Source organism: Biomphalaria glabrata, chromosome 17, assembly GCF_947242115.1.
Source record: "Biomphalaria glabrata chromosome 17, xgBioGlab47.1, whole genome shotgun sequence".
NCBI classification, from domain to species: domain Eukaryota; kingdom Metazoa; phylum Mollusca; class Gastropoda; family Planorbidae; genus Biomphalaria; species Biomphalaria glabrata.
In genome coordinates, this window is record NC_074727.1 from 22,680,200 (window position 1) to 22,824,378 (window position 144,179).

At 35.5% G+C, this 144,179-nt stretch overlaps 9 protein-coding genes across 22 annotated transcripts; 3 read left to right on the forward strand and 6 right to left on the reverse strand.

Moving 5' to 3' along the window:
- The first annotated feature begins 10,139 nt into the window (after positions 1 to 10,139).
- LOC106056301 (uncharacterized) lies at positions 10,140 to 16,580 on the forward strand. Of its 5 annotated transcripts, none has more exons than XM_056015715.1 (5): positions 10,140 to 10,476; positions 10,918 to 11,217; positions 12,060 to 12,805; positions 13,423 to 13,581; positions 14,894 to 16,580. In XM_056015715.1, exons 2-5 carry the CDS (start codon positions 11,064 to 11,066, stop codon positions 15,155 to 15,157), a joined length of 1,323 nt encoding a protein of 440 aa, XP_055871690.1. In that variant the 5' UTR covers positions 10,140 to 10,476; positions 10,918 to 11,063; the 3' UTR covers positions 15,158 to 16,580. The 5 variants fall into 5 exon arrangements, with proteins under 5 accessions (XP_055871690.1, XP_055871689.1, XP_055871692.1 ...); XM_056015714.1 differs by having other exon boundaries at positions 10,989 to 11,217; XM_056015717.1 differs by having other exon boundaries at positions 11,109 to 11,217.
- A 3,817-nt stretch (positions 16,581 to 20,397) lies between these two features.
- Positions 20,398 to 25,429, reverse strand: LOC106056302 (uncharacterized). The gene is made up of 3 exons (XM_013212981.2): positions 25,241 to 25,429; positions 22,102 to 22,260; positions 20,398 to 21,318 (listed from the first exon to the last, which is right to left on the reverse strand). Exons 1-3 carry the CDS (start codon positions 25,254 to 25,256, stop codon positions 20,537 to 20,539), a joined length of 957 nt encoding a protein of 318 aa, XP_013068435.1. The 5' UTR covers positions 25,257 to 25,429; the 3' UTR covers positions 20,398 to 20,536.
- Positions 25,430 to 25,611: 182 nt separating this feature from the next.
- Positions 25,612 to 43,966, reverse strand: LOC106056295 (carbohydrate sulfotransferase 10-like). Its single transcript, XM_056015718.1, has 4 exons — positions 43,245 to 43,966; positions 42,895 to 43,076; positions 37,246 to 37,797; positions 25,612 to 29,178 (listed from the first exon to the last, which is right to left on the reverse strand). The coding sequence occupies exons 1-4, from the start codon at positions 43,372 to 43,374 to the stop codon at positions 28,738 to 28,740; spliced, it is 1,305 nt and encodes a 434-aa protein (XP_055871693.1). The 5' UTR covers positions 43,375 to 43,966; the 3' UTR covers positions 25,612 to 28,737.
- LOC106056303 (uncharacterized) lies at positions 43,732 to 58,690 on the forward strand. 2 transcript variants are annotated; one of them, XM_013212982.2, is made up of 3 exons: positions 43,732 to 43,832; positions 51,290 to 54,170; positions 58,368 to 58,690. In XM_013212982.2, the coding sequence occupies exons 2-3, from the start codon at positions 52,104 to 52,106 to the stop codon at positions 58,533 to 58,535; spliced, it is 2,235 nt and encodes a 744-aa protein (XP_013068436.2). In that variant the 5' UTR covers positions 43,732 to 43,832; positions 51,290 to 52,103; the 3' UTR covers positions 58,536 to 58,690. The 2 variants fall into 2 exon arrangements, with proteins under 2 accessions (XP_013068436.2, XP_013068437.2); XM_013212983.2 differs by lacking the exon at positions 43,732 to 43,832 and adding an exon at positions 46,696 to 46,849.
- A 2,046-nt stretch (positions 58,691 to 60,736) lies between these two features.
- On the reverse strand, positions 60,737 to 86,607 carry LOC106056304 (unhealthy ribosome biogenesis protein 2 homolog). Of its 4 annotated transcripts, none has more exons than XM_056015704.1 (31): positions 85,958 to 86,606; positions 84,541 to 84,691; positions 83,215 to 83,317; positions 82,388 to 82,516; positions 82,103 to 82,240; positions 81,828 to 81,934; positions 81,143 to 81,266; positions 80,774 to 80,838; positions 78,743 to 78,958; positions 78,036 to 78,138; positions 77,094 to 77,260; positions 76,794 to 76,894; positions 76,433 to 76,593; positions 75,907 to 76,050; positions 75,073 to 75,246; positions 74,798 to 74,955; positions 73,998 to 74,150; positions 72,779 to 72,859; positions 72,049 to 72,112; positions 70,246 to 70,354; positions 69,097 to 69,221; positions 68,004 to 68,105; positions 66,626 to 66,706; positions 65,635 to 65,985; positions 64,539 to 64,955; positions 63,843 to 63,965; positions 63,551 to 63,664; positions 62,493 to 62,662; positions 62,135 to 62,230; positions 61,643 to 61,760; positions 60,737 to 61,122 (listed from the first exon to the last, which is right to left on the reverse strand). In XM_056015704.1, exons 2-31 carry the CDS (start codon positions 84,678 to 84,680, stop codon positions 60,967 to 60,969), a joined length of 4,290 nt encoding a protein of 1,429 aa, XP_055871679.1. In that variant the 5' UTR covers positions 84,681 to 84,691; positions 85,958 to 86,606; the 3' UTR covers positions 60,737 to 60,966. The 4 variants fall into 4 exon arrangements, 3 of the variants coding, with proteins under 3 accessions (XP_055871679.1, XP_055871680.1, XP_055871681.1); XM_056015705.1 differs by lacking the exon at positions 85,958 to 86,606 and adding an exon at positions 85,812 to 85,939; XM_056015706.1 differs by lacking the exon at positions 85,958 to 86,606 and adding an exon at positions 85,827 to 85,927.
- Positions 86,608 to 92,541: 5,934 nt separating this feature from the next.
- On the forward strand, positions 92,542 to 106,278 carry LOC106056306 (kelch-like protein 18). Of its 3 annotated transcripts, none has more exons than XM_056015709.1 (10): positions 92,542 to 92,642; positions 93,634 to 93,801; positions 95,230 to 95,368; positions 96,128 to 96,392; positions 97,095 to 97,252; positions 97,913 to 98,263; positions 99,075 to 99,303; positions 99,784 to 99,924; positions 101,339 to 101,531; positions 101,891 to 106,278. In XM_056015709.1, the coding sequence occupies exons 2-10, from the start codon at positions 93,785 to 93,787 to the stop codon at positions 102,111 to 102,113; spliced, it is 1,716 nt and encodes a 571-aa protein (XP_055871684.1). In that variant the 5' UTR covers positions 92,542 to 92,642; positions 93,634 to 93,784; the 3' UTR covers positions 102,114 to 106,278. The 3 variants fall into 3 exon arrangements, with proteins under 3 accessions (XP_055871684.1, XP_055871682.1, XP_055871683.1); XM_056015707.1 differs by having other exon boundaries at positions 92,557 to 92,642; positions 93,599 to 93,801; XM_056015708.1 differs by having other exon boundaries at positions 92,563 to 92,642; positions 93,604 to 93,801.
- A 1,414-nt stretch (positions 106,279 to 107,692) lies between these two features.
- Positions 107,693 to 122,822, reverse strand: LOC106056305 (cytosolic Fe-S cluster assembly factor nubp1-like). 4 transcript variants are annotated; one of them, XM_013212988.2, is made up of 5 exons: positions 122,705 to 122,822; positions 112,284 to 112,483; positions 111,711 to 111,800; positions 111,069 to 111,216; positions 107,693 to 109,736 (listed from the first exon to the last, which is right to left on the reverse strand). In XM_013212988.2, exons 2-5 carry the CDS (start codon positions 112,461 to 112,463, stop codon positions 109,165 to 109,167), a joined length of 990 nt encoding a protein of 329 aa, XP_013068442.2. In that variant the 5' UTR covers positions 112,464 to 112,483; positions 122,705 to 122,822; the 3' UTR covers positions 107,693 to 109,164. The 4 variants fall into 4 exon arrangements, with proteins under 4 accessions (XP_013068442.2, XP_013068444.2, XP_013068441.2 ...); XM_013212990.2 differs by having other exon boundaries at positions 122,568 to 122,811; XM_013212987.2 differs by having other exon boundaries at positions 122,517 to 122,810.
- On the reverse strand, positions 117,886 to 119,790 carry LOC129923665 (uncharacterized). The gene is made up of 4 exons (XM_056015721.1): positions 118,620 to 119,790; positions 118,437 to 118,501; positions 118,209 to 118,290; positions 117,886 to 118,103 (listed from the first exon to the last, which is right to left on the reverse strand). The coding sequence occupies exons 1-4, from the start codon at positions 118,861 to 118,863 to the stop codon at positions 117,940 to 117,942; spliced, it is 555 nt and encodes a 184-aa protein (XP_055871696.1). The 5' UTR covers positions 118,864 to 119,790; the 3' UTR covers positions 117,886 to 117,939.
- Positions 122,823 to 126,036: 3,214 nt separating the features above from the next.
- On the reverse strand, positions 126,037 to 136,203 carry LOC129923664 (alpha-2 adrenergic receptor-like). The gene is made up of 3 exons (XM_056015719.1): positions 135,693 to 136,203; positions 135,399 to 135,525; positions 126,037 to 128,167 (listed from the first exon to the last, which is right to left on the reverse strand). Exons 1-3 carry the CDS (start codon positions 135,955 to 135,957, stop codon positions 127,306 to 127,308), a joined length of 1,254 nt encoding a protein of 417 aa, XP_055871694.1. The 5' UTR covers positions 135,958 to 136,203; the 3' UTR covers positions 126,037 to 127,305.
- Positions 136,204 to 144,179: the final 7,976 nt, after the last annotated feature.

Below are 144,179 nucleotides of genomic sequence, written 5' to 3' on the forward strand. Positions count from 1 at the left end.
AGACTCTTGTGTGGCATGACTTCCACCTGGAGATCACAGAGTCTTCTGCATCTTAAAAGCCCATCAGAGTGTGTCTTGCCATCTACTTCTACAAGAAGTTCCATTGATTTGTGTAGCTTAGATACACTCTTGGGCTTTCCCACTACTGACTTGAGTCCCTTATAGATAAGGAAAGGGCTCAGCTTTGTCAGGCTTTTCCCCTCCTCTGTGCACCTGACCACCAAAAATGATGGCCAAGTAGTACAGCTTTTTGTGGCCTCCTCCTTTTTAGCCTCAATACGGCGTCTCTTGCCCAGACTTAAATCTGGGGCAAGTAGTTTATTGGTTTTTTTTTATCCATATATATTTTCTTGTTAGTTCGGCACCTGTGCTCCCCACCCGCCATCGAGTCCAACAAGGGGACGGGCCATTCGGATGTCCAGAATGAGCCCGCCAGGGCTACACAGGTGCTATACTCAGTCAGCTGCTGCATCGGACATGTGTCCGATGTGTGGTAGTTGTAGTTCTCTTTATAAGTTAGAATGTTGTTTTGATCAGTTTGTGTTAGATAGTTGGTTTGGTTAGTTTGTTGGTGTTTGTAGTGGCGTAGATTTAGAGGGTTTTATTTAGTATTAGTTGTTTTCATTGTAGTGTATATATTATATTTTTTATTATTGATTTATTTTTGTATATGTAAATAAAGTTTCATTTTATTTATTTATACTAAAGTTTGTTATCTTGTTTTCATTTAGTTTAGTTTAGTATGTCTGGTTACTTAGGTGGCTCTAGCCCCTCGGTTGTAGACTGAGGTGTCACAGATGAGCCCACCCAGTAGCGCTAACATCTGCCTACTGTTAGGTAAATTTTAATGTTGAGCAGTAAGAATAGGTATCTCCCACTCGCGCCTGCCTGACCTGCTCACACAATGATGACAGCAAAGGTCCATAAAATGATGACAGCAAAGGTTCATAAAATGATGACAGCAACGGTCCATAGAATGATGACAGCAAAGGTCCGTAAAATGATGACAGCAAAGGTCTATAAAATGATGACTGCAAAGGTCTATAAAATGATGACAGCAAATGTCTATAAAATGATGACGCAAAGGTCTATAAAATGATGACAGCAAAGGTCCAGAAAGTGATGACAAAAAAGATCCAGAAAAGAATGGCAAAATCCATTCACAAATTTAAAGAAAATTTTCCTAAAAATAAATATTCTCTTCAATTATTATTATTATTTTTTTAAAGACTTATGAGTTATTTAAATTCATTTTTTTTTTGCAACAATTTTCCCCTTAATTAGAACCTAAGACAAAAGACCTCCATCCTATATCACTGTAAATTCTCTGGGGTCTGCTAGAGTTACAAATATGTACAAATTAAGTATGTGCTTGAAGAGCTTAAAAATTATTACAATTCTGAATATAACTCATTTTCAGAATAAATTTATTAGTTAGAAAATATTTTATAAATCAATCTTGTCCATATTGAGATAGTGTTTTTTTTTTTGTTGTTGTTTGTTTTTGTTTTATTTTTTTAACAATTTCGTAGTCCATTTGGTCCATTATCAAGGATACGCGCTCTTGGCAAGATGGCTGCTCCCTGTACTGTTTACTGTTATCAGAGATGAGTTAAATTTTTCGTTTTGTTGTATTAAAATCAAACCAAATTCATTAAAAAAGCTATTGAACTAATGACAAAAACTAAGAGATTGGTTGACAATTAACTGACTTGTGGCATCCGTGTAGACCAATTTTATGTATTTGGTTAGGGACTTGTCTATGTTTGTCTTGTCTAGTATCCTAAAGAGGTAGTCATGGTCCACTCTGTCAAAGGCTTTTTCCTGGTCTATGGTCATGAGGGCTGCCTTCAAATCTTTGTCTTTGAGTAGTAAATTACGTCTCGTATAAAGTGGTTAAGTTCGTCAATATTTCTGTCGGGGTTGCTGTAGTGTTGGTCATGTCCTATCAAAAGGAGGATTAGGGGTTTTAATCATTTTGGTCAGCAGCTTGTAGTCTGTGGGAGATCGGTCTGAAGTCACTGGGTGTGGTGTTGTCTTCGTTTTTTTTTTGTAGTAAAATTATGTATGCGAGATTAAAATCTGTGGGCGTCTGTCCTGTTTCAAGCATTGCTTTATAAAGTGTTAACAGTAGGGGCCCTATATATGGGAAAAAAGTTTTGTAGAATTCGTACGTCAAACCGTCCGGACTTGGGGCTTTATCGTTTTGTGTAGTGTCTAGGGCGGCCCTCAATTCCTCTAAGGTAAAAGGGGTGTCTGTAATTAATTTTTCTGTCGTCGTTATTGTCTTACAGTTTTCTATGAATTTTTTCTGTATGTCTATGTCTGTCAGTTCTTTGTTATACAATTTTTTAAAATGTTCCGTCATTATTTCCAAGATTTTAGAACCATTTTGCGTTTCCGTTCCGTCTTTTTCTTTTATGGTTTTTATTGTCTTGTCCTTTTGTATGTTCTGTTCTATCGCTAAGAACACTTTACTAGGCTCTTCCGCCATTCTAGGCTTCTTACATCGTATCTCGGCCCCTTTATACTTGTAGGCCTACATATTTATTGATTCCAATTGTTCCTTTATTTGAGCCTTGTCTATTTCATCTTGTGAAACTTGTAGTAAAACTTTTAGTCTTTCCTCTTCTTTGCGTCTTTTTTCACTTTTAGTTGCAGCCAGGATTTTAATTTGCTGCTTTAGTGACTTTTTCATTATAGGCCAGATTGGGATCAAGTTACACTCTTCTTGGTTAATTCCTCCTACAGACTCGAGCATTCTTTTAATTGATTCCATTATCAATGGATCCTGAAGAAGGCTATTATTAAACTTCCAATGTGTGTCCGTTTGTTTTTTGCCGCCTTTATTTCCTCCTAGCCTTAATAGCACTCCTCTGTGATCCGTGTAATCTAACGTCTCGTGGATGTGTGTAACTCCAAATAATTTGCAAGTTATTGGTGTGTAGAATCTGTCTATTCTTGTCTCCACCGGGTGTGAGCTATGTTTCAGAGTAGTTTCCCTTCCCTCTGGCCGTACCGCTCTATATCGTGACCTCCGTGTCTATGTCGAAGGCGCCGTCTATATACCTCCACCAAGCGGAAGGTTCCTTTGATTTCTCTTAAGAAATCATTTTTTCCCCTGCTGACCGAGGGAGTGGACCCTGTGTGTTTGTGTATTGCTTGTCTAAATTTGTTTCTATGTAGTTAAAATATCCCCCCAATATTATTTTTTCCCCTATGTATCTGCTATGTACTGAAGTTTCGAAAAAGTGTGGTCTCTCTCTACTCTGAGCCGGAGCGTATATATTAATAAGTGTGTATGCTTGTTTGTGTGCTACTACCTTGACTATGACCACCCTCCCACTATTATCGCTATGTGTATATGTTACTTTAAATCTATCAGATGTCTGTAGAATAGCTACTCCCTTTCCTTTCCCCCCTAAACTGAAATAACCTCTCCTGAACTCCATGTCTGATATACATTGAGTAGATTTATATTTTGATTGGATATTGGTCTCTTGTAAAAATATGAAATCTGGTTTGTGTGTGTTGGCTAGATGGACTATATATTTGTGTTTGTTGTTTAAGCTACGAATGTTTAATGAAAGAACTGTAATGTCTGCCATGCTTGTGTGTTGATGACTTAGTTTTGTGTATGTATTTTTGTGATTCTATTTTGATTATAACCACCTTCCCTGTATTGCCACTACTTGAGTATATAATTATAATGTCTGCCATGATTGTGTGTATGTGGGTTTTTGCGTTTGTGTGTGTGTGTGTGCCTACTATTTAAAATTGTTCATGTGTTTGGCGGTGTGTTAGGGTCCTCCCCCTCGTCAATTACTAGAGGAGCAGGAGAGTTGGGGACATCCTCCAAATCCTCCATTCCCTCTCCCATTCTCCCCCTTTCCCTTCTCATCCCAGAGCCTTCCCCCTGGTCATCAGAGGTAGAGGACAGAGAAAGAGTTCTTTTCCGGTTTGCCTTGTTTGGAGAGCTAGGCTCCGATCTAGCGTGTTCGGTGGTTTTCATTTTTTTGTGTATTAGACCCTGTGCTACTTTCGCCTTTTTTGGGGGGAGAAAGGGTACCCCTCCCACTGTCTATACGTTTTTCATGTGTTGTACCTTTTTTTTTTTACTTTTTACTGGTTCGAACCCATCTTCGTCTACCTCAGGGGGTATAGCCTTGGTCTGCCCCTTTTCACTATCTTTTTTTAAGACCGACGCATACGTGTTTTTTCTAACTTCCAAGGACCTCTCAACGTCCTTTTTGGGACCCTTAGGGGCAACCCTGTTGGGGCATTGGTTTGACCAATGATCTTCCTTCTGACAGAACCAACATTGCTGCCTTCTCCCCGGTGTAGTAATTAAGACCTTGTAGGTCCTGGGGTCTTCCTCATACTTCAACTGTATGTAGTGGGGTAGCTCGGTACCCTTGCGGGGTTTAATCCAAGCCACCCACTTGTCAATAACCCCTAGCCTAAAAGCTTCTATTTTGGAGCCTTCTGCAGCGAGGGTACTGAAACTCTCCTCAATTTTTTTCTTTGAAATGGTGGGTGACACCCAGTGAAGCGTTACTTTTATTTTTTTTCCTCCTCCAGGGTGGTAACTTCCACCCTGAAAGTGTCTTCGCTACCAAAGACCTTTCCTATGATCCTGTTCCTCACCACCGGTGAGGAAACACCCAGGAACCATAGGAAAGGGTTCTCAAACCGGTACAGGGAACCCACCTCCTCCGGCCCGAGCCTTAAGGCGGCGATGATGGACGCCATCGAAGCTCGAACTGCTCCCTGTCCGGACAGTTTTATTAGTAGAGTACCTGGTTGGTGGACCAAACCACCCTCCAGATCCTTTCTTTCTATAAGGAATGTCTTTATAGACATAGTAGAAAGAAAGTAGAAAGAAAAAAAAACTAAACAAAAAAAAAAAGAAAAAAAAAAACACTCCTTAAGAAGTAAATTGGAGACACAACACTCCTAACGAAAACACAAGAAAGTAAATCCAAATGAAATGAAACTCCATAAGAAAACACAAGTAAATAAATACTTCCCATAGATTTTAGATTAATCGGTGGAAACAGAGACTAAATTGAGCCCCGACCTGGGAGAACGGCCGCAGTGATCACCGTTTGTCCTATGCCAGGTCTTTGATTTTTTTTTCTCTTTTTTTTTGCCAGGTCTTTGATATTGCTTACATATCGTTTGTATGTGCGGATATCGAAATTTGTGTATCCAGTTGTATTAATAATAAAGATATTAGAATTAAAACTGGTTTTAAATAGAAATGTACAAGTTTCAAAAATGTTAAATTTCATTGAAATAAATATATTTTAAATTCATTTTTGAAATATAGAAACTTAAAATAGTATTAATAATTTTACACCGATTAGACTATTTATTTTTGAACAATAAACATGAATAAATATTGTGACTAAAATCTGCATAAGTTTGTTATTAAAACATCCATAGAGTTCTCTATGTTGTTGTACTACGAAATACAAAACGGAAATGTCATTTAATCAAAGGAAGATAACTGTTGAAAAAGAGCTCATCTATCTTTTAATTTTTATAAATGTTACTAGCATAGACATAAATAAAGTTATTTATGTCTATGGTTACTAGTTTTAGTATTGTTAAGGGCAACTCTATTTTCCAGCATTAAATATTAATTTTTCTTTAACTAATAATGCTTTAAACAATATATAAAATGTTTTGATTTAGATTAAGTCTATTATTTTTAAGCGGTATTTGTAAAATAGCCGATTTATCTTTCCAAAGTAACTTTTTAGTTTATAATATAAATAAGTAACCACTACATCCATGAAGCAATATATGCCGTGTGGCGATTTCGCCTATAGAGCCAAAGGTACGGAGTTACGAGAGTCTGCGAAAGGTTGTTTTTTTATTGTTATAACTATGAAAAACTTAAAATTAAGATTACCTAAAAATTGACAATATTAATAAAATATATATTTGTATGTATAAAGTTATCTCTACATATGCACCACTGGTAGACATCACAACGGCCGGATTTTCGAAATGATGCATTGTGCCATAAATACATAAGGACACAACCATTTCCAGACAGATTAAGAAAGACTGAAAGCCCCAAGGTAGGATACAAATGTTATTAAAATGTGGACATATATTTGATTTCTTTCTGTTCGTGCTGACTTTTTGGCAGGCTGGATAACACCTTATGTAATTTGTATACCTGGGTCAAACTAATTGTCTAATAATAATAAAAGGGCAATTGTACTCGTTCTATAGTCTCTGGTCTCTTTATTTTTTATTTAAAAAAAAAAAGACACAAAAAAGCACGTATTTTAGAAGAGCACTTGTTTCAAAAGAGAAGAACACGTGTTTCAAAATACAAGACCACGTGTTTCAGAAAAGCAACAAAGTTTGCGGCTGTGCTGGTTGAAAGCTCTGGAACCAATATTCACTAGACATCTATATATTTCTATGCAGCTATATATCACCGTCACGTGACCGCAGAATACAAAAAGAAAGAAATGATTTACATAGCTCAATTAAGCATAGTTAATGCTTTAATCGAAAGGAAATATTTATGCGAAATTAGTTTGTTGGTATATAAAAAGTATAGATCCAGGGCTCAGTCTGTGACTGACTGTTCAGTGTTTAGTCTGTTACTATGTATTCATTTTTTAAGCAAAATAGTGCAAAATGATTTATTAACTTTTAAATTTATCCCTTGGCAGACTAGCCTTGGTGACACTTCGTCTATTGGACTACGAACTTAAGAGCACCCTCTGCTCATTTTCTTTGATTTTTTTTTATTATTATTTTGTTTTTACTAAAAAACTAATTCTAACAATTTGAATCGACAAGACGAGCGCCAACAAATATATATCCACACCACAAACCTATATATATATATATTAGCCTATTATTATAGTTCCATTGTATGTCTATGATTTATGATACAGAAACAAAATATTTGGAATATGATAATTTTGTACTTTTCAAAACTGAAGATCATAGTTATATATGCTGAAATGATCGTCCTATAAGCTATAGATATAATTTAATATAATATATAGCTATAATTTATAGTGTTTTTAATTTTTTGTAAAACAGAAAGAGTACATGAAAATGTTTCTCTCCCCCCAAAAAAATACACGTTCCCTCTTCCAGTCTATATTAGTATATTTATATATGTCTATCATAGACGTAGGCCTATATATACTATATATATATATATATATATATATATATATATATATATAAGTCTGTGAGGAATGCAGTATTTCCCGTGGCTGCGCAGCCCCAGCTGAGACTTCGGACTCGCAGACTAGCCTTATTATTATTATATAGCTCTGGAGGATTCGCGCAACACGTCGACCTCACTCTCTCGCCCTAAAACCCTCACTTTAATCCAAATTCCAGCTCAGGTCACTTGTCATCCCCCCCCCCAAACACAACCAAACCAAAGTCCTGTGGCGACAGGCAAGCAGTGAAGCGGTAGGTGTGGGCACACTGGAAGCCGTAGCTGCAACCCTGCACACAGGCGGCTCAGGCCATATGGTCGTTCACCACTGACACAGAGCAGCAGTGGAGTCCGGCAGCCCCCTGAGTGGCTGAGCAGCCCTATTTAGGAGTGCACTGCTCACCTCCATAGCATGAGGACTGCCCCAAAATTGCCTGCTCAAAACTACCCTAGCCAGCCTACCGCAGTTGGCGGGAACCCTACTCAAGCGGTCGAAATTCAAAGAAAAAGACGAGAATAGTTCCTCTTACCATAGGCGCATGGAATGTGCGCACACTACTTGACAACGACACATCTGATATATCATGGGCGTAGCCAGGGGAACTGACCCGGGGGGGGGGGATCGGAATTTAGTGACTGATTTTTTGCTTTGATTTTGTTTATTTTAATACTAAACTATCACTTGCCCTAGCACAGCAAAAGAGGTTTTGAGTTTAAAACCCCCTACCGGGGGGGGGGATTTGAGTTTAAAACCCCTACCAGGGGAGTTTTGAGTTTAAAACCCCCTACCAGGGGAGTTTTGAGTTTAAAACCCCTACCAGGGGGTTTTGAGTGTAAAACCCCCTACCAAGGGGGTTCGAGTTTAAAAACCCCCTACCAGGGGTTTTCGCAGTTTAATTCCCCTCTTCTATAACACAAAACAAAAAAATGCAAACGACAATCCCCCAAATTTCATGCGCACAGTTAAGGAAGATTTTTATTTTTAACCCCCCTCCAAAATTTACGATAAACCCCCTCTTCGATATAAAAAAGATAATTACACACTCAAAATTCTATGAGCGTAGCCAAATGGGTTTTGAGTTAACCCCCACCCCCTCTTCGGTAGGGTTTGAAGCTAAAAAAATTTCTTCAATACCCGGTATAAAAAAACTTAAATTACGCACTCAAAATTTTATGAGCGTAGCTAATTGGGTTTTGACTCAGTTTTGAATTTAAACCCCCATTCAGCGGTGTTTGAAGCTAAAAATACCTCTTCAATATGAAAAAAAATCAAATTATACACTCAAAATGTTATGAGCGTAGCTAAATGGGTTTTGACTCAGTTTTGAGTTTAAACCCCCCTTCAGCGGGGTTTGCTAGTGAAAAATACCTCTTTAATATTAAAAACAAAGCAAATCATACACTCAACATGTTATGAGTGTATTCAAAAGGGTTTTGAGTTTAAAATCCCCTCCAGTGGACTTTGAAGCTAAAAAATACCTCTTCAATATAAAAAAAAAGAAAATTACAAACTCAGAAATCTATGAGCGTAGCCAAAGGGGTTTTGAGTTAAAACCCTCCGCAAGCGGGGTTTGAAGCTAAAAAATACATCTTCAATGTAAGAAAATAGCAAATTACGCACTCAAAATGCCATGAGCGTTGCCAAAAGGAGTTTTGAGTTTAAACCGCCCTTCAGAGTGGTTTGATGCTAAAAAATACTTCTTCAATATAAAAAAAAAGCAAATTACACACTAAAATTATTTGAGCGTAGCCAAGACAATTGGGGGTTTTGAGTTTAAATCCCTCTCCTACAGATGGCTTTTTAAAGTTTAAAACCCCTCCAGATGGTTTTGAGTTTAAAATTCCCCTACAGAGCGTTTTGAGGTAGAAAACCTTCAATATTATTCTAAAGCAAACTACAGTTACTAAATTCTATGACCATAGCTTAATGGGGTTTTGAATAAAAAAACAACCATATAACTCCAGAGATTTTTTAGTTTAAAACCCCCAACAGATTATTTTGACGATAAAACTTCACTTTTCGATATAAAATTTAAAGCAAACTACAGTCACTTAATTCCAAGAGCGTATTCAAGAGAGGTTACACATTTCTACCAGTGGCGGGGCTCAATTAATAAAGTGCAGTGAATAAAACACTAAAAGAGATCGGGTCTAAATCAAGGAAATCCTTTGCCGAACTGGGAGTCAACTCCTTAGTAAGATTGTGACAGAGCGTCGCATGAGGTTTGCGGGACATGTTCTCCGACAAAATGAAGAGTTGCGATGACATCCTAGTACAATTTGGCGCCACACATTCATGAATGTCCTCAGAGCAGGTGAAAGAGTATCAGACATTACCAGTGACAGTTTTTTGCGGAAACAGCTTAACGGCAAATGCGTCGAACGGCGCGGGTGGGTCTAAGTCAGTAAGAATAGCACATTAGGTTTTTGAAATAAAACTTTTTAATAGCAGGAAAATGCACTGTAGATACCTCAGAATATGCATTTTGTTGGCTCTAAATATCAGAAATAGTGCTTGGCGGCGGGGCTCCGACCCGCGCTGGGGGAGCTCCTAGCGCTCCCCCAGACCCCCTTGCTAGCAATGGCGGATCTACAATTTTCCACTAACTCCAGGAAGAACCTATTCTAGGGCACAATAAGCGTCTTCCGAAAGAATGATGGGTCAGAATGTAATAAAGACTATACACACACACACATACATACAAATATTTCCCCCCCCGGGGGGGGCGGGGGGGGGGGTAGAAAAAATCCCCCCTCTTTAACCCTCCCCCCCCCCAAAAAAAAAAAAATCCTGACTACACCCATGTGATATATAGCTCTATAAGTCTATGATGTCTATCATCGATGTCAAGGAACTACTCGGATGAATTACATTCTTAGACTTGAAAACAGGAGAGCTTTTATAGAAAACGAAAGTAAATACCGGAAATGTTAGTCTCCTACTTCCTATAACAACAATTTAAATTTGAAATAGATCTTATCTTATATATAATATAGACGTTACTTCAAAAAAGAAGATGATTACGTCCTACTCGTCATGCATTTAGTCATGCATGTTAACCAATGACTTGAATGACTTAAATTCTGCCATGTCACTGTTTTTTAGTGTTTAAAGTTTAAACACTAACAGTTAAACAGTGGTTACTGGTTTTCCTTGCTGGCAGTACTGCCAGTGGCAGTGCCACTCCAGTAGTGGCAGTAGGGACGGTACTTAAGTACTCTAAACTAGGGAAGAATGAGCATTACTCATTAGTCACATTAGTGCCGTTAGTATTTAGTATAGTTAATAGTACAAATTTAAATTACAAATTTGTCTTCCTAGCCGCCGCCTAGCGTCCTAGCATATCGGCATATGATTGCCATATGGAACGAGGAATGTGCTGCTTTATACTTTATTTGTGCATCTAGAGTCTAGAGATTTAAATCTAGATTCTAGGTCTAGATCTATTATTTATAGAGATACACTAAAATCTAGAACTGAGTAAGAATCAGACTGAGTGTCTAGATTCTAGAATACTTCAGAATAGGTCTAGACTAGATCTAGAGCCTAGACTATTCTAGACAGTGGTAATTTCCACTTTTAGCTGTCGTATTTACATTTCTAGGCAGCCCTATCTAGACTCATCAAGGTCATGAACATGCATGATTATCTAGTAGTCTACTAAGCTAGGCCTAGATCTATATCTAGATTTCTTTTTTTTTCCTAGATCTAAAATAATCCAAATAGATCTATGTGAAACCTTACGACTTTACATAAAATATACATCTAATCACTTAGTTCTAGAAGGCCCTTTGATGTCATTTTTGTGATTTACTGAGAATAGTATAAAATCAGTATGAAAATTGGAAAGAAATGAAACCTGTAATTTTAAATTGTAAATCATCTAAATGGACACAGTGTGTGACACATCACCTTACCAATGCTCTGGCTAAAGCAATTTTAACAATATTTTTGATAGCTGTTGTTGGGCTACTGTTAATGTTACTTTATTATTTTTACAAAAGAGGTAAGATAAGTTTTGTTTTTCAAATAATTTTTATATCATGATTGTCAGTTAATTATGTTTATTGTTTGTAAACTATTTTACATATTTTGGGATGTTCTTTCATAGTTGCTTCCTAGTCCAAACCTCCACAGCAGGACAATGGGGAAGGCAGTGGCCAGGGTTTGAACCCAGGACCATCAAGACAACCAAATAACAATCCAGCGTGCATACCACACAACCAGGCAGTCATTATCTGGTCTCTATTTAGGCTCTTAAGATTATCTGCTCTAAGTCTAGCATAGTATAGAATACTAATAATCATAGATTCTTTGGCTTGCAAAAGAGTCTAAGATATAATGAAACATTATAGTTTGATGCTTTGAATGTTTAAACAAGATAGTCTAGCTTATCCTTTTTCCTTCGCTTTCACCTATTCCATAGTCTGTTGAAGCATTGAGGCACCACACAAGATCTGTTTACTGTCTTTCTCCATTTCTCTCTGTTATTTGCCCTGGATAAAATTTCTTTCAATGACAGGCCTGCCGTTCTTTTATGTTATTGTTTTCCCATCAGTTTCTCTCTGCCTCTTCTTCTTTTTCTTTACTGTTTCCTGATGGAAGCTATTTGCTAGCCCTGAGGATCTTATGATATTGCCTCATTTGCCGAGATTCAAACCCTTAGATCTCTTTCAATGATTATTGGGGACCTCCTCATTGATCTTAAAACTTTCAGTCTTAAAGTGTTTGAATAACTTTCCTAGAATCAAAAAAATTTATTACATGCTAAAAGAAATATAAATTTTATTTCAAGTACATATAATTTTGATGCGCTATTCTTCATAATTTTGTTTTTCATTATTGCAGGTATTGTATGTTCGGTAATTGATCAGTCTAATGAAGAACCAGAAGCAGCTCAAAACACAACGCAAATTATTAAACAGTTATTGTCATTATGGAAAAGTCTGGTCTCAATTTTCACTGCCTCGAACTCTGCTATCAAACCATTAGATGTAGACATGGAAATACTGTGTAGGAATAGTTATGTGACAAAACACAGCTTGAGTACCATCCTCCTGACACATTTAACTCAGGACATGTGTACAACCTTAGAAACAAGTAAAACATATTTTATGGAAAGTTTCAAGAAAATCTCCTCAGAAAAAGTAACAGACACAGTGTTTTATGATTTTCTTATTATAAGTTTATGTGCTGTCTCAATATTTGCCTTAATGAAAAGCCTAAAAAAATATATGGGCTCACACAAACAAAACACTAACTTATGTTCTTCTTATATTGATGATGGCTTGAACCATAAGAGTCTTTCTTCATTTGTAAATGATAAATCAAGCTTCAATACCAAAGACGGTTCACACTTAAACACTTTGAGTTTATCTTCTTATAGTGATGATAATGAATTGGTCAGTGGAAATGTTTCTTCTGTAGCAAATGACACTGCAAGCTTCCATAAGAAAAGTAGCAGATTACTTCCTCGCTGGTTATTGCACTGGTTTTTGAAGATTGTGATTTGTGCCTTTTCTCTGAGTATAATGTGGGAGTTTGTACGACTCTATCAGAGTAAAGTCGCTGAGCGCGCTGCTGCCATTGTTAAAGTAAGTTATCAGTTAAGTGAAGTTTATATTACATTATATTTTTTAAATTAAGATATCCAATGCATGATGATTTTGTGGCAACTAAAAGAACAAATGTGTAAATACTTTTCTAAAGAATTCCCTTAGATCATAACATTGTTCACTACTAAGCAGAAAACAAAATCTATTGTCCACTACATTTTATAGATAAGTTTACTTGGTTGTGGTACAACTTTTTTTTTTTCTTTGACCATCATTTGAATGCTGAGATTATTCCTGAAACACATTTGCCTGGGGAGCACATGAGGTTGCCTGATCAGGTTACCATGGGCTACTCAGAACTGAATAAGTTATAATAGACTAGCACAGGTTTCTACTTTGCATAGTTTGATGTAAGCTTGGCTCACTTCGTCTCCTTTGTGGGGAGGAAGAGAAAACTAAATCTTATGTTCTTAACACTTGTCCCAGACTTGCTGAGTTCTGATTTTATAGGAAACCACTTGGTTTTGACTTGTATGGAAATATATATATATAATATACATTTTAAACAGCTGTTCAAAGCTTTAAAAAAGAGCATTTGATCCTCTCAATCCCTCAATTTAATAGAGTTTGATGCTGATGATTTATTTTTTCTGTAGGGAATACCAGCTGACTGCGACCCACATTCCATGTCTGTTTACCAAAGCCTGAAAGATTTTCTACGCAGACATTTTTCTTGGGCACATGGTGCTGATGCATGCAATGACTACTACTATGCTTTACTAGTCGACCCATTGTGGGATGTTTCTCCTTTGATGGTGGGTAATCAGTTCTACCAGTATTCAATACTATTATGTAAACATGTATTTACTTAGTTCATTTAACATATATTTTAGTTTAAGCTTGAAGTGCTCAGGTCCTATTCTTATAAATCCAAAATATGCTGCATTAGTCTTTAAAAAAAAATGTAAATAGCAGTAACCCATAACTCGTTTTTAGAATGAGGTTAGTAACTAAATAATATAAAAGTAAAGTACCTCCCTTTCAGACCTTGCAATCTTTGGGGCAAATGATGTAAAGGCATCAATTTCTGACAGTTAATAAAGAGGGCATCATATGGTCAGCACCACGACCAACCACCTTACTTTTCCCCAACCTATGTCAGCTACCCATTAGAGCTGGGTGGACTCAGAGGCGCCCTAAAGATCCTGAAATTAAAAATCCCAAGTTTTGAACCCTGGGACTCCTCAGTTTAGAAGCCAAGCATTTTACCACTCAGCCACTGCACCTCCCTAATAACTAAATAATATCAAAGTATTTTGTTGCTCAAAACAAAACAAACAAGTCGTTTTGAGAACTGGATGGACTAAAGTACTACATTCCAACCTCAAATCACTAATGAAATCCTGGTGTCTTTGTCAAACCTTTAAGATTCAGATCACCAATGAATCTTTTGATTCTTTCTCAATGTAAGAAAATTTTCAAAAACCAGGTCAAGTTTCAAAATATAGTTTTGTCAAAGAAATATTGAAAAGTGTGGTACAGGAGACTTTGAAAGCTAATGATCTTAAGCTCTACAGCCCCCAAATAGTCTTTAAAATATAATTTCAACACTGAGTAAATGTACTGATAAAGCTGCATATTGCTTGTTACTTTGTATTTGAGAAGCATAGAGATGCTAATGTTAAATCACTGAAAAGATTGCTACCACTCTTAGACAATTTACTGATCTGGAATACTTTCATGGTAAATAATAAACAATTTTTGTAAAGTAACTTACCAAGTTTAGTTTTTCCCTTTAAAATAATTTTTGTGCCCTCAGTATTGTGGCACAAGAAGCTTTAGGATGTATCTGTTACGTGCGCATTGTAGTGTAAATGTGGAATGGTGTGAATGCATGTTGAAAGGAGAGATAGGAACCAAAATGGAGGAATATAATTAAGATTAAGGTATTTATAAACTATGATTTTGTCATTTTGATGTTGGTGTATTGCTAAAGAGTCTCATCACATAATAAGACGTAGCAGTATCTATCATCACCCCTCAACATGTAAGATAAGTGTAGTCAATGTAAGATAAATGTAGCTCTGTTGATTATTTCTGTATAGCTTTTTTTACTATATTTCTCAGGTTATATCCTCAGTACTATCACAGGGTCTGCTGTATCCACTGGAGTTGACTTGCTCAAGCTTCGGTCGAGGTGTTCGGTTCTTCTTTCAAGAAATCCCATCCCAGTGGCAGCTGTTGATTTTAGTCATAGGGCTGTTTATGAGCCTGTTGACCCTGTTGATGTTGTGCCGTTATCGTGTGCATGTTCCACTGTTGTTCAAACTTGAGCCAGTGACTCCACCTAGAAACATTTCCCTTGCCAGGAGAAAGAAAAAACGCTGGTGAAACATGGATAAGAATTTTTTTGGTAGTTTTTTTTTTTATTTGATAAAGCTGTAGAGCTCCTAAAGTAAATTTTACAAAGACTAGCAATCTCTGAATCACATTCAGCAGAAACAAATGTCCTGGATTCAATTCAAGATGGAAATACAAAAAAAAAAGTCCATGCAGCAAACTCCCCAATTTGAACTTGTCTGACCATTATGCTGTACACAGACGAATATATTACTTTTGGCCTCAGAAACTAATGAATATAATTTCTTTTGAGCCCTCAATATCTATAGCCTTCAGGTAACAATTTAAGGTGGCCTTCAAAACAACCAACCACCTTTTTTGTAAGTTGTTCCTTTTAATTGAAGATATTATCATAGACTATCTGTCCCCCAAAATGCTGAATCAGTTCATCATGAATTGATTATATTTTCTGAAATACTTATTAATAAATATTGTAACAATGATGTGCTGAGATTGAATTTCCCATCCAGCTCATGTGATGCTTTTAATGCAGCTGGCATGCTGTAAAAAATCATATCATAGTGCTCAATATGTGGATGAAAAGTGGTTTCTTGTTATTAAGAGTATACATTTTGTATTGTGACTTTTTTGAGTTAAACTTTCGATGATCTAATATTTTGCAGTGTATGAGTATGTTTTATTGTGAGTGAATGAGCATCGAAAACTATCATTCTACTATTGTTAAATTACCTTCTTAACAAAATAAATCCCACACACCTACCCCTTTGCAGACACTGAAACCATAAACCATATCCTCTTTGAATGCCCCATCCTAATCCACATTAGGCAGACCCTACTACCCTACAGCCGAACATAACCAACACTCTGTATGGCAGTACTGAATAACTCAAGAGAACAGCAAAGCATTTTTCCTTGGCACAATCTGCAAAAGAGCTCACAGCACAGCAGTAAGAAGCTGGCTAGAAGAAGAAGAAGAATCATTCGCTATAGATCATTATGATGGTCAGGCCTTTAGCTACATGATGGAAAAGTATGGCTGTGAAATCAGAGAGTGATGAGTCTGCTGAAAGTGTGTGGTTACGGTATCTTCTTATTAGTGTTAAAAGAAATTAATTAAATGTAATGTTTAAAAAGCTTTTTTTTAAATAAACATTCTATGTTCTTGGAACCAATAGTTAGGACTCATAGTAATACATAAAATAATTATAAAACTATATTATTTAATGAAATTATTTAGTTTATTGTACATCTAATTATAATGTTTACTATTGTATTTCTTGTTGCTGTGATCTCTACACTTTTGATATCTTTTTTTATTTACAACACAACATGAATACAACTTAATGAAATGTAGAATTAAATGGCATTATCCTGTTTTTGCTAGGTTTTTTTTTTTTTTTAGATTGTCTAAGTTAATAAGCAATTAATAAAACATATTTTATACAACAACCATTATGCTGTATTTCGCTCTTGATTTGGATACATTTTTAAAACTTAAGGCTACACTTTTTGATGCACAATTTGTAGTTTGTTTTTCTATTTTCAACAAAAACCTAAATGTTCTCAATTCTAAGAGCAAAAATAAAAATATTGCAGTCTTATTGCTACCCTCCAATTTCTCCCCCCCCCCCCACACACACTTTTTTTCTCCGTTGTACTAGTCCCTCGTTGTACTAGTCCCTCCAAACTAGTTCATAGCTTCTGATGGCAGACAGAGAAAGTGATGGGAAGACAACCTAAAGGAATGGATGGGCCAGCCATGAGGGAGATTCTGTCCAAGGCAAAAGAGGAATAGAGAAGGATGGTCTACAGACCACAATCTGCAAAAGCGCTCACAGCTCAGCTCAATGGTACAACAGAAATAAAGTAAATATGAAGAAAGATGAAGGTGAATAGTCCCTCCAAACTAGTTCCAAGTTTTACCCGTTTGTTTGGCTCATTATATTTTCTATGAAAGACATTTCTAGTATAATAGAACTCGCTTAATTGCATAGCTGACTTGCCAGTTCTGTTCAAGTAAACAAAACAAATATCAGAAGTTATGACCAACAGGCAACCAAAATGGAAAACAAGATGGGGGGTTTTCAAATGTTATGCATTAGTCATTGAAGCAGTATGTAGTATAGTAAAATTCAACTGAAGTAGCACCTTATCTGTTTTTTTGACTTGTTTAGTAAATTCAAATTGTTTTGTGTTCTGAAACCTTCTAGCTATTTAAAGAGAATTCCATTACAAAAACAAACAAAATAAAACTTAGAAGGTAGAGTGGTAAAACGCATGGATTCCTAACCTAGGTGCAGTCTAACCTTTTGGATGTCTCTGACTCCATAGATCTAATTGGCTATAGATCTATATTTATATTTAGACTGCTGATTCTTGTTAAGTGGAGTAGGTGCGGTTGGTCGTAATTCTGATTACATGATTCCCTTGAGAATTCATTCTTACAGAAACACTTGAAGTTTACATCATTTTTCCCTTTGACTGCTAGGGGGTGGTAATTTATTTTCCTTTTACTTTATAGTTATATTTAAAAAACAAGAAAAATAGGCTACTTTAAAAAAATATGCAGCTTATATTATATTAAGTGTAATAGTATCAGTTAATTTGGATCAGTCATGTAATTAAATTTGTAATAGATTTTGACAAACAATAATAAATATGTGTGGTTAGAATTATTTTTACCAATTATTTTTGTTAAACGCAATTTCTCAATGTGATATGATCCAATCTCTGGACCAGTTGGGAAAAAAAGGAATGGTTAACCCTAACCCTAAGTATTAAGGGAACTAATTCAATTTATACGGCCACATATGTCAAGTATAATTTATTTCCTTTTTCAATGCCAAACAAACTAATGAGTTACCAATAATTAATTAACTAATTGCTAAATTTTTAAAATTGATTCTTGTTTTGTTAGGTAAAAGATATAATTGTGCACAATTTCAACTTGATCCGAGATTGGGTGTGGGAGAAATAACGTGTACAAACATTGTATCAGACAGAGTTGATATTAGCTTTGTAAAGAAAACTCAACTAGATTATATAGCCCTATGTGCCATATGGACAGATGAAATAATTTATTGAGAATATAAACTAAAATAGTTTAACAAAAGACATGGAATTTAGTTTAGTATTGTGACTCGCAAGTAATGTTCTAGTTTTCATTGCTACAACCATTTGTTGTAAAATGTTTTACATGTTTCGGATGTTCCTTCAGAGTTGAAGATAATTACTTCCTAGTCCAAACCTCCCGCAGGACGACGGGGGTGGGGGGTGGGAGCGGGCAGGGTTTGAACCCTGGACCATCGATAAATCTGAACGACAGTCCAGCACACAAACCGCACGACCAGGCAGTTATTTGGCCACATTAAGTACAGTCTTTGTATCTTGTCTAGGGTTTTCCCTAAAAGGAGTAAAAATATATCAACCGGGGGAAAAAAATGAAAATCAGTATAACCACTCGAGGAGCGGGTATAATTGAAAGGTTGAAGCGTATTTCAAGTATAGAAAGAAAGGAAATAAAACAGCCCTCCCCAGTGGCCTAAATAACACCCATTGTAAGGATTGATCTCTTGAGCCACAAGCTGGTTGTCTAGAGGAAATGATCTACACCAAGACTTAGATGGCCACAAAATACACTTAATAATTATACAACTAACAAAAAGGGTTGTTTGCAAATTATGACACGTAATTTCATTGCAGATCTGGTTGTCTCCCATTCATCGACAGGCTTCTGTCGTCATCGTGAATATTGTGACTGCACAGTTGACGAACATAAACGACAGGAAACGATATAGATTTTATGTCAACATTTTCTCGTTCATAGCCACTACTCCAGCTGTGTTGTCATCAGCCCGTTTAATTAATTATAACTAAATTATGACTAACAGTATCCTCTTTGAATGCCCCTCCCTAATTCCCCTTAGGCCGGCTTAGGCAGACCCTACTACCACTACAGCCCTGTACGATAGTGCTGAACAACGGAAGAGAACAGCACACTATTGTTTCCTGGTACAGTCTGCAAAAGAGCTCACAGCTCAGCAGCAAAAAGCTGGTTAGAAGAAGAAGAATGACTAACAGTTGAAAAAAAAAGGATAAATATTGCAATTTTCAATTAACCTCATTCACAAATCGTAAATAAACACATTTAGCCACGTCATAATATTGATAAAACAATCAAAAATACGTATCACGTGACATCCTCTATGGATTACATAATTTGTATAGAAGATATATAGAATCACTTGGCTAAATGTTGTTTGTTTACGATTGGTGAATGAGGTCCACTCGATAGTCGCATTACATAGGCCTATACAGTCAGCAGTAAATTAAATTATATTGATTAGAAGTTGCAGCATAAATATAAAACCTTTGTTAGTTTGTTAATATAGCATTTTTATTTAATTATTATTATTTTGTTGTTGTTGTTGGCACTATCGGTAATTGCAGAAGAGATTGCGTAAGATAATGATACACCCACTTTTATGGTGCTATTCTTGACAGAAAATTGGCTGCATTTGTCAACCCAAGACATTCACAGTGACGGCGCCATGCTCTATCAACTAAGCTATACAGTCAAACGTCTTTCACATTCACGGCGCGATGCTCTATCAACTAAGCCATACTGTCAAACGTCTTTCACAGTGACGGCGCGATGCTCTATCAACTAAGCTATACAGTCATTATTAGTATTATGTTAGAAATGAACTAGTAGTCATTCTCTGGCGCTGCCAGGGTCGAGTTTCGCTAAAGAGAAACAAAATTCATCGTAGTCCTTTTAACTGTTTCCACTGAGGAATTTTCTGGTGATGTGGCAGGTCTGCAGCAGTACCGCCCTCATCATTATTATTATATTATATTATTATTAGTTTATGAAGAAAGCGTGAGCTAATATAGGAGTTGAAAAGAAGCTCATTAAATCTTTGATTTAGACTATAATATTGGCTACGGTATATAGTATATATTATATATACTCAAAAGAGTAGCCTATTATATATTATATAAACACGGACTGCTTGACCGTGTGATATGCGCATAGTGCTGTTTGTTATAGAGGCCTCCATTTCCAACTGTTCCGCCTGTGATGCGCTTATATAGGATGTAAAGCTCTTCTTTGCACAAGGTGATAGAGTGACCTGTGACATTCATTTGCATATCGCTTCATATTGTTCTGTTTATTTACTCAACGACAATGAATGATTGTGCAAAGTTTCAACTTGATCCGAGAATGGAGTGAGTTAATTATAAACTCGGTAAAAAAAAATTAATGCTTTTATGACTAAACATTCCGGTAGGTATCTTTAATTTATTGTTAGATACCGTAATATAATAAGTTTGATGAAGGTTCTAACATTATTACCGATTAGACATATATTCTTTAAAAAAAATTGTTTATTTCTTTGCATACATTTATAAATATTTAGAATTCAAAAAATGAATTTCATAATTTCTGGACCTGAGAATAGGAAAATGTGGATGGTGATAGCTTCCCCTTGGATTTTTGTGGACGTAAAATTTTCGAAATCCTATTCTACTCAGACTGCGCATGACTCTCACAATTCGACGCAGACGATCTAGATTTGGCGGAAATCCCACGTGGAACTCCACTAGGAGCTGCCTGATGTTGTGAAGTTGCTTGTCCAGCAACATGCCGCTCAAAACTGACCACTCTCCATTCTCAATGTCCATTTTTACCAGATCGATGGCTATTCCAGCGTGGTTTAAGATGCTGCGTATGTCTGCAAAGGTATGAAGCTCAGTTCCCAAAGGCGTGATTTCTGTGACTCGGCCGACTCCGTACGGATGGACGTGGATCAGGCTGCTCCGGTTGTACTCGGCTCTTTCCGTGGACGCTTTGAAGATATGAACTTCGCACCGGTACACTCGGGCCACGTCGTCTTCGAAGCTGAATACCCGTTCGTTCCCGAAGGAGTATACCAGGCACCGGTGCGACCTGGGCCTGACCCCTTCGTCGTCGCATACCTCCCAACCGCCTTCTCCTATTAGGCCCATCCGGAGTCGGCGCTTGCAGAGCGTGTCACAGTTGTCCAAATAGCTATGGACAGTTACCATGAGCTCTGTCTGATTCATGCCATCAATGTCCGAGTCGGATAAATCGGCTATCTTATGATCAACGAGTCCTGCCCGCCGTATGAAGTCCAGATCAACTTCTTTCATTTGGTACTGCCTCACTGAAAATAAACACAACAAGAACAAATGGTCTAATAGTTACAGAAACAGAGACTTCGTTAGATCAGTGTTTTATTAAATGGTAGATAAAACAATCAACATTTTTGTCCAATTTTCTCATGAAATACTTCGCATTAATCACAATTAAAAATAAAACACTGGAATAGACTGATCACAGACCTTTATATAGGTCTGTGGGACTGCAAGGGTAAGAAAAGGAAAGAGAAAGGGAGAATTCATTAAAACAAATCTTAAAGACACAAGAGTTAAATAACTATTATTAATACATGAATGTTAGGAGGCACGGTGGCTGAGTGAAAAAGCGGTTGGCTTCAGAACCATAGGGTTCCGGGTTTGAATCCTGGTGAAGACTGGGATTTTTCAATTTCGGAATCTTTAGGGCGCCTCTGGGAAAAAACTTTGGGGAAAAATTAAAGGCGGTTGGTCGATGTGCTGGCCACAAGACACCATCGCTAACCGTAGGCCACAGATTACCTTTACATCATCTGCCCCATAGATCGCAAGGCCATAAAATTTGGGGACATTCAAGAATTATTGGCCCAACCAATGCATTCACCTAAGTAATCGTCTTTTTTTTAAAGACAAACACTCCACAAGAGTGCTTTGAAAGTTTTCCAGCCTCATTCAGAAGTTTGAGAAACAAGCTTATCTTCAATTAAATTCGTGACCCTCAATTCGAAATTGAGTACTTCCCTATCACCTAACCATTGGGTCAACACAACCCTAAGAGTTAAGAAGCTTCCAGAAAACTTCTCAATACTTACGCTCATCCTCTCTGGAGCTGTAAGCTGTGACAGGGCGGCTGGTACCCCAATGTCCGCTGTAGAACTGGAGAGCTACGTAGCTCAGCGTGATGACGAGGATGAGGCAGATTTTCACTGGCAGGCACCGGAACCTGCGCAGGGCAGTCTTCACAGCAGGCGCTAATGGAGGCGTTGGTAATATAATACAGAATTCACAGTCTTAAACAACTTCAAAAACATTAGCAAAAAAAGTCACTTAATGTGATTTGTTAATTTCCATTCATCAAGTGTACTAATTAATTATTTAAGTTTATAAAATTTTTAATTAAATGTATTTCCAGCAGTCTCCTGATGGACAAGACTATCGTTCTCTCAAATTCTTAATATATTATACAACATACAAATATCTCATGGCATGACCTATATACAATTGTCACTGAAAACTGTACACCTGCTTCGGAGTAGAGCTCTGAATAATAGGGCCTAATCATCTTATCTTCTTATCTTATAAAATACAGACGTTACTTCAAAAAAGATGATGATTACGTTTTACGCGTCATGTATCTAGTCATGCATGTTAACCAATGACTTAAATTCTGCCAAGTGACTGGTTTTCCTGGCTGGCTCAGGCAACCCATTCCATGCTCTAATAGCACTAGGGAAGAAGGAGCATTTGTACAAATTTGTCCTAGCATATGGAAGTAGGAATGTGCCTTTATCTTTGTGTCTTTCTGAGTGAACTTCACAAGTAGATTCTTATGCTTAAGCGACATTGAGGTAAGAACAAATATTACCTATGTGTGCTATCGTACGATTCCATAATTCATTTGGTCTTATAAAGTATTATTGTGTAATTAATGATTGTAAGACAAATTTCAAGAATAATACAGATTATTATTAATCATAGTGTTACATACAATGCAGTGGCGTAGCTAGCTATGTGCGGGTGGTGCGGGCCGCACGGGGCATCAAGTGCAAGGGGCATCAAACAAAGGACAATTTAAACTTTCTCAGTAAAAAACTGCACAAACTCAGACTATTCCATTTGAAATGTAAACGTTAATTTATTTAGCTACTTTGTTGATATCCTCTATTCTCTCTAAACTTAAATATTAACTAAAGACTAGCCTGAGTTTACTAGGTTTGTTTACATCTCTAATTAACGCACTTTTAGACGTCTACGTTACTTTCTTCTAAGGAAAATACTAAACGGCAAAAAAAGTTTTCAGAAATTGTTACCACCCCCCACCCAAAAAAAACAACAACTGTTTAGCTTCCCCTGCAAACTCTCCAGATCAAGTATTAGGCTACATCAGCATGAACATGGATTAAACGATAGATGGAGGTTATCACCAAGAACTGAATAGGAAGAGACCAGCAGAACATTCAGACAGCTGGGAGGAAATGTGTAAAGGGCGGTATTCACCGCGATGGTCAAGATTTATTGAAACAAGAAGGAAAAAATGAAAACCCTACATAAAGAGACTCTTGTACATCATTTGTTTTGCTCTCCAATCAGAATCTGGCACTCTTGGGCATCACGAACAATTTGAAGAAGAATTGGAAGAACAAAAATGAAGGCAATTTGTTGGAGTTAGTGATATTACTATCCTAGTGGACTCCACTCCTGAAGAAACATTGGGTTCGAACCAAACTTACAAAAATACATAAGAATTTATTGTAATTATGGGTGGTCATGGAAATAGATCGTACAACAATTAAAACTAGCCATCGATTTTTCGATTATTTTCGATTGTATACCCGACATCTAAAAGTTGGACCTAGCTTGCAACATTGACGGTAATGGATAACGACGAGTCTTTCATGGGCTTCATCGACACTAAGAATAAGCATGCCTATGGGATCTTTGCGGTTATTTTAGGAAAAACTACGTTCATATGGCTCAGAAATAATGGACTGCGGAGGTCAAGACTTTGATATTTGCTGTTCTCATAAAAGTTCAACACTAGGGTGTCCAAATCTCTAAATTTGGCAGAATTTAAGCTGCTGAAGCTGAAGTCAATGTAGTTCTATTTTTCGATATACTCTACCATTTCTAGAGGACCGCACTGAAGCCAGTATTACCTTTTTCTGAAAGCATATGCTCAGACCTAGGGATTAGTGCAAAACCTCTTCGTATTGGCCACAAGAAAAAGATGCCTAGCGAAATAAATGAAGATTCTGTATTGACACACAAGAAAGAGATACGGAGGGAAATGTATTCTCTGTTGTACCGGGCTGTTTATAAGATTATCACAAAAGTAGAGCACCTTATGATGTGGCTGAAAAATTTGATTTTTTGTCACCATCACAACTTTTAGATCTTCAGATGGAAACAAATCTTGAGTGCTCCTAGCGACATTAACAAAATTTAATTTCGTCTGGAGTGATAGAGGCTTCAACGACTTATCAAAGTTTCTTCAGAAGTACAAAATTTTTCAAAACAAGAACCTGGTGAGCTCGAGTTAAAAACAATCTCGCCTTTATAGCTCAGTCCACAATATCGTGATCTTGATTCGCATATATGTGACGTTTGTGTCTACATACACATAGACGTTTGTTTAAAACTAAAGTTGATCAAGAATTATTTGCAAATAACGATGACTAAATTACGACTGACTTAATTGGACATTTAATTTATTAAACACGAATTTCCGGGGAAAAAATTAATTTCGCCAGCAAATTAAACACGTAGAATTCATTGGAAGCATTTTGTGTCTTTGTTAGATTAATATTTTTGCGAATAAACAATAATTATTTTCTGGGGGTGGGAAGTCTTCGTTTTGCTGTTATGTTTTTTTTTGAGGGCACCATGAGGAGCTCCCGCACAGGGCATCAAATACCCTTGCTACGCCACTGATATAATGCTATATTTTATTCTAATATTATATTCGAATATATTTATATTCGTTTTCTAAACAGATCCATGTTAATTTGTTAATCAATAATATGCCAAGTTTTTTTTTAATCCCTAATCATTAATATGCAAAAGGTAAAGGCAAAATCTTGAAGGCTGAAGCTCTATATTTTTATTATTTAAGAAATATCAGTAAATTATTACAAAACTATATGAGCTTTAAATTACAGTAAGTATTTATTGAAATAAAAAAACAACAACGATAAAACAACAACAGCACGTATTATGTCATCGTAAGCTTACATCGTGATTGGTGCATATCCTTTTTTCAATCAATTTCTCATTGTGGCTACTCTGTTTCACAAACTTGAATTATATAGATTGAAGATTCACTTACAAAGCACATATTAATCGAGCATTTTATTTCTGTTAGTATTCACGTGTCGTAGCGATCAGAAATACGCGCCAGTTTGAGCACACATTACTGCTAACGAATCAATGAATGAAATAGGCCTATAACTATATTCACGGGATTTTTAAAAAAGCAATAAATGACAAATAGTTTGGTGCAGTTTTTTTTTAATTAGGTTTAGGTGGTCTCCTCATGTAGAGCTCAATTAAAACAAGAAACTAAATAGTGAGTCTTGGCTATTGTGCGAAGGCAAACGCATATGAGTTGCCATCTAAACGATGAAATAAAGAAACCCACTTACTGTAAGTGTAAATGAAAAAAACATGCAAAATATTTTTTAAAAATACTTTTAAAAGCAAAGCTTAGATTGAATGAAGGGAGAGAACCGTTCATTCGATGCAATATCGCTCAATATTGTAAGTTTTATGTCCTTTTTTCTATATAAAACACAAATTAATTATTTACCACTAATTGATTAACTGATTGGTTTAATTTTTTGATTGATGCATGTGCTATCATCGACAATAAATAATTGTGCAAAAATTTCAACTTGATCCGAGAAGGGAAAGTGGGAGAACTAACGTGTGAAAGAATCCAACAGAGAGACGAATGAGTTAATTTAATATAATTACAGAATCTTTTTGAAACTAAAAAGGTTCTACAATGATTGCAACAAGATTTGTATTTGTTGGTACTTTATTCTTCTTAACAGCCTACGGTTTGTTTTACTTTACACTTCTTAGCAGCCTACAATTTGTTTTAATTTACACGTCTTCGCAGCCTACGGTTTGTTTTACTTTATTCTTCTTAGCAGCCTACGGTTTGTTTTACTTTATTCTTCTTAGCAGCCTACGGTTTTTTTTTTACTTTATTCTTCTTAGCAGCCTACGGTTTGTTTTACTTTATTCTTCTTAGCAGCCTACGGTTTGTTTTACTTTATTCTTCTTAGCCACCCACGCTTTGTTTTACTTGACTCGTCTTCGCAGCCTACGGTTTGTTTTACTTTATTCTTCTTAGCAGCCTACGGTTTGTTTTACTTGACTCGTCTTCACAGCCAACGGTTTGTTTTACTTTATTATTCTTAGCAGCCTACGGTTTGTTTTACTTTATTCTTCTTAGCAGCCTACGGTTTGTTTAACTTTATTCTTCTTAGCCGCCTACGGTTTGTTTTACTTGACTCGTCTTCGCAGCCTACGGTTTGTTTTACTTTATTCTTCTTAGCAGCCTACGGTTTGTTTTACTTTATTCTTCTTAGCAGCCTACGGTTTGTTTTACTTTATTCTTCTTAGCCACCCACGGTTTGTTTTACTTGACTCGTCTTCGCAGCCTACGGTTTGTTTTACTTTATTCTTCTTAGCCGCCTACGGTTTGTTTTACTTTATTCTTCTTAGCAGCCTACGGTTTGTTTTACTTTATTCTTCTTAGCCACCCACGGTTTGTTTTACTTGACTCGTCTTCACAGCCTACGGTTTGTTTTACTTTATTATTCTTAGCAGCCTACGGTTTGTTTTACTTTATTCTTCTTAGCCGCCTACGGTTTGTTTTACTTGACTCGTCTTCGCAGCCTACGGTTTGTTTTACTTTATTCTTCTTAGCAGCCTACAGTTTGTTTTACTTTATTCTTCTTCGCACCCTACGGTTGTGTGAAACATGTTACACATATAAAGGCAGCACTACTAACCAATTTTGGATGACCCGTCTAATCGACAATTTCTCCTTGAAGCAAAATTGGACTAAGTGAAAAAAAACAACACTCGACATGCAGATTTAAAAAAAATAACTCATATGTTTCCGCCACTTCCTCGCGCTTTAGGTGCACCGGTCAGGACTATCCATTGTTTCATTATATTTAATTCACTATTTGGTTTCATTATAAAACTCTCGTTCCCAGTGCTGCATTTATATCTGTTATATACACGCATTATTCATTGTTTCGGCACTTTGCTTTAGTTTATCTAGTTTCTTTGTTTCGGCACTTGGCTTCAGTTTATCTAGTAAACCTTTTTTTTTTAATCTCAAGGAACTAAAGGCCAAACAAAACCAAACCATTTCCTTTTGGTAAAGAAAGCACACAACATAACCTTAGTTGTGAAGGACACCTAATGATATAGTTAAGATTACGTGTGTTTTTTTAAGCAAATATCACTATATTGATGAAAATAAATTTAATACGGCTCAATTGGAATGATAGTTAAATGATGTGATCGATAATATAACTATATATGACAAAATGGTAATATAAAGTGTGAACAATGCTAGGCTTGACATTATACTTGACATAATACTTTAAAGAATAGGTCTTTATTTTGTGAACTTATTATTTTTGTACCGAATCGTTACTCTAGTGTCAGGAAGAACTTTAATTAAGATAATTATACTTAGCATTGGAAAAAGTTAACTGAACAAATCAAGTTCTGGGCTATGCGACTGAGAGGCATAAACCGATTGGCTACCTATCAACGAGACTAGAGTTCGAAACCTGACTCGAGCTGAGTTGTGTTGAAAGGCAGCACGCCAACCTTCTCCCCTTTGAAAATAAGTCCAGTAGGAAATCGGCGCTGAAGGCGCAATTACCACGGTTGTTGGAAAGGATTTTATCAAGCGACAAAGCTCTTCAACCCAACTCCTGTCTGAGGATTCCACTATGGTAGTGACCATTGCTGGGTTAGGTCATAGACGTTGTGCAACGCGCCTCGGTCCTGGACCTGCTTGCTATAAACAGTCAAAGGCAGCGCTTACCATGGAAAAATTTGCCTCATATTTGTATACTGTAACTGCCACATTTCCGCGTAGAGGCAGGCACTTAAGAAAGATGCCTTGTCAGCTTGTACTAGGACAGATGCATATACATGCACGAACCGTGGCAAACTCTGCCGCTCCAGAATTGGCTTGATCAGTCACTCCAGCTTATGCCCCGTCTCAAGACGAAACCAAAGCCAGTGACTTATCTGGGCGCATCCATTGTCTTCCAAGACAGAAGGAGCCATATGGTTTCACTACTAGACGTTTCCTCGAAGGTGCCACGTCGAGGCTACGGGAGATTCCCCCACCTCACCCCACTGGTCCACGTAAGAGGACCATAGCGCACTGAGCATGAACGATGCGCTTCGCAAAAAAAATAAATAATTAATTGATTATTCAGAATATAATTTCACTATCGTCTTAAGCATACTGAATGAAGTGCAGCACGTATTTATGGAGATTGTTGTTTTTGAGTAAGGGCAAAGGATGATCCGCCCAATACTATCCTTTCAACTGAGAATAATCAAGGAAAATAAAGTAAAGAGTGAGCATTGCAAAACCGCAGGGTTCACCAACCCGTTTGACTGCAACATAAAGAATATGCCCTAGCCTCTATACCCTCCAGAGTGTCTTTAAAAACACTGGTTTAAATGTTAAGAACATTTTCTTGATAATTGACATTATATACTGACGAAAACATTTTATCTCTAATACTTTCATAACCAAACAATCTGATATCCAGTTGATATTTCTGAGACAAGATTGTAAACAGCGACCTTGACAGTGTGGAGAACGCAGCAATATTAAATTTTTCTCTGGCATTTTTCATGCTTTTGGGCTTCTTTAGCCCTGAGGTTCTTGCGCCCCACACCTGCTCAAAAAGATTCATTTTAACTTTTTCATCCTCCTTGAAGTCTGGAATCAAATATTCAATATCAGGATCGATATAGCCCTTCCAACGAAACGTCTGCCAGAGGCGAAACCCAAGTTCTCTAGAAGTGATACACGTTTTGTAAAATGATTTCTTACTCGAGTTTGAGATAATATCAAAATTGTATTCGATTAACATCTTGATTTCGTCGTTAATCTGAAAGAAAATAAAAAGCAAAATAGAATCAAATCCTTTTAAAAAAAACAACAAAGCTTATCTAAAGGGGAAGAACTAGAGAATAATTGTTGAAAGTATCAACGTGATCGGAGAAAGCGTGAGGGGAGAAATAGCGTTAACAATTATTTAAGGGGACTAAACCAAACAAATTTAGCCATATATGTGAATAGTGAAACAAAAATAATGAATTACCAATAATTAATTGTCTAGCTGGTTAATTCTTTTTTTTTTATTGATTCATGTCTTGTCTATGTCAATGAATAATTGTGCGAAATTTAAGCTTGATCCGATAATAGGTTTACCCACTTTTTACCAGACAGATAGAGTGAGTTGATTTAAGCTTTGTATGCACAATGCAAAATTGAGTAGCGCGAGAACACGCACAACGTAAAAAAAATACATTTAAAAATGCTTTTTTCTTTGATAATTTTAACTTTTTTTTTTTCAAACACCATTTCCATGTGTGGTAATCAAACTAAGATTAGTGTCATCATTTTAAGATGTCATCATATTGTTATGACTTTGCCATGCGCACCGCCATCCAGGCTAGTGCAGAGGTGCGCACTTCTAGTAACCAGATTAGAAAAGGATGTTGACATTAGGAAACGAACGATTTCCGCCCAAGTAGAAAGCCAATATGGAGAGATTGTGCCTAAGATAGATCTTGTATTGTGTACCGGTGATGTTATGTAAATAAACGTCTATGTCTCATTGAGTTTGCCTCCCTTCAGTTATTACAATATAAATCGAGAAGCAATCCACAAACTTAGCCTAGAAATGAGAAAACTTGGCCTAGTTGAAATGACTTATTGAGAGCCACCTTTGAAACTAAGACACTTAAGAGAAAAATGCATTTCGGTTATTGAAGCGCAAAGTTCCATAAATCGATAGTCCACTAAGCATTTCTCTCAGGGGACATCCATGGACTGGGAGCTCTCACCCATAGTCTGAAGTTTCATCTATGACATCGACCATTACTGGGTTGGGTCGTGGCACGCTGAAGTATCCGCCTTCAGGCTTACGATAGGCGCCCAACTGCGAAGGCCGAAACCCTCTAGGAATTTTTTCATATTCAAATTCCTTGGTAGGACGTGCCCAAGGATATAGCCGCATTTTCCCTGACAATATCTTTGTAAAACTGAATGACGGATAAAAAAAAAAAAACTGGTGTGGTGAAATAGTTGCTATTTGTTTATGTTTGTGTAACGTCGTGAGAATGTGTTCACAACATTGATTTAGTGTGCTACAGTCCAAGTCTCTTTCGTCAGTTCATGTGTCGTTCTAGTTTAATAAAGCCTTGTTTTAGGTTAATCTTCCGTGTTCCTTTATTTCTTATTACAATTTATTAAACTAGAAATTTTCAATTCCATGGATCTATGTGCCTCACGTATCTTTTTTGGATTTTCGTTCAACACTATTCTCAGTCTGTAAGTAAAAGTAGTAATACAAATGGAACGTCTATTTAGGCCAAAAGAGCTAGACATAGAGCCTAGCTCGCCATCGGCTGCCGAGAAGTGGCTGCACTGGCTGAGAACATTTGAGAATTTCATCTCCTCAGTCTCTCATTGCGAGATTGACAAAAAGAAATTACTAGAAAACTACGTTTCTTCGAGCGTATTTCAGTACATAAGTGAGTGTACAACGTTCGAAGAATCAATCAAAGTTCTACAAAATGTCTACGTGAAGCCTAAAAGCGAAATTTTTGCACGGCACATGATAACTCTTTGTCGACAAGAGAACGGACAAACCGTTGACTCCTTCCTACTTAAGCTTAAAAGTATGGCCAAAGACTGTGACTTCAAAGCTGTCACCGCTGAAGAACACAGAGATATCTTTGTAAGAGACGCCTTCATTACTGGACTGGCTTCAAACAGCATAAGGCTGCGACTCTTAGAGAAATCTACTCTAACTCTACAGTGCGCCTATGAAGAGGCAAGACAACTCGAATATGCCCATAACCATGCCATGGCGTATAACATCCACTCTGAAACTCCCTGTGGAGCTAGCGCCGACGAGGAGAGCCTTTCTCCAATGACAAAAGTAGAACACGAGGTGAGTGCGGCGACTAGTAAAAGATGTTTCTTTTGTGGAAACAGCCCACATCAACGCTTTAGATGTCCGGCCCGTGACGCTACATGCAACTTGTGCGGTAAGAGGGGCCATTTCCAGAAAGTCTGTAAATCGACCAGACAGACACTCAAATCTACAACCTCAGCCATAGTGAAAGCAGATGATGACACGTCTCGGACTACAACCGTTGGATCTTCCTGGGCATCGACACCAGCGTCCGGTCTTACTAAATCTACTATTTCAATACTCGTCAATGGAGTACCATTGAAGGCTCTCGTAGATACGGGGAGCAGTGAAAGCTATATATCTTCTTCAATTGCTAAAAGGTACAAATGGAAATTAGAAACGTCCAGAAACAGAATCTACATGGCCTCTACACATCTTTCTCGCACTACTCACGGCCATATTTTCGCTAAAATAAAGTACAAAGATGAACAATATGAAAGTGTTAAGCTCTCACTACTAGATGGACTAGTATCTGATGTAATCTTAGGGCTAGATTTCATCAGCCAGCACGAAAAACTGATGATCCCATTTGAAGGAAAACGAAGCACTCTCCAGGTCTGTACGCTGAAAGCTGCACGAGTTGAAGCCCCTCGCCTCTTCGCTAATCTGGCTCCTAACTGCCATCCCATAGCCACTAAATCTAGAAAATATTCTATGCCTGACTCCAAATTCATTCAAACTGAAATCAAGAGACTTCTATCTGACAAAATTATTGAGCCTTCCACGTCCCCGTGGCGAGCCCAGATAATTGTAACAACGAATGAAAGGCACAAAAAGAGAATGGTTATCGACTATAGCCAAACCATCAATCGATTCACTTACCTCGACGCGTATCCCGTGCCAAAAGTTGATGAACTGGTGCAGGAAATATCTAAATACTCAATGTACAGTACATTTGACCTCAAAAGCGCTTACCACCAGATACCTATCAGGGATGATGAAAAGCAGTACACGGCGTTCGAGGCTGGCGGAAAGCTTTATCAGTTTTGCCGCATTCCTTTTGGAGTGACAAACGGAGTCGCCGCATTTCAAAGGACGATCAACACAATAATTGAGGAGGCAGGGCTACAGGACACGTTCGCTTACGTGGATAACGTTACCATCTGCGGACTTGACTCCATTAGCCACGACCAGAATCTACAGAGATTTCTCAATGCCGCTAAAAAGTACGGTATCACCTTCAACAATGATAAAAGTGCTATTGCGACTAATAAAGTATGCCTCCTAGGCTACGAAATCTCACAAGGGCAATTAAGACCAGACCCCGAAAGATTTCAAGCATTGAGAAACCTACCTCCACCACAAGACATGAAATCACAAAAGCGGGTGATTGGACTACTGTCCTATTATTCTCAATGGATCCCTAATTTCTCCAACAAGATCCATTTATTGGTGAACAACAAAGCCTTTCCTCCCCCTGAACAAGTACAACAAGCTTTTAAACAGCTAAAACACGAACTTGAAAACGCTGCTGTGTCGACGATAGACTACAATCGACCACTAACAGTCGAAACAGATGCCTCTGACATCGCGATTGCCGCCACTCTTAATCAAGACGGCCGTCCTGTCGCCTTCTTTTCAAGAACACTCACTAATAGTGAACGCAGACACTCAGCAGTGGAAAAGGAAGCATACGCTATCGTAGAAGCCCTGAGAAAATGGCAACATTACCTTATCAGTAGACCCTTCACATTGGTTACAGATCAACGCTCAGTGTCTTTTATGTTTGACCAGCAGAACAAGGGCAAGATCAAAAACGAAAAGATTCAAAGATGGCGACTGGAGCTTAGTTGTTTCCAATATGACGTCGTATATCGACCCGGGAAACAAAACGCTGCGGCGGATACCTTTTCAAGGAACCACTTTGCGTCAGCAATGACTGGAGAAGACCTCAAACTGTTACACAACAACCTCTGTCACCCAGGGGTCACGAGACTCCTCCATTTCGTTCGGACCAAGAACTTACCTTTTTCCTGCGAGGACGTCCGCAAAGTGGTAAACCAATGTAAAACTTGCGCTGAACTGAAGCCTAGATTCTTCAAACAGTTTTCAGGCACCCTCATCAAAGCTACCCAACCATTTCAGAGAGTAAGCATTGATTTTAAGGGGCCACTCCCATCTGCTACTCACAATAAATACTTATTAACAATGGTGGATGAGTACTCACGCTTCCCTTTTGCCTACCCATGTCCCGATATGTCCTCATCCACTGTCATAAAGTGTTTAAATCAGCTGTTTTCCTTTGTTGGGATGCCAGAGTACGTCCATTCTGACAGAGGTACGTCCTTTATGTCGAGGGAGGTGCAATCCTTTCTGCACGAGAGGGGAATAGCTACAAGTAGAACAACCGCCTTTAATCCCTCAGGCAACGGACAAATTGAACGACTAAACAAAACTCTATGGAACGCTGTTACTTTAGCACTGAAAGACCTCGATCTCCCGATCTCGAGATGGGAGCTTGTCTTGAACCAGGCCCTATACTCGATTAGATCATTACTATCTACGGCAACAAACGAAACTCCACATGAGAGAGTTTTCCGGTTCAACCGAAAATCCTCCTTCGGGATATCTATCCCCACTTGGCTATCTAGCCCAGGTAGAGTGTTGCTGAGAAGAGAGAACCGATCTTCAAAGTATGATCCTCTCACGGAGGAAGTCGAATTGCTGATGTGCAACCCCCAATATGCTGTCGTACGGTTGCCTAGCGGTCAAGAGGAGACGGTCTCTCTAAGACGCTTGGCTCCCACCCCCTCCCCATCCACAACAACAAGTGAACCTTCGTTCTTCCCTCAGGGTGAGGATAATGAATATCCTCCAGAAACTCAAAACACGGAAGTACCAGTCAACACCCCTACGGTGATACAAGAAAGGAAAGAACCCCTGGTAGGCTCTGAGGACCTCCGAGCGCTTCCTCTTGAAAATACCCCACTTGACGCTCAGGAACTCACTAGTGACTCCCAAACTGTAGAACAGGATAGTCAACCCCGTTACAACTTGAGAGAGAGAAGAACCAGACCGAACTATAGAGTCTAGAGTTGTTCCTTTATTGCACTACATATGTTCTACCATTGTTTATCTCTTGCTACTGATATTAGAGTTTACTCTTCACTTACTTACGTACATGTCTACTTACTACACTATTTGTAATATTTAAAACAGAAACTAGTAATTGTTTATAAGTCATACAACAGATACTGGTTTTTAGGTTTCTTTGCATCACCATTCACTATTGTTTACAAGAGAAATTTCGACACTATTTATTGATCTATTCTATTACAGGCACTGGCATTCTCTTTTATTTATGCTATTGGCCTACTATATTACTATACTTGCTATTTTAATTCTAGGCGGGGTGAATGTGGTGAAATAGTTGCTATTTGTTTATGTTTGTGTAACGTCGTGAGAATGTGTTCACAACATTGATTTAGTGTGCTACAGTCCAAGTCTCTTTCGTCAGTTCATGTGTCGTTCTAGTTTAATAAAGCCTTGTTTTAGGTTAATCTTCCGTGTTCCTTTATTTCTTATTACAACTGGGCTGTGGGTTTCTATTGAATTCGGATACAATTGCATTGAAAGCATTGGTTCCCATGTACCCGAGGTAACCCAACGGGAACAAGTTTTCAATCCCGTCATCAGCCTATCCAGTTCCACTTAAGGGACTTTTCCACCAAGGCGCCACGTTTAGGCTACAAGAAATCTTCGGAAACTAAAACATAACAGTATAAAACAATTAGATCAGTGTTTCCCAAGTTATGTTCCGCGTAACCCATGTCTTCCGTGAGGCCTCAATAGGTGTTCCACGAGCTGCTGAAATAGTTAACCAGTAGGCCACCCGTGAAAAAACCTCTCTAATAAAATAAGCAATGTGCTCCGCTAAATACTCCGAATGTGCGAAGTGTTCCGTTAAAGAAAATGAGGTTACCAAAGATTAAACTCTTGCAAGCCTGGATTTACTGTTAATCATATATGTATACATGTAGATTTCAGGATAGTCTCTCTAAAGGCTATTAGAATACTTTTTTACTTTTTCTGTAGAATCATTCTTTATGACACTAGCGGATCCAGGGTTTATATTATGTCGTTCCCCTGTTGTCCGATTGGTGTGGGGGAGGGGGCGAATACCTCTACTGCCCTTCCCACCTAAACACTTTGAGTGGGGGGGGGGGCGGTCCTACTTTTATGGAGAAATCATAGTTTGTGAACAAGATTAGTTGAATTGATATATAAATTTGATATTATGTCGCTCCCCTTCTGGTATCTTGGCTGATTTGGTAGGGTAAAGGGGGGGGGGGGCGACGCATGTACTACCCTCCCCGCTCTAGCCCTCTGAGTGGGAGTGATCCTATTTTTATGGAGGAATCATAGTTTGTGAACAAAAATAGTTGAATATCTATATAATTGATATGTGAACCCATTTGTATATTATGTCGCACCACACTCTAATGATTAGTACATATAAAAGGAAAAAGGGGGAGGGGCGATACCTGCTATCTCCTTTCCCTCCTCGGACACAGCAATACTTTTTCTTTTTGTATTAGAGTTCAGAAATTACAAAATGAAACAAAACTCTGGCACTAATACAATTTATATATTCTAGAAATTAAATTCTTATATCGAGTCGCCCCACCCCTTTTCTTAAATGCAGAAATTAGCAGAAATTATAAAAAGGAGCGAGGATAAATCGTTTCCATTCTACCGCCCCTTCCCTTTCCAGACAGAGTTTATGTAATTTCACATGAATTTATCATAATTATTTTAAGAAAGACTTTTCTTTGGAAAAGTTAGAATTCAAACAAAAAATTTTAGTGTAAGAGTCACGATTGAGATGAGTCGCTTTTTTCCAACCTTTACTCAATCTAATATTTTTCTACATAAATTTGGGACAAAAACTCACAATTTATGCTTAAATTTTATTGAATATTATTTATCGAATTTTTTTTTCGGCGGCGATCCTAAAAGCCTTAATTAATCTTAATATGTGGGGTATCTGATCTTTTCAAGGAACAAATCGGTTTTATTTGCAATGTATTAAGGGCCTATAAATTCATATTAGAATATATTTCAAGTACAACATTATTTAAAAGGTCCTTTTTTAATAGGATAAATAATGAGCTTTAGGTAAGGAAAATGCGTTTCTTCAATGAAGAATACAAGAAAACGCTTTTAGCATCGGGACTTCGCCCCGAAACTCACTGATGAATAGTGAGCTGTAGATGTCAGGAGCAGGCGTTTCTGCAGTTAAAAATGCCAGAAAACGCTTTTGGCGTTGGGGCTTCGCCCCGAACTCCACTTATTGATAAAGAGCTGTAGATGTCAGGAGAAAACGTCTCTGCTGTGAAGAATGCAATAAAATACTGAGAAATACTACTTATTTATTCTTATATATACATACATATATATATATGTATATATAAGAATAAATAAGCAGTATTTCTCAGTATTTTATATACATATATATATATATATATATATATATATATATATATATATATATATATATATATATATGCTGTACGCACGTTTATGCATTGGGTTAGGGTTTACTGGGCGTTAGGGTTAGGGTTTGGAAAAAAATCGACCCCCCCCCCCACTCCAAAGTTCTGGATCTGCTAGTGCTTTATGATATCTGAAAAGCGAGTTTTTATCAAAGTATAATTTCAGAAATAAGAAAAATAATTTTTACAAAGCTTATATCAACACTCACTCTGTCTTTCTGTCTGTCTGGGATCTGGGATCAAGCTGAAAATTTTCATTTTGTCCACAATACAAATCAATAAAAAGATAAACCAATTAAATAATCAGTAAGTACTAATAAATTATTTTGTTTCATATAGCAGAAAGGGAGCTAAACCCTGCCATATTGAAATTAATGGCAGTTATTAGCGGTTCTTTCCCTTAAAAAATCGTAGTATTCTTTTTTCTTTTGCTTGTTAGATTATGTCTACACATTGTAAGATATAGTTAAATTACCTGAGTCTCGTGATTAACGTCGTCCAATAAATGACCTATGCCCATCTTGTCCAAAAGCACTCTAGCATCCGAGTTGAAGGTCTCCATCAGAATGACGTGGCTGATATTCAGCAGACACGGATTACATATCACGTGTATCGGCATCCAATGAGGCTCTTGAACAAAGAACCCGTACCGGATGAAGTCCTGGAAGGTCAAATACTTCCCGCAGGTCGTGTCGTTCCGAGAGAAACCTCCGGCTGCCTCTGTCGGGAACAGCTTGTACACTTCATCGTAGTGCCGCCTTAGAAAGTCTGGTCGGCCGGCGCCTATGACGTGAGAAAAAATCGGCAAGTCCCTCATCTTGATCAGACGAAGCGCCTCGCTATGCCAGAAATCTGGGAGGTAGAACTTGTCCAGATACGCGGAGAGCAGTCGAGAGTAGGGATCCCTGACAACTAAGAGCCTTGTGGGATATGTGCTACTTAGAGCGCTGAAGCTTTTTCCGCTGCCGTAAACAGAATGGATGTAATATTTGGACAGCGGGAAAATGTCTGATTTATTCACGTAATCCTGTTAGAGCAATCATAGTGAAAACTTAAGATAGACTTAAGATAGACTTCTATCTGTATAGGTATGTATGAAATGTTATATATTTTAGTAAGAATGCTGTTGGTCCTTAATACTACTTAAGAGACATTTTACAAAACCCTTCCTCCCCACCTTTTTTTGATAAGAAAAATCCATTTCTACAAAACAACTAAATCTCTGGTAATATAAATGCATTGCTGGTGTCTATTTGGTTACTTCTGGAAAGATTGATTCTTGTCTTGTCTATGTCAATGAATAAAGGAGAAAAAAAACGCTTGAGTTGTTCAAGCAAGGCTCATGCTGAAATATTTATATAATAACTTACTTGATACTTGCAATACACACCGGCTACGCCCGTTGAATTGTTCCCACGCCTTAGATTGTTTATTATTGTCGGAACATCCCCTTCTTTTATTTTCTTTTTTTTTTTTTTAATAAACGAGCCACATTTTAACGATCAACCCAATAAACTTTTTTAGCCCATGATTTAGTGTAATTTCACGGTCCGCTCTCTGTTTCCTTCTCTGTCTCTCTTTCTTTCGCTCTCTGGAACCCCCATTTTGTTTTCATTTTTAACCTGCGCATCGTAGTTTCTCGTACATAAGACTTTTGACTTGATTTGGAAAGACCCGCTTCAAAACACCGCACACATTTCTTCATTGGGCATAGAGTATATATATATATATATATATATATATATATATATATATATATATATATATATATATATATATATATATATATATATATATATATGGTGCGCTCATAGATTTATAGATTTATACTAGACTGGAAACCGAAAATAAATTCTTATCCGCGATTGATCGATTCAAAGACCTATATATATATAATTTTTTTTTTTATTTTTTTTTTATTTACGTAAACTCTTTTTTAAGCGCTAAGGGAAGTCGCCCAAATAAATCTTAGAAAGTAATGATCTTTAGCTTTCAAAGTTTAGAAATTATGCAAAATCATTTCTCGGATATTCACGCAAATATATGAAACAAAGCCATTTCCTGTTTGTTTCCATTGAGATAATGTTTCAAAAATCCTAGATATATATAATTCATGTTGATTTAAATCATCTTATGTACATTTAAATATATTTATTACCTATATCTTTCTAGATTATGTATCTGAAAATTGCAAAATAAAAATTATGAGACGAGAGTACTCCCATTTTTTATGTTTAATTACTAGATCTAGATCTAAAAATCAAATTTTTATGTTACATAGGTTTGGGTTGAAAGAAAAACAACTTCTTTTAACTACTATATATATAAAACAACCATAGACATAAATAAATATAGACTGGAAAAAGGAAGTAACTTAATGTAACTTGAAAACATAGAGTAGAGTCACTATTGCGGAACAGTTTGCAGCTACTTTTAGTTTTCAATTTTTTGCTCCGTAATGGTTAGACCTATGGAAATACTAAAAGTATCTAGGCATTGCCCATCCATTTTCCGATAAAAATAGACACTTTGTTTAGTTTTTCAACAGATATTTAAATTTTACATTCAATTCGACTGAGATATGGGTAGTCACAATTACGGAACAGGATTTTTTAAGAAGTCACAATTGCGGAACAGGGTAAAAATGTCGGAACAAAGCCTATATAAAGCATATATTTTTATTAGTCTAATACTTGAACTCCTTATCCTTTACATTAATTTTATTTTTATTAAAGCTAAAGACACACATTGTCACTTTTTGATTCTTTACCTCTTCTTTAATTGTAATTGACGTCATACTACTCTGATTTTCCTTACAAGGTTTTTTTTCCCACTACTCTTTAATTCTTTTTTGTTATATTAATATATATAGGCCTATATATGGTATTATGATTTTTTCTTTTTGCTGGACGTCTGGTTATCATACATTATATATTATATGCATGGGCGTAGCCAGGGGGGGGGGTCTTGGGGTTCAAACCCCCCCCCCCCGAAATGAAATCCCCCCCCCCAAGGGGGGGGGGAAGTCGGAATTTAGTGACTGATTTTTTGCTTTGATTTTGTTTATTTTAGGTGAGATTTTAATACTAAACCATCACTTGCCCTAGCACAACCAAAGGGGTTTTGAGTTTAAAACCCCCTACCAGGGGGGTTCGAGTTTAAAAACCCCTACCAGGGGGGTTCGAGTTTAAAAACCCCTACCAGGGGGGTTCGAGTTTAAAACGCCTACCAGAACGGTTCGAGTTTGAGTTTAAAACCCCCTACCAGGGGTTTTGAGTTTTAAACCCCCTACCTGGGGTATTTGCAGTTAACTCCCCCTCTTCTATAAAACAAAACAAAAAAAAATGCAAACGAAAATCCCCTAATTCCAAGAGCAAAGTTAAGGATGATTTTGATTTTAAAATCCCGTCTAAAATTTACGATAAACCCCCTCTTTAATATAAAAAAAAGCTAATTACGCACTCAAAATGTTATGAGAGTAGCTAAATGGGTTTTGACTGTTTTGAAGGTAAAAAATACCTCTTTTTAATAATAAAAAAAAGTAAATTATTCACTAAAAATGTTATGAGTGTAGTCTATGGGGTTTTGAATTTAAACTCCCCTCCAGTGGAGTTTGAAGCTAAAAAGTACCTCTTCAATTTAAATAAAAGAAAATTACTCACTCTAAAATCTATGAGCGTAGTCAGAGGGATTTTGAATTTAAACCCCCCGCCATCTTCAGTGTAAGAAAAAAACTAAATTACGTACTCAAAATGCTATGAGCGTTGCCGAAAGAGGTTTTGAGTTTAAACCCCCATTCAGAGGGGTTTGGTGCTAAAAATACATCTTCAATATAAAAAAAAAACAAATTACACACTAAAATTATTTGAGCGTAGCCAAGCCAATCGGGGGTTTTGAGTTTCTTCTACAGATGGCTTTTTTTTTAAAGTTTAAAACCCCTCCAGATGGTTTTGAGTCTAAGATCCCCCTACAGAGCATTTGAGGTGGAAAACCCCCAACAGAAGATTTTGACGATAAAACTTCTCTTTACGATATAAAATCTAAAGCAAACTACAGTTACTTAATTCCAAGAGCGTATTCAAGAGAGGTTACTTATTTTTACCAGTGGTAGGGCTCCATTAATAAACTGCAGTGAATAGTCATCTACCGGAATCGAAAAACACTAAATGTAGCTCAACAAAGATGGCTAATACAGATTTCAGGAGTCAGTTATAAAGATCGGATCTAAATCATGGAAAACCTATGCCGAACTGGGAGTCGACCCCTTAGTAAGATTGTGAGAGAAAGACGCATGAGGTTTGCGGGACATATTCTCCGACAAAATGAATTACGCATAAGAAGAGTTGCAATGATATCCTAGAACAACTTGACGCCACTCATTCATGGAGGTCCTCATGGTAGGTGGAAAGAGGCTTCAGACATTACCAGTGACAGATTTTTATGGAAACTGCTTGACGTCAAATGCTCCGAACGGCGTGGGAGGGTCTAAGTCAGTAAGAATAGCACATTAGGTTTTCGAAATAAAACTTTTTAATAGCATTAAAATGGACTGTAGATACCTCAGAATATGCATTTTGTTGGCTTTCAATACCAGAAATAGTGCTTAGCGGCGGGGCTTCGCCCCGCGCTGGGGAGCTCCTGGCGCTCCCCCAGAACCCCTTGTTAGTAATGGCGGGGAGTCCACAATTTTATGGAAACAGCTTGATGGCAAATGCGCCGAACGACGAGGGAGGGTCTAAGTCAGTAAGAATAACACATTAGGTTTTTGAAATAGAACTTTTTAATAGCAGGAAAATGCACTGTAGATACCTCAGAATATGCATTTTGTTGGCTTTCCATACCAGAAATAGTGCTTGGCGGGCGGGGCTTCGCCCCGCGCTGGGGAGCTCCTGGCGCTCCCCCAGACCCCTTTGCTAGTAATGTCGGGGAATCTACAATTTTTTCACTAACTCATGGAAGAACCTATTCTAGGGCACAATAAACGTCTTCCGAAAGAATGAAGGGTCAGAATGTAATAAAGATTATGTACACACACACACATAAATACATATAATTTTTTTTCCCGGGGGGGGTCGGGGGGGGGGGGGGAATTCACCCCCCAAAACCCCCCCCCGAAAAAAAATCCTGGCTACGCCCATGATTATATGTAATATTATTCTCTAAATGTTTTTAAATTTATGTATACTAATACAAACTCATATTTAAATTCCGATATCTAAATCACTATGTAAATATTAAGCTAAATGACAGTAAATGCGCAGGTCAAATAAATAACATCTATAGTGTTCCACAATTGTATCTTTAAAAAGGTAAAAACAGGATAAACACCTCCTAATTTTTTTAAAATTGAATTCCTGGTAGATAGCTATGAAATGAAGTTTTTTCCTCATCCATTTATAAACCGAAAAATATGTGTATCATGCAGGTGATGTGTCATTATCATTTTTAAAAAGCCTTAAGCCATGGCCTATGCGGTTCTCCTGGTACGTGAAAAATAATGGACGATTCCACACCTGTCAACTTTAACCTGGAGTCAAAATTAATTTTCTGCTGTGAAAGGAAAACCCTTATATTGGAATTGTAGAGAAATGGACCATGCGCAGTACCGTTACAGTACTTTAGCAGAACATTTCAAAATAAAGTAGATTTTAAATAATTTCGACGAGCTGTTCCGCAAACATGCCTGTTCCGCAATAGTGACTTTACTATATATCTATTGTATTCGGATTTCCGAATTCTGAAAAGTTGCATGATCTTCATTCTTAGAGATTAAACAAATCTACACTGCCTCCTTATATACAATATATATAGGTGTGTATCAAAGTTAAAAAAGCACTTTTATACTGCTCATAAAGGCTTTATAATAAAGTACACAAAATTGCAAGTCACAAATTTTCGTTTCATAAAACTCTTTAATTGGCCAGTCTATATTTTTATGTCTATGAAAACAACGCATTGATCAAACTTTCTAAAAATAATTTCACATTTTTTGTAGTGTTAAAAAGTCTCCATGTCCAGTCTAGAGTAGTATACATATGGGTGCGCTTATATAGTAGATAATAATATAATGTTCTGTTCATGATTATAATAATAATGATTATAATAATTAGACAAAATTTGTTACCTTCCTATTGGCCGTGTAAAAAACACTTTTCCAAAAAGTACAACCTGCTTTAGGCACAGAACAATAAAGAACGCCGTATCTGTGGGTGTAAACTCCACGGACTTTACCCCGAACTTTAGTTGAGGCACACACATTATCGATGCGACGTTTTCGAGTTTGGAAAACTCTGTAAGGCGTTTTATCTGTGGAATCAAATTTCGAAAGCATAAAGCTCCATATAAATTAATATAAAAGTTCTTCTTTGACTTTGTTAAATTTAAATTACGACGTAACTGTTTTGAACAACTAGAATGGCTGTTAATAGAAAAATTCGTTTAAGTTTAGGGGTTAAAGGACCTTATCATATTTACCGAATGCTGCTACATTTTTTGTCTTGATCGAATGAGTCATTGTTAATGTCAGAGTAACAATTGAAACTAGGCTGACAGCAGTTAAAGTCGCTAGAAGCAACTGCGGCAGTTTCTTCATCCATAAATTCATGTTCTTAATAGTGATTAGAACATCTCAGTTTGGATCATATCCGAACATAGACTACTTGGCATTTAAGCTTTTTAAAGAAAAAAATTCTATACAAATTTTTGATTATGATATCTTCACCATGACCTAAAATTCATTTTTTAGCGATGGCCATGCGTTCCATAGTTCATTATTTAAGCTCAATAACAGTACGCATAAATGTTTAAATTGTCCTCGTCCAGTTTGAAAACAACTCCAGTTAGTGAGTAGGCCTATATTGATGAATCCTCTTTTGAATTAGGCCTACACATTTTAACGCATCTAATCGGGAAAATCCAAAATTGGTGCGAGAGCGCACAGCAAGACACAAATAATAACAATTAGTTTACAATTTATCTCACAAAAAGAAAACAACAACTAGAGAGACCGATTGAAGCGTTTCAACTGTGCCGCCACGATTGATGCTACAATTTGTCAATCAGGTCTGCTGTGATTTAGTTTTTAGTATTAAAAATTTTTTTATCACGTTTTGTTATATTTGTCTTCAAAGATGTTGGGAATGAAACAATAGGGGGAGATAAGGAGCATACGAGATCTAGTCAACTGTCCAGGCCTAGGTCTCTTTTAAGTCTTTACTTTCTATTTGAAAACAATGGACAATGAGTCACAATGGAGCTGGAGTGCTGCGCGTGTCGAAAGAGGTCAGAAGGTCGTAGATAATTGAATCCTGTGTAGTATGAGGAGGTTATACGAACGTGTTTGACTTGCGTGTCAATAATATCAGAGTCAGACACCTTATTTACATTTTATATAGGTCATCACGCATATTACGCATTTGACATTAAAAATTAGTTTATTGTAAAAGACATCAAGTTTATTCTAGATCTATAGAGTATAGAGCTACAGCTTCAGTAATCTAGAATTTATAGGCAGACTTAGAAGACAAATCCAGATCTAGATTAATAATTAAGAACGTTATCACTTTCTATATCTGCACCTATGTTTCTCAACTTTCTATTTGTGACCCCCCCCCCCTTTTTCCCGAAGAAAGGAAAGGTATCCTACGTCTGTACTCCTCTCCTCTTAGTCAGGTATGAGGCCTGGAAATAGATGTAAGCTCCTCCAGTGGCGTCAGGGGCAGAATTTCGGCACCTAGCTATTTCCTGAATTTGATTTAAAGAAATGCCTTTCTTCTGGCGTCTAAAGAGAAATAAAAAGGGCACGTGAATTAAGTCAAAGGAGTTGTAGGAAGTGCCGATACTGAAGTGTGAGAGACATTCTAGGCACATGTAGAGCACTAAAATTCTAAAAAATGGACTTGATTGTTACATAATCATTTCATTGTAGCGGGTATCTTTTGGTCAATTTGAGATTTTGTTTCCTATTGTTTTTAAAGTTGTAATATTTGTGCTTTTAATCGATTTCTAAAAAACGAGAGAAACTTTTGAGTTACCCAACGTGACCAGAGAGACTGCTCTTTTGTGTATTAGGTGGAAGTTGGGTTGGGTTTAAGTTCATGTAGTCACATTCAAATGTGTTGTTCGTTGGACACATGACGTCACTTCGTGTGTTTCGTGATTTTGCACTATCTCCACAGTCTTCACTTCACCAGGCCCCTGAAAACATTTAGGCTCCATAGTTTTGTAGGTGAGATAAACAGAAGCATTTTAGATTTGCGAGTGAGATGGTCTGCTCACAATATTAGGCCTATCATACATTACAAAAGGTTAATTTTTAAAGAATTTTATTTGTTTGTTTGTTTGGGAGTAGGACTGGGGAGGCGTTCGATATTGCCCGTTTGCAGCTATTATCTTATAAATTTACAGGCGTTACTTGAAAAGAGAAGATAATTAAGCCTTACGCATCTCATCTGTCAATGTAATCAAATATGCCTATGTTAGTCAGTGACTTAAATGCTAGGAAGTCGTTGGTTTACTTGACTGATTCAGGAATTGTTTCAAACGTATTTAGTTCTAGTATCTTTAATGTATTGAATAGTTTTACCGAACTAGCAAATGCTAAAGTATGAAAGTAATTATTTCGTTAAGTAGGCCTATAAATTATTTTTTTTAAAGTAATGTTTCCTCTTTCAGACCTTGTGATCCATGGGGGAGATAATGCTAAGGTCATGTTTCTATGGCCAACGGTTAACGAGCATGTGGCCAGCACAACGACCAACGCATTTACTTTCCCCAACTTAATGTACCCATAAAAGTAGGGTGGACTCAGTGGCGACCTAAAAATACCGATATTCAAAATCCCAATTTTCACAGAGATTCGAACCCAGGACCCCAGGTTCAGAAGCCAAGCGCTGAACCACTCAGCCACTGCGCCTTAGCATCATCTGTCCTATAGATCGCAAGGTCTTAAAGGGGAACTTTACTATACATTTATGTATTTATTGTTTATTGTTTTAATGTAAAAAAATATATTTGAATATATCAGTAACTAACACCAGAAACCGCAATGATAACATTTTTAAGCTAACACAAATAAAATCAGCTATTTCGGTTAAGGAGTCTCGATAAAAGCTTGAAAATATATATTTACAAATACGGTCTAGTGGTTGATTATACAAATTACACATGTTCTTTTAAAGAAGAGATAGTTACGTCTTGTTATTTCCATGGGTCGATCTAGCATGGGCGTAGCCAGGATTTTTTTAAAGGGGGGAGTGTTCAACACCCCCCCCCCGGCTACGCCCATGAATCTAGTCATGCATGTTTATTCGAGACTTACAATTTGCTAGATGATTCGTTTTCCAGACTGAATCTAGTGACACTAGGGGGAAAGAGAGTACTCATAAGAATTCGTCTGAACCTATGAATTATGAAACGTGATTTGTCATAGTTCACTGCAACGGAATTGTGCTAAGCGACATAAGGCTTTAATTGTAGCCTATCTGCATCTTTGTCTTGGCGTGTGTCTCTTATTGCTGCTGCCTACACATTTTACAATGTCTTTCATTGAAACTATCCTGGACAGACCGACGGAACGACAGACAATGAAGTGTGTACCGTTATATAAAAATGTGTAAAGAAAAATTATAAAATGCAACAAAATAAAACTAAGGGGAAGAACGCCACATTTGTAGCTGTACCTATCAATAATATGAATGTATTTCCCTTTTTTTTCGATATCAAACAAAATAATTAATTACTAGAAATGAAATAGCTAGTTGGTTAGTGGTTGTTTTGTTTTTTATTTAAGCGATTCACGTTTTGTTAGATACAATAAATAATGGAAAGTCTCAATTTGATCCGAGAATGGACGTGGGAGAAATAACTTTGTAAAAACAGGGCAAACTTAGGTCACATGGTGATGACTCTTATCGTTTCCGTCATTGTTGACTGTTTGGGTCGTTAGCAATCTAGACATGAACTGTGACCGCTTGCGTACAACGTGTTGGGTCCTGTCCACTGTTGACAGTATGACCTGACCCACTGAGTATTATAGCAGTGCTTACTTCAGGTGTCGTTTCAATTGGCACGAAAAAGTGGTAAGTATGCATCGTAAAGTCATAATGGCATAACAAATGTATGGTATACAATACATTATTACTTTTGTTTATTGATAGTAAGTAATCTAATAGAGACTTATTGCAGGAAGAATATTCCAGCATCGCGATAATGTTATTGTTTTCTTAAAAAGCCTACCTAGTGGGAGGCTCGTCCGCGCTGTGTCTTAAGAAGATAAATCCAACGGAGGTAACACTCAAATAACGAAATTAGCGAAATGCCAACACTATAAGTTAGTCGACGCTGATAGCGAATGTCGAACAAGACGTGTAATAGTAACGAAGGGAACCGTCGAATGTCGTCAAACTAAATCTCTACTTCAGTTACTAAAGCCGACTTCACTCTAGGGCTGCCAAAGCTCTTCTGAGTTAACTTCCTAAACTCTAGTCTTGTTTTTTTGTTGTTTTTTTTTAATTCGTGGCGTCATTGTCTCTAAATCAAAACTTTCCCTTTTATGAAACAACTTTTGGCGCCAACTTTCTAATCGTGCCATAACACTAGATACTTTCTATTTCAATAGCATTTGGCCTTTCTCTTACATTTCCTAATCATTTTATAAGTTCTAAACACTCAGAATAAGACACAATGAGGACGTCTGCCTGGTCGTTTGGTATGCGCTCTGGACTGTCGTTCGATGGTCCTACGGGAGTTTTGGACTGAAAAATCTTCAAAGCAAAGGGAACATGTAAACAATAATCCATAAAACAAAACTTTGAGTTCCTAGATCGAAGTAATTCATGTCTGTTGTTTTTAATCATCTTATGTACTTTTAAATATATTGATTACATAGATCTTTCTAGATTATGTATCTAAACATTGTATCATAATAATTATGATACGAGAGTAGGCTACTCTTATTTGTATCTAAAAAAATAAAATTATATGATACATAGGTTAGGGTTGAAAAAACAACAACAATAACTTTACTTCTTTTAACTACTTTACAAAACAACGCCTTGTTTCAACTTTTTAAAAAAATTTCACATTTTTTGTAGTGTTAAAAAATCTCCATGTCCAGTCTAGATATATAATATATAGCCCTATAAGTACATGGTTGTGACACTGCCTTTCAAGTAAATGAATCAAACAACTAACAACTCAATGTTCATTACAATAAATACTGAGACGCAAAGCGCTTGGCTTCCGAAACGAGAGGTCTCGGGTTTGAATCTAGATTACTCTGGAATAAATGTAACCTAACACAACTACACCAAGCTGCACTAAACTTTCAACAAACATTCTTATTAGAAAAAGACATTAACCAACCAGTCGATGACCTCTGGAATTTCATTAAAAACCATCTTAAAAGCATAATAGAAAATCATATACCAACTAAATACACATCAAACAAAATAAATAAATGCTGGTTTAATAATAGACTAAAGAAGCTTTGTAAACAGAAGGAAAACCTCTATAGAAAATTTAAAGAAACTAATGCAGAAAGAGTTTACAAAAAGTATATAAAAATTAAACACTTAACCCAAAAAGTAAGCAGACAGCTGCAGAGTGAATACATAAACAATGTAATATCTAAAGATAACAACAAAAACCTATGGTCATACATTAAGTCTAAGAAAATGGAAACAACAGGCGTAGCGCCATTAAAAGATGAACATAACATAATACATAATGATAATGAAACTAAAGCAAACATTCTAAACAAATACTTTGCATCAGCATTCTCAGCCCCAGGAGACAAAGACATATTACTGAATTTGAACCAAGTAGACAACATAGAAGATATAGTAGTACAAGAAAATGGAATTCAAAAACTATTAGCCAACACCAAACCAAATAAAGCTTCTGGACCTGATGGTATTCCAGCTAGATTACTCAAAGAACTAAGTAATGAGCTAGCCCCAGTGTTCAAAATACTCTTTCAGGCTTCACTTAACCAGGGCAGAGTACCAAAGGACTGGAAAGAAGCTAATGTCACCCCCCTATTTAAAAAAGGAGAAAAATCTGACCCAGGGAACTACAGACCAGTATCACTTACCAGCATCACATGTAAAATCCTAGAACACATAATATGTAGCAACATCATAAACCACTTAGACAAACATAATGTCCTCACACCATACCAACATGGCTTTAGGAAATATAGATCATGTGAAACACAACTAATAGGACTAATTGATGATTTTTCAAAAGGTTTAGATAATAGTGAACAAATAGATGCTATCTTACTAGATTTTTCTAAGGCTTTTGACAAAGTTCACCACCATAGTTTGCTTAAAAAATTAAAATATTTCGGCATTAATGGTCCACTGCATCAGTGGATTAAAGACTTTCTGATAGGGAGAGAACAAACTGTAATAATAAATGGCTCTAAATCAACACCGATAACAGTAAACTCAGGTGTACCTCAAGGTACAGTCTTGGGTCCACTACTATTTTTAATTTACATAAATGATTTACCAAATTGCATTAGTTCAGGAACAAAAGTCAGATTATTTGCAGACGATTGCATAATATATAGAACAATAAAAACAACACAAGACACAGATATTTTACAAAGAGAATTAGATGAATTACAGAAATGGGAATCAAATTGGAGCATGTCTTTCCACCCAGAAAAATGTCAGTTGTTAAGAGTAACAAAAAAACTAAAACAAATTAATTCCACTTATCTTATTCATGGCAAACCAGTATCACAGACTAAAAACGCAAAATACCTAGGTGTTATAATAAATGAAAAACTATCATGGAATCCACATATTGATGAAACTACAAAAAAATCAAACAAAGCATTAGGATTTATTAAAAGAAATTTCTATAAATCAAATAAGAACATAAAACTAAAATGTTACTTAACCTTGGTTAGGCCAATAATAGAATATGCATCCTCCGTTTGGGACCCCTCAACTCAAGAAAACATTAAGAAACTGGAACAGACACAAAATAGAGCAGTGAGATTCATAACAAACGAATATTCACATTTGACTAGAGTAACACCTTTAGTAAAATCACTAAATTTAGAAAGCCTTCAGGACAGAAGGCTCAAAAGTAAAGTAGCAATCATACATAAAACACTGAACCATAATCTTCAAATACAAAAACAAAATTTAATAAAATACTCTGAAAGACACAAAGATAAAGGCACATTCCTCGTCCCATATGCTAGGACAAATTTGTACAAATACTCCTTCTTCCCTAGTGCTATTAGAGCATGGAATGGGTTGCCTGAGCTAGCCAGGAAAACCAGTGACTTGGCAGAATTTAAGTCATTGGTTAATATGCATGACTAAATGCATGACGCGTAGGACGTAATCATCTTCTTTTTTGAAGTAACGTCTGTATTATATAAGATAAGATAAGATAGATGTTGGAAATTTGAATTTCGGATTTTTTTTTAATACGCCCTTAAAAGGTAGTTAGTCGTTGTGCTGGTCACATGACAGCCTCGTTAACCGTTCGCCAAAGAAACAGACTTTTACACCAGCTTCCATATTGATCGTAAAATCTGAAAGGGGTACTAGATCTTTTTAAAATTATCTTCGCTGAGGTTGGCTGGTCATCTAAAATTAATATGAAAGTGTTTACTGCAGAAATTCCTTTAAAAAAACCCAACAAATTTGAAAGAAAAAGTATATATGAAACCCCCTGTCTTATTTAAATACATTGAGCGGTTATGAGAGTGAAGTCGAACGGGAGAATAGGGCAAAGTTTAGGGCTCTTCTTTTGTTTTATTTGTTATATATGGTCCTTCAGAATTGAAGATTATTACACCCTAGCCCAAACCTCCTGCAGGGTTCAACGATACTTCAGAGTGCTTACCACGCGACCAGGCAGCCATCTTTGTTAAACTAGTGGTCTTAAAATGAACCTGTAATAAATGTATCGATCCATCCCTGTAGCGTTACAGCCCATGGTGGGCTCTGGCCTGCTTCAACACATTCCTCCTGCACATTTCATCTCCACGCCTTAACCCCAAGCTGTTGCAGATCTGCCTCCACATCATCAATCCATCGCATTCGGGGTCTGCCTTTGGGTCGCCTGCTCAGATGTGGTCCCGTTAACTCATCAGTACACGGATGAACTTGACCTCACCAAATGACTTGATCTGAGAATAGGAAGTAGGAGAAAAAAGGTGACAAAACGTAATTCCTCCCAAAAATCAATACCTGTGGCGCTACAGCCCATGGTGGGCTCTGGCCTGCTTCAACACATCCCTCCGTTCAGATCTCTCCTGTGCATTTCTTCTCCACTCCTAAAGCCCAAGCTGTTGCAGATCTGCCTCCACATCACCAATCCATCGCATTCGGGGTCTGCCTTTGGGTTGCCTGCCTTTTGCTTTTTGCCTGTATACAATTTTCGCTCCTCTGTTATCTGACATTATTTCAAGGTGACCAGCCCAGTTTGTTCTTTTTTTTTTAAATTTCAGTCACTATTAAATGTATGTACGGTATTCTTTTCTACAGTTTCAGATGAGTTTCGTAGTTAGTACATCATTAGAACCACGCGCTATTGACACATGACTCACCCACCCAAAATACGCATCACTTTTTCTACCAGAGATAGACCTCGAGACTTAGACCTCAACTACTACTTCTTCGGGAATCCAGAGTTCAAGGGTCGGCCCAAAGTCTTGAACGAGCCTAGCGCAAACACTAAGACCACATTCGGCTTTTTTCCGGTTGAAAGTCTTCGAAGATACGGCTTCCTGATTTCATTGTCGGAGAAAGGTCGTAAGTCTGCTCTGGTATTTACTCTGATTAGCCCGGTCATTCTTTTCTCAATAACAAGTGTTTTCGGCCGGGCCTTTTCAAAGGACAAAGAACATTCTTGGTCAGCTCAATTTTCTGAGTGGACAAAGTTTGCAGACCCGGGGGATCTCATAAAAGGTCCGCTGAACGACTCTAAAATTTATTGGATCTCGTCGCTAGCAACAATTGTGAGTGAAATATCCTGTAGTTTTGGTGGCGGGTTGAAAATTGGATCAAGCTTAGATGGTCCGCTGGACAAAACTGGACCTGTAATTAATCCAAAACTTCCTGACCAACTTACTTCTTTGCTAATACTTCCAGAATTGTGCGTTTAAATTCATCGGGGAAATGGAAATTTGAGGAGAGGAAAAGAAACATTTTTTTTTAAACAAGTAAATTTATTTCGATGTTCTATTTGATTTTTGTTTGGTAGAAAAAAAAAGAGGAAGTCTAGCATATAATGTCTTTCCAGATAGTCTAAACAAATGCTGTCACAATGAAGAAGTGTTTAGTGTAATGAAATAGCACCATGTCACTTGTGGAAAACGGGAAAGGCCTACTCACTTGGAACCAACTGAAACTAGACCATCCGGCAACTAAATGGAAACAGAATCATGGAGAGTCGGGCAGTAAGTGGGCGCTAGAGAACAATCAAGCAAGACTCAGCCAGCCTTGCAGATATTTCAAGGCCATTTCTAAGTTTGCCGTTCTGTCGAACATGACATCCAAAGATTTGAGTAAATCAATAACCAAGCCGCAAGGCAAGCAATGTTTCATAACTGCCTTGCCTTGTAATGGCTCGTCTAGCGCTAGTTCCGATTTCCCCGGTAACTATTCGCCCAGGGTGACCTCAATGGTAGAATTAACCGGTGTGAGATCTTTGAATGCCAAATTGCCCGAACAGAACATTACATCAAATAACGACGGGGCAATAAAGACTGCCCCATCACCAATTGTAACTCCAAAGGCAGCTTTTAGTATGTCGCCCACTGTCTCACCATTGAAGCATGAGAGGTCACCAAGAGTGTCCACGATACTGACTTACGGTCACTCATCTAGCGCGGCCAGTACTTTGCCAAACTGCAAGTCGATAAACTCTTCCGCATGCCCTACTTACCAGTCACCCAGCGTCTCGACTATTTCTTCCAACAATGCTTATTTCAAAGGCCTGATCGCTACCAAAAACTTGTCGCCAGTGAGCGCGGCAAAAAATGCAACTGGTGCCTCTAGCGTGCCTCTTAGTTCAACAGCTTTACCATCGCTAGTCCCACGCAATTTGACCCCCAGCCAAAAAGTCATGGAGACAAGCGGTCTGCAAAGTGTTTCCAAGTATGGGGGCTTCTCGCCTGGCCATTACGCCTTGGGTAAAAGCGAGAACTCTAACGCTTCACATTCGCATGATCAAGAACTGCAAGGTTACACGTCGGCTTCAAGCGAGAAACAAAATGGCCTCCCCGGCTATAGGCGTTTCCAACCGGCTTGGACAGATAACCCTAGAGCTTCCAAAACTGTTTTCAGAGAAAACAGGGATGTTTGTTACTACGGAGATCTTTCTTCACTTGCAGTCAATGATTCACGGCGCACAGCAACTCAGGCTAACCGTTCCGGATCCACTGGTAGTGAAATCGTAAGCAGTATACCGGACGAATCATCCGTACTGTCCAACAGCTTTTATAATCACAACATTATTGATAGGAGGCTCAACAAAGTGCCCAAAGAGCTGCCTAGTATCCAGCAACATAAACCAGTTCTTTCCAGACCAGCCTCGGGTAACAGTAAAAAGACCGGCTCGGTTAAATCTGTAAAATTAGCGAAAAGGTCAAGGTCAGCTATGAAACGAAAAGGAGGCTTAATTGATACCAGTCATCCCGTCGAACGCAACAGTGTTGTTACCCTGCCTTTAATATCGAAAATGACTCTCTTCAACAGCAACTCGCTGAGTGCAAACACAAACAATGCCGCACTGACGCGCAAATCAAATTCGTTGCAAGCCACAATCTCATCACTCACAAACGTGAAAAACGTCAGTAAACTTATAAAGCCCACAGGGGCTATACCCAAATCCTCAATCATCGGTGCTAAAACGAATGAAAAAGGGGACAATGGGCAGATCAAACCTAATAATGAGCCACACACCGTGTCTACAAAGATCAACGAACTTCCAAAGCAATCAAGTGTAAACCAAGGAGTAAGCAACGCTATGGTTAATCCAAAAAGCCATATTACCAAATTGCCAAGTCTGAAGTCAAAAGTCGTAGGCAAGTCTAGTCAAACAAAAAAAAGAAAAACTCACAATCGGCCAGTCGGACAACGGGACCACAATGAGTCGCGCAAGGTCGTGGGCAGTCAGGCCAAGCGATCACGCCGGACCTCAGCGGTGGGCAGCCAAACCAAACCGAATTCGTCGGCGAAACGTCTGCAGACCAGCAGAGCTCGTCCCTTCCTCAAGAAAGATATGAATAAGCGCCTCAAAAAGGCAAGCCTTGATTCCAGTGAAGCCAGGGATTCCAACATGACAGAGGACGAAGAGATCTTTCTGAAAGCTAAGTGGGCGGAACTGAAGGATCTAAACCTACCACCCATGAAGAAGCCAGCGGTGAGTAGGCTTTTTACTAGAGCGATATAATTACTATATTCCCATCTATCCTCCAATGTATAGGCGTAGTTTAACAATCTTTTTATTCGCGGCTCAAGCCACGAATATCGTCACACTTGTTTTATAATGGCATTTATATGTTTATTTTAAAACAGCTATAGTTTCTGTACAAAACAAATATGTTGGCTAATTAGGCCTATCATGCTCCACAAAAAAGTAGGCCTAGATATCCGTTCAATTTTGCTAGTAGATTCTAGATTCAGTGTCAGTGTCCCATCTCATAAAGTAAAAATGTTAATTACCAATGTACCAACCCATTAGAGAAAAAGTGAGGGCCCTAACGTAGTTAAACATATATTTTTCAACTTTTTGTTTTTGAGGAGGGGATTTTCTACACTTCGTGTCGACGTTTCTGGCCCGCGTGGCGTATTTCGCTATTTAAGATAAGAGAGTTGTTCTTTTTCAACTTTTGAGAAAAAATTAAGTTTCGCGTTCAATTTTTTAAAGACCAATATTGACGATGTGCATCTATGCGTAGAGCTTTAAATTGCTAGCTATTTTGGTAGTTTCTAGTGTACAAACTACAGGAAGTGTTGATAAGGTACTTATTTTAAAAGCTATATGATGATTTTAGTGCACGCTCTACTATTGTAAAGTCATATTTTTAAGCTGTAATTATTCTTTCAATACGACCTCCTTGACATTGTTTAGTTTTCGCTTTGATTCAAAATATATCAATTTGTGTAAAAAAAAATCTTAAGATTTTCTTTTCTTTACTTTATATAAGTGGCGCGGTGACTGAGCGGTAAAGCGCTTGGCTGCCTAACCGGTGGTGGCCGGCAGGGGCGGACTGGGTATCAAAATCGTCCCGGGCATTACCTTATAAACCGGCCCACAAATGGCATGTCATATATTTTCGGTGTATGGGGAGGAATTTAAACCCCCTACGCAATTTTTATGTGTATATATATATATATATATATATATATATATATATATATATTAGTGTGTGTATATGTAATTAATCTTCATTACATTCTTATCTTTAAACGTTTTTTCTACCCTAGAATACTCTCTTCCTATAATTAGTGAAAGGCAGTACACACCGCCAAGGGACAGCTAGGGAGTCTGGGGGAGCGCTGTAAGCTCCCCCAGTGGGGTCAGGGGCGAAGCCCCGGATCCAAGCATTATTTCCGTTATTTTAAGCTTTAAAAAATGCTTATTTTAAGGTATCTACAGTGCAATTAGCCTGCTACTCTTCCGCTAAAAAGATCAAAAACTAAATCTTCTATTCACTGGAGTTCAGCGACTGGTAGAAAATGGTAAAATGCTTTTAGTTTTGTATTGGAATGGGAAGGGGGGGGGGAAGGGAAACCACAAACCCCCTTTTGGCTAGGTTCATAAAATTTGGTGACTGTAGTTTGCTTAAGTTGGCTGCACTGAGGAAGTAAGTAAAGTTTCCCTTTCAGACAATGAGATCTGAGGCCAGTGATGGTTTGAACTCCTCCCCTCTCGTCTACGCCCATGTGTTTTATCATAGGTGTAAGCCTAATTCTATTCAAAACATATAAAGTTTGATAACGCATCGAAAACTGAATGTATGCTTTCGTAGGCTTATATAATGTATTCTATTTATACATGTATGTAGTCTGAAAACTATAAACACTACATTAGCAGCCTTAATGAGTTTCAAACTTTTTGGTATTACTTATAGATTACAGACGTTTCTTCAAAAAAATAAAATAATTAGGTCCTACGCATTTCACGTGTCAATCTAGTCATACATGTTGATCTGTGACTTAAAATATGCTAAATCATTGGTTTTCAAGGCTGACTCAGGCAACCCATTCCTTTAAAGTGGTATCACCACAAATACAAAACTAGGGGTCTATCGAGCCGTCATCCTCCCTACATTGCTCTATGCCCCAGAAACATGGATAGTGTACAGTTAACATGCAAAGAAACTGAATCACTTCCACATGACATGTCTGTGAAAATACTGAATGTCAAATGGCAAGACAAAATACCAGATACTCAAGTCCTTCAAAGAGCGGGTCTGCAAAGCATCCACACAATCCTGATGCAGTCCCAGCTGCGATGGGCAGGACACGTATGCAGAATGAAAGACCACCGCATCCCTAAACGACTATTGTATGGCCAACTAAGCGAAGGAAAGCGCTCGCAAGGTGGTCAAAAAAAAAAGCGCTTCAGGGACACCCTGGGAGACAGAGGCACATGACAGAGCATCATGACGTCGCGCAGTGAAAACCGGCGCACATGTTGCTGAGGAAAAGAGAACAATGCTGGCAGAAGAAAAACGCAAAACGCCAGAGAAGAAAAGCAAGGCCAATGACACCAGCTCCAGCTGGAATAACCTGCCTAGTGTACGGCCAAACATTCCGGGCTCACATAGGTCTCACCAGCCACACGAGGAGACATAAAACCCCAGTGTAAAGCTCTCAGCACCCTGGATGACAAAGTGGTCATCATCGAACCACGATGGACGAAGTATATATATATATATATATATATATATATATTAGATAGATAGATAGATAGATAGATATTCTTTTACAAGATAAGAGAAAGCAGAACGGTTAGAGAGGCACTTCTAAATGTGAAAAACTCTTGCTTCCTCCTAGTACATTCTCAATTGTATATGAATATATTATTTAAAATATAAATGATTTTAAATCTCCTTCATTAAATATCGTATCTGACAGCGCTATATAAATATAAATTATTTTAATTATTGTAATAATTTTCATTATTAATGACCTCATACTAAGCATCAAAGGCCCATGCCGACCAGCAAAACGATCAGGCCAAACACAGTCTTGAAGACATCAAAGTAGTGTTGAAGGCCATGCCGCTCGTGCATAGCAGAAAGTACGGTCGAACGTTTTACAAATGATAATACGTACAAAATTAATTGTAATAATAATTTACAAAAAAAAAAAAAAAAAAAAAAAAACAAGAAAACGTGTTCGGGCCTTTGTGTCTTGCTGTCACTTTTGTTTTTAAGTTGTCTGCATTGAGTTTTTTTTTTTCTTTGGTCGCGACCAGACCGGCCCATTTGGCACCGGCCCACCGGGCATTAGCCCGTTTGCCCATATAGCCAGTCCGCCCCTGGTGGCCGGTTCAAATCCTTGTGAAGACTAGGATTTTTAATTTCGAAATCATAGAAGCCCTCTAAGTCTACCCAGCTCTATTGGGTACCTGACATTAGTTGGGGGTAAACTAAATAAAGAGATTACTCTTTTTAGGATTATCTTGAAAATCCCCAATAAATTTCACTTAATCATGATTAATTTCTCGTCATCTGTACTGCTAGAGAGTGGCTTGTCAAAATTCAGTAACTCTCTCTCTCTCTCTTACACACACACACACACACATTTGGTGACTCTTTTGAATTATTGAGCTAAAGCCAGTCTCGGATCACAGATTAGGCCTACTGAAATGCCAGGCTAAGCCACTAACAATTAAGTTGTTTCTAGTAGTGGACTTATGACCAAGCCTGGTTCCAATCGAGTACCTGAGATTACATTGCTTATGGGCTACTTAAAAGTTCATGACACGTAAACAGTTACATTGGTCTAAGCGTTGACAATAAAAGACTCACAAAAGTCATGGTATTTATTGACAAGCTGAATCACGACCTTAGCAATCTTTATTCCGGGCAGGCTATTAAAAACTAAAAAAAAGCATATTCTGAGGTATCTATAGTGCATTATAATGCTACTCTTCTATTTAAAAATTGCAAGTAAAAAAGTTATTAACTGCAATTTATTAATGATGCCCAGCAACTGGTAGAAATTGGTAACTATAGTTTTGCTTTAGTTTTTTATTGGAGGAGAGAAGGGTTACTACAAAACCCTTTTTGGCTACACTCATGAAACTTACTACTTGTAGCTTTGTTTTCCTTTTGTTGGAAAGGGGGCTAACATCAAAACGCTCATGAAATTTGGTGACTATAATTTGGTTTAGATTGTATCGAAAAGGGAAGTTTTATCGTTAAAACCATATGTTGGGAGGTTTTAAGCTCAAAACCATCTAGAGGGTTTTTTTAAACTCATACCATTTAAACCTACACACTAAAAAAAAAAAAAAAAAGGCTACTATGATAATTTATTAGTAAACGAAAAAGTGGATACCATTATAATTATTATAAATATCTATCATTGAACTATTTTTAAGGATCCACCCCCAAAACAAGAGAAAAAATGTAAAAGCAAGCCCAAAGCTTCACTTGGTAGAAAGATCACACGCGCTCGCAAGGCCAGCAAAAACAAGAAGAAAGCGAAACCTGGAACCAAGTGCAGAAGGAAAAAGACGATACAGAAAAAAGTTCTCAAAAGGAAGTAGCCAGTAACGGAGGGAAATTGTGCTAGGGAAGATGGTATTTTCTAATGTAGATCTGTGCTAGGGAAGATGGTATTTTAAAATGTAGATCTATTTATTTATATATTTTTAACTGGTGAACATCTTGAGCTAGTTTATAATAAAATGTTTTAAGCTGATCCATTCTGAATGAGTATTTTCTCTTTGTTCGTTAATAATAGATCTATATTGAAACTACCTAAAGTATTTTAAATTAAACAAGGACTTTTGTACACGAGGGCATTTCGTTAAAACATAACTGGGAGGTAGATCTAATAACTTTGCTTATTCCTTAAAATAAAAAAAAATAATAATAAGGCTAGACTTCAAGTTCGAAGATTAGTGAGGAATGCAGTATTTCCCGTGGCTGGGCAGTCCCAGCAGTGACCTACATATTTTGCCACACCCAGAGCAAGCATAACCATTGTCCGCAGGTGGTCGATTTAGATTTTCTTTTCGCCGTCTGCGTTTGTCCTCGGCAGCAGATTTTCTTTTGGTCTCAAATGTGTATCCCGCGGCCTTCGTGAGTGACCTCCAGCTGTCTCGTTCTGAGGCCGCATGCAACTATGTGCTCTCTTCTATGTCAGGAAAGTTGACGCCTAAGCTGGTATTTGAAGCGTTTCCGTGGGGCGCCTCTGTTACGTTGACCACCTTTTAGCTCCCCCAAAAAGACTGCCTTTGGCATACATTCGTCTCCCATACGGGATATGTTCCCTACCCAGCGTAACTGTTGGACCAAAAGAAGTCCCTCTATACTGTCCATACCGCGTTCGCAAGGGCATCGCTGTTTGTAGTGCGCTCTTGCCACCGTATGTCCATGATGGAGCACAATCATCTTTGGTGGAAGCGCTCAAGAATTCTTAGATGTTTCCTGTATAGTGTCCATGTCTCAGAGCTATACAGAAGGGTAAAGAGAACCACCGCCTGGTAGACATTGATTTTTGTAGGCAGGCGGAGCGATTTGTTCTTCCAAACTCTCGCCTGAAGGCGTCCAAAAGCGCTACTGGCCATGGCTAGACGGTTATCAACTTCCCTTGAAAGTGAGGCGTCATTTGACACTATACTACCTAGATATTTGAAGTGGTCTACCACATTAAAGGGCTGTCCGTTTACGGTGATCCTTGGGGCTGAGTATGTTTTATTGGGCGACTTCTGTTTTCCCAAGGTTTATAAATAGACCGAAAGAGGCGGCAGCGTATGCAAATTCGTTTACCGCGTTCTGGAGGTCATGTTCATTGTGAGCTAGCAGGGCGCAATCATCGGCATAGAGAAGCTCCGTTATGACCATCTCCTTTGTTTTTGTATGGGATAGTAGACGCCGAAGATTGAACACATTGCCGTCCGAACGAAACCGGATATAGATGCCTTCGTGCAATCGCTGCCTCATTTGACCCAGCATTACGCCAAAGAAGATAGCGAATAGGGTAGGAGCAAGTACACAGCCCTGCTTCACGCCATTTTCTATTGGGAAGTGTTGCTCGACCATAAACCATTTTTGTAAGATAATTATTCCTGAAACACTTTATGTAGATCTTACTAAAAAAACAAGTTGCATTGCTTTTTCTTCAAATACGTATTATCGTATACATAGTAAAGTTCGCATAACATAGCAACGGGGATATAGTATATCTATAGATATGGTATTGGTATTTCACTTTCAAATGTTAATTTGTCAACGAAGGCACAATGATCTTCTTGGGTTCATTAACGAGAACAAAACCACAAACACAAATTGCTACCTTCAACTTCACATTCTCCTATCCTTAAGTCTCGAGAACCATTGGGGGCGCCACACAGTCTATATATGATCAGTCGACCACCTTTCCCCATTCCTTACTACTGTCCTTAGCTTTGTTTAGAGTCTCTTTCAATTACATGCCCGTCCATTCCCTTTTGTTGTTTTCCCATCGCCTTCTCTATTTGCCTCTTCTTTTTTTTTTCCTGATACTGTTTCCTGAAATAAAGGTCCTTGCAAGGAGTTTTTCTCTTGTGCTGCGACCTTGTCTAAAACCTGTTTGTTCTTTTGATATAAGGTTGTCAGCTATGTTAACATGCCCCAAAAGCTATATCTTCTAATTGAGCACTGGTGAAGCCGTACCATTTTTTTTTCATTTGGGTACAACATGGGAACTAATTCAGTTATTATATAAAGATAAAAAATTATAGTCATGCAATAAAATGTTAACTAGAAATTTTAATATACTTTTAATAAGACTTTATATTACATCAACAAGCCATTGTTAATAGTACTGCATCACATTGTGACACATCAGTGAAGTGTAAAGAGGATCATCTTCAAATTGGAAAGAATTGCTAATTTTATGGTACATTATACATGTAGTCTTCCTTATTGCAGTTACAGATAAACTGACAAATGCCATGATGAAAAGTTTGAGAAGCAAAAGCTCAGAGCCTATCACACTTGTCCAGTGTAACGGTGGTATTTGTTAAAGTCCTGATGAAGCATTTTAAATGTGTCCTTAACCCCTGGAGGCAAAGAGGCGGTCAGTGCAGCAAATCTGAATTTATCACATATAGACATGATTTTGTAAATACCTTTAACTAAGTCATTCTGAAACAAACAAAAAAAAGGAAGTGATATTAAAACCAACAAGTGAATAGTGGAGAGTCTATTTTTTTCCTTTTAAATGTATTTAAATGTAAGAAAATAAATGAACATGCATTAAAACTAAAACATTTTCAAATTAAAAAAAAACAACTTTTTATCATCTTTTAAATACTATCAAACTTTTAAGTATCAGTTCTATATTTCTCAATATTCTTTTGGTCACATAGGCCTAATTTTTAATTTTAAATATACATGGGCATTCCCTTCCAGCCCTAAAAAGTTCAGCCATTTCAAAGGCCAAAAGTTTAAGAGGGTGTTATGCGTCAATACAATGACCTATGACATTAAGCTTTTACAAAAACATGTTTGGAAAGTTAGAAAATGTTCAAAACCTGAGTAAATCCATCAAACATTGAATCCAGGACCTTTATTAAGATAGTATTCATACACTTGTGCCATTTCTCTCAAATGAATAGGCAAAAGTAAAAAAATATAACTGGTATTTTTAACAAATTGTTCCTACCTTAACACGAGGGTGACAATTCTCTTCTTGGATGCCCAGAACATATTCTGCCACAATCATATAAGCAACTTTACTTAGCTCTACTTTACAAGATGGTGATGACAGAAAAATCAGCAACCTAGTCAGACATCAAACATATAACATTCCAAACATTTTTATTGAATTAAATCATAACACCTATATCCTAATGTTTTGAGAGCACTTTTAAATCTGAAATAAAATATAAAAGATGACCTTTACTTGTTTCCCAGCTACAAAATGAAATATTGGGTGGAAATGTTCACAACAATGTTAGCAGAGAAGAAATTGGCATGCAAATTAGAGAAACCAAAACAAAAATATTTTTAAAAATATTATTCAGTGATTAAATAAAATCAGTTAAACAGATATACAATACTCTTTATCTCCACAGGCAATAGTTTAACCCACTGCTAGACTAAGCAGCAAAAAAATAATATTAACATATTTTTTTTAATAAATTAAATATCTTACCTGGAAATGAGTTTTGCACACAACAAAATTTCATTAACTTCAGCCTCACTCGACAAGTTTTGCTGGCTGCCTAACTTGATGCATGAACAAACCAACTGTGCTTTCAGTTAAGGCAATGTATTTAGAGATTGCTGTTCTACTTGTTACTACAGCTCAAAATGAAATGTAATAAAAGCTTATCAAATAAATAACATAAGGGGGAAAAAAACTGATGAAAAAGTCAAGAGAAAATACAATCAGATAAAAGAAGTAAAAGAGAGAGATGATAATATATCTTACAGAATTTCTAGTCATTTAAATATCTAAAAATAATAACTGGAAACAAAGAAGTGCACATTTGAAATCTAACCAAAGGATATTTTTAGCAACTGAGACAACGCCAGGTACAGAAGTCAGGGAGGTATTGGTATGATGGACTAGCAGAGTGTTGATCAGTCTGTACAAAGCTCTGATATCCTGGCTGGAAGTCAAGGTAAATGTCACGCCAGCATCTAGACACAATAGAATTATTCTGGAGCTAACCTGTGACTAGAAAAACACAAAAAAATAACACTTTTAACAAATGTTTCTATATCTTTAAATATCTTTTTTTTTTGTATCTTAATAAATTCTAATATCCTGTTGCATAAAAACAGGTAGGTGGGGAAAGGAAAACAAAAACTCAATTTGACTAACGCAGACTGTGTCACTAAAACAGATTTGCTGCTCAATTCTTAATCTTCAATGTAAATGTTCTTTGCTGCTGTAATATGTAATGTAGCAAATCACTTGAACTTAAATTTATGTGACCGGAACAAAAAATGACCATTTGTATTATTTCCCCAGTACACATTAAAGCTAGCTATGTATTTGAATGAACCCATACAAATTCATGTTTCTTACATGACTTAAAATGATAAGTAGCTTTAGATTGGGAGCCAAGGATTCACTGGGCTTCTAATTGTGATATTTCCATGTAGCTAAAATGCTTTCAAATCACTAGCAAAATGTATTTTTTAAATTGTTAATGGAACCTTATTAACATAATATAGAGTAGCTGAATCATATTGTCATAAGAATACTAATGCTACATAATTATGAAATTGTAAAGAATTGTAAGATATTCGGTTTGAAATGAAGTTTGAAATCTAAGATTACATTTAAATGTGAAAATGGCCCACAGATCAGTAGGCTATTTAATTCAATCAAATTTCTTTTTCCACATTACACTATCTATAATCAAGATCAAACTCAAGAGTAAACTTGAACAATCTTTTACTTAATTACTCAATTTTAAATACTATTCTATTCCCCTTATTTATTAACTAACAAAATTTATTAACAACTTTCTTTTTACAGCTAAATATTATATTTTCCAGTCAAATCATTCTGAGATGATTATAAAAAACAAATTCATAGATATTACAATTTACTTACTTTGCCTAAGTCCACAAGATCTGACAAGCCATGCAGGACAAATCTTTGGAGCAGTGGCATTTCAGGATAGAGAGACTTCAACAAAGTCACACAGCCAATAAATGCAGAGAGGAACTAGAGAACAATCACAGACAAAAAAAAGAGACAAATTTGGAAATTCTGAATCATTGTAGTATATTCTATTAGATTCATATACTTCAGTGCTTATATCCCTTTTTCAGAAAGGAAGAAGGTTAGGACATGCAATTACAATTATAATTAAACAATTATTATGTAAAAGAAACAAATTTACCTGATATAGATATTGGAAAAGTATTTGGACCAGAGATGATGATAAAAGTGAACTTGAAATCAGCCCCCTCCATAGAGAGACGATGACATAAAACTGGGAACACTGATTCCTTTTATCAAACTTCTGAAAAACAAAATGGGAACAAAACATTCATTTGTATTTCTGAGTTGTTTGTTTCTAGTCAGTTTTTTACTGCTGAGCAGTGGTCTCTATTTTTAGTTAGTGGTATGCTGTTCCTCTCAACTATTCCGCCCTGTCATAGGAAAAAAATACTTGATTGTCAAATCAGATGTGATATAATCTGATATAGTAAACTAAAGAAAGAAAATTTTCAATAAGAATTAAGAAACTATAATGAAGCAATGCTCATGAACTTCATGATAAATAACAACTCACTTGATGTTTCAAATCAAAAAATGAAAAAAAAAAGTTAGTACACATTAGAATCATAGAAGGGGGTTGCCACATGTTCTTCGTATGATAGTGAAGAAATCTTTCTCTGTATATACTAAGCCACTGAGAGTATATAGGACTTTATATGTATACTCTGTTTCTGAAGTTTATTTTTTCTTTCTAAGAATGCAAAGCTTACTTTTTAAAGGTACACTGTTAGTCACTAATTTGCGCTGTGGAAAACTTAATTAGTAAATCTCAAAGTACACTATCAATCTCATAGTAAACTAAAAGGTTACTTACCAGTCTCATCAATAAATTTTGCATTAGACGGGTAAAGGCACTATCTTCCAAGCACACCACAGCACTAGTCAAAAGGTCTACTTCTGCCAGCAATGATTCTGGCCACTGCTCTATGTTTTCTAGAGACCAAACTTGACCAGATTTGCTATCCCCACATCCAAAAAAATGGTGATCAGAGGATGAGGTCTTCAAATCATCATGTGCAGAATTAGTACTCCTCAACTGCAGGAAAAGGGAAGTGACTTGCTCTGCACACTTACTCAAACTGATCTCTATTATCTCTTCCAGCCTGAACTCTGGTAAAAAGCAAAGTTTTTGGGAATTTAACTCAGCAGACGTTTCAGCCGCCTCTTCTTGTTTACAGTGGAGCTGACACAAACAGCACGACCCAAGAAATCTAGTTTCTGTTTGTTGAATCTTTCAAGAAAAAAAAATTATTAGCAAAAGGTTAAACTGTGTTCTAGATAAGATGCTCTTATGTTTGTCTTCTAGCTAGTGTTTTACTGCTAAGCAGTGGTCTCTCTTTTTTTTTTAGTTTGTTCTATGGAAGACTAGTATGCTGTTCTTCTCAACTATTCCACCCTGCCATACCAAAAAAAGATCTTGGTTGTCAAAGTCTTTCTGAAGTGGGATCATTAGGCCTTGTTAGGATTACCAAATTATACTTTTGCCATAGAGAACAAACAGATCATTCATGTGCAGACAGGCCTCAGACGTTACATGCCTGGCACAGAACTTCAGCGCCTGATGGACAATTCCAATATTATACTGTACTGCTCTTTACCATAAAAAAAAAAGAAATGTCCACGCTCCTAAAGTAAAATAGTCACTATAATAGTTTGCTATAATGCACCACGAATATTTAGAGTGAATTTTAAAACATTTTTAACACTATGACTAAATAGTGTTTTATTTTACTGACACAATGCCCAATGCAATATGAATATTTTAAATTGAGAAAGAATTTTAAAATATTTTTCAACACTATGACTAAATAGTTTTTTTTTATTTTACAGACACAATGTCAATTGCTGAAGATATAATTAGTATAACTTTCATAAAAGATAGAATACAAAGAAGAATATATTAGATTTACCTGTTGTTTATCTTTCATTAAATTATCTACTATCTCCTTCACCATTGTCTCTAGATGAATGTTTGACTGAGTGTCTGCCACATGAACTGACCATAAGTTCAGCACTTCCACCATGCACTCCAGGATGGCTTTCCGCTTGTCCATTTCACCGGTAGAATCAGAGGCTGGTCGTTTTTTCCCTTTTTTTGGCTTGTCTCCACCAACCTTGAGCCCATCACTCTTACGTCTCACAGCTGCATGAGACTCAGAAAACCAGCTTAAGCCGTGTTTAATTAAAAACTTGGATACAGTGAAGTAGATATCAAGTGCAGAGTCTCTGACAGCTTCAATGTGGAAAGACTTTATCACATACTGGGGACAATGAAATAGAACAGTGTGAGGCATTCCGAAATTTAAAAGGAAAAAAAAAGTCTAATGAGATAAAAGTAAAATAAATAAGATAAAGGGAATGAAATGAATTATTTTCTTGGTAAAGTCATTGTCTACTTTTAAAAGTAGCATCCATCAAAAATAATTTTGTTTTGGTGAGTTTTTCATCTACAAGAAGGTATAGGTTAAAGGGTCATTAACAAGTGGGCATAATGTTCTGCTGCCAGACTGAAGTTACACTTATGAATCAAAGTGAAGAATGACATTTGAGCTCAGATAAGGATTGAATCAGACAAGAATGTTAAGGTAACTGGCCATACTAATTATATAAACAGTAAAGTACGTAAGTAGTAAAGTACACCCTTGAGATCTATGGGGCATCTGTTTCTACATGACATGGTTAATGAGGGATTCATGTGGTCAGCACAACGACCAAATAACCTGATACATTTTTTAGTTTTGGACATGGATGAAAAAATAAAATCTGCTCTGCTTGACGCTGCAAGTCTACAGATGTTTTGAGCTGCTGTAAGCTGGATGTTGTCAACAAACTAGACGTTTTCACTAATAGCTAATAATGTATTCAACAATAGCTAAATTTCCATAGTCTTATAAAACAAACCTTCTGACAGAATTTAACCAAGTCTGTTAGAATCCTTAAAATGACAAAGTCTGTTGATCCTTGTACCAAGTGTTGAACAATCTGAAAACAGGTGTCTTTTTAATTAAACTTAAAAAGTAAAAACATTCAACAATGCAAAGCCATAAAATGTAAAAGAGCATATTTTTCTACAATAAATTTTGCTTTTCTTTCAAGAAAATTGTTAAGGGTATGACTCATTTATATAAAGTGGGACCTCATTAGCAAAGTCATAGAAAACACTATTTCTGGTTTAAAATACCCAGGTTAAATATTCCTGGTTTAAGTCTTCTTTATCTGCAATACTTGGCATAACATAAACTGTTATGGTTGGTCCAATTGTTGGGTGTGTTAACTAGGTTCTACACAAGTTAGTCGATAATTCAGTTAGGTCTATGATAATGGTTCAACTTTCAAAAAAAGGTCTGCAAATGATGTGTCAACATTGTTATAAATCTGCCCTGCACCAGCACTCTATTGGAATTGGGCCAAAACATGAATGTGGAGAGAGAGACAGAGATTACATTCCCCCTGCTGTGATTAGAAAGAAATAGAAGTCTGAGCTGTCTAGAATTAAAGATCTATCCTTTGTGCTGTATGAGAACTGGAATAGGGGCCTAGAGCAACACAGGGAAGGGAATCATTGGTCAGTATTAAGGTTAGGCAAGAAAGGACTGGTGGAACTAAGGACATGACTCCTTGTGTATTGAAGGCTGAAGTTACTGTCTGTTTCATAACTGTTAATAAACACATACGATTTCTTACTGTATTCCTCCTTTAGTTGCCTTCCTTATAGTGATTACAATTAGTTCATCATGATTAACAAAAACATAAATAAAATGGTTGTCTTTGAGCCCTAAGAGTACAGTATGAGTTAGATTTAGGGCTAAAGGGACAGTGAAAGAGTGCAGTATGAGTTAGATTTAAGGCCAAAGGGACAGTGAAAAAGTGCAGTATGAATTAGATTTAAGGCCAAAGGGACAGCGAAAGAGTGCAGTATGAGTTAGATTTAAGGCCAAAGGGACAGTGAAAGAGTGCAGTATGAGTTAGATTTAGGGCCAAAGGGACAGTGAAAGAATGCAGTATGAGTTAGATTTAAGGCCAAAGGGACAGCGAAAGAGTGCAGAATGAGTTAGATTTAGGGCCAAAGGTACAGTGAAAGCACAAACTAATGACACATATATGAAGGTTTGAAACTATGATCATCTACTTAATATCCATTAGACTGATAAGGTTTTTATAACCAGTCAACCAGCTGGTTAAACTAGAAAATCATTTTTTTAATATATAGCTCAATAATTTTGAAAAAAATAAAGACTTAAACAAGCTTGTTGATTCCATTAACTGAAAATAACTGTACCTGTTTGGTGTATTGTGGCATTTTGAGAACAGCTTCATGATCATTCATGACTCCATGTACAACTGTCAGGACAAGTTCATTGTTAACTGAGTCCTCAACATTCTAACAGAAACAAAATTCTATTAAAATAAATCAAGGAAGATACTATTTCTATGAAAATAAAATTGATAATAATGATTTTTATTACATCTAAATATTTGAGGATATGTCACATTACATGATAACAGTCTACTCATTAAAATGTATTTTGAAAATAAATCTGAGAATGAAATATCAATGTACTTGTGGTGAAATAGTTACTATTTGTTTATGTTTGTGTAACGTCGTGAGAATGTGTTCACAACATTGATTTAGTGTGCTACTGTCCAAGTCTCTTTCGTCAGTTCATGTGTATTAGGTTACTCTTCAGTGTTCCTTTATTTCTTATTACATTGTTGTCTTCATAAAATTCAAATTCAACATAGAAATGACTCAATAATTGAATTTTTTCTTTGAGACAAGGTAAGGATCAAGCAGACAGCAAGCTCAGTTCTACAGCAAGTATTATTATTAGAGAGGTCAGTTTAATTTGTAATGAAATCAAAAGTCCAGGGGAAGTGTCATGGCAGGGATAGGAATTTAGTAGGAAAAGTTATTTGTTTCATAAAAAGGGAAAGTTTTGACTTAGAGACAATGATGCGAGTAATTAAAAAAACAAGACTAGGATTTTAGGAAGAATAGCGAAATGTAAAACAATACTACTTTTGACGGCTTTAAAGAAAGGCAGGTTTTATGAATGTAGAGATTATGCTGGATGACATTCAACGGTTCCCTTTGTTATTACTAAACTTCTTGTTTGACATTTGCTATCAGCGTTGACTAAATTATATTGTTGGCTGCTTTTTTATTTTTTTATGTGAGTGTTGGCTCTGTTTGACTTATCTGCATAATACACAGCGTGGAAGCGCCTAGCATTAAGTAAAAGGAAATATTTATATCTAGTTCAAGAAAGTTCCTTAATCACATTTAGGTGAACTATTAGTAGAAAGAATTTCTGAAAAGAAACTTCTACTATTCTGTGCAAGACCCCAATAGATTTAGTGGTTCTTCCTACCTGACTGCACACCTGGACAACATAGCTGAGCAGATCTGTAGACTGGATGCAGTTAAATAAACTGGAAAGATTGGCCACTGATAATGATTTGATAAGATACTGCTTCACACACTGAAGGACATCATCTAGACAAAAAATTGGGAAATGTTAAAGCGGGCTTATCAATCTAATGTGATATTAGGGTACTTGTTATGCAATAGATCTTGTTTTTGCAATTCAACAATGGGTTCTGGTAATTCATTTTCGGGTTTCCTCACCATTTATTAGGTTCTGGCAATCAGATCTTGGCTTCTTGTAATAAGAAATAGTATATGGAGTTTATCTATTAATTTTTTTAAGTTAAATTAAGTATTAATAAAGAGCTAATATAAAAAAAATATCCCAAATAAAACATAGCAATAAGTAAGTCATTCCTTTCTCACTGGATCAACATAATCTAATTTAACCTGATTTGTTTGCACCACTAAAACTATAAGACCATTGGTAATGTATGCTAGTAAAAGATGAATACTTATATTAAAGGGAGAATACAAATATCATGTATATGTAGATCATACAACAGTTTCAGAAGTAAAAAAAAAAAAAGAATCAGATGATGCTTAAGTTATCTATAATGAAAGTCAAATACTTTGAAGATGACTTAAACCAGTAGAAAGTCAAAAAGTATCTTTAATAAATGGCAGAGCTTGCCTTAGTGGATAGATGCTGTGATTACAGACTGAATGTTGAATGGAAGGAGCTGCTAAAGATAAAATTCTACACGGGCTGAAGATAGGTCTACATGGAATCAAGTGATAAGAAGACCTAAAGCCCTTTGTAGAGTCACTGAAGATGTATTTAATTGTTTAATTTTTTAAATAAGGTAGTATATTTGTTTCCCAAAAATGAAAGTTTTTAAGCATGTAAAACTTTTCTTTGTGTTCTCAAGGTTTTTTTTTTTTTATTATTGAGAAGAAGTAAGCATGTAAGATGATATAGACTTCACCTAGTAATTAATCTACTTTTTTTTTCTAGATGCAAACTTTGCAACCAATGCAATAAAAACAAGTGTAACAAAAGTTTATGTCATATCTGAAAACTCTACAAGATAAAAAAAAAAGAATTATTTTTCATCATAAGATTTGTGTTTGCAGGCCTATCCCATCATACCTGTGTCAGAAACATCATCCTGTTGTAAACTTCCCAGCATCAACAAGAGACCCAACTGATATTTAATGTTTATGTGAGGTAAATATTCCAAGTCCAAGCTACCTAATGTCTGATTTAAAAAATTGTGAGAAAAGTTTTTAAAAAATCAAAACCAAATGCATAAAACTCATTTTATTATTAAAGTTTATAAAAGATGGTGAGAAGTCTACCACCACAGTTGAAAGCTGTCAAGGAAAGAAGCTTACCACTACTTTTGAAAGTTGTCATCGAAATTCATAGCTATGGCTAATTTGATGTAAGTACTCTAAATGCTAAGATGTGCTTCAATATAAGCAAGTACTCATTATAAGCATGATTAATAAAATACAGAGCAATTCTTTAACATACTATAAATTTCACACCAAAACTGTAATGTCAATATTAAAAACAAAATGTCTAAAGGTTATGGGTGTGTGAGGCTGTTACAACAACCAAGCTGAGATTGCTTATTCACTTGTAACCCAGTTATCTCAAGGAGTTAGAAACATTCATCCTATCACTATTAAAAACTACTGAGCTTTTAGATCAACAGCCTAATAATAATTCATCCATCCATTTTTCTGTTTCACAAAAATAACTAAAATTATTCAAGAAATAATTATTTCTACAACTCAGAATCTATCTATATATATAATTCTCTTCATGGCTCAAGAGTTTGGACACCAAGTAATGGAAAGATCACTCTTTTAATTCTGCAAGTCGGACGGACTAGAGTTACCCCATGTAATTTTAGAGGCGAAAAAAAAAGAGGGGAGGGGAAACATGTAGTATTCACCAGTCACTAAATAGCAGTGCCAGACTTAATCATTGTGACCAAGAAGTCATGGAAAGATAACAAGTAATCTACTCTGTATTCACCCATCACTAAATAGCAGGGCCGGACTTAACCATTGTGGGCCCAATGCGAAATGGATTTTTGCGGGCCCAGTTTGGGTAGGGAATTGGATAATACGTGAAAATTAAGAGTTTATAATAGAAAGTATATTCGTCTTTTCATTTTATTCATTCTTTACTACTCACAGAATTATTACACGAGCCTTGTGTGTAGCGAAGTTATACAGTATATCATAAGAATTATGTTTCCTACATAGATCACGCTCAATAGCAAGAATTATCAAATGTTTCAATCTATCTACGAAAATTGTTGATCTCAAGTAATTCTTTATTAGTTTGAGGCGCGAGAAGCTTCTTTCACTAGATTTGACAATTACGTGTATTGCATAATGCTGGGTTTTTTTTATCGTGTGTAGGATAGGCGTTTTCCATATTGAATAACACCCCAATATGACAATTTTTGTCTATATATTTCAGGAGATTTGTTGAGTTTTCTAAAGATTTTAAAAAATTTCTGGATATTTCCAGGACTTTTTTGTATATTTTGTAATTTCAGGAGATTTCCAGGAGCTCCAGATAAATCGTTATAAAATGGTTTAATTTAATAATTTATACACTTACACTAAGCGCGGGTCCTATGAAAGTGTGGGGCCCACTGCGGTCGCATAGGTTGCAGTGGTTTAAGGTCGACCCTGCAAAATAGCGGCGTATGCTATGCCGCCGGTCGACTAGTAGCTTATTATCTTACATATCCTAATATCAAGCATATGCTAAATGTTGTGCTACCAAGCAATATCAGTAACCCCTGTGCTGTACTGGAATTCAGTGCTAAATTAGCACATTCTTAACAGGTGTAGCCAGTGGTAGAGTTAATGAATGTTTTTTTAACATCAGAAACTTTTCATTTTAAACTATGTTAAAGAGACTTACTGTAATCAGTAGTTTGATATATGGCTTGCTTACAATATCTTGTCTCAAATCAGAAACAGTTAAACTGTTAAAAAACAAAATCAATTATAAATATTAGCTATGTCATCAATACAATAACAATTTTAAATATAACAAAATAATAGCAATAAACAAAAAAAATTTTTTTTAGTTATTCAAAAAAAAATTATTTTTTTTGACAACTGAAAAATTAAAGTGACAATGTGTACAAGTTAGGGTAATAAGGTTTGTAGTGAAGAAGAGGCATCTTATTTTCAAATGTATATTTCACATCCTTATAGACCTTTTTACACTCGTGTAAAGCCTTTTTATACTTTTTAAACTATTGCACAGATTTGATAATATTGCTGTAAGAAACTTCCTGCAATCTTAAATATATTTAATTTAATAAAGGAAGGGGGGAGGGTTAAAGTACTCATATTTTGTATGTAATTTTGCTAACAAATTAATTAACTAATTTTATACATCTTAATATATGCTTGTTCAAATTAATTTTTTTGATGAAATAGCAGCATTTTTTTTTTTCAGAAAACTGTAGATTCTCAGTAAAAATAAAAAAATAAAAAAGATATTAATAACTTGTTCTACCATGAGTGTCACTCTCCTACTTAAGACAAATACACAGGTGTGCAACAGTGTTTGGTACTGTAAATAGCTGCAAGAACACAATTGTGTTACACATTAGGCCACTTAAGTTGCAAGCTATACTTACCCAGTGGGCATGTGATCTGTGTCTCCCGTCAAGTATTGAACTAATTCTGTTGTATCACATCTTAATCTTTTTTTCTTGGGACTGCCAAAAAGAATTGAATCAAAGATACAACTATTAAATTAATACTTTGAAAACTGTGGCTATTTTAATTTTAGATGGTATACAGTAATACACATTCTCTTTCCATTCAAATGACATGTAATGGGTTGATCATAATGATAAAGATACTTAATATAGTCACAATTAGGATTCTTTTTAGACAAGCTAATTAATGTTCAGGAGATGCGGCGGCTGAGCGGTAAAGCGCTTCACTTTTAATTTCAGGATCTTTAGGCGCACAGAGTCCACCCAGCTCTAATGGGTACCTGCCATTAGTTGGGGAAAAGTAAAGGCGGAGGTCGTTGTGCTGGCTACATGACACCCTTGTTAACCGTAGGCCACAGAAACAGATGACCTTTACATCATCTGCTCTATAGACCACAAGGTCTGAACGGTGAGCTAGCTTTAATTAACAGATAAAACTAGACTAGCATACTTAAGTTTAAGTCTGGGAAAATGCTTTACTGACTGACTAAGGCAACCAAAATACTAGTTTACAATCATTGTGTGGTGATCACCTTACACAATGACAGAGAGAGTACATTATTTCATCAAGAGTCAAAGCTGTCTGTGACAAAGTATGTGTGTCTCTTGGAAACAACAAGTTCAAAGCAAAAGATATTTTGGTGCAGGCTAGTATTTTAAGAACTGACATAGCATATACTAATCTGGCTTGGAAATAGTATATAGAATTATAGATGAATAATAGAAGGCATTCAGCTACTAAACTTAGCCGCAGAGATGTTTGCAAACAGGACCTATAATTACTGAGAATAACTGGAAGGAGGTTACCCAGGACAGAGAAGATGTGCAAAGCTAAGAGGCCAGAACTGATTCGGAGAATAAAGAAAAACTGCTTTATTATCAATCCAGACAACTGGACAACATTAGCCAGCAAGAATTGTTGTGAAGATTTACTCAAAAGTAGGTCAGTTCAACCACAATAGTGAGACTGAAGTAGTCTTAATTAATCTTTCTCATGACAGAAAGAGAAACCTTAGGAATCAAATATTTTTTTTTTATTCCTTTAAAAATCTTACAAAATTATGAAAACTAGCATATTTAATACATCAAATGCATTGGAATTGTTTTTTAAAATCTAAAATATTTAAGGTATAACCTGTGCTTGCTGTTGGTGTGACAAGTAACAAAAATCTTTTTCCAAACTGAGAAAACAATGCACTGTTGAAGTTTAGCAATCTCTCTTGTGATTGGACGACTTAAAAACTTTTGAACCTCTTGGAGTAAAGTTGTGCTGTCTTGTTCCATGGGGCTGTAAAGAATTATACAAACTCATAGCAAAGGGAGCATTTTGAAATTACCAATATCATTAATAGTGAAATGACAGGTAAACAAACAATATTTTTCTGATCTGTAGTGAATTGTTAAGAAATAGAAAATATTTCTATAATCTTTTGTACACTGATAAGGGAACTTGGAAAATATCAACATAATCTGAAATGAGTAAATATGAAACAGTTGGAAAATATCAAAATGATCTGTAGCAAATTGAAAGGGAACAGTCAGAAAATATATTATTAATCTGATCAAAAGAAATGATAAAATTGTGAAAATATTGATGTGACCCTTAGTGAACAGTTAGGTAACATTATGACTTTGTCCTTGCAAATCCCACAGAAACTTAGATGACCATTGAGCATGAAGAGCCAACAACTAATGACTAAGACGAAATTCTGAATTAGATCTATGATGAATAGCATAAGAATATTATAGCACACAAAATAATATAATCCAAAGTAAATAGATGTTGAGTTATGTGTTTATACAAATTTAATTAAAACTTACGGTAAAAATTATGAAATCATCAACTCAGTCAATAACATAGAAAAAAATATAAAAAAAACGTACTAAAGAAGATATTATTTTTAATTTCGAAAGCTTAAAAATGCTTGCACTCACAGGCTGACTTCCTCAGCAGCAGAGAGAACTTCAACAATCAACTGACTACATCTCTCCAAGGCTGTGTCAGGCAGAATGTTACAAATCAAGGGAAACAACTGCTGAGCAAATTTGTAAAACTGAACCACAGGTATCTGTTTGGGGGTTACTGTCCCAGACTGTAAATTAAAATAAACAAATGCATTTTGTTTACACAGTTTTTAAAAATTAGCACTAAAGTAAAATGAAATTAAAATAATCTTAATACACTTCAGTTTAAAAATGTCACAACATACATTCAAGTCCCATGGTTCAAGCACAATCTGTTTCGTGAGTTGTGGTAAGTCTAACAGTCTCATCACAACATCTGCTGGATCAATTTGTTTGGACATTAGGTCTGCAGCACTTTTACTGTCACCCAAAGTCAATCTTTGTATAGATAAGTGCACCTGGATGGTGGGTTCCAGTGCCTGATGAGAACAAAATAATTGATAATATATTTAATATAAAATACAGACATGTTTCATTCTTCATTCGTGGGAAAAATGCAAGGCCACTATTATGATAAAGTAAAAAAACTAAAATACTTTTTTCAGACCACGTGATCTATAAGGCAGATGATGAAAAGGTATGACTGACTGTTCTATGGCTGTTGGTTAATAAGTGTGTCATGTGGCCAGCACAATGACCTACTGCCTTTACATTCCCCAACTAATGTCAAGAACCCATTAGAATTGGTTGAACTCATGGGTGTCCTAAAAATCCCAAAATAAAAATCCCAGTCTTCACAGAGATTCAAACTTAATGAGGCCAGAGTTGAAATCCTGATGATACGACACAGATAACTTCTAACCAGATATCCCCTACACTCACATGTCCACAAAAGAGATTGGATGAGAGCTCAATTAGCATAACAGATGTGCTATACAAGTAAATTAATAAGTAATCTGAAGACATTAAATACTTTATATTTGTGCTTATTTTATCTACTCAAAGCTACAATTTTGACAATCAAAATTAAATATCGTCTTGAATATTCCTTGTGAATAAGCGGATCTGACTCCGATGGGGGACACTTCTTTTTTATTTCTTAGAAATAATTTGCGCAACATAGAATAAAATGTACTAACTTGAGAAATTTGTTTAAATAATACTTTCATCTCTTCAGACTCAAAAATGCTGTGTTCATTTTCTCTCCATCTGGGAAACAAAAGAATTCGAACAGAAGTCCAAGCTCGAAGTAGCTCTGTCACTGCAGTGAGTTTGAGTACAGCCTGTAAGATACAGAGAAACACATTGAGATAAACCTGCAGCTTATCTGATCAGCCAACAGAAAGGCAGGAAAGCAGTGAGTTTGTGTTATGTTATGTTATTGAATCACTTTTATGAAATGAAAATCTGAATGACAGGGAATAGGTTTAATGTAGACCTTTTGGTGTGCAGTCAGACATAAACTTTTTAGGTAGAGTTATCTTATATTATAAAGATATTACTTTAAAAAAGAAGATGATTACATTATGATTAGAACTAACTAATGAGACTAATATAAGACTATATGTAGTGCATTTGTAAATAAGCTAAGTATTAAAGTAAAACTTAAATTCAAAAATTCAAATCAAATTCTTCTATGCTTGTTTGTGTTTGTGTTTCATTAACCTTCTTTTTAATGAGATGTTTTAGGACGTCCGTCTCCAAACTTTTCACCAACTCACAGACTCTACGATGCAGGACATCCCCAATCCTTGGCTCAAAAGCTCTGCCATTTTCCAGGAGGCAGCTGTAGATGGCCAGAGTCCACAGTACACCAGGGGTCAGCTCTACAATAGATTATAGAACAATAGTTTTAAAAATAGAAAAATGCTAAAAGTCCCTTTTTTAATCCTCAAAATAAAGGAAAGAAGAATATAATGATTGCATTTAATATGCTTTTTAAAAACTTTTTTACATAACAAAAAAAAAATTAAAAATTTGTCCAATTCAAATCTTTTTTTTATTTATTTATAGTATGTATACTTACCATTGCTGGAGTCTTGAACTATATGCTCTGTCAATAGCTGTATTTTTTCCCAAATCTCTAGCAAGGTTGCAGGTGGTACTTCAGTAAACATTTGGCACAAACTGGAAACAATTGGGAAAAAAAAAAGTTCCTTTTCAAACTAAATATTTGTTGAAGCAGATAATGTTATCTTAGATTGCACTAGAGTGGCTACCCCCAAAACAAGGTGACATAGTGACAAATTACCATTGTACATACAAAAGGGAAAAAAAGTACAGTCCTACTAGGTAATAGAATAAAATATAGCAGAAATAAAAATACCTTTTGTAAAAATTCTTCATTTTTTTCAAAGTGATGGAAACATTCTCCAAATTATTGATACAAGACAGTAAAGCAGAAAATAGGTCACTTGTTCGGCGCAGCTTCATGTACTTTTCAACAAGATCAGATAAGAACATATCCAGGTCATCAAGACTTTCATCTGAAAGCTGGTAAATGTAAAAACAAGAAGCTTCTTCTTTCAAATAAAAACAAAACAAAACAAAACAAGTTAATATATATTATATATTGTAGTAAGGGAGAGACTGCAAAGCTTATTGTTTTGGGTTCACAACATGATTACACTAATTCTCACTCTTCTTTAACCATGGACCTATCCTGGAGTCCTTTGCTAATAAATATTGTCAACCAAAAGAAAGTAAAAATAGAAAGGACTTTTTGACATCTAGGTCACAGAAACAAGTGTATTTACCAGCCTTGTAACATGTTTGGGCAGTTGTTTGAGACAAACATCTATAAAAAAGCTAACAAGATCCTCGAAATAAAGAATCACCCTTTGTGTCAGGATTTATCACCCTTTGTGTCAGGATTTTGTGATTTTACCATCACAAAAGAGATACAAGACACCGACAGCAAATACAAACAGACACAAACACTCTTTTGTTCCCCTGGAAATCAAATCAAATCAAATTAAATAAGAACAATCTGGTATAAACTTTGTCACATGTAAATTATGAGTGAGTCTGGTGTGAATGTACACTTTGGTTTCTTATAGTTATAATGTTTTTTGTTTGGTGTAATGCACAAATTGTAAGACAAATTTCCATACGGATAATAAAGATTACTATTATTATTATTATTGTCTTTATTTAACTACTGCATTTATACTGTTTTTATCTTGCTTATCCATATATTAATGGTAAATCCCTATATATTCTAAAAAAAAAAATTGTTATCCACAACAAATGTCAAACCCATATTTACCTCTAGACTGAAACATTTGTTGAAAACAATCTTCCAATATTTTTCCACCACAAGATGATTCATGGCTAACAAGCACCTCATGTATTGGAACCACGGAGACAGTCTGGTGATCAAGAAAAATATTCACATAACAATATTTCTTACTTCTGTTTGTGCAATACGAGTTGTGTTGGCAGAGAGTCTAAAGGCAACATGGGAACCCTTGTTCATATACCCCCCCCCCCTTTTCACACACAGATACAAAAGAGATTGGACCATAACATGCTGAGCAAAAAGTAAGCATGAAAGACATGCTATACAAAAGTAATTTTTAAAAAATTAGGATCACGCCTGATAAGGAAATTTAAAACCAGTATGTCAATATACTGGTAACAGTAAAAGAACCGAATTCAGCTGAAAGGAATTGAAAAAAAAATAACTTTTTTTTTTTCGCAATTGATTATGAAAAAAAAAAAAAAAAGCACAATAAAATGCAAAGCATATTATTGAAGTATAATTTGCATTTTAAAAATGCCTTGCTATCACTATTACATCGACACATATAATGTCATTGTAGAAAGAGTTAGCAAATGCTTACATTAATTTATTGAAATATTTGAATATACTTAAATAAAAAAAAATTATAAGTATAATCTATATAATAACTTTTTAAAGTTTTAGATGTTCAAATTCCAATTTTTCCACATTATTGTCTATTTGGCTCTTACCTGGGTTGTTCCAAAACCAGTTCAGTTAACTGGAAAAACCATTTCAAGATGTCATTGGTTTCACTGTTGGCACTGAATATGTCAGTGTCTTGACAGGCCTGAATACACTGGACCAAATGCAAAACCCATTGGTGGTTGATGGGGCAACTTCCTCGTGAGGAAGCAATGAGACTGACAAAATATTTCAGCATAAGAAAGCACTGCTTGGGTGATGTCCTGTATTGATACAAAAAAAAAATTAATCTGGCATCAGATGTCACAAAAATGAAGGTGGTCTTGCTGTATGTAGAGTGATAGAATGCACATCTGCAACTTTCTAAAGTAAAAATATATGGCTGTGAGGTCCAATAATATAAAATTTGGAATTAAGAGATGTTGATAAGAAATAATAATAATAATAATAATAATCTTTATTGTCTGTATGGAAATTTGTCTTACAATTTGTGCATTACACCAAACATATAGTATAGTCTGTCATTGTCCCCTTCTACGCAAAAGGAAAGTGATATTTTAAATCATTTCTAAATGCTTCATCCTGAAGGTCTTATCTTCATTCTTTTCTAGAATATATTTACCTCAGTAATCATCAAATCTGAAACTTTTCATTAGGTGCACATTTTTAATCTTTTAATGCATCATTTAATGTCTTTCTTTAGGTCTGTCCAGAAAAAAATTCCCATTTCCCATCAACCGTATCACAGTTAATTTTTTTGTTTTACAGACTTGCCTACCAAAAAAAGTCCAAATGCGTAACGCTGATGGTCAAAATGCGTATTTTGGCACCAGAATGCATAACACTTACGCGATCCACTATTTTGTCATATATATATATATATATATATATATATATATAATATTAGATCTAGATGTCATGATTAGATCTACAATCTAAATCTAGATCAATACGACAATAGAGATGATATCTAGACTAGATCTGGATCTATGTGATGTCTATAAAATGAATATAATTTACTCTAGATCTGGGCTCAAGAGTGTTACAGATGCCGTGGATCCACTACAATCGTAGGTCTACTCCAAACTTTCGTAGGCCTACCTTCATCCTTGATCTATTCTATACTAAGACTAAGAATGTCTAGTCTAGATCTGGACTAGATGATAGTAGATGTTATCGATCTAGATCTAGTCAATCTAAATCATAGTGCAACTGGTCGCGCGGTTTGCGCGCTGGACTGTCGTTCAGATTTATCGATGGTCCAGGGTACAAACCCTGCCCGCTCCCATCCCCCGTCGTCCTGCGGGAGGTTTGGACTAGGAAGTAATTATCTTCAACTCTGAAGGAACATCCGAAACATGTAAAACATTTTACATTTTTACAACTAAATTGGATCTAGATTGTAGAGTAATGTAGAGAATCATGATACAACGTAATGACTAGCTAGATCTATTCCTGTATAACAAGTTATCTAGATTCTAGATCTAGACTAGATATCTACAATGTCACTCAATGTGTTTTGAATCAATAGCACTTCGATATTTTTTTCTATACAAATGAATACGGGAATCAGGGATTCAACATCATTAATTTCTACTAATGAACTTACAAAAAAAAAAAAAAAAAAAAAGTCACGTTGGTGTATCAGCTAACTGACAGTACCAACCTGCCACTCCCTCACTCTCGCGTTCTTCATTTCTAGACTAAATCTAATTGCTTTTAAGAACCAATCAACGTATAGATCTGGACACAATGTGCTGCCCCACCTTTTCTGCCCCCCCCCCCCCACAGGGCGGCTTAGCGTGACCTTCGTGACCGCTCGTAAGCTAGTCAAGAGAGGGGGAAAAAAGGATACGAAATGCGTAACGTGGCGGGTTAAATGCGTATTTGCGTACTGACTGTCATTTTTTGGAGATTTTGCGTAACGAATACGCATTTTGCGTAACGGTAGGCAGGTCTGGTTTTACAATCCAAACATCAGTCCTCCACATGCAGAATAGAGTCTACAAGGGTTTTGTTATTTATTAAGCCTGCAAAAGAAATAAAAAATTAAAACAAGGTTTAAAAGATAAACTCACAATTTACTCTGTGCAAATGTCTTTAGGAATTGAGGGAGGAATGCAATTGAAGTAGAGCAGTCAACCTGAAAAGTTAATAAAAAAAAAGATAAAAGGATGGAAGTAATGATTAATTATCCTTTTTAGCTGTTATATAATATTAAGCTATGATTAATTATTTTTTAAAAACTATTTACAAGGTAACAAAAATATGTTAAGTATATGCTGTACAAAACAAAATGTTTTTCATGTCATATGTTTCAGATGTTCTTTCAGAGTTGAATATAATCTACGGGGGATGGCAGCAGGCTGGGTATTAACCCAGGACAACCAAGACAACAGAACGACATTCAAGTGCATGACCATACAACATACTAATACCGTACTAACCTTAATGCAATGATCTGATATCAAATTGAAGACATTCACAATAGATTTTGGTGCAGATTTTTTTCCCTGAGTTCCAGGTTCAGCTTCAGACATTAGGTGCATCACATAGTGCTCATGGTGATCCCTGACAGACACGAACATATGATATTACATATTAGACATTGTGAATAAAAATTATTGTTAGTATGTATGATATTACGACATAGTCATATGTTTATTAAAACATTCCAAGTAATAGAATGCATTCAAATACTCCAGAAGAAAGAGAAAAACACCAATAAACAAACATAAAACTGATAATGACTGATTAAAAGCAGCAATCCAATCAGAATTTCTCACAATACATTACGCCACTGATAATTTGTATTTTATACCTGGGACACTTCTAGGATAAGAGTAGAAAGATAAAAGGGTAAATGTTTTGTTTCCTTTTGAGACCATAAGGTTTATAAGACAAGAGAAATTAGGTTAACCAGTTTTTGTAGCCATTTTTAAGGATTTTTTGTCACTGACACAATCTACTGCTTGAACCTACACCCTAAGAGGCTATATACCCATTTTTAGCTGAGTGACTTCAGAAGATTTAAAACAGATCTAAGCCTATAGATAAAAAGCTAAACTCTTAACCTCCCAGCCATTTCATCCCTAGGATTAAGCTACAGAAGTGTCATTGTTTTAGACTTACTCAGACAACAGACAACTAAGTAAGAAATCCATCAAAACTGGGCAAGGCTGAGCACTGAGCAGTTCTAGTGATGGCTTGAGCATCTTCTCTGTTAAAGTAAACAAAGCCTAAAATAACAAAGAAAAGATTCCATTATTGAGAGAACTTACATTGTACTTTCTATCAAATCTGCATTCAGCAAAACACATTTTGTGGAACAAAAAAAAAAAAAATCCAAACACTTAATCAAATTTAATCTAAGGCTTTGAAGAAAGAAATGATTGAGGTGCATTTACCTGCGCTTTATTTATATGAGACCTGTAGCTTTTAACCAGGAGGGTAACAGAACAGTCCAATAGTTCCCGAAGATCTGAGTGAAGGGTGCTTATTTTTGTATCTTTTAACAGTTGGCATAGCACACTTACAAGGGAAACCTGAGGAAAATCATATGTTTGTTACAAAGTCATAGTTTTTATAGTAAAATTATAGTATATAAAACTTATAGTAAAATTTCTCTTGGAGACACATTATGGGACTATTTCCTTTTACTATTTATCATTAAAAAAAGGGAAATAACTTACTGATGCTTCAAAATGAGAGTAAGACATGGGCTGCAACATTAGAAACTGTTTAAGACATCTCAGAATGCAAGCAACATTATCAATGTTACAAGTCTGGCTACTTGTGGTAGAGAGACTTTCAAGAATAGCCTGAATGAACATGTTGTAAAAAATTATCAATAATAGTTATGGAACAAAAAAACTACACTGGAAAAATTATTTAAAAAAAAAAAATGTTATAACTCTGCAATTGCAATGCGCACCGACATCCAGGCTAATGCTAGAAGGTGCGCACTGTGATAGACTAGACCTAAAAGGATGTCAACATTAGAAAGGGAATGACTTCCGCCCAAGTAGAGAGCCAATATGGAGAGATTGTGCCTAAGATAGATGTTGTTTTGTGTACCTGTGATGTCGTGTAAATAAACGTCTATGTCTCATTGAGTTGCCTCACTTAAGTTATTACAATAAATTTATCTAATTGCAGTTGGATTTCAAACATATGATGAAGTTTAAAATTTGACTTTTAATAATATTATATAATATTAATTAAATATATAAAAACAAAATTGTAAGTATTATAACAAAGATTTAATTAAACTTATGAGACTAAAACACACCACATACATAAACCCACCACTAATTTCAGACTCTCACGGGTCAGGGTAAAGTAAAGGTCAAGACATTTATGTCCAACTGTCCACCACATTGTTCTATGTGACTAGCACAATGTTCAGTCACCTTCACTCTCCCTCACAGAGGTGATGTTTGAAGACAATGGAATTGTCATAATCTTACAGATCTGGTGCACTGAATTGACAAGACAATGAAATATATTATATACTAGCCTGTAAAACTGAAGGTTTAGCAATGGCTGTAGATCCTAAAGCATGAAAAAACAAATCTAAAGTTCTCCAAACCAGATTCACTTCTTTATCCTGTAAGTTATGCCTGAAGATAATTCAAATCCAAAAAAAAAAACAATATTAAATATGTATATCAGAACACTAATAGAGTACTTCACTATCAAACAGTAAATATTTTGTTCAAATCTTGGTCAGGTCTATTACAATATTGACAGACAATTATAGAATATTCGTATACCCATCGTAGGTGGTGGCTACAAAACATTTACTAATCTCTTGGTCTATGTCTACACTATGTACTCATTATCTCTAAATGCATGTCTACAATCATGGAAAAGGGTTTCTCTATTTCACCTGCTCCATAGACCTTTTGGAACATGTTTTGTTTTTGTTGCACTTACAGCAAAACATTTGTCTATCACTACAGTAGTTAATGGAGGCATGGTGGCTGAGCAGTAAAGCGCTTGCCTACTGAACAGGGGGTCCCGAATACAAATCCTAGTGAAGAGTGGGATTTTCAATTTCGGGATCTTTGAGCACCTCTGAATCCACCCCAGATCTAATGGGTTCCTGGCATTAATTGGGAAAAAGTAAAGGCAGTTGGTTGTTGTGCTGGCCACATGACACCCTAGTAAACACCTGAGCCACAGAAACAGACTACCTTTACATCCTCTGCCTGATAGATCACAAGGTCTGAAAGGGGAACTTTACTTTTTAGAGTAGGTAATCAAATAAGTTTAGTTTATAGTTTATATTATAGCATTACCCACCAGCTGCGCCGTTGATTTCTTCCCAGGCGATATATTTTTACCATGGACCCCTTTTTATTATATTCTTACTTATAACAATATAACAGTATAAATGCCCTCCCAAACACAGTCACTTCTGGCATGAAAATTCTATATCACTTGTCTCTTTCCCACCATTTTTGCCACACCCCTTAAAAAACTATTTAGTTTACTATCTGTTACATCTAATTGGCATGGCCTGCTTTATAATGCCAGTGCTCAAAAATGGAAGTATATTCTTGTACTTTTCAATATGTCGGCCTAAAAGAAAACATGTAGGGTCAAAATATATTTACCTGTTGCGGTTTGGATAATGAAAATATTTTACTTCACGTAGAACAAAAGTAAGTGATAACAGATTAAATTTTGGTATTTTTTCATCTACGGCAAGTGGGAGAATTAGTGAGTGAGGGCTTTTAAGTAAATATAAATACATAAGATTAAAATATAAAATACATTAATCATAAAGTTTGTTAAACTTCAACTGACAAGATATTTTGTTTTTCAAAACTGCACTTACTTTTTTTTGTTAATCAGAAGTCCACAAATAAAATCCAGAATATTTTGGTGTTTATTTGGTATACAAACATCTTCAGATACCCATGCAAACTTTGCAAGTTTTATTTTATCCTCAAGACTTGTAGACTTGTCTTTCAACATTAGAATCAAACCTGAAACAAACAAAAAAATTTGCATTTATATAAGAAACAAGTGCAAATTAATGCAAATTTCTATTTTATTTTTAAAAAGAATTTTTTTTTCAGTCACATCACTATAATGGTAAGTACAGTTTAGTACACTAGTACAGATCTATAGAGATATGGATGCAAGCAACGGAGCCCCATTTTGCCTGCAAAGGTGGGTCACAACCCCAAAAAGCCTGCAAGCATAATGCCTTTTATCTTCACAACATAAATAAAAAATCTATAATCTACATATATGTTTGAACAGTTCATTTTTTTTTATATAATATGCACACTGATACTATATTAGTATAAATCAAACTTTGTTGCACCTACATTAAAAGTTAGTTCTATTTCAAATAAAAGATCTAATAGATCTATAAATATTTATTGGCTGACAGAGTAGTCAGTAGATCTTATCAAATCTAGAACCAGTTAATTGGATCTTCTGTCTAATAGTTATTAATAGTAATTTAGATCTAGATCTAGTCAAGATGCAATGCATTCTTTAAAATGAGTTTTAAATATAGTTATTTAGCAATATTTATTAGCTAGACTCTACTCTCGAATAATAAATCTACTTTTATCTAGTCTCTAGATTCTAAAATCTAGACCTAGGCTGGCTAGACTTCAAGAAAAAGTAGATTCTACTCTTAACTCTATTGTCTCTTATACTACTCTAAATAACTAACTCTGAGAGTAACTGCTAACTCTAGTTTAGACTAGATCTAGTATTCAGGTAGATCTACTTACTAAACTAATTTATTAATAATTTAGTAGATTAAATCTACTTCTAGATTAGTGATTAGTAAAATTAGTAATTAGTTACAATACTGATTTAGATCTGATAGATAAGATTGAAAAATAGATCTAGATTCTAGATATACTTAGAGACTAGAGATTTAGATTAGATCTATCAATCTTGATTTAATCTTATTGAATCTCTATCTTAAAGGGAAACTCCAATGGTTTTTCAAATTGAGTTATTGACATACTTGAATTCTGCATAAAAAGTTGTAATAGTAAACATTTTTTATCTCTAAATGCTTAGAAACATTTATCTATATTATAAAGTAGAATGTGTGGTGTATGTATGGATGTATGTTACTTATAGACACCAAACCGCTTGACCAATCTTGATAAAACTAGGCAGGAATGTTCCTTGGGTACCAACTTAGACCGTAGTGTATGTATTGTAGCCCTAAAACAAACTTAAGACCCTAAAAAAAAAATATAGTTGTCCGACTCTATTACAGCTATAGTATTTTATGGATCTAGGCCATGTCTACAATGTTGACATGAGAAAAGATAGAAAGGATTTAGACCTAGATCTAATTTTAAGAAATACACTTTGCGCATATAAATTTTTACTTTGACACATGAAAAGACAAAAGAAGATCCATTGATTTCATTATATAATAAAATTAACCTTCAATTTTGTGTTTCAAAAGCATTTTTTACATTAATTAGTTCCTTATATCTGTGATTACAGATTTCCTGACGAACATTCTTTCATTAGACAATTCCGTAATGAATCGCGTACTAAATATTAATTCGTTTAATTGTTTACTTTATAATCCCATCCCTAGATCTAAAACTCTAATTCAACTCTAAGATGATAAAACTTCTCTTCGCACAGATAGTTTTATACTTTAACACATAAACATATTAATTGAAGTCCATTCATTTCATATTTTGATCAAATAAACATTCAAATTTGGTTTTTAAAGCTACATTCATTTACGAAAGCTGCGAAGCCGAGTTGAGATAGGCCTAGATCTATATTCATTCATGAATCGCGTACTAAAAGTTATTTCGTTTAATTGTTCACTTTATAATCCCATTCATTTAACAAAGCTATCGCTCTTTTCGTTTGTAATAGATATGAATTTATCGGCTTCGGGTAATCCCATTTTCGCAAACCTAATTTTCGTAGCGAAAGAGAAAAAACTTGAAAGGATCATTAGTTAAGTTTAACATACATCTAAATCCAATCCACTAGATTAGTAAACACAAACTTAGACCCGAAGGCTGCGGGTAAAGTCTGGCGAACATCCTTTCATTAGACATTACCAAATGGTTACACATTAACAGTGATTAACACATCTCTCTACTTCCTAGGCCTAGGTCTAAAACTCTTATTGAACTCTAAGATAATAAAACTTCTTTTCGCAAAGATAGTTTTATGCTTTAACACATAAACATACTAATTATTGTCCACTCATTTCATATTTTAATGAAATTAACATTCAAATTTGTTTTTCTAAAGCATTTTTAATACATTCGTTCGCTGTTCGCTAAATAAAGCTGCGTAGCCGTGTTGAGATAGTTTTAATTTGGAAAAATGGATTTAAGCCTATTAGCTATTCTGATTTGATAGCTTCATTCACACTATTTTTACATCGACACATTCGCTTTACTTATTACATTATTATTTCGTTTAACTGTTTACAAAACACTCTCAGTAACTATATCGACAGTAATGCGCAAATAAAGACCCGAGGGTCGCGGGTAACATATGTCTAGTATTTAATAAATTAGTCAGTAAATTCTTGACTTCTCAAAAAAAACCCCCAAAAAACAGGGTTCTTTGAGAATTTGCTTTTAGCTCAGTCAAACGTCACCTCCATCAACAATAATGAAAGAGAAACTACATTTAACCAATCATATCACTTCATTCTTAAAGTAGCTTTAGGCTGTTAGGCTTAGTGATGGCCTAGGCAGAGTAAGAGCTATCGTACATTAGGATAACCAACTTGAGAAAAAAAGTAACATTTTCATCTAAGCCCCACCATATCCTAAAAAGTAAATAGATCGTGTGTCTGAGTGATTAAAACTAACTGGTCAATGTAAGGCTAGTCTAGACTACGTGTAGTTGGTCATGAAAAGACAACCAAGCGATAGTGGTCAGGCGAGAAAATACACACTGCCATGGTTAGATCTAGTCAAGCATGTAAATCTACTTTCAACACACGTTTTTTTCTTTGCTTACAAGATCTAGATCTAACTGCATAGACGAAGATATATTTCTTTTATGAGAATTTAAACTTTACTGTTCATGGTCTCCCTTTATACAATTTATAAGTCAATAGATTAAATAAATAGGTTAGTGTGACATCACATACATATATCTAGAAACCCGGAGAAAATTTGATCATTTTGGATGAGCAGGAAAATTACATCAGAATAATATCAATTACTTTACAAGTTATTATTGCAAATTTAAAAAAAAGAATTTATATTCATTATCTGTAAATCAAAACACATTATATACAAAATTGTCAAAACCATCGGAGTTTCCCTTTAAGTCTAGATCTAAGTTTCACTATCTAAATCTAGACTAGAGTCTAGAATAAATCTAGATGTAGTCTAGATTTAGAGTAAAGGATGGTTGTCGGCCACCCGGGTTTCGTCTTACTTATCGGTCACCTCACTGTATTATTATTATTTCTTCTTTATTTGAATGTTTACTAACCAACTTCCTCTTAATTGTCTTAAATTCTTAAATATTGCGCATGCACCATTTTGTCAAACTTCCGACACGTACAGCTCCCTTTTTCATTGAGAGAAAGTAATTTTATCTGGGGTCAAAGTAGACTAATGTAAAACATTTTTTTTTCCCAAGGGAAAGAACAAGATATATGGTATGGTGTTAAGACGATTTTTAAGCCCCTAGATCAACTAGATGCATTAGCCATTAAAACCCAGACATAATGCTTCTAAATAGACATAGAAACATATGCATTTCACAACCCAGACTCTCCTTTCCCACTTAAACATGTAAATAGGGGATGGCCAACAAGTTTTACCTTATCTGAATAAGAAAACATGTTATATGATGCGAGTCATCAAAGGGAAATAACTTGACTTAAAGAAGGAGAAATAAAAACAATTGTTGTTTTTAAAACATTTACATGAATATGAATAATTTTGTTGTTTGTCAAAATAATATACTTATTATCTTATATTACTTATACTCAACTTATTTAACTTATAGTATCATAGTTTAATTAGTTATGTAGACAATGTCTGTCAATGTGAATGTTACTGTTACGTTGAATGTAGATCTAGAGTTAATAGAGTAATCTAGACTCTAGTCTAGACTTATATTTATATTTGGCGGAAAACAGATTGAGCTCTCAACATTCTACTTTAAGGACCATTTTTTTGACCAATTTCAAAATTACTTTTATTGACATATTATATATCAAATTTATTGCCCAAGAATAGAGGAATTCAAAAAAAATAAAATCAGAAGCAACAGACAATTATTTAACTTGAAAAAATGAGGTCAAACACACTTACCACTAATAATGAAAAATTCATCACTCACAGAAGATATGTCCCATAATCCATGAATTTCACAAATTCACAATATTATTTATAGAAAAATATATCCCAAAGTAAAGTATATTTATAGAACATTTGAAAAAAATATAAAAACAAGTTTTTTAAGTCATTTATGCAAATTAATTGAGCCACCCCAGACCCCACCCCCTCCGTAAAAAAAATTAGGTTGCAAATTATACTTTATCATTATCCTAAATAACAAAAGCATAATCAGTTTAGACATATTATGTATCAATTTTAATGCCCAAGAAGAGAGGAATCCAAAAAAAGTAAATTCATTATCATCAGACAAGTATTTAACATAAAAAAATGAGGTCAAACACACTTACCCCTAATAATGAAAAATCCATAATTCACAGAAGATATGTCCAATAATCCATGAATTTCACAAATTCACAATATTATTTGCTTAAAACTATGTCACAAAGTAAAGTATATTTATATAACATTTGAAAAAAAAAAACAACCTTAAAAAGTATTTATAATTAATAAATAAGCCTACTCTTCGGCCCACCCTACCAATAAAAAGTCTTTTTTTTTCTCTTATCTTCATGTTTTAACATGATACTATTTATATCAATTTTAGATAAAAGTTATAGATATGTATAATTTTAGACTAGAAAAGATCTAATATTAAATGAAATATTATCAAGATTTAGATCTATTCTAGTTCTTGATCACTTTTTAGATCTAGGTCTAGAGTACTCTACTTAGAGTTAGACCTAATAAAGCTTAACTTGCATGGTGCATGATCTATCTATTGACTATTCTGTTTACTATCTCAAATAATCTCAATCTTTGTATCTGTAGTAACTGTTGCTGAGAAAAGAAATAAAAACAACTTTTATAATTTGGTTAATGGTTAATATGTGTTTGTTGTTATTTTTAACTATGTCGTCTATGTCTATTGAATCTCTTCTACTCTTGTTTATAATTGACTAGATCTAGATTTTTTCCACTTTAAGTAATTTAAGATGTAGATCTAGAGATCAGATCTAATTTAACCCTACTGAGTTTATAAGATCCTATGAATTAGATTTAGATATATAAAATCTTAGATCTAATCTACATTTAGATTCCTAGATCCACACGTGTACATCGCTAATTGACTATCTACTAGTAGTACTAGTTACTAGATCTAGAAATGACTAGATCTAGATAGTAGATTTAGATGTCAGATTTTTTTCCATGTTAAAATCTAGTCTTAAGTCTTACTATGAATTATATTTAGACGTAGATATAAGGCTATTATAAATTATATAGATCTAAGACCTAGAGTCTACATTTAGACTTATCTAGATCACTAGGGTCTTGATCCACGTGTGTACATCGCTACTTGACTATCTACTAGAAATGACTATATATAAATATAGATCTAAATTATTCTAAATCATCTAGTTCTAGGTCTAGATCTAATATATCCTTATAAGAGAATTTAGATCTAGATCAGTAAATATTTAAATAATTTCACGCTTATTAACTCTAATGACTAGATCTAGACTAATCTAATCTCAGAGTCTAAGTCCAGTGACCTAGATCTAGTCCTAGACCTAGAGATCGATCTATGTCTAACTAATCTAAAATCATTTCGCTAGATTGATTTTAAAATATGGTTAAGATCTAGTCTTTATAGATCTAGATCTGTAGAAACTATTATAGATCTAGAGATAGATTAATTTAGATCTAAAATCTAAGTTCAAAATGTGCCCCCCCCTCGCGCTGAAACATCGCATTGCCGGGCCGATTTTATGACGCATGCAATGCACCAATATTAAAGTAAAATAATTGCTGTAGTAGTCGATATTAATTTAAAAATTATAGGTTTTTAGCTTTTACACACTAAGATCTCAATTCAGAGGTGCGCCTTCAGGTTGACTAAGTCAAAACGTGTGTTTGTTTGTTTTTATCGCGCGCGCCTGGCTAAAGATAGATACCCGTGTTCCCGTCCTTGAAGTTAATTATTGAAGAAAACGACATCCTATTATTAAAGCAGAATAATTAACTAAGCAGTTGATATTATGGACTGAATTATCTATAATAGATTCTGTCTATAATTACCTTTGCTAGAATTATCGCTTCGAATATTTCTGAGCGAATGACAAAAAAAAAGCACTTTGAACGGGAGGTCATGAAGTCAATTCCGGCGACCTCCATTCTGATTGGTGTTAAAAAAAACGAGATTTTATAAATATTTTTTTATTTTCAATAACCAAAAAATAAAAAAAATAATTAGTTATGATGATAGAAATACAAAAATAAGGGTTTTGAAACGAAAATCAGCAAAATGTAATTTATATTAAAAAAAAAATGTACACATTGTTTGGCGACATCACAACTTCAAAAATTGCATCGAGGCTATTTTTTTTCAAATTTAAGACAAAAGAAGCATTTTATTTACTTTTTTTTTCTTTATGGTGTATAACAATCATTTTTAAATACTAAGTATGTATTTTATACATGAGTTATATTTCTAAAATATGTTTCTTACCTTTTGAAATGGGATCACATAAATCCAGAAGTAAATGTTGTCTGTCTTTTTGGCAATACTTCATGATATTCACAAATGCACAAATTCCATATAAAAACGAATTTCAAAAAAATTTTGCTAATGAAGCTTCCAGAAACATAGATCTATCCATCAGTAAAAGCAAATATACCACAGATGGTCTATATTCAGAGATAATGAATATTGAACTCGAAAAATGCATTTTCAATAGAGAATCTGTTTTCCGCCATTTTAAATATGTAAGTTAGATCTAGATCTATGTATGTTTTCATTTTTCAAAATAATCTAAAATAAACCAAAAAAAAAGCTAGATCTAGATGTGATAAGTCATAAGAAAGTTTGGAGTATAGATTTATTTACAAGATTTAGATCCCACCAGGGAGGGCAAATTCCACCCACTGATGAGGCTGTAAGCTTTCATCAAGCCCTGGCTATAATACAAAAAACAGAAATGGAAAAGTGGTTTGAGTGCTGGGACAAGTCCCAAAAAGCCCGTGGAGTCTGGAAGCGCATGATGAGGCGCCCTGACTCCACTTCCCCGTGGTGGAAGCTGTCCACAGTCCAGGTCCAGGCCTCATATTTCTCGCGGCTATGGCCAAATTTTGATTCACGGTGCCCCCGCTGCGGAGAAGAAGAGGAAACCGTGCCTCATATTCTGTTTGACTGCCCCAGACTTGACAGCTTTGTCACTTGCTGAGCAGTTGCTGATCTCCGTATCGACAGGTCTGGGAAACCCAAAATTCTCGACCTGTATGATACTGTATCCTGTATCATACTGTATGGCGACATTTATACACTACGCAAGACAGCAGGGTTTCTGTCCAGGGCTTTTGCAAGAGAGGATTTGAGCCTCTCAAGCCCTCACTCTAATGGAGTTTGATGATGATGAGATCTAGAAATCTAGTTTAAAAAATTAATTATTTTGGAAAAGAAATTCATGCCTGTGTAAGTCGCCATCTTTTTCTTTTCAAGTGAGAGTTATGTCCCGTATCTGAAAATAAAAAAACACGATCTGATAAATTTCGTTTCTTCAGTAATTGACACTGATCTAGAATATAATCCATAACAATGAAGTTAAAAGAAGTAGATCTAATTTATATCAAATATTTGCTTTTTTATTGTTTAATTTAATAATTCTAGATCTGATTCTAATCAATCTCAATCTGTGTAGACCAGTCCAATGTCACTCTCGTCTGTCTCAGTACTCTCCTCTCACTCAGACTCAGTCTCAGTCAACTTTACACTTTACTTTTACTAACTGGACTTGTCGACTTGACTCAAGACTCATGTGTCGATTGACAATGACACTACTGTCACTACATTTACAGTCATGTTCAGTAATTAATAGGCTAAAATAATACATGACTCGATACATAAACCAGCAGAGAGACTCTTATTAGTATATAAAGTACTATATAGATTCTATATAATTATAGTATATATAAAAATAATATTATACTTATTATAGAATTCAAAATCTAGAAATGACTACATAATAGTATATAGAAATTAATCATTATTTTATGTAATGACAATGACAATTGGTCAACTGAGTAATATGACACTCAATGACAGTATGACAGTATTTATGACTTTCTTGATATATGAATATGTACTACTTCTTCCTCTTCGTTCTAATGAATATGTTCTAATTTAGACACTTAAACTGTCTAGTCTAAGACACTAGGACTCCCACTATGCACATTATAAATAGATCTAGAACTAGATAGATCTACATTTTAAGTCTAAGTAATATTTAATAAAGAATCTAAAAAAATTCAGTTCAGATTCTAAGATGGGATGTAGATCTAGATTCTAGATCAACAAATGTACTAATCTAGATCTATGTCGTGTTTATCATTTTGATGTTATATCTATAAATCTAGTGTACACTAGATTCTAAATCTTGAATAGATATAAATGATAGTTTTTATTATATAAATTGTACTTCTTAGACTAGTCTCTATCTAGATATCAAGAATCTAAATTTATCATCAAATAGTCTAATATTACATGTAAATTATAATGATTGATGAAAGTGTAGGCACTGAACAGACTGGACTAACCATTGCAGCTGCAGTGTTACTTTGAGTTGAGCATAGAATCTACTTTGAAACTTAGTATAAACATAGCCATAGGCTCATAGGCTATGAATTGTAATTGTGTCCAATCATTATTGATCTATCTACATTTGACATACAAACAAATGTTTTCTGAATGATCCAATGTCGAGCACTGCAAAGTAAGTTAATTTCCATTACTTTTTAGAAAGCTTAATATTTTATCAATTTACTTTGTCTGTCTGGTAAAAAGTCTGAACTGATTATTATTCTCACACCCATTCTCTGATCAAGTTAAAACTTATTATTCATTGGTGTAGAAATTATAAATCAATAAAAAAAATTTAACCAATTAGTCAATTAATTACTGGTTATTAATTATTTTGTTTGATACCAAAAAGGGAAATTAATCCCTAAGTATTCATAGATATGGTTAAATATGTCTGGTTTTGTCACTTAAATTATTGTACGCATTATTTCTCCTACACCCATTTTTGGATCAAGTTAAAACTTGAAATAATTATTTACTGTACCTAACAAAACACGAATCAATTAAAAAATTAACCAAAAAGTCACCATTATTGCTTTTTTAAAAAAGAATTTTTTATATATTTTATTTGTTAAACTATTTTTGCCTGCTTCAGTTTCACTATTTTAAAACTAGACTAGCCCAGTGCTTTTTAAACTGTAGTTTGCTTGTGGTTCTTCAAATAAATGCCAAGTAATACTCTTACATGTGGAATTTTCCATGAATCAAAGTCTCAGTCTTTAATTTTTCCTCTTTCTATACTTCTCCATCTAAGCTTATCTTTAGAGGATATATGAACAATCCAGAAATGGAAGTATAATTTAACTTTTTTGTTTATTATCACCCCTAATCAGAGACAGAAAAATCAAGAAATATTGCAAAACCAGTCACTTGCCAGTTTGGGGTGTTACTCCTGGCTTCTCAGCAGCTTTTTTACACACTGTACAGTCCTTTGATTATGAAGAAATTTGTTATTATGTATAAGAATTAGAAAGCAGCTGCTCTTGACATTGGGAAGAAGTGACGTTGGAAAGTGCTTTATTAATTCGCTATTAAATGTTGAAAATATGAGTGCTGGTATTCTCACCCAGCAGAAACTTTGGTTTCAATCACTTACTTAGACTTAAATCCTCCTGGGCCGTTTGGTGCAAAAAGTTCTGTCACTGACAACATCTGAAGCCTCTTCCCACCTGGTGCCCACTGCTCTCAGGTCCTCCATGAAACTGGTGCCAAGTTGTACGAGGACATCCCTTTTTGTGCTTTCCTCATATTGGCCTCCATGTCGTTGCAACTCTTGGTATGCGTAGTTCATTCTGCATATCTCATGCCAAGCTCAGTCACAACCTCATTAAGTGGTCAGGTTCCAGTTTGGTATATGATTTCTTTGTTTGAGACCAGATCTTTAATCAATCATCATTGTCAAACCTTACAGATGAATTTCTGATTCTTTCCTCTCCTGTTGACCTTGACATAAATAGATAGCCTCCTAGTAAAAAAAAAGAATGAAAATATGCTTGTTAGTAATTATTTGTTCATCTTCCCCTTTGAATTCTTCATTTTTATCTTCTTCTTCTGTCTCCAGTAAGATGATTGAGTCAAGGGTGTTCAATATACAGACTCAGGCCAATGCAGCGTTTGATGTGATGCAAGAGCTAAGAGTCAACCAGCAGTTGTGTGATATTGTCTTGTGTGTAGGAGGCTCAAAGTTTTCAGCTCACAGAGTAAGTTTTGATCATATTACTATTCTGTAGTAGTACTATGATGGGCTTAGAGCATATCATGCCTCAATTCTTGCCATAGTGTATAAGAAAATAGACAGTGGTGACAGTAATAAAAAAAATAAATTAAAAAAAACAATCCTGTTGTAAAAAATGACTGAAGTAACTTTATGTTGTTGTTTTTTAAATTTAGATATTGAGAATGTAGGTTTAGTTATTTAAAATAGAGCTGTGTAAAAATAGATTATTTTTTCATATTTTAAACATCAGCTTCTGGATCCATCACTACATTTTAAAAAGTTTTGTTTATAAGTTCTCTTGATGACCAATAGCAGTTTTTAAAATAATGTTTCATTTAAAGCCTGAAATGGTTGAGGTAAAATTGAAATCTCAAAATCTTTCTAATTAAGTTTCAAGGTCTTGAATGTTGTATTTTAAGCAGTATCTTTAATAATCTATAGTAAGACTGAAAAATAGACATTTCTTAATACCACTTTATGCTTAAAATAAAAATATAGGATATTATTTCAAAATTCTTCTGTCTTTAAAATGGTTCCTAAGCTGTCAAATAAAACAACAAAACAACAACACAGCCACAAAGAATTCATAAATTTCCAACATTCAAGAAGGATGAAAATAAACCTACACAAAACTAAAACTTACTAGTCTTCTTTTCTAGAATTCTTCAAATTATAATTTTAAATTAAGATAAACTAACTATTGCATTCAGAAATCCTAAAGAAATTCTTCCCTGCTTTCCAGGTGGTGTTGGCAGGATGTAGCCCTTACCTGCGGGCAATGTTCACCAATGGCATGCTTGAGTCAGAGCGTGAGTTTGTGGAACTTCACGGTATAGAATCGTCTACAATGGGATTGCTGCTGGATTTCATGTACACATGTTGTATTGAGGTTACAGTGGATAATGTCCAGGCAGTACTACAGGGAGCAAGCATGCTGGGACTTCAAGCTTTGCGCACAATGTGCTCTCACTTTCTACAGAATCAATTGACAGCTTCAAATTGTTTAGGTTAGTGCTGACATTGAAATGAGTTAGTTAAGTGCAAAACTCAAAATATTTGATAAAAATGTTATTGCCAAATAAAAAATGAAGAATTGAATCTCTTCATAACATATGTACCGAAGCTCAAAATTGGAACCAGTGAAATCTGTCAGTGTGGAGTGTCATCAGAGAATGCTGACCATGTCCTCCAGGACTGCTCTCTTTACCAAGATGCCCGTACAAGACACTGGTCCCAGAACACCCCAATACAAAGAAAACTATCATATGGAGAACTCCCTGATTTGGAAACCACTGCGCAGTTCATCTCATGTATTGGTCTAGTCATCTGAGCACTCCAGCATAAAAATGAGAACGAAGAAGAAAAAGAAGAATCTCTTCATCAAAAGATTGTTTTAATTGATGTAAATCCTGCTGTTTTGTTGAGTTTAGTCATCAATAAAATATTTATGCTTTCTTGTAGAATAAAAAAAAATGTGTGATAGCATCTACTTCAATTAGCTTTAGAGTCTAAACTTTTAGCAATGAGCAATAACCTTTTAAGCAATATGGAAGGTTGCCTGGTCATGTGGTATGTGATGTCTATTGCCTCGATGGTCCCAAGTTTGAAACCTGCCTGCCGCCAACCTGTGGAAGGTTTAAGACTGTATAAATTTTAAAAAAATCATTTTAAATTTAATTTAGTAATGTGTGAATTTTGTGTCTTTGCAGGTATCCACTATTTTGCAGATATATATTCTTGTACAGAGCTGGAAGCTGTGGCTCGACAATTCATTTATCAAAATTTCCTGGATGTCATCCGGATGGAGGAGTTTTTTGAGCTTCCAGAAGAGAGATTGATCACATTGTTAAAGTCTGATAAGTTACAGGTTAGCATTAAGTCTTAAATACACATATCTATTTATATTTAAATTTATTTTTATTTTGATGTTTGTAGTCCTGTTCTATATAGTTGATCGGACAATATTATCATTTGTCACACATGGGTTATATTGCACATGTAGATCAATTTGATTTTCCTGGGTTAATTTTATTTTATGTTGATATCAATGGGGAAAACCATTTAAGAATGAGACTAATTTCTGAGCACTGAACATTTCATTGTTGAATATCTGAAAATGGATTATGATAAATCTCAAAGTGACTACCTGGCATCTTTAGTATGAACATTTTCTTTTAACTGGAGAATATTTTCATTAAATAGATGTCTAACATGATTGATCAGAGCACATGAGCATATAAACTTAATTATATTAACAGTTACTTTATTTATGATTAAAAAAAAAGGATATGATTGTTTTATTTTTAATAAGAGCAGTTTTATTACTAAATATAAGATTGGACCACTAAGATAAGAGGATAATCTCGTATCATTGTATTAATGCTAAATTTGTTGACAGTCATTGATTATTAAGATTAATTATTAGTAGTATTATTTTCAAGCTGAAATCAAATTGTATTTATTAATTTAATTAAATTTTATTTATCACTTTTTTTTAATTATATTTATTATATTTTTTTTTTCAAAGGTGATGAGTGAAAACCAAGTATTTGAAGCTGCTTGTTCTTGGCTGCAGTATGACCCTGGTAAGCGTCTGGACAGGGCCTGCGTCATTCTTCAAAACATTCGCCTTGCTCTCCTGGAACGCCAGTTTCTAGAGAATGTTGTGCTCAAGTCGGAATATTTCCGCACATGTCCTAAGTGCCAACTGCTCATCAGCAAAGCTATCCGCATGAAGCTGGACAGCAGTGAGCTGGAAAGTGTGCTACCCAGGGCGCAGCCACCTTGCATCTATGTCATGGGAGGGCGGAACAGCACAGACAGCCAGCTGAAGAGCACAGAGAGATATGATTTTCTCCTTGACCAGTGGATACATATGGTCAGTTTGCTGACCTTTCTCCTTTCTGTATAGAGTTTTTATTAAATCCTTTTGTGGTATCTACTGAAGTAATGGGTGTTTTCCACATTTTCATTTCTAGGATAATGATATTAATTTGTCAAAGCCCATATTTATTATAACCTTAATGTTACTAATTCTATCTAGATCAAAATGGCAGGATCTTGTTTCATTTGGTTTGAGAATATAAATGAAATTTTTAAATTTTATAGGCAGACTAAAAAAAATGTTAAGTAAATTATCTAGATTTTTTTTATATTTCTTAAATCAATCCTGTTGAATTTCTCTAATTCACTTTTCTATCTTCTAAAATTACTTATAATAAGGATTGTATGCATGTTGTATTTTTTTCTGTTTAATTATGTACATTGTGGGACGAGGTGACTGAATAGTAAAGTGCTTGGGTATCGGGCTGTAATCTCAATGAAGTCTGGGGTTTTTAATATTTGGAATTTCAAAGGATGTCCTTGAGTCTATCCAATTCTAAATAAATAGGTCCCAGACATTGGTTGGGGATAGTAAAGGCAGTTGGTCATTGTGCTGACCACGACACCCTTGTTTGATTGATTTTCTCTCAATCTTAAGTGACTAACATGACTGACATATTTTTCTCTGTTTTCCACTATGTTGCCCTATGATACTGTTCTGTTTTCTACTAATTTAAATTCACGCTATTCATGTAGTCTTTCTTATACCTTTCCTTTCTCTTGACTATACACCATTCCTTTAAGATTTTAGGTGACATTAAAGCATATATGCCCTTGTATCAAGGTGTTCATATTGTGCATTACAGCCTTCAATGAACATAGCCAGAACTGCTGTAGGTGCTGCCAGTCTAGATGGTGTTCTTTACGCTGTAGGTGGAGAATGTGCGCTGGCTGACACCCAGGATGACACACTTTATCTCCACTGCATAGAAATGTATGATCCTGTAAGGAAGAGATGGGAACGCAAGCCTGACATGAAGCTGGCCCGGTCATTTGTAGCTGTAGCGGCTGTAGGTGGACACTTATATGCTATAGGTGAGTAGCTATTATTTATGTAAAACCTCTTTTTTCCTGCATAAATTAATGACTGATTCAATTGATGTATTTGTCTTTTTTTTTTTTTTTTAAATCTAGTTTCAGACTTTCTCCAAATTAAAAAAAAATGTTTTTTTTTTATAAACTAAAACATTTTTATAATGTAAATTTCATTTTTTTTTTATTTGTTCAGTAAGATTCCTTTAATTTTAATTTTTCTAAAAATGTTAGTTAAATGTTTATCAAGTGAAAGTAGATATTTCATTAGATATAACAATTGGCAAGTGTATCCTTTACATCAAGATCTTCTGCATGACTAAATTAAAACACCTTTTTTACCTTTTTTATGAATTGATTGTTTTGACTTAAGCTGTTTTGCTTTTTCTTCTTTTTTTTTTGTTTGCCTATAAAAATTTCATTCTATACCTCACATTTTTTGCTTTTGTTCTGTGACCAACATTCTTTTCTCTAATTTCTAAGGAGGGGAAGACAGAGCTGGGAGTTTCAATATAGTAGAATGTTATGACCCCAAGACAGAAACATGGTCTTTTGTGAACTGTATGAAGCGTAGAAGAGCTGGTGCTGGTGTGACAGTATGTGATGGCAAAATATATGTAGCAGGTAATTCATTCTTCAAGACTTAGATTGATATGCAGCCTCTTTTTCAAACAAACTTGAGAAATAGATTGTTTTGTAACTCTAGTCATTGACATTTTTTCAATATAAAAGATGATGTAAACAAGAAAAATTTAGAAAATACTTTTTAAAAAACAAAGCTTACATTAAGTGTATCAATAAGCTTGGATCAGTCATGTAATTAATCTAGATCTAGACTAACAATATTAAAGCTGTGTGATTAGAAATATTTTTTACCAATTGTTTTTGTTAGCGAAATTTCATGTTTTTAGTGTTCTCAATATGCTATGATTCTATCACTTGTCTGGACCAGTTGGAAAGGGGTAGGGGAGAAAGAATGCTTATATGGGTGATCGCTTTTTAAATGTATTTTTAAAAAAACGGGAACGACCTGCACTGAATTCAAACTTTTGGGCTAAAGGCTTCTCAAGCCAGCGTGATAACCACTCTGCTAGCGAGGAGTCTCTGAACATGGAAGATTGTATAGTTATCTATTGTTTCTATTTCATGTTTGTGTTCACTAAGCATCAGACAACAACCTAATATAATGGGGACATTCCTCCTCCCATATGCTAGGACAAATTTGTACAAATACTCCTTCTTCCCTAGTGCTATTAGAGCATGGAATGGGTTGCCTGAGCTAGCCAGGAAAACCAGTGACTTGGCAGAATTTAAGTCATTGGTTAATATGCATGACTAAATGCATGACGTTTAGGACGTAATCATCTTCTTTTTTGAAGTAACGTCTGCATTATATAAGATAAGATATAGTTCAGCTGGGATATAATTATTTATAAGATTTGACTGTTCATTGTCATTCTGATTTTTTTCCTTGAACTACTTTTAAGACGATTGATTCCAAAGGTTTACATTGGTGGCAGAATTTTATTTTACTGTGTAAAAACATGGTTTTGATTTTGCCAGATTGGATGGAAGATTTAAAATGTATACAGAAAATCAATTATGGTAGATTTTCCCTGGTCACATTGTTATGGGCTGCCATTTTTGCAATAGTTATCTAGCTGTCTCTTTTGAAATCCACGGTCAATTGTTCTTCTTTGTGCCAGTAAAAATAAGCTTTACTCATGCATGTGTTTGTAGTGAATTCTGGGAAATGCCCTGTTGTGCTTTTGACTATTGAGCTCAGTCAAATAGATTGTCTTTGCTCAGACTGGTCAGCTGTAGTACAGAAAACATTATTAAGACCTATCCTAATAATAAATTGCATATTCTTTCCTTTGTAATTGCTTGAATTAGAGAATAGTCATCTCCAATGCATTTGTATTTGTAGTCAATTTATGTTCTAACTAGCAGGATCCTATGATCAGAAAACTTATTCTGTGTTGTATATTTCTTTTGGGCTGGAGGCTATGTCTAGATAACTTTCTCTTTTGTGCAGGAGGCTATGATAAAGGACCTCACATGGATAGAGCAAGTATGGAAGTCTATGATCCCGACACAGGAGATTGGTCCTTTGCACCAGAGATGGAAAAAGCATGTTCTGGGCTGTCGATGGTCACCCTCGACCACTTTATTTATGCCTTTGGTGGACGGTATCGCCACATTGATCAGTATTTTGATTTAGTAGAGAGGTTAGTATGAATCTACAAAAAATAGTTTATTACTTCTATACTGCTTTTAAAAATGCTTTACAATGGTAATAGATCTCTTTCTGGCCTTTTACTGCATAAAATCAGTTTGACCACTCAATAATAAATATTTCAATGTTTTTAAAAACACTGTCAGGTAATTGAAACTTATGTTGGACACACCAATGTTTTTTAAAATACTGTTAGGTAATGGAAACTTATGTTGGACACAGCAATGTTTTTTAAAATACTGTTAGGTAATTGAAACTTATGTTGGGCACACCTAGTTTGGATTGTAGTATAAAGTTCAATAATAGCTATGTTTTTTACTTTTACATTGCTTTTTTTTGTCTGTATTTAAGGTACAACACTGTGAGTAGACAATGGACTACTATTACTCCTATGACAACTCCCAGAGCTTGGTTTGGAATTGCAGTTTTTGACAACAGGATATATGTCTGTGGGGGCTTCGATGGAAATTCTCGGTTGCGTCACTGTGAAATGTATTCCCCAGAAACAGACTCATGGACTGTAATCAGCGGGATGAAAATTGGGAGGGCTGGCTGCGGTGCCACAGTTGTATAGCCTCTTCACCATCCCCTCTTTGCCTGATTCTCCAAAAAAAATATTTTAATTTTTCAACTTTGGAAATTAAAATAAAAAAGATCAGTATCTTCTGCAAATAAACATATATTTTTGCATTAAAAAACAACAACTTTTTAATGTGTTCCTATGTGCAAGCTCCCTTTGGCATTTAGTTGTGAAGCAGCAGCAGAATATTGTGTGCTTGGATGGGACTCTACCTTTGTCGAAGATGTCAAGACAAAAAGATCTGAAACAAGAGTCCTTGAAACAAACATTTAATCAAAACATTTGGCCATCATTTGATGGTATAGTTTTGCTAGATGATATGATTATACAGCTGTCCAGTTGATTATTTTTAAGAACTAGGTCATCTGTGAGCACATCTAAACTTTCTCTTTGATCAGTAGTTACACCTATGTTGTTTGTATGTTGGTTTGTAGTTTTTTCTTTAATTTTTTTTTTTAAATTGTCTGTGAGTTTTAATTGGTGTTGGCTTGGTTTAAAAAAAAAAAGTTAGCAATGAAATAGTTCTCTTGATATTTCTTAAGGGTGTGGGCTCAAATTACTTTTGTTTTAAAATTTCTTCTAGTTGTACTGATTACAGGCAGTGCCCAGAGGTCTGTGTTGTAAGCTTTTTGATGTGTTTTGACATAATGATAGATGCTTTATTTAATAATTGCACTCTGCATATTGCTTTAGGGCTAGCAAATACATTTCATGTTCATTTTAATATATTATTAGCATTGAAAGTGAAGTTTTATTTTATAAAAAAAAATATGATGATGGCCGAAAGAAATGATATTAAAGTCTGGAAAATTTGATATTAATTTTCTTGTAGGGGTTTTCACTACCTTGAGGTTGGTAAATAGTATGTAATTAGTAAAAGGTTGATTTGTGGAAAAAGTATTTCAAAAATAAATAATAAATAATTTTTTTTGGTTTATAATCAGATATCAGCAATGACCAGACTAAAAAAAAATGAAAATCTAAGAAATTAAAGTAAAAATATTCTACATTATAATTTTGTAAAATATTTCTTTTGGACATTTAGTTTTTAAGGGACTATAGTTTAAAGAGTTAATGTTAAATAAAATGTATGGATAGTTAAAGCATAAGAGAAAATAAAAGTATCATTTCACTTAGGCATGCTACTTTGAATTGAAGTTATGCCCAATAAAAGTTTGTCTTGAGTGAATGATTCTGTACTAGTATTACTTAGCAACTGAATGAATGAACCATTCTATTCCTAGCTTTAGTGTGGGAGATATTTCTTAACGGGGAGGATAGTAGTGAACTTGCATGACTTGAAATAAATTCTGCCTTGACGTCTATACTGCAACATAGAAATACTTTTGTAATCAGAGCCTTTTGTACATAGACATTGGTATGTGACCATTCACTCTTTATGTTTTGTATACAACCATTCTTTATCTGGGAATAAACATAGTTTCATAGTGAACTGATTGTAAGCTTGATCTTTACTGGTACTGTTCACATTGTTTACTGAATCTCAAAATATAAGTGTACTTTTGGTAGGATGTACAAATATTTGATAGTAAAACTGTAATAAAACCTATAAGAATTTTATATATATAAAAAAATTTAAAAACCTAAAGAAAACGGGATATTGAGAACATAAATGTTTATTACCTTGTACACAGCTTTTTTTTTATGCTATTAACAGTTCAACTTAACACAAACATTTCACAGCAAGTAGCATCACCTGAATATTCTCAGCATTGTGTTTATGGCACATCAGCACTGTGTTGTCTTTGTTGCTTCCAAGGGTACACACAAATGACATATTTGAGAGTCACTGCTGTATACATATGTTAATATTTTATGTGCAATTAAATTTGGTAAGTTAGTGTGACTGAACATATATATATATATATATTTTTTTTTGCAGTCACTATCAAAACTTGTTTGGGTTGTGTGTATTAGGTTTTATGTGTTTTTCTCAGCAGTGGCTCCTCTCTGTAGTTCCTTTTGTCAATTTTTAAATCTTCCTGTTTATTTTATCAATTTTCTTTTTACATTTCATAATTTGTATGGTTCATTATATTTGCTCTACACTTGTTTAGTGAAGCCTAATACATTTGAATGTGTAATAGAGAGTATCCTGGTCTAAGCTTGGGCTGTGATTTTATTGATGTGTGTGTAAAGTGAGCTTGAATTTCATTGGCTTATGAGCCAGGTATACTTTTTTTGCATTTTTGTTGTTGCCCATTCTTATTCCCCTCTTCCTTTTCTTTTCAATTCTTGCCATATCAGCACATTATGATACTAAATGAAATGCCAGATTTTACTGCATTTGTTATTTGGTTTGGGGATGTACAAATGTGTTTAATTCATTATGTGCAAATCACAGATAAATTTACAGACTGCTCATAAATTATTATTTTTTTGTTTGTTGGCTTGTTTGTGTATTTAAAATAAAAATTCACAAAATTAATTTGGCTCAATGATTTTATTGAATGGGTGTGTCAATGCACTATATGTTTATAAAAAAAATTTTTAAAGCTTAAGAAATCATTTCTGGCAAACCAGAAACTTTTAGGATCAAATATCACTACAAATTTCTTTTCCCATGTTTTTATTTAGGATTAGAAAATGGTTTGCTGACTTCGGTTTATTTGATAGCTGTCAAAGAGCCATTTTCCAAAACTATTGAGCACAAAAATTATATCAACTTGGTCAACAGTTGAAAAGCTGTCTCTAACCAAATATTGTTTTTCTAAAAAACAAAATATCATGGTAGTGGCTTCTTCTATTTCATTTTTGGTTTAGCCAATTCTACATAGTTTGTATTCTTTTTTTCCGATTTCTAAATGTATTTTTATTGAAAATGGTGTAACTAGAAAATAATGAAAGCACATCACTGATTCAAAATTATTTCTTATAATGCCATTGAGTGCTGCAAATGTTGACAATTTTTCTGTATAAAACTACCAATGGCATAATTATAAGGGATGAGACTATATAATGGGTATATGAAATTCTTAGTCTAAAGTTATTTAATTGATATAGATAGTTTTGAGAAAAACAAGTTGGTAGCTTTATATGTACAAGTTGAAATACTTTAATGATATTAACTTGACTCTTTTGAACTTAAATCTACTTATGATGATCTAACCAGTTTTTCTGTACTTGAGATTTTAAATCTACAAATATCTACAAAATTTAACTCTTAATGGACTTTGTTAATTTTTAAGTCTTTTAAAGCATCTGGTTGCTTAAATTGCATGACCTTTGACCTGAATACTCACTATGTGCTGTTGAATGTGCACATAAAACAAATGTATCAACTCTAAATGGGTTATGCCTGGATACGGGAAAGGGCACATATCTGAGCTAAATCTTTTTTAAAGACTTTTGTATTTGATCAGGATGAAATGATTACAACTTTATGTGCTTCTTAAATGCATGAGCAGCAGCCTTGACCTAGTTAAACTGCTGTGTGCTTCTTTTTGCAAGTATAACAGCAGTGTGAGTAGAAGGGTGAGAGGAGGGCAAGGTAATTTTTTTGAATCTGTTGTTTGTCTTGTAGAGCTTGCATTAATTTGGACAAACTATTTATAACTTATAAAAACGATTAAGTTGTGATACATTTGATCTAATTACATCGCTGTGCTTTTGCCGTTTTCTATTCTTCCATTTCTTTCTTCTGCACTGGGGCCCGCACACTGCCTGTGCCCCTAACAAATTATTGTAATCACCAGTTGCCTTCAGTCATTACTGCATGTAGGAATCTCTTCATCAGAAATATATTCCTAGTACTTTGAGATAAACTCATCAAACTTCCTGTACAGCACTTTTGTTCATTTTAGCCTGAGGGAGGTGGAGTAACAGAATTGTATAGTTGCAAGCTTGTGGCAAGAAGGCTTGTGCTCCTTCTGAATAATCATCTTTGTAATAAAATTCCAGCATCACAGATAGGATCAGGCCCTCCTCATCATCATTCGGCCCCAGCCTGTAGGCTGTGACACCTATTACAAGAAGTAACCTTTAATTTTATTTATCAAATCAGCTTGAGGTTTGGAAATAAGTCTGTACCCTACATATAGACTAAAGTAATTAGTGATTACAAAATTATTGTTATAAATTTACATTTCAACCACTTGGTTTGGTTTATGTTTTAATCTAATGAATCGAATTCCAGTCATGTCCAAGTTTCTTATCACTTTGATGTGTTTTTCCTATCTATATTTGTTTCTTGAAATGCTATTGATGAAAAACATTATTTTTGTTAATCTTTTATGAAATAAAGATGTTAAGAGAAACAAATGAAGTTTTAATATATTCAATTTACTTTGCTTTACAAAATGTTTTGAAAATCATTTTTTAAAATCTTTATATTCAAATGTATGATGTAATGACACTTGGAAAAAGAAAATATATATGTACAGTGCTTTTTTTAAAAAAAAAATAGTGATGGATTGCCTAACTTTTAACTACTATAAATTTAATTCATAATAAACGTTAAAATACAAGAAAAGTTATAATTTTTTCCCTACATTGAAAAAGGTGCTGGTACCATCACAAAAAAAGCACTATATATATATATAAGCTTCCCCTTTTCAACATCACTTCCATTCATTACACAAATTCGCACCATTATTCATGCACACCATGCTGCGCTACGACCGTAACATATATATATAAAGGAAATTTCCCCTTTCAGACCTTGTGACCTATCGTGCAGATGATGTAAAGGTCATGTGTTTCTGTTGCCCACAGTTTATGAGGGTGTCATGTGACCAGCACAACGACCAACCGCCTTTACTTTTCCCCAACTAATGTTAGGTACCCATTAGAGCTGGCTGCGACTCAGAGGTTCCCATAAAGAATATATATATAGGGTGTGGGACTTAATCCAACTGGATGTCCAATGCCAGATATATGGCAAGCCCTATAATGACAAGAAACTGACCCTAATTGGTACATGGAACGTAAGAACATTGAAAGCAATGTTGCAAAGTGGCCCAACTTTTAAAAAACTTTGACAACTACTGACTGGACATCCTTGGAATCAAGATGCAGTGGACATCAAGTGTACAAATTATCAATGATATTGCCAGACATTTATGTAATTTTATGTTAAATCAAACTAATGACTTTTGAGTTGAGTCCAGACCAAGTAAATGGATTATGGACTTGTAGATGTCTTTCATGAGTAGGATATTTTTTTTTTGTTTTAAAATTATTATTTTTTTTACAAAGCTTATATTAACTCACTCTGTCTCCCACTTCCCGTTCTCAGATAAAGTTGAAACTTTGCACAATGATTTTAAAAAAAAAATATTTTAAGGCTATGTTTCCAATTATTTAATAGTAATTGCGCATTTCATATACGTGTATGATATTGTCATAATAAGGCTTTTCTTCGAATCAAAGATTAAGGAATACTTTACAGGGCTAGCCGTCCCAGCTGCAACCTACATATTTTGTCACATCCAGCACAGACATAACCATTGTTCGCCAGCGGTGGATTTAGGTTATCTTTTTGCCATATACACAAATAAACAAAAAAAAACAAAGAACAAATACAATAAAAAGAACAAATGAAAACCTGGCGGTAATGTGTAACATTTCAAATTTAGTACATGATATTTAATAACATGAAAGTTATGAATCATTTCAAATTTAGTAGTAGAATACCCATGACACAAATTAAGGGACATAGGATGATGATGCTGAACTTGTTAAACTTTAAAATTGTATTATCTTTTTTTATTGTGTTTGTTGAGTAGCATTATTTTAGGATTAGAAATAAACAATTTGAAAGTGATAATAAAGAAAAACAAAAGCTATTTATTTAGCAGGGGGCGCAGTGACTGAGTGGTTAAGTGCATGGCTTCAGAACCTGGGGTTCTGGGTTCTAATCTCTGCGAAGACTGGATTTTGAATTTCAGGATTTTTAGGGCGACCCTGAGTCCAACCAAACTCTAATGGGTACCTGACTTTAGTTGGAGAAAGTAAAGGTGGTTGGTCGTTGTGCTGGCCACATGACACCCTGCTTGTTAACCGTTGGCCATAGAAACAGATGACCTTTACAGCATCTACCCCATGGATTGCAAGGTCTGTAAGGGAACCTATACGTTTTACTTTATTCATTTAGCTCTTCTTAGTGGGGCTAGATGAAACTATTTTCATTTAATTAAGTGCATTCAATTAAAATCTTTTTCATGAATAGACACAGTAAATTTAACTATCAGTAGAATATTTATAGATACAATTTTCCATGAAAATCAATAGAATATTTACAAATACAATTTCAATGAAAACAATAAGAACTCTGTGTTTAAAGATGTGAGTTGCCTTTAACAACTTTTATCTAGTATACTAGAAATCTAGGTTACCAATACAACATCATCTCATTACAAAATTGAAAGTTAACTATAGCAAAATAATAAAAATGACAACCTGCCCGGATGTATAAGTTAAAATTTATGTGAAACTTCTATGGTTATTTATTGGTTATTTTAGTCTCAAGTAAGAAGTTTGACTGTATAAAAAATATATCTGTATTTGTAATATGAACAAAAAAAGATTTTTAATGCAACAGAACTGTTAAAAAGTGTGGTGCAATTGAATCAAGAAAAGGTGAATCATGTTACAGTCCATCATGTCTGCTAATTTAGCTAGTCCTTTAAAAACAAGCTTTGTTCATTCATAATCACTTCCATTAAAGCAACTACAAAAAATTAATGCAAAGCCTCATTCTGCAATTTTAATTTGTTCTTCTTTTCTAAAGTCTGTTCAAGCAGTTTGCATTTATTTTTATGTCAGACTTTTTCCTTTTCTCTTTCTAATTAAAATTGTAATTTATCTTTATAAAAAAAAATAACTGAAGTAACAACAATAGATTCCAAAACACAATAATATACTTGTATGAAATAGGTTAAATGAGGATTTTAGATTATCTTATTGTAATTATATTTATTTTAACCACAAATAGTGTGAAATACATGTTTAAAAACAAAAATGAAATGAGAACTGGATGTGGTCATACTGTAATCATTTTTTTTTACCACAAAGACAAGATTGTTTATGAGAAATCCATAGCCTCACCTGTTTCAGCTTCTGTTTTTTTAACAAACTCATTACAGTATGATACGACTTTCTCTACAATGTTCATAAAAGCTGTCACTGCCGGAGAGTCAGGAACCTCTTCAATGAAAGACTTTCCTTCATCACAGCACTTTGCTATTCTTGGATCAAGTGGCAAACTGCCAAGGAATTTTTCTCCCAAGGTTTCTGCCATTTTTAGTGCTCCACCAGTAGTGGGTGGGAAGATAACAGAGGATTTGTGACATTTCGGACAAATAAAGTCGCTCATATTTTCTACGATGCCAATTATGGGTAGTGATGTTTTCCTGCAGAAGTTGATCTCCTTTCGGACGTCTGTCAAGGACACTTCCTGAGGGGTGGTGACGATGACAGCACCATCAATCCCTGCACCTGATAGAAACTGTATTAAAGCCAAGTGCTCATCAGATGTCCCAGGAGGTGTATCTACCAAGAGGTAGTCCAGTTCCTCCCAATCAACATCTCGGAGGAATTGCTTGATCATGCCAGACTTCTTAGCGCCACGCCATATTACAGCATCATCAGGAGATCCTGAAATGTAATTAAACTTTTGTTTCCTTTTTATATACAAATGTTAATGAAAAAAAAATTATGGGTTATGCCTAAACAAATCCATATGTTATCTAATGTTATGTCAATTAGTGAAACTAAGCAACTATCAAGGTAGTGTACCAAGGGACTGGAAAGAAGATTTTGCCATTCCATTGTTTAAAAAATGAAAAAAATCTGATTCAGGAAATTACAGACTAGAATCACTCACCAACATCACATGTAAAATACTATAACTTTCCAACACATAATATAAACTTTACTACCATTGCTTGTTAATATATTAACTCTTGTGTAATTCAAAGATCAGTCTTAGGCCCAGAACTGCTTTTAAGTTACATAAATTGAGCTACGTAATTGCATTGCATTAGTTCAGGAACAAAAGTTAAACTATTTGCAGACGATTGCATTTAAAATATAGAACAGTAAAAAAAAACCACAGATACTCAATTTGTACGAAGAGAAATGAATTATAAAAATGGGAATCAAACTCAAGCATGTCTTTCCACACAGAAAAATGCAAATTATTAAAAGAAACAAAAATTTTTTAAAAAGTTATCTTGGTAAACCAGTAAGAGATTATAATAAATAAAAAAAAGTTCTCATGGAACTGACGTATTGATGAACTAATGAAGAAATCATACTATAAAGAGAAATTTGTATTATCCAAACAAGACTATAAAACTGAAATGCTATTTAACCTTGGAATATTCATCCTCTATTTGGGATCAAGAAAACATTAAGAAACTAAACTAGATGCAAAATAGAGCCCAGAGATTTATAGCAAATAAATATTCACATTTCATTTGAGTAACACCATTAGTAAAAATCAGTAAATTTAGAGACACCTCAGGACAGAAGACTAAAAAGTTAAGAAGCAATAATACATAAAACATAAACAACATGCATGAGATGCATAACTTATTATTTTTTCATTTCTTATAAATTTGTACAAACGTTCATAAAAAAATAAAATCACCTTCTATATTTATTACTTTTAGTCTATCAATATAGTAAATTGAACTAATCTAAAATATTTTTAATTCTAAATTTATTGGGTTTATTTGTTATAGTCTTATTCTTCTTCGTTCTCACTTTTCTTCTTCTTTTTATTGTCTGGTATACAAACCTTAATCTAATCAGCTTAGTAAATTTAATTTTTGTTATTGTAAAAAGAGGAACTCAAAGTGAGTTCATTGCTTTACAAACAATATACATGGACATTACATTATGTAAACTTTAATCTTCAGTATCATGAATTGAAAGAAGAATAAAAATTAAAGGGAAACAAAAGGAACTAAAACAAAATGTTACCTAATAAGAAACCAATAGACATCATAGCGAGGTTATCCCGAACATAAACCGGTGACCAGCCTGAACCACTTTGATGAACAGTCTCTCCTTCAGCCCCCATTATACGGGGCATGGAGGGTCCACAAATGTCCACATCTAAGACACCAATCTAAGGAAAGCAATACAAATAACAAAAAATGAGAATTATTGATTTTATAGACATACTATATTAAAGCTATGTTAATAATGATATAATAATGCTTCTAACACAGAGAAATCAATATATATGTGTGTGTCAGTGTCATTAACAGCTGGGAAAAAGTAGCACGGAATAGAATCAACATGGAGAGTGAGCATAAAGGAAGGGTTCCGGATTGCAGATGCCTTATACAACAGTATAGAAAGAAGAGTGATAATGCAATGGAGCCTGGTGATTACGGATGCTCAACCTGTGACTGCAGCTGTGTATCAAGGAATGGCCTCTTTAATCACGAAAGAAGTTGTAAAGGGAAAAGATCATCTCTCAAAATGTAAAAATGCCACAGATATATATATATATATTTTAATCATGGGAAAAATACAAAAGTGGATGAAAATACATTTCAAACATGAACAAAACCTTGCTGGATAAATGAAATATTTCAAACACAAGCAAAACATTACCTGCTTGCTTTCATCTGTAGCTAAAGCATGAGCCAGGTGAGCTGTCAATGTACTTTTACCCACACCACCTTTGCCTGACAGTACAAGTATCTGGATAATACAAATGCATACATGTATTTAGTCAATTCAAATGTGTACAAGTATCTGAATAATAAAAATGTTTACAAGTATGTGGTCAATACAAATGTGTACATGTATATGGTCAATACAATTATGTACAAGTACCTGGTCAATGGAAAAGTCGACAAGTTCTGTGTTGTTTAGTTTAAACTAATAATAAGATAGGAAAGACCAAGAGGCATGCTATCTTAATTTAGCAGGTGAATAAAAGGTGTCTAACAATACTGTGAAGCAATGAAAACAACCTGGGTAGTTTCCAATATGAGTCCTTGGCCAAGACTATCCTCCAGACTAGTTAAAGAAGAATCTTGCAGACAAGATGCCAAGAAAAAAAAAGGATCAGGCTGCACTACTTGACAAATGAGTGCACCTTGTCACTTTACAAATGATAAATGTGCAGAAACTTAAGTTTTAATTGTAATATTTATGTGACTGGCTGTACTTGTTTTTTACCTTGTGTTTAACCTTTGATAGCTTCTGACGTATCTCCTCGATGGCTGGATCCGGTCCAAGTTTTGGAAGAGATGAACAGACTCCCTGATTGGGACAGCCCTCACAAGCACTGGCTTTACCTGCTAGTTCACTTTGTGTTCCAGGGCAATGCTCTGGTGCATTTTCTGGCACACTTTCCATATTTCCTAGTCCTAAGAAAACTTTAAAAAGAAAAAAAAACATATATTTCCTTTTCATTTAGCATTTGAAATGTATCATGAATCTAATAAATATTCCCTTTAATACATGAGGTAAAGTCCATGCAGCAGATGAAAAAGAACACACAATTTATAATAGCTTAGTCTTGCATATGATGCACAGCCACACTTTACTTTTTTAGGTAAGGTCACACTTGTATATAAGAAAATTTTTTTTGTTTACTTTAGAAATTCAAATAGTGTGAAAGTGACCCATGCCTTCTACATGGACCTTCCAAAACGTAAAATCAGGTTAATGAGATTGTCATGAAATATTGGCTTCATGGTCAACAAATGTTTGTTTCTTTGACATGTTTCAGACATTCTTACAGATTTGAAAATAAGTACACCTTAGTCCAAACATCCCGCAGGACGACAAGGGATCGCAGCAGGCAGGGTTCAAACCCAAAACCTTCTGAATGCCAAAAGACTGTCTAGCTAAAGTGCATACCACAGTGACATGACCAGGCTGATTAATAGAAACTAACACTAACACTCTTAAAGTTAAAGGAAGTTTTGATAGTTTATGTATTGTCAATTCTTACTTAGGTGCTTAATTAAATAACTGGGGGAAAATTCAAAAGATAAAAAAACAACTTTGCACAATTGTTTAGTGGGCAGAATTGTGTTGTGATGTTGACAGGATGAACAAAGTTTAAGCTTATCAACATTAGATCTACATATATTTTACTAGTTTGAAATATAAATCATTCTGAGAACTTTGAAATATGTAAATACTTGCATTTCATAAAATTAATAGTTAGATAAATAGCCATGTTTGTTATAAAAAAAAAAGACTAAGCATTTTAAACTGTAATAAAATAGTTAAGTCAATATCATCATTCAATATGTGCTGATGTAATCAGATTAATAACAGCAGTGTCATAGAACTAGTGTTCATTGGTTAGCCGCTTGGAGGTGTGGAGGTCTAGGTTTGAATGAAATAATATTTTATTTATAAATTAGGGATCTAGATCTAGGAGATATTTCTATTCATTTCAAAGATCTAGATCTACACTTATACTTAAATTTTAAATGTCTTTGTCGTTAGGAGTTTTAAATGAGTTTACCAAGTTTAACTTAATTTTATTAAAGAATTTAAGATTTTAAAAACTTTTAAGAAGTTAAAGTCTGTTAAAGTCATTAAAATTAAAGTAAAGACCAAGTAGTAGATATTTTTCTAGTACAAAGTGACTGAGTCTGAGTCACACTGACTGACTTCACTGAAGACTGAGTCAAGTGTGACTCAGTGTCAGTTTAGACTTTAGCTAGATCTACATCTATCTAGAATCTATTTTCTAGATCTTGTCTTAACTATAGAGACAATAGACATAGATATCTAGATTACGTCAGAATAGATAAGATTCTAGCTGTTGTGGACGCCATAAAACATTTCCACAAATACTTATATGGGCAAACGTTCACCCTTAGAAGTGATAATTCCGCTCTACAATGGCTGCTTTCCTTTAAGAGTCCTGAAGGTCAAGTAGCCAGGTGGATTGAACGTCTGCAAATCTATGACTTTGAGATTCAGCACCAAAAAGGACAGACTCACCAGAATGCTGATGCGCTGTCCCGAAGACCTTGCAAAACTGAATGCAAGCACTGTAGAAAGGTCAAAGAAAAAGAGGCGGTTGTGGATTACCATTGTCTTGAGGTAGAAGCTTCCGGACCGTGGTCGGACGAAAAAATCCGAGAGGATCAGTTAATGAAGGAAGATGGACCACGACCAGATTGGCAACACATCTCTGATAGGGGAACCGCTACCAAGGCATATTGGGCCCAATGGGACTCCCTAAAAATTGTGAACGGTGTCCTCAAGAGAGTATGGGAAACGCCAGACGGGACAAGCAATCGCTTTCAGCTGATACTACCTAAGGTTAGGGTGTCGGAAGTACTGAAAGAGATGCATAATGGCTTCAGTGGCTCCCATCTTGGTGTCAACAAAACTTTGGAGAAGGTGCGCCAGCGGTTTTACTGGTTTTATGGGAAGATGTTGAAGAATGGTGCCAAAGGTGCGATGTCTGTACAGCAGCCAAGGGCCCGCAATGTAGAACAAGAGGACATATGCAGCAATACAACGTTGGGAACCCCTTTGAAAGGATCGCAATCGATGTTGCCGGGCCATTTCCTGAAACCAAGAAAGGAAATAAGTTGGTAGTTGTCGACTATTTTACTAAATGGCCTGAAGCATATGCAATACCTAATCAAGAAGCCACCACAGTAGCAGAAACCCTTGTAGAGAACTGGATAAGTCGGTACGGTGCTCCAATTGAGTAACACTCAGACCAGGGCCGAAACTTTGAATCCAGAGTCTTTCAGGAGATGTGCCGGACACTCTGCATCGAAAAGACTCGCACCACGCCTCTACACCCCCAATCGGATGGAATGGTGGAACCCTTTAACTTAGTTTAACAGAACTCTAGAACAACCCCTACCGAAGGTCGCCAGTGAATGACACGATGACTGGGACACCTATAATCTATAATTAATAATAATAATAATATAAATAAATATAGATCTATAGTATAGTATATTTTTTTTTATAGTAGAGACCAGGGTAATAGTTTAGATGCCCAGATACCTTTACTGACCACCATGTTGTTTTTAAAGCATATTTATCTCCCTTATCTATATTAGACTTTCAATAACTTTTTTTAAAGAGATTTTTGTTCTTATGCTGTCAACTTATGAATTTTTAAGCGTATTTACTGAACTGAAGGTCTAAAAAAATGTTAATAATAAATTGATGAAGTTGTTTCTTCTTTTTTTCAATAACTTTTTTTAAGAGAGTTTTTTTGTTCTTATGCTATCATTTTAAATGAATTTTAATATTAGATCTAATAGCTGTTAGAAAGAAAGACAAAACAGCAACAGAAAAATGTTGGCAAGTAATTAAAGGGAGATAGTCTATAATTGGTAATGCTGCAGGAGTTCAAGGGGCAGCCATCTTTGTTACTATTTTGTTATTGTTTATGTTCCAAAGAAATCCCAAGATAGTGTCTTAAAAAATACCTAGAATTAACATTACTTCTGTGTTTTCAAAGCAATGCTATTTTTTCTTTTAATTTTGACTTGGTGTCAATACAATACGTTTCTTATTGTTCTGTCTTCTTTTTAATTATTAAAATCTAAATATTGTCTATATCTATTCTGAATTATTCTGATATAGAGAATCTAAATTTAACTAGGCCTACAATAAATATCAGCACAGTTTATTACCAAAAATTAATTGACATATATTGCCTTTAAGAACCTTGTCATATTAATATAGTAATTAGTCTAGTTCTAGCAGTTAGATTCTGAGTCTAATTAATAGACTTATTAGGACTAGATCATGATACCAGTATAGCTAGATCTAGCATATTATTTAGCTTCAAAAATAAAAACAAACAAAAACCCAAATCGGAGAGAAAACCCAAGATACAAGATTACAGTCTAAGCAATTTAATAACAAAGATGGCTGCCCCTTGAAATCCTGCAGAATTACCCTATAATTAAGCCTTACTTAAAACTTAAAACCAAAATGGCATATTTCCAATGACAATATTATATATGGTAATAAGAAATAAAACTTAAAAATATATTTTTTAACAACTATTTATCTCCGAGGAAATCAAATTACATATTTGTAATCTGCATTTTTTTTCTGCATATTCTTAAAATATAAGAGAGACATGATTTAGCGTTTCAAGTCACGTAAACCAGTAGAGTCTATATTTAATATAGTATATATATATATAGATGGGCAACAGGGCGTGTCCGCAGGCCGACGGGCCATGTCTGCCTCACATCTTGGGGCCAAACCTCCTCCGAGACCCTTGCAGTTTAGCCTGACGCTTCACAGCCTCAGTTTCCATCTGCCACCACGAGGAGGTACTGCATAGGACTTGCTGTGGAGAGGCTATGTACTGGCAAGAGAGACTTACAAAATTGCTCCCCTTTCACAGATGCTAGCCAGCGGTGGCAACAAGTTAAGCTACCACACTAGACGCTTCACACAGCCATTGGACAGATTGCTGACTAGCAGTACTAAAGCCCTAGTCTACCGGACCTGTGTGTTGAGCACCTTGCTGTACGGAAGTGAAACATGGTCAACCTACTCATGGCAGGAAAAAAAGCTGAATGTCTTCCACCTCCGATGCCTAAGGCGGATCTTTAAAATAAGGTGGCAAGATAAGTTAACCAATGAGGAAGTGCTACATAGAGCAGGATGCCAGGACATCCGCTCTGTTATCAGCAGCAGACGCCTTGGCTGGCTTGGCCACGTTCGTAGAATGCCAGTAGGTCGACTTCCACAGGACATCCTGTATGGCGATCTAATAGAAGGCAGGAGAGCCGCTGGTCGCCCACTTTTACGTTATACGGATGTATGCAAACGCGACATGAAGCTCTTCAAAATCGACACTGGCAACTGGGAAGAGGTGGCACTGGACAGATCCACATGGAGAGAGAGCATAAAGGAAGGGTCACAGATTGCAGATGTCATACACAACAGAAGCAGAAAGAAGGGTGAAAATGCAACGGCGCTTGGTGATTATATATGCCCAACCTGCGATCGCAGCTGTGTATCAAGGATTGGCCTCTTTAGTCACACAAGAAGTTGCAAAGGGAAAAGATCGTCTCTCGAGACGTAAAATGCCACAGATATATGAGTGTTTCTCCAGTACTGGTGCCAAAAAGTGTCACATTATGCTAAAAATTAAAGTTGAAGTTTTTGGTTTCATTTCAACTGTATTCACTTCTTCAACCAGTTCACTTTAAGAATTTATCAATAGAAAATGAATTGCAAGATGTAGATTTTGACAGCAGTGTCTATTCAAGGGGTACCCCCATTTGCGTCACAGGTGCATCACCGGGACACCACTTGATAATTTAACAACAACCAACTGATAAATTCATTGTATTTTAGCATAATATGACTGTCTTTATTGATATTAGTCTTTAGATACTGAAATTTATGCTTTTGCATAGAAAAAGTGGATTTGAGCTCAATTCAAAAATTGGGACACAGTAGCACCTGTGACACTACAAGTTAAAGTTTTTTTAAAAGATATTCTGTGAGAATATAGAAATTATTTTATTTTTGCACTAAAGTGATCCATTTGACTTATTATTAAGTTCACTATTCTAGTCATAAAGTACCCATTTGTAAAAATGCTGCTTTAATTTCAAAAAATGTCGCAGGTGCTTCATGGGACACCATTTTTTTAAATAATGTTTATAAGTTTACATTTTTGTCTTATCTGTGCACAAGTGAATGATCATTATTATTTTTAATTATTGACAAATATATATTTTATATCTTTTGTTAGTTTTAACACACAGAAAAAGGTTTGAAAAAAAGAGAAAGAAAAGAAAACACATAAAACTGTACACAAATTTTATTTGACAAAAATAGAAATCAAAACATTCCACTCTCAAACTATTGCCATTGGTATCAACATCACTTCAGTAACAATCATGTCTGCATACACTAACTGTATGTCCTGCACTTCTGGATATACAAATATATTTCTTTTATTTCTGTGCCTTTTTAAAAAATTATTTCTGCGCTGATCATCCAGGACTTCTATCACAACTCCTGTTGGAAAAATTACCAGCAATGTTGAAAAGTTAATACTTCAATCTAAAACATACTTTGAACTAGTTTATTGAAATTAAAAGGTACACAGTGCAAAAATTATACCTGAATAGAATATTTCCCCATACTTGACAATCAAACAGCTATTTACAATGTACTTTTGATGAGTGAAGGAAATTGTTTGGGCCTGAAAAAACAACAACATGAGGCTGAAATACTTAATTTCTAAAATGAGTCTAAAATTATTTAGCAGGGTATATTATTAAAAAACAACTTATACAATACAGGTAACATAAGATTCAATGAAAATGTTTATATGTAAAAGCTCTTTACCTTTGAATTTGAGCATATGGGACTGACATCTAAAGAGTCTTCAAGATTTGACTGAGATTGCACTACTAAAGAAAAAGAAACAATTTCATTTAGAAATCAATTAGGTAATTTTAAAATGAATAATGTTTTTTTCTCAGATAATTGTAAAGTGCTATTTAAAAATAAATAAATACAAGTACTTACCATTTTGTTTCTGAAGTTTGAACACCTTCCAAGAGCCACATATTTCATCATGCAGGCACTGACTGCCATATGAATTTCTGCATGGATAGCAGAAACAGCTTCTATTTCTGTAAGCAATAGTGTTAGGTGTAATACCTCTCACTAGGTCATTGAAAGATCCTTCTTTATTTACTGGTCGCCACTTTGATACCTTTTGCAGTGCACCATCACTCTGAACATACTCAGCCGTCATCTTTGACCACATACTATACTCCACTCTGCTAATTCATCCGTGCAATTTTTTAAAGGCTCAATACTTGTTAATTAAATCCACACCACAGTTGCTACATGATCTTTCAATGCACTGCAGCTTATGAAAACAATTGGCATTAGTTCTTGGGCATAGAGTTAAGTCAAGTGATGAAGCTGGATTTATTAATGTCAGCTCTCTGTGTCCTTTTTTGATCAGAAATTTATTAATGCCCTCTATATAAAGAAAAATCTTCAAACAGAACTCACATAAGCAAGACTGCATCTTATGTTAAGTAGCTTTTGCATGAAACGTTTTCCTGTTTGAGCACTAACAGATGATCGAGAGGGATCAGTTCTTGAGACATCCCCTCTACTGTAAAAAATGAATATTGTTTCCAAGGCATTTTGTGCAATGCAATCACTTCATTTTTTTTCTTGCAATTTGTTCTGATTTGCACTTGGACATAAAACTTCTTGACCAAAATGTTAGAAATGAGTAGCACAACCTCTGAGTTTGTTGTACTTACTAAGGATACTGCAGAGTACTTGTCTATGAGCACTAGACATGACTTTTTTTTTTGCTGGTGGAGTGTAGTTAGGTTTTGATACTTTCTTTAATGTTGTTTAGAAAGATGAGCTTTCTTCTCTCAGGTAGGCGCAGAAAGCGTATGTCATGGACAGCTTTACTTTTTCTTGGGGAGCATATTTGTGTGAGACCATAAAAAACTGCAGCATATTTCTTGGGTGACCTAGACAATTTCATCAAAGCCCTTGAAACAGCCATTCTTTTTGCCACTGGAGTCTGGAATCCAGTACCTAGTGATTCACCAACCTTTGCTGAGATGACATTAAGTGGACTATTAGCTTGCTGTTTTCTTTCTTTGCGTTTTCTGTTTATCCAAGCTTTTTCATGTGGGCTTAACTAAATCTTAACTGTATGCAGCTTTTCTCAACCTTTCCTTTTCTCTCCGCTCTAAAACAGCAACACGTGTTAGAGACTCAGGCTTTGATGCTTGTAAATTTAGAGGCTTGTAGACGCCTTGAAACTCTAACAGATACTCCATTACTGAAATCTGTAATTTATAAAAATGTATAAGTATCTAAATAAATAGATCTATTATATATAATATAGGCCTACTAATAAATTTCATAAACATATAATATATTATATATTGGTGCATTATTTAAATCTAGTCTAGTAATGCCCATAATTGCTTGATAGGGATAGACTCAATCAATAGTATAGGACTAGTACTGTTAATTATATTAACTTAAGTTATAATCATTCAGTGGTAGACTGAAAGAACTGAATACAATATAATTGAATATACTGTATAAACAATACAATGGAAATTAAGTGCAGGTTAAACCAAACTTTGTTTTAGATACTATCTACATTTTAATATAGAATAGGTCTATAATATAGATCTAGTCTCTAGATATTTTTCTAGATACTGGTCAATTTAAAGAAAAATATATTATTAAATCTAAAATTAGATTCTAAATCTAGTCATAAATGATCTAGTCTAGAGTCACTAGTCTAGATTCATAAAAGATCTAATGATTTCTAATCTAATAATCTAGTTTAGATCTAAATCTAGATATTGAATTAGATCTAGACTGACTAGACTATTCTACTCTACTCTAGGTCTAGATCAAGACTCAAGAGTAAATCTAGCTATAATATAATGAATTACATAATTAGATCTAGGTCTAGATCTAGAGTAAATCTAGATGATGAATTACATAATTAGATCTAGATCTAGAGTAAATCTAGATTTAGGTCTAGAGGTCTAATCAGTCTAGATTTCTAGATCTAGAGTTAAGCTCTTTAAAGTTTTAAAGACAAGTGTCCGAGATGCGCCTCAAACGAAAGATCTAATAGTTCTAAATCTTATTTACAGTAATAAGTAAATTTTAATTATTTAATATTTCTTAAACAGTACCGCTTTATTTCTTTTAGATGTAGCTAATATTATCTGACACTGTAAAATCTTTAACAAACTATCACTAAAATCTATTTGGACTTAACAGACGCAAACTAGGACACCATTTGTAAACAAACGGAGTAGTGTCCACTGAAACGCCCCAAACGATGTAAAGTAAAATTACAAAAAATATAAAATGAAAGATGTCAAAAAATGTTCATTTAAAATGATTAATTATGAAAATAGTTTATTACATATATTAAAATCATTTAATCTTAATTAAAACTTCCATGAATACAGAAAACGTAACAAATCCTGAACTCGCATTAGACGCTACATGTGACGCCATAATTTATGCATGGAAAACACCGGCACGGAGTCCCATGGAGCGCCTCAACGCCTAATCCAATTTACTTCTCAAAATAAAAACAAATTAATTATTTTAAATCCCTACACACGTCTACTATTACATCAACATAATTGTTTTAGAAATATAAACTTTTTGTTTAGTAACAGGCTTTAAAATTGATTAACTTTACGATTTAAGACTAAATTGTGTTCAAGACGCTTCATGTGACGTCATGATTGAATGGTTAAATTTAGTAACCTCGTAATAAAAAAAGCACTTCGATTTGGATATTGCAATCAAACTTATTTGTAATAAGCTTAAATTTCAGTAGAATAATGAAATATCTACGTACCTGATGGGTTGTTGATTCACAAAAGATCACAAAAAACAGATTAAATGAGGTTTTTGTGCAAGATTGCCGGCGATTGATCGTGTCGACGATTGAGGCGCATCAATGGTTAATTGTGGGACACGCTATTGTTTACGTACTCCTGTTAATTACTACGCTAGTATTTCCAGCGGAAACGGCACTTCTTTTGTTCTACACAATACCTGTGATGCTCAAAAGAACTCTCATTCATAAAAAGTAGTGTCGTGGGAAAAATAATCCCATTCTTAACACACGCAGCACAGGCGCTTCATCTGGGACACCTCGACCTATTTTAAGCTCGTTATGCATGTTTAGAAAGCTTTTAACAAAAAAAATACTTTAAAAGAAATCTTTAATGCTTGTTGTAACAGAAATGCAATGTTGAGCATATTATTTATTTCTTGTTTACAATTCATAGAGGATTGTAATTCCGTATAAAGTGGGACACATCGCGATGCGCCTCAAACGCCTTTTTGTGGCCGTGTTTAATCAATATTTTGATAACCTTGAGAAAAACTAAATAATGACATTGAAATATGAGGATCTTGTTAACATATTCCAACAAAGATGGAAGTTTTATGCCCCTTGGTTTTAGTACGATATTAATTCAATCATACCATGGTGTTCCGTGTTACATCAAAAGCCGCCATTTTGGGTAGTAATTTCACACATTTTTTACAATTTCAATATTTCCCTAGCACCTTATGAGCTCAAAATATCAAAATTTATAGATTAACCATTTCTTAATGCAATGTAATGCAAATTGTCACATTTGAATAACAATCTTATGAAATACGGACTTTTTAGTGAACCAACACCTAGTTGTAACCAGTACTGGAGAAACACTCATATATTATTATATAGATCTAACTAATCTAATAGTATATCATAGTTACAGTATAGTGAGTATAGTAATACTCATATGATTATTAATATTACAGTTGTTAATTTACACTAAGTGACAATACTATAAATAGTATAAATATAAGTAACTTATAAGAAGATTAAGATAGAGCTACCTAAGGCTAATTCAGTAAATAAGTAATTCAATTTGTAGTATTGTAGTTGACCTAAAAATTGTGTAGACTAGTAGACTAGTCTAGAGTCTAGGACTAGAGTAGTCTAGATCTAGAATAATATTAATATGATACTGTAAGTAGTGTAACTGATACTGTGATAGATCTTCATCTAGATTAATCTTACTAACTTTGTAAACTAATTCTAGAGCTAGATTAAGATATAAATCTAAATCTAGATAGGTCTAGAATCTAGTAACTAGATTACTAGATTGTAGATATCTCTAGAATCTAGAAGTATATAAATATTGTGAAAATTTGTGTAAACACTTGTACTGTATTTGTAGCAGTCGCCTTTCTTTTTTTGGGAAGTCCGACTTCTTCCTTGTTTTTTTTTTTTTTTTTTATCCAGCTTAATTATGTAGATCTAGAATTTCTAGATCTATTTATTTAAAATTACCCAATTTGTGGTAAAAATGTTTACTATGTTACACTAGATCTATGTAAATTTTATAGTTTATGCTACTTATTGGTATATTTATATAGCAACACATGCTTATATTTATAATTTTATATCTTATCGAGCATCCCTTTTTTCTTGTGGAACTGTCTATCTTAACTTAAATCATTTTTAGATCTTAATTCTTAATAATAATATAAAATGAAATTATCTTGTTGCAGGTAATAGCATACTAGATCTGGTAGCGTTTTGCTTTGAACCGCCTTGGGTTGAATAAACGCGACGCTATATGCCTTATAGGGCCTACTTATGCACTGTCGGATCCGGGGGGTGGGGGAGGGCGATAGGGGCGATCGCCACCCCACTCGGCGGACGAATTTTAGTAGAGAAATCACACAATTTATATACGATTTTTATACTTATGCTAATAATATATACACATTATTAATATTTTAACCTATTTTTTGGATTTTATCGCCCCTCCCTCCAGTAGGCCTATTATGTTTGTCGATTTGGTGGGGTGTGGCCGCTTCTGTGGCGGTGTGAAGTGGGGGTGCAATTACAGCTACTGCCATCCTCACTCTAGACTTGTGAGGTAGGGGGGGGGCGGTCCAATTTTAAAGCAGAAATCATAATGTATGAACAAAATTAGTTGAGAATCTTTATAATATAACCTACTTATTGATATTTGAACCCATTCGTATATTATGTCACACCACACTCTAATCATACTGCCCAATTCTTCTTCAACTTCAGTTTTAGTCGGGCGACCAGAAGATGAAGAAGGTCTGAAGCAACATCTGCTCCTCGTTTGACGCGTACATCCCGAAAAGAGCAACGAAACTTCTTCAGCATACAAGCGTGGTCAATTTTGTTTCTGTTCACACATCTGATGATACCAAAGTCACCTTGTCTATCTGTTATTGTGGGAACTCAATTCCATTTATAATTAGGGCCTAAGTTGCTTTTGGCACACATGTCGGCGAAACTCTTCTCGTTGTCCTTCTTCTCGCATTGACCCTGCTAATCCATGATCTCCTCGTAACATCTGTTGCCACTGCCCACCTTGGCGTAGGAGTCCCCCATTATAATGACGATGTCCATGTACTTTTTGATCTGTATTGTATGATAATAAACACTCTGTTGAGGCTTTGAGAGGTATATAAGAGGTTACGATTAAAGTTGTTAAAAGTCAAACATTATTGTAAAAAACCCCGCCCACATAGGCTATTTATATCGACACGTGCAGGGTACAAGAGCTTTGATCTTACAAGATTTTGACGTAGTTAATTAGCGTATATAAAACCCTCTTCAAGCTAACCTTGAATTATAGGCTATCATGTAGGCTATTGACATGGCCATAATTTCGAACTTATTTCAATGTCCTTTAACTTTGATCTCTATCTATCTATCTATCTATCTATCTATCTATCTATCTATCTATCTATCTATCTATCTATCTATCTATCTATCTATCTATCTATCTATCTATCTATCTATCTATCTATCTATCTATCTATCTATCTATCTATCTATCTATCTATCTATCTATCTATCTATCTATCTCTCTCTCTCTCTCTCTCTCTCTCTCTCTCTCTATATATATATATATATATATATATATATATATATATATATTATATTAAGACGTATTATATAAGATAAGATGTTACTTCAAAGAAGAAGATAATTACGTCCTACGCAATCTTATGTGTCAATCTAGTCATGTATGTTGATCAATTACTTAAACTCTACTAAATCGTTGGTTTTTCGGGCTAATTCAGCAAACCATTCCATTCTCTAATAGCACTACGGAAGAAGGAGCCTCTATCTTTGTGTTTTTCTGAGTATTTCATTAGATTTCCTTTTTTTTTTATTTGTAAATTATGGTTTAGTTTTTTATGTATTATAGATTTCTTTTTATTCTTCTGTCCTGAAGTGTCTCTAAGAGTGATTTTACTAATGGTGAAACTCTAATGAGATTTGAATATTCGTCTGTAATAAATCTCATGGCTCTATTTGTTCTATTTTCATCATGTTTTCTTGAGTTGAGGGATCTCAAACAGAGGATGCATAGGCCTATTCTAATATTGGCCTAACTAAAGTTAAATAGCATTTTAGTTTTATGATTTTGTTTGATTTGCAAACATTTCTTTTAATAAACCTCAATGTTTTGCTTCATTTATTATTACACCTAGATATTTGTAGTTTATAGTCTGTGTGACTGGAAGAAAGTGAATAGTTGTTTTTTTTCCTCTTAATAACTGGCATTTTTCTGGGTGGAAAGACGTGCTCCAGTTTGATTCTCATGTCTGTAATTCTTCTAATTCTCTTTGTAAAATTTCAGTAGGGTATCTTGTGTTGTTTTTATTGTTCTATATATTATGTAATCGCCTGCAAATAATCTGATTTTTGTTCCTGTACTAATGCAATTTGGTATATCATTTATGTAAATTAAAAAGAATAGTGGACCTCAGGGTTGATTTGGAGCCATTTACTATTGTTCTCTTCCCATTAGGAAATGCTAAGTCCATTAATGTAATGAACCATTAATGCTTCACGCCATTTCTATTGGAAAGTGATCAGACATGTCACCATTGTGTCTAATCTGACCTTTTTGTCCCACATGAAACTGATTGAGAATGGATAGGAACGTAGGTGGGCATCCGAGCCTGGCCAAAACCCTCTATGGACCATCGCGACTGACCGTGTCGAAAGCCTTGGTGAGGTCCACAAAGACAGCGTATAGGTTTAGGTTCTGCTTTTTTGCATTTTTCTTGTAATTCTTGCAGAACAAATATTATGTCACATTGGCTTTCAAATAACACTAAAGAGTGAGTTAGTCAGTCGAACAAGACTCGTGCAAAGATCTTTCCTGCTACTGACAGAAGTGTAATGCCTCGATAGTTGGAGTAGTTAGACTTGTCACCCCTTTTGTACAGGGATATGATAACGGATTCTCGAAGTTCAAGTGAGCTTCGAGATGGAAAATAGACATTTGATATATACCTGTATATAATTACCACACAGGCAACAAATTATTTCGAACAAAGGAAAAATATGTCGTTAGCATTGATTTTTTATTTGATTTCTGGCATGCAAACATTAAACACACATATGTTAGTCATTGGTTTCAGATTCACATATTGCAAAACGATTGTCATAATCCCCTTCACTCTCCATTGTCAAGCTTGCGCCTTTTTATGTCTTTGATTAAACGGAAGGATTTTACCAAAAGCCCGGGATTGAGAGATGGGCTCTTCAACGATATCTCCTGTCAGGTGATCTCACATTGACTAGATGATCATTTAATCACATCCGTCTGGTTGGGAACCCACACACTGAGTCCCATTGGTGTTCCCACTTCTACTGCGAGATCGGAGGCCGAGCTCATTAAAAATTCCTCCTTATTCCCTGCAGAAATGGCAAGCATGACACGTTTTTTTTTTTATCCCAATCTCATCACGAAATACGTTTACCATTGAGACCAAGTTTTTTTCTGATACGTTCCTTAACTATAGATACTGATGAAGATGCGCAGAGATGTGAGATTAGTGGCAGAGAGGCCAAAACCGCTTGACTACCTAACATAGGGGCTCAAGTTCAAATCTCGACTCGAGCAGATTTGTTTTTGCTGAGCGCCTAAGGGCATCCGCCCCAATTGGTCCACAAAAGAAATCGGACCGTAGCGGTATGAGCCTGCTGTAAGCAGGAAAGATGCGCTATATCTGAAAGCAATTAAACAAGATGTGATCTATTCTTATCAATCACATAGGCCTACATCTCTTTAATTTTATATGCAGTAAAAATATTAATTGAGAGTTGTTGTTTTTTTATCTGTGAAATACGTCTATATATAAATATATACATGTGCAATGTAATGATTGAGAATAACGGACCAGCACAGGTAAGCCAAGAGTTTGTGTGTTGCCTTGTTATTTTTTGTTATTTAATTTATTACACAGCAAATTATAATATTATTAATTGAAAACAGCAAGGAATAGCATGCGTTAAAATAATACAATTTATTATAAGACAATTGGATAGTCAGTACACGTGAACTGAAAAAACCTCTCTCCTGAACTAGGTTTTTACCGAAAGTCCTCTCTCCTGAACTAGGTTTTTACCGAAAGTCTACAAACACATTGAGCAGAACTAAAATGTCGTCTGCACTAAATTCCTGAATATGATTCTGTCAGATTAGAAATTTGTTATTCAAGTGTGTAATTACGTGATGGATAATGTCTAAAGAGATAACCTTTTAAAACAACTTGGTTGAGATGCTGGTTGAGCACATTAGTAATTGTGTAAGAATTCTAACATTTATTCATATTACTTTTTGATGTCTGTTGTTTTTTTTCGACGGAAAATCTGCCAACATTTCTGTCTGTATTTTTTATTCCACAGACTGTAAATAAATGGATTAATGGCACAGTTGATGAGAAACGAATCAAAAAACAAATTGTAAAGGGAGGCACTGACTGGGCCCAGTGATACAATAAGTTGGTCGTTCATGGCCCTGGCAACAACGAGCAGAATCGTGGTGCCATTCGTGACGACGTATATAACCGTAATGGTGAAAAGCATTAAAGTCGTCCGCCCTTCTGCCCTGAATTCTCTTAGAGCCTTCTTATTACCCAAAGTCAGCACGTCTTGTTTCTTTTCGTTGCTTTTAACCTCGGGGTATTCATGCAACCTGTGTGTATTTTCTTCCATGCTCAACGTAGTCTCATCTCTACTTTCCTTATTTGCTCTCGTTATATACGATTTATTTTCCCGCCAAATTTTATGGTCATCTAAACTTTGATTTCTCAAAGAACGTAACATTAACACATTCTTTTTGGGCGCTGGTTTTCTTTCTCCCAAATTTAGAAGCCTCGTTTTCATTTTCATTTGACGTCTGGCTTTTAGACCTATTTTTACGTACATATAGGTAAGGGCCACACAGAAAGTAAAGAACATGGAAAACAAAATGATCATAAAGATCTTGGGCCAACTCGTGTTGACAAAGCTGTCGTCTACACGACATTGATAGGTATTAACACCCGAAAAATTAGTTTTCGTCGTTTGTCTTCCGTGCACGGTCATGTGCCCGATCGAAGTAATCAAAGTGTATACAATTGCCACTACGCCGATGACTTGTGCATGACGTGGTTCTACTTGCCAATCAAAGGTAAAGCATATTTTTCTGTATCTGGTAGTTAGCAAGAAAAAGAAAAAAAAACAATCATTATTTTGATGACATTTAATTGTTGGTTAGTTTTATCTTCTTTATATATTGAAATACTGTTTTAAATTTAGTGCAAGCACTCAATGGAAGGAACTAAATAATTACACTTAAGTTTAATAAATAATTACAAATAGGATAAGAGACTATGCGACCACCGGCTCCCAAAGTGTTGCTATTTCCCAAGAACTTAGCCAAAAACCATTATGTGTATTGTTAGTCTCTATTTTTCTCCCCCCTTCGCCAAATAAATAAATAAATATATATATAATTAATCTTTAATTAAACATTGCTGCCTTTACGATTTTCGTTAACAGAAGAAAATGGTTCCTAATAGTACTGTAGAGTTTCTGTCAGTTCAGGTGGAGGTCGGTCGACAGACGACAGGAGCCTATTCTCTTACTGGCGTCGCTTTCTCCTTCTCGAGTTGGCCATTCCTCTCTTGCAGTGATGTTGTGGTCATTGCTTCGCCTTCATTAATGCGGTTGTCGTTGATGTTAGCCTCATAAGACATAAAAAGGTAGCGGCGGTCACTATTGTAGTTGCCAGGACCGTTGTTCTAAATCCAAAGTCGAGGTGTCGGCAGATGTTTTCGGAAGTCTTGTGAATAATTTTCCCCACAGGTAGCCATCTACGCAGTTTGCTGATATTTCCTCTGCCACGCTGTTTGCAGATATATAATCAGCTTCTTTTTTCGGTTATCTCCACTGGTATACAGTTTGAAGGTATCTTCTCTGCCCCATTGTTATCTTCGACGAGTCAAGATTTTTATGCCCATGAAGCAACTTTGCAACATTCCATTTGCAAATGTTCATGAATCACTTTACCAGGTTTCACTGGCATTAATTCACCATCATCTTTGTTACTTTCATAGGTTGGGGCAGATGAACAAATGTTTGTTAAGTCCAGACCTTGTTGCTTAGTTTTGCATTTTCCATTCGAGACGCCGCACATACTGTTCTTGTTAAACGTAAGTTCACTTTATCAAGCTTCAAGTATCTCACATAGGGCAGATAGACATGTACATCAATAGCAAAGCTTCAGTCACCTGATTTCTTCTCCTTCTTCAGCTGACTCTTTCTTTTCAAGTCTGTACTTACCGTTTCTTGTCTTGAAAGCCAAACCTTAAGACAATTTATTATTTTCATTTCTTCGTTTTTGACATTTTTCGATCTTTATGTTGATGACATTGATGGCCTAGCAGGGACAAAAGAAGATTTATCTGACTTGGTGATGCGCATTGACAAGACAGCCGCAGCATATGGCATGCAAATAAATGCCGAAAAAAAAACAAATTATGACCAATAGCCAACAGGGCTTTAAAAGGGACATCAGTATTGGAGGTGAAAAGCTGACTAGTGTTAGCAGCTTCAAATACCTTGGAGCTATTGTCTCAGATGAGGGAACGAAATCTGAACTACTGTCCCGAATAGCACAGTCCACAGCAGCCCTTTCAAAACTCAAAATAACATGGAAAGACAAAGGCTTAGCCATCAGCATTAAAATCAGACTGATGCACTCCCTGGTCATGGCCACATTTTTATATGCTTGTGAGTCTTGGACGCTGACTGCAGAGCTAGTGAGGACGATCCTAGCAATGGAATTGAGAGGCAACAGAACGATTCTATGTATCATATTCAAAGACCGCACCAAAAACAGGGGCGGACTGGGTATCAAAATCGGCCCGGGCATTACCATATAAACCGGCCCACAAATGGCATGTCATATATTTTCGGTGGGGGGGGGATTTTTACCCCACTCCGCAATTTATATATGTGTACATGGACACTATATAAAAAACAACTAAGACTTCTTGAGCGCTTTCACCAAAGATGCTTGCGCTCCGTCATGGACATACGTCGGCAGGACCGCACTACAAACAGCGATGTCCTTGCGAACGCCAGTATGGACAGTATAGAGGGACCTCTTATGGTCCGACAACTACGCTGGGCAGGGCACGTATCCCGTATGGGAGACGAACGTAAGCCAAAGGTGGTCGACGTAACAGAGGCGCCCCACGGAAACGCTTCAAAGACCAGCTTAGGCGTCAACTTTCCATAGCTGACATAAAAGAGAGCACCTGGCTGCATGCGGCGTCGGAACGAGACAGCTGGAGGTCACTCACGAAGGCCGCGTGAAACACATTTGAGACCAAAAGAAAATCTGCTGCAGAGGACAAACGCAGACGACGAAAAGAAAATCTAAATCGACCACCTGCGGACAATGGTTATGCTTGCCCTGGATGTGGCAAAATATGCAGGTCACAGCTAGGGCTGCGCAGCCACGGGAAATACTGTATTCCTCATTAATCTTCGGACTCGAAGACAAGCCTTATTATTATTATTATTATATCTAATTAATCTTCATTACATTCTGATATTTCATTCTTTCAAACGTTTTTTCTACTCTAGAATACTCTCTTCCTATTATTAGTGGAAAGACAGTAGACACTGCTAAAGGGCAGCTAGGGAGTCCGGGGGAGCGCTGTAAGCTCCTTTAGTGGGGTCCGGGGCGAAGCCCCGAAACCAAGCATTATTTCCGTTATTTTAAGCTTTAAAAATGCATATTCTGAGGTATTTACAGTACAATTAGCCTGCTACTCTTCCGCTAAAAAAATAAAAAACCAAATCTGCTATTCAATGGAGTCCAGCGACTGGTAGAAAATGGTAACTATAGTTTTGCTTTAGTTTTTCTATTGGAGTGGGAAGGGAAACCACATAACCCCTTTTGGCTACGCTCATGAAATTTGGTGACTAGTTTGCTTAAGTTGGTTGCACTGGGGCAGTAAGTAAAGTTTCCCTTTCAGACAATGAGGTCTGAGGCAAGTGATGGTTTGAAGACCCTTCCCTCCCGGCTACGCCCATGTGTTATATTATAGGTGTAAGCCTAATTCTTTACAAAAAAATATAAAGTTTGATAAGTCGATAAGTCATTGAAAACTGGATGTATGCATTCGTAGGAATGGGCGTAGCCAGGGGGGGGGGTGTTTGGGGGTTCAACACCCCACCCCCGAAATGAAATCCCCCCCTTGTGGGGGGGGGATCGGAATTTAGTGAATGATTTTTTTGCTTTGATTTTGTTTATTTTAGGTGAGATTTTAATACTAAACCATCAACTGCACCAGCACAACCAATGGGGGTTCGAGTTTAAAAACCCCTACCAGGGGTTGTGAGTTTAAAACCCCCTACTAGGGGTTTTGAGTTTTAAACCCCCTACTTGGGGTTTTTGCAGTTAACCCCCCCTCTTCTATAAAACAAAACAAAACAAAAATGCAAACGAAAATCCCCTAATTCCAAGAGCACAGTTAAGGGAGATTTTGATTTTAAAACCCCCTCCAAAATTTACAATAAATCCCCTCTTCAATATAAAAAAAAGTTAATTACGCACTCAAAATGTTATGAGCGTAGCTAAATGGGTTTTGACTTAGTTTTTAGTTTAAACCCCACTTCAGCGGGGTTTGAAGGTAAAAAATACCTTTTTAATAATAAAAACAAAGCAAATTATACACTCAAAATGTTTTGAGTGTAGTCAAAGGGGTTTTGAGTTTAAACTCCCCTCCAGTGGAGTTTGAAGCTAAAAAGTACCTCTTCAATATAAATAAAAGCAAATTACTCACACTAAAATCTATGAACGCAGCCACAGGGGTTTTGAATTTAAACCCCCCGCTAGGGGGGTTTGAGGCTAAAAAATACATCTTCAGTGTAAGAAAAAAAGCAAATTACGCACTCAAAATGCTATGAGCGTTGCCAAATGGGTTTTGAGATTAAACCCCCATTCAGAGGGGTTTAATGCTAAAAATACCTCTTCAATATTAAAAAAAAAGCAAATTACACGTAGCCAATCCAATCGGGAGTTTTGAGTTTAAACCCCTCTTCTACAGATGGCGTTTGTTTAAAGTTTAAAACCCCTCCAGATGGTTTTGAGTTTAAGATCCCCCTACAGAGCATTTTGAGGTGGAAAACCCCCAACAGATGATTTTGACGATAAAACTTCTCTTTTCGATATAAAATCTAAACCAAACTACAGTCACTTAATTCCAAGAGCGTATTCAAGAGTGGTTACACATTTTTACCAGTGGCAGGGCTCCCTTAATAAACTGCAGTGAATAGTCATCTGCCGAAATTGAAAAACACTAAATGTGGCTCAACAAAGATGGCTAAGACAGATTTTAGGAGTCAGTTATAGAGATCGGGTTTAAATCAAGGAAATCCTATGCCGAACTGGGAGTCGACCCTTTAGTAAGATTGTGAGAGAGCGACGCATGAGATTTGCGGGACATGTTCTCCGACAAAATGAATTACGCATAAGAAGAGTTGCAATGATATCCTAGTACAACTTGACGCCACTCATTCATTGAGGTCCTCGTGGCAGGTGGGAAGAGGCTTCAGATATTACCAGTGACAGATTTTTATGGAAACAGCTTGACGTCAAATGCTCCGAACGGCGCGGTAGGGTCTAAGTCAGTAAGTATAGCACAATAGGTTTTTGAAATAAAACTTTTTAATAGCAGGAAAATGCACTGTAGATACCTCAGAATATGCATTTTGTTGGCTTTCAATATCAGAAATAGTGCTTGGCGGCGGGGCTTCGCCCCGCGCTGGGGGAGCTCCTAGCGCTCCCCCAGACCCCCTTGCTAGTGTTGGCGGGGAATCTACAATTTTTCCACTAAATCATGGAATAACCTATTCTAGGGCACAATAAACGTCTTCCGAAAGAATGAAGGGTCAGAATGCAATAAAGATTGTGTACACACACACACACATAAACACATATAAAAAAAAAATTCGCGGGGGGGGGGGGGTATCCCCCCCAACCCCCCCCCCCCCCCGAAAAAAAATCCTGGCTACGCCCATGTTCGTAGAATTACATAATGTATTCTATTTATACATGTATGTAGTCTGAAAACTATAAACAATACAATAGCAGCCTAATGAGTTTGCAGCTTTTTGGTATTACTTATAGATTACAGACGTTTCTTCAAAAAATAAGATTGTTACGTTTTACGCATCTCATGCATGTTGATCTGTGACTTAAAATATGCTAAATCATTGGTTTTCATGGCTGACTCAGGCAACCCATTCCATTAAAAGATAAGAGAAAGCAGAACGGTTAGAGAGGCACTTTCTTAATGTGAAAAGCTCTTGCTTCCTCCAAGTACATTCTCAAAAACGCGATTTGTATATGAATATACCATGACCCATTATTTTCCTTTCATTAAATATCGGATGTGACACCGCTGTATAAATTATTGTAATAATTTTCATAATTAATGACTTCATAGTAAGCATACGTTTGCCATTAATTATAATAGTATAAAAATTGATTTAGATCTAGATTTATTTTTTTTATTAAATATTTTTTTTGTAAGCCTTAAATGTAGTATTTTTAGATCTATGTTATTAAAAGTAAGCAAAAAGAAACTTGCTTTTTCTTTTCAAATCGCAGAAAGTTGAGCTTTATACCCATATTGAGCTGTGAATAAATTGGGTGGTTTGCATTTCGCGGCTGTGTGTATGTGTTGAAGTTAATTTCTATTAAGTATTGTTAAAGAGCTAATTGTCACGCCTTTAAAAAAAAATAATTTTTTTTTGCTGCGTTATATCAATGTTTTCTAACTTAACCTCTCTCATCCCTCTTTTTGGTTAAATTTCATTGGAACCATTAAAAGACGGGGGAGGGAAGGAGCAAAAAAAATGGGAGCGCCATCAAAGGCCCATGCCGACCAGCAAAATGATTAGGCCAAACACAACCTCGAAGACATCAAAGCAGAAAGTGCGGTCTAACGTTTTGCAAATGATAATACGTACAGTGTATAGTGTATTTTTTGTTATATTCTTGTTGACTTTCAAACAAAATTAATCGTAACAAGAATTTAAAAAAAAAAACACAAGAAAACGTATTCGGGCCATTGTGTCTTGCTGCTGTCACTTTTTTATAAGTTGTCTGCAATTAATTTTTTTTTCTTTGGTCGCGACCACACCGGCCCATTTGGTACCGGCCCACCGGGCATTTGCCCATATAGCCAGTCCGCCCCTGATCACAAATCAAGAGATTAGAGACAGGGTTATTATAGTGATTGGGCCCCATGATGACCTACTAACTATCGTAAAAAAAAAAACGCAAGCTTAAAATCTATGGCCATATTACAAGATTTTCGGGGCTTGCAAAGGAACAGTACCCGGAAAAAAGACGAAGAGACAGACAGAGAAAGCGATGGGAGGGCAACATAAAAGAATGGACGGTCCTGCCATTGAAAGAGGTTCTAACTAAGGCAAAAGAAAGAGAGGGATGGAGAAAGACGGTCGACGAGTCTTGCATGGTGCCCCAACGGTCAAATAGACTAAGGGATAGGTAAAGGTAAAATATTTTGATGAATGTTTTCCGGTACTAGTGACACCACTGCAACAGGATGCGTGTCGAATATGTATTTGTGTAAGTAAAAAAGTAAAGTTCCCCTTTCAGACCTTGCGATCTATAGGGAAGATGATAATTTGTCCCTGTGGCCCACCGTTAACCAACCGCATTTACTCTTACCCAATGTCAATTACTTATTAGAGCTCTTCATGGGTTCAAAAAGTAAACAAGCAAAATATAAAAAAATCCTTTTTTTTTTGTGTTGTCAAAGTGAAATCCGATGACTCAATGCTTAATGTAGGTTATATGCCGGAAATCCTTTTTTTCGGTGGAGAGATAACAGAATTCCCACTTAAAAAATTAAAATAAGCAAAATTTAAAGAAAAACCATATCTAAAGGGAAAGAACTCCGTCATTAAAACTATATCTACCAATAATGTATAAGCTATTTCCCTTATTCGATAGCAAACGAAATAATTAGTTACCAATAACAAATTGACTAATTGAGTATTTTTCTTTATTGATTCATGTTTTGTTAGGTATAATAAATAATTGTTTAAAGCATCAACTTGATTGTAGAATGCGTGAAGGGGAAATAGCGTTTAACGTTTTTTTAAGGGGACTAAACCCAGCAAATGTGAATACTGAAGTATTTGTTTCCCTTGTTGCTAGAGTGTAAGTCATGAAGAGAAAATAAGATAATGATAAGCCATATAGAGAGTGTAAGATAATGATAAGCCATGAAAAGAGTATAAGATAATGATAAGCCTTGAAGTGAATGTAAGATAATGATAAGCATTGACAGACACACACACACACACGGATACAATGAAAAAACAATTACCTGATAAAAGCCACTGACAAAAGTAAACAAAGTGATATAGTAAAATTAAAAGAGGCGGAAAAAAAGTACATCTTGCAAGCGAAGGTCTGCTTCATCGAGTAACTTCTTAAGTAAATATAAAACTTGGCTGGGAAAGAAACAAAATTACATTGTAAAATATTAGTATTTTATAAACGTTACTTGACTTATGGGGGGGGGGACAAAAAAAACCCATCGTAACATCATTTCAATGTTTGTTCATGGTTAAAAGTTTACAGCCTTAAAGAAAATATGACAATTAACCGAAAAACTGACCTGGTAAAAGTGTCAATGTCCCAATCAAATCTGCAACAGAGATAGACAAAATCAATATGTCAGTGGCCGTTTTCTTTTTCTCTTTGTAATATATGAAAATGATCAGTGGATTTCCGAAAATCCCCAAAATAAAAAGCAAAGCCAGTAAAACGAACGTTGGAATAGTGACCACAGTTTTCTCATACTGTAGGTTCTTCATGTAGTTCTGGCTATCATCAGCCGATTTATTGCCCACCACAGCGTCTGTGATAGTCACGAAATCCATACTTTTATAGAAGTATTACTTTTCTTCAAATTGGATTACTATTCAATAAATCTACCTTCGCAAGTGTTATAATTTGTTTTGTAACCTAAACGCTGCAGTGGGAAACGTTAGAATGTAAGCAAATATTTGGTTGTTGCTTTTTTAAAACAAGAAGCTAATAGAGTGAATCTGCTAGTAGGCTTAGGAGTTGATGAAAGTCAAACATGATGGTAAAGACCCCGCACATTTCGGCTTTTTATATCTACACCTGTGGGGTACAAAAGTTTTGATCTTACAAGATTTGTTTGTAATCATTAGCCTAAATAGAGCCCTCTTCAAGCTAACCTTGAAGATAAATGATTCATGTATTGAGATAGCCGAAATCTAGAGCTCATTAAAACTGTTGAAGAGAGATGACTAGTTTTATTCTTCCATGTCTAAAACAACATATTGTAGGGGATGAGCCATGTGATGTGTTGATATACTCTTAAATACAAGTAGAAATAGATAAACGACAAGGTCAATTTACAAATACACACAGGCTTTATTCAGCCATAATAGATAACGAACAGCATCACACACTTCCTAATCCCCTAACTCTCACACATTACATCACATATCAACATCCTTCTTTCTCTACAAAAATAGCATAATGCATCTGAACACATATTTTGTAAAATAAACAACATCGTAACATCTTCCACTGATACAAACAATCATATTGCATATTAGCTAATAATTAAAAAAAAAAAAAGTATGGCAGAAAAAAAGTTGAACAAAAATGTCATAGTATCTGTGTGTGAAATAATGGGGAAATAACTATTTTTGATTACTTGTATAGTTAGGAGTGATTCCCCTTATGTAGTTTATAAAAGGCCTTGCAAACTGTGCTTAGTTGCCACTTGCTCCTGAGTTACCAGCTTGACCACTTGACCTGTATTGTGTATAGTATTTTTTCTGTTAGTGGTCGTGTGTCATGGGGTACTCGGATTAGTGTGCCCTGCTCTGGAGATCTTTGGGCTAAGTATGTCTTTAGTATTATTGTATTTTAGATAATGTATTTATTAATAGATGTAGCCCCAAATGATTTCCAGGCAGTATATTTTTACCCTGATGTCCTGCATCCTGGGGTACTCCCAAACGTGACATATTTTTGTAACCTTTTTCTGAGGGATTCAACCTGTACTGAATCATCAGATGGACTTTACCAAACGGATGTCTATAGGTGGGATTCTATGACGCTTGTAGGCTCATAGGTTTCCCTGAAGCCTATAGTTCATCATGACCATTTTGTTTTTTTTTTTGGCTAAAAGTGGCTAGTGTAAGTCTGAAGCCTGTAACCCTAGAGTAGCCAAAAGTGGTCGTGTTTCGACCTGAGGCATGTGACCTTTAGTTGGCTGTGTAAGCCTGAAGTTTGTAACCCTAGAGTAGCCAAAAGTGGTCGTGTTTCGACCTGAGGCCTGTGACCTTCAATTGGCTGTGTAAGCCGGAAGTTTGTAACCCAGTGGTCAAAAGTGGTCATGTGTTGACCTGAGGCCTGTGACCTTTATTTTACTCTTGTAAATGTGTATTCTCCAGAATGTGACGATAATGTAACATATGACTAGGGCTGTGTGCCATAATATTTTTGAGTATCTTTTGTTTACTTTTTGTTGTGTCGGCCTTTCAATTGATGGCCCTTTATTTACACATTTATTTTAATCATGTAAATAAACTTTGTATATATTTTTACCTGCGACTTTGTAAAGTCTTTTGTTGCATACATTAGTTGAATTGTATACCTGGAGGTTATACTTAATAACCTAGGCAGTACAAGAAGGGACCAGTACACCTCTGGACGAACGTGCCAGCACTTTTAACACTGACCTTTTGATCTAAATACCTAAATCTAGCTATAATTCTAATTGAATATTTTTAGCTATACCCCCTAATAGGTAAATTAATTGATCAAAATTTTGTTATATTGAGTGGGGTGCTCTTTTAGAATCAAGCCTCATTAATTTGTAATATGGGGTACTCTTACAAGCAACCTCATTTCATTATCTTATATAATACAGACGTTACTTCAAAAAAGAAGATGATTACGTCCTACGCGTCATGCATTTAGTCATGCATATAAACCAATGACTTAAATTCAGCCAAGTCACTGGTTTTCCGGGCTAGCTCAGGCAACCCATTCCATGCTCTAATAGCACTAGGGAAGAAGGGGTATTTGTACAAATTTGTCCTAGCATATGGGATGAGGAATGTGCCTTTATCTTTGTGTCTTTCAGAGTATTTTATTAAATTTTGTTTTTGTATTTGAAGATTATGGTTCAGTGTTTTATGTATGATTGCTACTTTACTTTGGAGCCTTCTGTCCTGAAGGCTTTCTAAATTTAGTGATTTTACTAAAGGTGTTACTCTAGTCAAATGTGAATATTCGTTTGTTATGAATCTCACTGCTCTATTTTGTGTCTGTTCCAGTTTTTTAATGTTTTCTTGAGTTGAGGGGTCCCAAACGGAGGATGCATATTCTATTATTGGCCTAACCAAGGTTAAATAACATTTTAGTTTTATGTTCTTATTTGATTTATAGAAATTTCTTTTAATAAATCCTAATGCTTTGTTTGATTTTTTTGTAGTTTCATCAATATGTGGATTCCATGACAGTTTTTCATTTATTATAACACCTAGGTATTTTGCGTTTTTAGTCTGTGTTACTGGTTTGCCATGAATAAGATAAGTGGAATTAATTTGTTTTAGTTTTTTTGTTACTCTTAACAACTGACATTTTTCTGGATGGAAAGACATGCTCCAATTTGATTCCCATTTCTGTAATTCATCTAATTCTCTTTGTAAAATATCTGTTTCCTGTGTTGTTTTTATTGTTCTATATATTATGCAATCGTCTGCAAATAATCTGACTTTTGTTCCTGAAGTAATGCAATTTGGTAAATCATTTATGTAAATTAAGAATAGTAGTGGACCCAAGACTGTTCCTTGAGGTACACCTGAGTTTACTGTTATCGGTGTTGATTTAGAGCCATTTATTATTACAGTTTTTTCTCTCCCTATCAGAAAATCTTTAATCCACTGATGCAGTGAACCATTAATGCCGAAATATTTTAATTTTTTAAGCAAACTATGGTGGTGGACTTTGTCAAAAGCCTTAGAAAAATCTAGTAAGATAGCATCTATTTGTAACACTGTGTCAACACAATCAACAGAGCCACCCATCTGAATGGTTAGATAATAGCTCTGTGTTTCAGCGACTTTATTACCACAGCTCCTGAGTTTCTGTAATGTCTCCTTTCCATTCAGTGTCATGTTGAGGCGATACCTTCCTGAGGTCTGTTTCTGAACCATCTTCATCTCTACCAATCTTTCATAATCTTCAAGCAACATGTTTAATTTGTTTACGATACTGTCTCCTACACTAGACGAAAAAGGATTCAGTCTATGGCACGTGTAGCATTCTTTACCCCGGGCTGGGCACACAGTATTTCTATGGTCGTGATACTTGTCACGTTTCCCATTGGCAATGAAAGAGTAGCACACATGAAATTTGCGTCACCGCAAGGCAAAGTTAATATAATCTGTGCTTACTCACCAACCCTTGCTGCACCGGAAGAGGACAAAGACAGATTCTTTCAAGCTCTATAGGACGTAATTAAAAGTATTCCAAACTCCGAGCACCTCTATATAAATGGAGACTTTAATGCCCGTGTTGGTGATGGAAATGATGCATGGCCAAAATGCTTGGGACCTCATGGTGTTGGCAAAATAAATGACAATGGCCAAAGGCTACTCGAGTTCTGTAGCTCTCATGAACTGTGTGTAACAAATACATTCTTCTCTGGCAAGGAACGCCATAAAGTCTCTTGGCAGCACCCACGCTCAAAAAGGTGGCACCTGCTTGACCTCTGCATCACCCGAAGGATGGATCTGAAAAGTGTCATCCACACCCGTTCATACCATAGTGCGGACTGCAACTCAGACCATTCACTAGTGCTAAGCAAAATCAAGCTACTTCTCAAGAAGGCTTACACTTCCACTCAACCCAGATCTAGGCGAATTAACGTCAACCATGTAGGTGACCCAGAGAAGTGTGCACTCTTTGGCGAGCTCCTGAACAGTTCAATCCCCTCCTTAAGTGATGAAGAAGACATCTCTATCAGATGGGAGAAATTAAGAGACATAATCTACAGTTCGGCAATCACCGCCTTTGGGCCTCAAAAAACACAAAAATGTAGACTGGTTTGAGGCGAATCTAGCACATATGGAACCTTGCATCGAGAAAAAACGATCTGCACACCTCGCTCACAAGACAAAGCCTAATCCAAAATCTTTGGAGGCCTTCAAAAGTACTAATAAAGAGGCGAAACAAATGGCTAGAAAATGTGCTAACAACTTTTGGAGGGATACCTGCAACAGAATCCAAGACAGTCTCCACTCAGGAAATAGCAAAGCTCTATTTGATGTCATTAAAGCGGCCCTGGGTCCAACAGTGTCTAAGCCTGCCCCCCTTCTATCCAAATCAGGAGAAAAAATTACATATCAAACCAAGCAGCTAGAACGATGGACAGAACACTACCTCGAAGTCTATGCCACACAGAATACAGTAGACGATGTCGCCCTGGCTTCTCTACCAGATCTTCCAGTACTGGAATGCCTAGATAAGCTTCCGAGCCTTAGTGACCTCAAAAAAGCAATTAACTGCTTAAAAAATAGAAAATCTCCTGGGAGCGATGGTATCCCAGTGGAAGTAGTGAAAGTCAACGAATCACTCCTGCTCCCTGAACTCTATACTCTCCTCTGCCGCTGTTGGGAAACAGGTCATGTCCCACAGGACATGCGAGACGCAACTATAGTCACAATATACAAGAACAAAGGGGATCGGAGTGACTGCAACAACTATAGGGGTATCTCTCTCCTCAGTATAGTGGGCAAAATCTTTGCTAGAGTGGCACTATCCAGGCTGCAAGTGATAGCTTCTAGAGTCTACCCAGAGTCTCAGTGTGGATTCAGGAGTGGTAGATCCACTATAGACATGATATCTTCTCTACGACTACTGCAGGAGAAATTCAGAGAGAGAGACAGACCCCTTTACATTGTTTTTGTTGATCTGACTAAAGCTTTTGACATGGTCAGCAGAAGTGGCCTTTTCAAACTCCTGAGGAAAATAGGTTGCCCTCCCAAACTAGTTAATAAGTTGAGTGTTTTCACGAGGAAACTAAATGTACTGTCAAATTCAATGGAGCCCAATCAGCACCTTTTGAGGTTTGCAGTGGTGTCAAGCAGGGATGTGCGCTCGCACCTACTCTGTTTGGCATATTCTTCTCCTGTCTACTGCATTATGCGTACAGCGACATAAACGAAGGTGTGTTTCTCCATACAAGATCCTCTGGAAAACTATTTAATGTATCAAAGCTGCGGGCAAAAACCAAGGTTAGGAAGCTACTTGTCAGGGAACTCCTGTATGCTGATGATGCAGCTATTGTGGCTGATTCTGATATTCAGCTACAGTCCATGGTTGACAAACTATCTGCTGCTTGCCAGAAGTTCGGCTTAAACATCAGTCAAAGCAAGACTAAGATACTTGTCCAAAACACAAACACTGCACCTCAAGTAAGCATTAATGGCCAACCACTAGAAGTTGTTGATCACTTTTGTTACCTTGGCTCCATCATATCCAACAACACTCTACTGGATAAAGACATAAACAACAGGATAGCCAAGGCAACGGCCACCATGTCACGGTTGCGGAAAAGAGTCTGGGACAATATATTGCTGACTAGCAGTACCAAAGCCCTAGTCTACCGGACCTGTGTGTTGAGCACCTTGCTGTACGGAAGTGAAACATGGTCAACCTATTCATGGCAGGAAAAAAAGCTGAATGTCTTCCACCTCCGATGCCTAAGGCGGATCTTTAAAATAAGGTGGCAAGATAAGATAACCAATGAGGAAGTGCTACATAGAGCAGGATGCCAGGACATCCGCTCTGTTATCAGCAGCAGACGCCTTGGCTGGCTTGGCCACGTTCGTAGAATGCCAATAGGTCGACTTCCACAGGACATCCTGTATGGCGATCTAATAGAAGGCAGGAGAGCCGCTGGTCGCCCACTTTTACGTTATACGGATGTATGCAAACGCGACATGAAGCTCTTCAAAATCGACACTGGCAACTGGGAAGAGGTAGCACTGGACAGATCCACATGGAGAGAGAGCATAAAGCAAGGGTCACAGATTGCAGATGTCATACACAACAGAAGCAGAAAGAAGGGTGAAAATGCAACGGCGCCTGGTGATTATATTTGCCCAACCTGCGATCGCAGCTGTGTATCAAGGATTGGCCTCTTTAGTCACACAAGAAGTTGCAAAGGGAAAAGATCGTCTCTCGAGACGTAAAATGCCACAGATACTTGTCACAGCATCTACATTGTGGAAGTTTACTGTCTTTAGTTTGTTCTCTGAAACCTTTTGAACCTCGATCTCCAGCTACTAGTTATAGAGTTGCTACACGTGCCTTGCTTAGACGTAAACGACTTCTTCTCAGAGTTCATCTTCTGTGACTTGCATTGCACTGCAAAGTGGTTAATCATATGACAGTTGAAACACGTTTTGTCCCAAGCTAGGCAAGACTGTCTGTTACATTCATGTCTGCAGCCTTTGATAAACTTTCTTTGTGGTGCTTTGTGGCTATCTGCTTTCTCATGCTTCGGAACATAATCGGCTTGATGAGACTCTTATTTATTTCACTATTGGACGTTTGTTCGTAGACTTGGCATATATCTAGAGTCCAATCTGAACACATTAATAGTTTCTCTTGTAAACGTTAATTAGCAGAAAGAAAAACACTAATTTATCTCTATTTATTCTGTCTTGTTCTTTAAAATTGCAATTCTCAGCCCCAGTTCTGAATGTAGTAAAAACAGATCATAAGAAGAGGCACGATTCATGTTCCAGAACCTATAAGCTTCAAGTTCCTCGTTCTTCTTTGGATGCCTATATTCATGTAGCTCTTGTAACACTATGTCTGGATCATTGCTATCTTCAGGGTCTTCATAAATAAAATGATCACATACTTCTTGAACCCTGTGCTCCTTCACAATGAAGAATAATGGCCTTTTGTTGACATTTGCGTTTCTTGTCGGCGCCTGACGCTAGGAGGTAAATCTCCATCTGTCTTCGCCATATCCGGTAATTTTCGGCAATATTACCATCTACCACATTCAACTCTGTTGGTGGATTTAGCAAAATTTCTGACATTGTTCTAAGAAAACAAGATCTACTTCGCTTTCTGAAATGATAGTTAATGTAGTTCTTCCTTAATTAACGTGTTTCCGCTGCAACCATGTTGATATACTCTTAAATACAAGTAGAAATAGATAGACTACAGGGCCGATTTACAAATACACACACAGGCTTTCATTTCTCATACTTGCAGGAATTATAATTCTGTTCTCATAAAACAATATTCCATTCTCTTCATGAATAGTATCTTTTAAAGACCAATACACTTTTACTGTTTCATGAAATAGAGTTTTAACTTTGGCCAACTTTCTCTGAAGTAATTCATTACCAGTTTCAATTTAGCATCAGAAGTGGGCGACTGCTGTCAATCAAAACAAGAACGGAGCGGTACAAAAACTCGTTCGTACCTCACTCGGTCAGACTCTATCACCGCCACTCATTGATCAGGGAACATGGAATGCACCAAGATACCTGTGTGTAGTCGCTGAATGAACTCTTTACGTTGTGTCTGTTGTATTTATGTGTATGTTTCTGTTGTGTTGTCTTTATATGAGAAACGAGTCCTTGTAATCACAACAAATTTCCGTAAGGATCAATAAAGCAGTCTTAGTCTTTTATTTCGTCACATTCTTTTAAGTTGGCCTACTTTCTCACAAAAAATTTCCAAAAAATAATGACGCAATATAAAACATATTAGCACATTTCCTCTACTTTTTCACAATTGGCCAGACAAGTGATAAGCTTATAGCGCATTGAGAAAAAAGCACGAAATTGCGCTAAACAAAAACAGTTGGTAAAAATATAAAATAAAATTTAAAAAAATATTTATTTTTGTTAGTCTTGATCTGTAACAAATTTAATTACATGACTGATTCAAACTAATTGATACAATTTCACTTTGTCTTTTTTTAAAAGGTATTTTTTAAAATGTTTTTCTTGTTTTAAGCTTTTATTGTTTATGCTCGAATGCTACGATGCTTTCCTACTCACGCCAGTTGTAAACAATG

Bases quoted from the DNA above. Each gene is read 5' to 3' on its own strand.
- LOC129923664 (XM_056015719.1), bottom strand. From the start codon at position 135,957: ATGGATTTCGTGACTATCACAGACGCTGTGGTGGGCAATAAATCGGCT. The intron at 135,526-135,692 runs GTCAGTTTTTCG...TTTCTTTCCCAG, and splicing joins GACATTGACACTTTTACCAG to CCAAGTTTTATATTTACTTA. The intron at 128,168-135,398 runs GTAATTGTTTTT...GCTAACTACCAG, and splicing joins TTGTCAGTGGCTTTTATCAG to ATACAGAAAAATATGCTTTA.
- LOC106056303 (XM_013212982.2), top strand. From the start codon at position 52,104: ATGTCACTTGTGGAAAACGGGAAAGGCCTACTCACTTGGAACCAACTG. The intron at 54,171-58,367 runs GTGAGTAGGCTT...ACTATTTTTAAG, and splicing joins CACCCATGAAGAAGCCAGCG to GATCCACCCCCAAAACAAGA.
- LOC106056301 (XM_056015715.1), top strand. From the start codon at position 11,064: ATGAAACCTGTAATTTTAAATTGTAAATCATCTAAATGGACACAGTGT. The intron at 11,218-12,059 runs GTAAGATAAGTT...TCATTATTGCAG, and splicing joins TTATTATTTTTACAAAAGAG to GTATTGTATGTTCGGTAATT. The intron at 12,806-13,422 runs GTAAGTTATCAG...TTTTTTCTGTAG, and splicing joins GCGCTGCTGCCATTGTTAAA to GGAATACCAGCTGACTGCGA.
- LOC106056302 (XM_013212981.2), bottom strand. The intron at 21,319-22,101 runs GTAAGTATTGAG...GTTTATTTTCAG, and splicing joins CAGCTCCAGAGAGGATGAGC to TGAGGCAGTACCAAATGAAA.
- LOC106056295 (XM_056015718.1), bottom strand. From the start codon at position 43,374: ATGAATTTATGGATGAAGAAACTGCCGCAGTTGCTTCTAGCGACTTTA. The intron at 37,798-42,894 runs GTAACAAATTTT...TTGCTCTAACAG, and splicing joins TTTACACGGCCAATAGGAAG to GATTACGTGAATAAATCAGA. The intron at 29,179-37,245 runs GTAATTTAACTA...ATTTTCTTTCAG, and splicing joins ACGTTAATCACGAGACTCAG to ATTAACGACGAAATCAAGAT.
- LOC106056304 (XM_056015704.1), bottom strand. From the start codon at position 84,680: ATGTTGAAAGACAAGTCTACAAGTCTTGAGGATAAAATAAAACTTGCA. The intron at 78,139-78,742 runs GTAAGAGCCAAA...CTTGATCACCAG, and splicing joins CTGGTTTTGGAACAACCCAG to ACTGTCTCCGTGGTTCCAAT. The intron at 68,106-69,096 runs GTAGGAAGAACC...TGTTTCTGTTAG, and splicing joins TTGTCCAGGTGTGCAGTCAG to AATGTTGAGGACTCAGTTAA.
- LOC129923665 (XM_056015721.1), bottom strand. From the start codon at position 118,863: ATGTGGTCAAAGATGACGGCTGAGTATGTTCAGAGTGATGGTGCACTG. The intron at 118,291-118,436 runs GTAAAGAGCTTT...TTGTTTTTTCAG, and splicing joins CCATATGCTCAAATTCAAAG to GCCCAAACAATTTCCTTCAC. The intron at 118,104-118,208 runs GTATAATTTTTG...TTTTTCCAACAG, and splicing joins TGGGGAAATATTCTATTCAG to GAGTTGTGATAGAAGTCCTG.
- LOC106056306 (XM_056015709.1), top strand. The intron at 97,253-97,912 runs GTTAGCATTAAG...TTTTTTTCAAAG, and splicing joins TAAAGTCTGATAAGTTACAG to GTGATGAGTGAAAACCAAGT. The intron at 98,264-99,074 runs GTCAGTTTGCTG...TGTGCATTACAG, and splicing joins TTGACCAGTGGATACATATG to CCTTCAATGAACATAGCCAG.
- LOC106056305 (XM_013212988.2), bottom strand. From the start codon at position 112,463: ATGGAAAGTGTGCCAGAAAATGCACCAGAGCATTGCCCTGGAACACAA. The intron at 111,801-112,283 runs GTAAAAAACAAG...TGTATTATCCAG, and splicing joins TATCAAAGGTTAAACACAAG to ATACTTGTACTGTCAGGCAA. The intron at 109,737-111,068 runs GTAACATTTTGT...ATTACATTTCAG, and splicing joins GTCTATTGGTTTCTTATTAG to GATCTCCTGATGATGCTGTA.